Source organism: Archocentrus centrarchus, chromosome 11 (assembly GCF_007364275.1).
Source record: "Archocentrus centrarchus isolate MPI-CPG fArcCen1 chromosome 11, fArcCen1, whole genome shotgun sequence".
In the NCBI taxonomy this organism is placed as follows: domain Eukaryota; kingdom Metazoa; phylum Chordata; class Actinopteri; order Cichliformes; family Cichlidae; genus Archocentrus; species Archocentrus centrarchus.
This window is the reverse complement of record NC_044356.1, coordinates 27252915-27397093: the sequence shown is the minus strand read 5'-3', so window position 1 is coordinate 27397093 and position 144179 is coordinate 27252915. Positions and strand designations below refer to the sequence as shown.

Here is a 144179-nt window from a genome sequence, read left to right as displayed (position 1 = left end):
ATACTTTCCTGGATCTATTGCAATACACCAAACACCTGTCCCAGCTATCATTGGGCGAGAGGCAGGGGTACCCCCTGTACAGGTCGCCAGCCTGTTGCAGGGCTAACACAGAGAGACAACCATTCACACTCACATTCATACCTATGGGCAATTTAGACTTACCAATTAACCTAACCCCACTACCTTAGTGGGGTTTATTTTACCAACTTGCAGTAAACTCTAATACCGCAGAGGAAATAAGCAAAACAACAACCAAAGTAGGTCTTACTAATAGGTGTGTAATGGTGCAAATTTCCTCGGTTCAGTTCATATTGTGGTACAGAGGACACGGTTTGCTGAATTTCAGTTTGGTTCACTTGCGTATATGAAATAGTTATTTCTGGATCGAATGATGATTTAAGTGACTAAAATGAATAAATTACTTAGAACTTATTTATTCCTTGCAAACAGTAACAAAAGATAACGTTAATTGGACATAAAAGCCACATTTGACTAGAAAACAAATGAAAATTGAGTAAAAACTAACTGATGATCAATTGAAATCAAAGTACTACATATCACCTGAGAGGTCTGTTATGTTTCACTACTAAAACACAATGCAACACACAACATTCCTCTATTATCTTTATATTATTACATGCTGTAGTGCCACGTTTTGAGAATGTAAACTTGCTATACATCAATACAACCTTTATAGCCAAACATTTTTTAATATGCATGTAACATATCCATAGTAACTAAAGAAATTTCTAAAAAAAAATAAATGTCATAGCTGTATGCCTCAAAACTGTAAATGAAAAAAAAATTTCCCGGCAAAATGACACCGCTTCCTGTTGTTGCAGGTAGAGGCTCACATGAAAATCATGCCATTGTTCAGGCTGAGATTACAAATGTATTTAAGGACGCTTCACCTTCATTCACCTTAACTGAATGTAGCCTTGGCCAGAAGGAGGTGACGTCATCAGGCAGTAACTGCCATTCATTGGGTGTTTTGACCCTCAACCATAACACCCTCTCATCTCCTCCATCTGGTTTCCAGCTTAACTCTTCTCTCCTGCTCCATAACCAGCAAGAGGCTCTTTCTGCTACCTCCCCATCCTGCGAACTGCTGCCTTTCTCTCCTTCCCTGTCACTGCAGCGGCTGTGAGTATTCTCCACAGTGACAAGGCAGGGAATCCTCTACAGCCAACCTCGACCAGGAACATCCATCCTACAGTCATACAGAAGGTCTTGGTATTTGGTGCTCTTCTTTTCAAAGACCCATTCACATCCCTCTTCCCATGGGATGCTAAGTCCCATGAGGATGATATTTTTTCCTCTTCAGACCACAGTACCACATCCGGCCTTAGGGTTGTCTGGACAACCTGGGAGAACTGCAACCTTCTTTCCAAGTCGACCTTCATTTCGACCTTTTGTAGCAGACTGTTCCTTGTTATTGCTGTGCTTGGTGGCTTTTCCCCCTCCCTTCTAAATTGGATTAATGTCGGGAGTGAGTTGTACACGGCTCCAGTCTCCATAGGTCTGCCCAAGTGATCTTCCTCCTGGGGAGGTCCCATTTAGTCCAGGCTTTCCTTGGGAAGCTAATACCACTAGCCTTGATCTTCTTTCTTCTTCCACCAGGTTCCGTACCACTTCCTGGATCATGGTTCTTCTGTCACTGATTCCTGCCTTCCCCCATTGTTGGAAATGGGAAGTTCCAAGGCCCTGATCTTCCTGCATGATCCACCAATAATGTCACGTAGCTTCAGCATACCTCTGGCTTGTGCAACAGATGAGTCAGCTGCCCACTTGCATCCTGATCTCTTGATGATGCCAGCATGTCTGACTTGTTCATCCTGGAAGTCTCTGTATGTCATTACGACTCTGCACTTTGCAACCTTAAATTCCTCGACCGCAGATGAAGGAAGTTGGAGCTGCCCTGATTTTATGTAGAGGCCTACCGCAGTAAAGCTTGAAGCCATTTCCGGAGGTACTTATTGATCTTCCTCTCTACTCCTTCTACATTTGTCATAGGAACCTCATTCATAGTTAGCAACCACCTGAGTCTTGGCAACAGTCCATGTTGGTAAAGCCATGCTTTAAATTTTTGGAGGTTGTCAAATGTCTGGACCCCAGGCTCATCCACACACTGACTGAAATGAAGGCTTGCTTGATGCTTCTGTTTAACAGTTTTACTCATTGTCTGTGAATATTTATTGATATTGATATGATAGAATACTGTAATTACTCATGGAAACATACCTTTATCCTGCTGATTTTTTTCTTCCTGCTTTTATTTTTTTGTAAAAAGACATTAAAAAAAAGAATTATCCCACCGGGGTGGGGGACAAACGTTTTTGTTGTTGTTGTTTTTTTAAGGCATAGTTGTTGAGATCTGCCTGCAATAATAATGCACATGAACCTGACCCCAGCTCTGACACAAGCAGTGGAACTGATTGATCCAGTAGTGTTGTAAGATTGTAAACATATTTATCAAAAAGTCTTCTATGATTACCATTGAAATATCACACACACAACAAATATGCATCTATCAGCCTGTATGTGACTCTCAAGTGCTCCTGGGGGCCCTGTGCTGACATAGGTGCTCTAAGCAGGTTCTCAGTCTGCTTTGCCTCGGGCGGCTCTGCTGGGAACAGGCAGAATTCCTCTGCATAGATCTGGACATCTGCATATTACTCCTCGCACTGTTGCTTCTCTGATGGCAACTCAACATAGTCTCTTGTTACCGCCTCAAAATCCACCTTCACCTTTTCCTCATGATGTGTCTAAGCCCAACAGCTTCCACCGGCAAACTGCTGGTCAGCAGTGCAGGTGGTGGTCATTGTTAATAAACATTGTTAAAAAAAAAAAAAAAACCTGTACATGTAATCTGATGACTCAAATGGCATCAGTCTGTCTCAGTGTATCTCAGTTTACAGGCTACAGTTCCAGTTTATCATTTCTTAAAAAAACTGACACCTAAAATGTGATATAGTGCCTCATTTCATAACCAGATTATTAAAAATGTAATGATAGATAACTTCCCTGACAATTTATTTTTTCATCTGGTGAGTGAAGCTGACCTTTAAGGAAGTCTTTCATCCTTCTGTTCATTTATTTTGCTGTCAAATGAGGAAACCTAAAGCTTGTGAAATTTCTCTATAAGTTACCGTAACTTCTTAAGTAATGGTATCACTCCTAAAGAAGTGTAATGAATAAAAAAGTGTAAATGTTAGAAAATAATATTAATGCATTCATGTAAATATGCCAATGCCCTGAACGTACTTTTGGGCTTCTGGAAGAATGATCAAACATTCTTATAAACACAAAGCCTTCCCACAAGACTTGAAGCTGTTATAGTTGCAAAGGATGGGCTGACAGTGACAGTGAACACAACAAACAAACCAAAGCTATTCTTCACTCTTGGACGTCATGGACCCGGTACTGGGTGTTGGTTCTGCAAAGTTAAGGGAGGGTTTGTGTTCAGTTTGCGTCTTGTCCAAGTGAGTGCTGTATGTAGAAATGTTCAATAACAGCAGGTCTATCAGGAAGTTTCAAAACGGTAACAAATGGACTTGCAGATGAGCTCTATCACAACTGTGGGGCAATAGAGGTTGTGCAATTTAAAGAAATATTAGTGAGGTTAGCAAAAGATGTCTCAACCTCAGCAAAATGAAAACCATTAAGAGAATAAAAAAAATAAAAAAAATAGGAAGTAAATGCAAATAAGGTCATACACGGCTGTAAGAGCAGACAGCATACTGTAGGTGTTAGTGGCATCAAGTGAGGAAGGGTTTGTCATTATGTTTGAGGGCATTGCACCGGATGTTAAGAGGCAATTTTAGCTTTAGATTCAGCACAGTCAGACCTTTCCAATAAACCATATTTGGGGTTTCTGGGACAGCAGCTGAAAAGTATAGAAATACACTTAGATCCTCATATTTGAAATTCATTCCTATTGTACTTCTGTTTGAAGGGCTGTATTTCCTCAGTGCATCACAACAGGCATATTCTGTTTTTTCAGATGTATAGAGGAATAACTCTGCCCACTGTCACACCCAGCTTGAGATGAATCAGAGCTTACAGGAAATCGCACGTAGCATCTCATTCAGCTTGGCTTAGTTTGGCAGTGTTCCACAATATCTGTGGTTTTAACCAACTTGCAGTAAAATGTCCATTTCACATGAAAGACCTGAAATATTTAATTTTCACTGAGAAATTATTGTAATGCAATCTGTTTAAAGAATTAAAAATGTAAATAGTAAATAATCTTAAATAAGAAGCCAAATAAATAAGATAATCGTGAACGCATACTAAAATGGTAGATATAAATTCAATTAAGCTATAAATACCATATTTAAAAAGCTACAGCATACTAATGCCACAATTCAGAATATGTCAATGAACTGCACTGATAGTTTAGTTTTGTTAATCCTTGTGTTTTTTATAATTATTCAACCACAGGACATTCAAATTCATCCATAACCAAATGCAAAAGTCAAGCAAAGCAGATGTAAACTTTTATTCAGATGTTATATTCCATGTAATACACATTTATTTGGACCACTGCATGAGCAGTAAATGTGAGGCAGTGTACAGAGGGGGAGAAAAAATTAATTAAGAATATACTGTAAAAGCTATGGAAGGTAATTCTTTTGTTCATTATACATTCTGAGATTTGATTAAGCAAAACTAATTTTACTGATACATTACCATCACTAACTTATTTAAAAAAAAATGCCCCCCTAAAATTTGCTGTCTAGAACTTTCAAAAGAGTAAGAGTTGGGATTAAAGATTGAAGAATAATGTGGTCAGGGTGCTGTGTGAGAGAGAGAGAGAGACCAAACAAATCTGTTCTGCCTGCATTTATTATTTTTTCTGTGAGCCATTCGACCTAAAAACCAAGGACTCATGACTCACTCAGAGGTTCAGTTACAAAAAAGAATCAGCAGCAGCAACTCTCTGGGATCCATTATTTTAATGGAAAATAAGACAAGATGCTCTTTGGTATCTCACAGATTGCATATGAATTTCATCATCATACTTTTTAGGCAGGCAGTAGAGGTACCTGAGTCAAACTGATGGGGCCAGTTTACTGTCACAGATCTCAATCTATGCATTCATGTCTAAGGCCCCCAAAAAGATCTGAAACACCTGTGATATAATTTCTATATAGTCCGTAGTGGTGATGGACCATGCAATAGAAAATATACACTTTGCACTCATAGGCCAGTGACAATCAAATGGTAAAGGTATCCTGTATCCTCCTTTTTTACCTCTAACCATAAATTATGGTGGGAGCGTGGGAGCATCACCACCTGGATGGGAAACTGCACCAAGCAGGACTTCATGGCCCTAAAAAGGGTGGTTCGTTCAGCTGAACGGACCATCAGAACCACCCTCCCCAACCTGCAGGACATTTACACCAAGCAGTGCAGGCTGAGGGCCATGAAGATCCTAAAACAGCCCAGCCACCCTGGACACTCTCTCTTCTCCCTGCTCCCATCAGGCCGGCGTTACCGCTGCCTGAGGGCTAAGACTGAAAGGTTGAAGAAGAGTTTTTACCCACAAGCCATCCGTCTGCTCAACTCTGAGCCCTAACTGGACCATTATTGCACAGTGTAAATATTATAATTTAAAAAGTGTGTATAGTGTATAGTATATAGAGTATAGTGTATAGTGTGAATTACTTTTTTTTATTTTTATTCTTCTTATTTATATGTGTGTGTATATAAGGTTGCAGGTACAAAATACATTTCACTGTGCATTGTACTGTGTATAACTGTGCATGTGACAAATAAACACTATCTTATCTTATCTTATCTTATCTTAAATTACTAGTTGAACATCACGTCTCTCATGTGACATCATGCACACAAGAATTGTCCACCATATTGAATGAGATACAACTCAGTGTTTGCTTTGGTTGTCTGTAGTTTTTTAAGGTTTGTCTGCAAATATTCTTTGACAACTAGCCAAGCACCAGTAAAACTGAGGCAAACAGGAAATGGAGAAGATTCACCTTCAAAGTAAAAGTTGCACCTTAGCACTGCAGTCGACATGTTTCAAAAGGTGTGACTTTTACTTTGAAGACAAATAATCTCCATTTACAGTTTGTGTCACACTTTTCATAGTTTCACTGCAGCTCAGAGAGTAGCTGAACGGTGTTTGTAGACGTTCTCGCTGAAACTATAGCTGCAGCAATACGCTCACAACCAAAGTCATCACAAGTTTTTGCCAACTGGTTGGGGAAAACACATTTTTGGGACATTCACTGGACAAACACATTCACTGGGACTTGGAGAAATTCGAACAAAGTCTAGTACAGATGGTCGCATGTACTATCCAAGCCTGGTTGTGCCTCTCAGTATACACTGCCTGATCTTGCATCCTACATCCTGCTACTGCGTGCTGGACTGTCTCAGGCATCTTTGACCAGCATAGAACTGAGGTCCTGTGTGCTGTGGTAGATTCCTTCATCTATGGACATATTCATCTCTATATGAAGTCACTAGATGATGAAGCACAAGGGTTTGTGTTGATGTCTGCCTGCCTGTTTTTGGTGACCATGCTGACTTGTCCATGAAGAATTTACCAACTACACATGCAGACTTAAGACACACTTCAAAGAAGTATAACAGACATCAATTCTCCAGCCTTCCATGTCCACTATGGAGAATAATTTAGGCTTTACGGGTACAAACAGTGAACAAAAGAGTCCAGATATTCTCAGATGATGGATATGAACAAATGTCTCATAATTTCATAAATGTTTATTTTACTGTGCAAAACAAACATTTATGCTGTTATTTTTTTTTCCTTTTAAAATTATATTAGATGAATTGTTTTATTAAAATAAGACTTTATTCATGATAAAAAAAATAGTTGATGCAACCAAATTAATTTCAAATTATAATTATGCAAACATATTTTAAAAAATGGCATTTCACTCAACCTAAAACTAGGCACACTTTTTTTTTTTTTTTAAACACACACATGATTTTGCCTTCACCTCAAATCTTACCGTAGCTCTTCATCCTTTCTGGAACTCATCTTCAGAGATGGCATCGACTTTTCTGGAGTTAAACCATTAGAAACCACAAATTGGAGGCAAGTATCTGATCATAATGATCCACTTACCTCCTTTGCCCTCTGAGGCCTCCATTTGATTTCCTTGCCTGTTTGTCAGAATAATTGGCTCATTGCCACTCGAGCCATCCTTCACCTTTGCTGTTATTCCTTCAACAGTTGCACCAAAAAGCAAATGACCATTTTTTTGTGGAAATATTGCACTTACATTCATTATCATGCCAATATGAACTGAGCCTCAGCTTGACTGTTTCTTACTTGAGGGCCAAAAGTTGAATAAAACAAGATTTTACCGTCAGGGTTTGGACACAGAGTAATCTTTGGAACAACTGTACTGGGAACAGGCCACTAACCTTGTGAAATTAGCATTAACCATATTGTTGGATCATAGAAAAAGTTTCTTTTTTTCAGATTTCTGTTTACCTTTTAATGGTTGGCCGGCAAAGTATGAGGACAGGGCGGATATGTTATAATCTTCTGTGTTCATGATTTTACTTTCAGGATTCTTCAAGTGGTCCGTTTTGCTCTTTTAATGTATACAGCCACAACTCACAGACACACAACTGCAATTTGTTTTCCTACAAAAACAATTCACAATCCAGAGTGGTCCTATACACTCTGGCACAGTAGAATATTTATTACTATAAAGAATAATTATGAACTTGTTGAGAAACATATAACCACGACATTTACAAGAATACTGTAAGTAAGTAAGTAACACTGTAACATTTTATTTAGTGAAATTAGTATGCAAAATATGCTTTATCATTTTCCTCTTCAGACACAGAATTAAATCTCCAGTCCATTTAGAGCCACTGTTTAACTTATATTACTGTAACTTTGGTATTTAACATGAAATAATCTCAAATTTTAACAGCACAAAATCCTGTCAATTTAAAAAATAATAAATACTCAGCTACAGTAGATTCCTACATATTCTACGGTCTGTAGAAGTCCATCAGAATGCAAATATCAGAATCCAAAACACTACAGATAAACAGGGCAAACATGAGGCAGGACCACAGGTAAGGAACACTGACACTCTGACACAGGACACTAACCAAATGAGGCTTTAAATGCAAAAGGTAATAAGAGAGTAACAAGGGAAGGAGAGGCACCTGGGGAACAAGAAATGGGGAAGTAAAACTAACAGCAAGGCCCAAGACACAAATGTCTGTCAAAATGAAACAGAAAGTGACCTAAACCAAGAACACCTAACACAGAGACGAAGACAAGACGCAAAGGAACATGAGGGAAACAATAACTAAGAAACCTAAACTGAGGTATTATCAAGGAAATTCCTACTACATAAAAATAATGAAAAACTCAAAATGCCAAAGGAACTAAAACTTGACTAAGAATAAAACAAAGCCAATAACTAAAGACTCAAAATACTAAAGAGATACAAGATGAAAATGTAAACAATAATCTGAGAGACAAGTAGAGAATACTAAAACAAGAATTCAAAGTTCATAAACTGAAGTCCCTGGGGACTATGACACTGCTTTGATGAAGCACATGCTCCCTCTTTTACCCACATCTGCAAAGCTCTGTATGGGGATGGAAGCAACTCTGTTACGTTTAATGAGCGCAGCAGCAGACTTTTAGAGTTTTACAGCATCCTGTATGACAGGTTCCAACTTGTGATTGATTCACTAAATTCCATTGCCATTCACAATTTTGTCTCTTTCACGGATACAAGGGAACGCCATGCTATTCCAACAGCACAGCTTCGTAGTAAAAGAGCCTGGGTGCAGACTAGCCTGCAGTTCAGACCTTTCAAATCATCTAGTGCATCATGAAACATAAAATATGACCAAGACTCATCACTGCTGAGCAGCTGGAAACCTCTATATGACAAGAATGGGACAACAGTCCTCTCTCAAAAGTCCAGCAACAGGTGTCCTTAGTTGCCAGACATGTACGGACGCTTGTTAAAAGAAGGGGGGATGCTACACAGTGTTTTTGAGACAAATTCAAAATGACTTTCTCTCTGATTTTCTTACTTTAAACATTTGATATGTTTTTTGTGTTCTATTGTGAATAAATGATTGCATCCTGTTTTTATTTCCCTTTTAAACAACCCTAAATCAAAACTTCTAGACCTGATGAGGGGACACCCCCCCACCCCCAGCAAATCGCATCTTCTTACGGTATTTGTCCACTGGAAGCCGCAGTTATGGATCCTAAAATATTGGATTCGCACCTCATTAGCATGCTACAGTGTATTGGCCATTTTTTTTCACCCCGGGACATCAATGCGGCATGAAAACCATGAGGGGGTGACAGAAAACAAATGGATGTTGACAAATTTGATGGCTGACTGAGATCCTGCCAGCAATTCGGATTTTATGGTTTGGGCTTTTCCCCTCATGCTACATTAACTTTGAATTTGAAATAGACACACATAACACATCAAGCTTGTTTTAAGTACTTTCAGCACTGGCACAGGTCAATGAGGTAGATTATCCAAATCCATTACTGTATAGAAGACATTGCTGTCTTTCTGTATTTGCTGATGATCCTGAGAGGTGAATCCTCTGAGGTCTAAATCATCAATGGTGCTAACCCTACCCTACCCTAAACATGCATTAGAAGGTTAGTGGCTAATGACTACCTTCTAACAAGTAAAAATGAGAAACACTCAAAGGTTTTATTATTGATAATTTGGGGTAGTCTGTACAGAAATTAATGTTGGCACTCTCTGCAGCCAAGCAACAGCTGGATCTAATAATCTGATTAGTAATTAAAACCACCAGGAAAACAGCTACATCACAGCAAATTAATGCCCGTCATCTGGCCAATTGTACCTTCTCCATCATCACCGATGGGACTGAAAGCATGTCACTGTAAAGATAACAATGAGCCTGCAGCTATTTGTTATGCTCTCATTCTGAATAATGTATCGTGGCATTTTTCTAAAGAAGTCTCCAGCTGCAGATTTACAGCATTACTCACAAGCTGATTGAGGGTAAAACATGAAAATTCATCTTTTACCTTTAGTGTGTTCTACTGAAAAATGCATAAAAAGGAACAGAACTAGCCGACCCATTTCCCCCAAATTATTCATTGCAAATTTCTTTGTGTTTCTGCTCATATGGTAATGTCATAATGCCTCTTTTCCACAAGTACCTACTCAACCCAACTCGCCTCAGCTCGATTTTTAGGGTTTTTTTAGGCTGCAGTACCTGATACCAAATACTTCTTCAGGACCTACTCAGCTGCAGTTCCAAGGGCACCGAGTTGATCCGAAAATGTGACGTCAACAGAATGCGTGCCACTGATTGGCCAGACAGTGATGCCACTAGATAAGTCATGAGAGCAAAATCAAACCTACAGTTTTTGAAACCCAGCAGTAAGGGAAATGGCTACAGACTAACTAGCACAAACTTTTTATTTTTTTTTTGGCTTGGTGGCTGACAACAGAATCCTCCAGAAGTTAGATGGAGTGACCGTTTGTGTTGCATACAAATGACGTCACTAAACTTTTGGGCCACCTTGTTGAGGGGGTACTCAATTGTAATGGAAAAACGAACAAAACTGAGTAGAGTCAAGATGAGATGCACCGAGTCAAATAGGTACTAGTGGAAAAGAGGCAAATGTTTTTGTCCATGTAGTCAAGTCTTTCTCCCATATCAGAGGTCAGGCTCCCTTACAACTGGAATTTCTGCCTCTGAAAATATGAGAGAGAAGAACGTGTCACATTTATGGGCTACCATAACAAATTCTGATGAGTATGCTACTTATATATTACTTTTTTTTTTTTTTTCTTGAACTTGAGAAACTATGGAACCCCGTAAAGGACACGGGAGAAAAAAAAAAAAAAATCTTTTGAGATATCTCAAAAGATATGCAAGATCCTTAGTTACTTTTGCAAGATATCGCAAAACCTTTGTGAGATCTCGCTGTGCGCTTCCATATTAATCTTGATATGGCAGCATCTGTCAGGACGTTGAAAGGATCTGCAAGCCAGCAAAAGTCGCCTTTAATTTATAATTCAGCGGTTACTGTTGGCTGTAATAACACCAAAATTGTACAGGTATGAAGGAATGAACCTGACTGTCAAGATTAACGTGGAAGCGCATAGCAAGTTTTGCGAGATGTCGCAAAACATTTGCAAATTTTGCCACCTAAAGGCAAATACATGAGTGATCAGATCAAGCAGCAGCCTCAGAGTGAAAAAGCCACAAAAATTGCAAAAGTGCAGTTCCTGAGGCTGGCTCCAAAAGAAAGTCAGTGCGACCGACTCTCATGTTGTCCCATTTGTACAGTTTGAAAAAAAAAAAAAAAAAAAAAAAAAAAAAAAAAATGGTTTTGTTCTCAAAAGCCAATTTAACCCTTTATGACAGCTATACTTTGTTTTTTCACAAATTTCACTCACTGGTTTAAAGTGACAGTGTGTAAATCTCACCACTAGATGTCAGTAAATTGCAGATAGCAGTCAGCTGTGTTCGGTTTTCTTACCCCTACTAAATCAAGTGCATAATCTACAGTGGCCACTGTACACTAAACCCAGATTTTGATTCCACTTAAAAATACTGAGTTCATATTACTTAAAATTGCCTAGAATGTGAACATTACTTGTTAATGGTGAGTAGACTGTACTTTTTGATGGTCTTATTGTAATCATGTGTTTGAGTTCAAACAACTTAATATCATCAAGTTTTGCACCTGCTAAAAATCTAGTTTACACCAGTTTAAACAGACTGAAGTAATGAGCAGCAGCATGGTGACATGATGGATAGCACTGTTGCCTCACAGGTAGAATGCCATCTGGTCTGGGTGCAAGTCCACCTAGGCCCAGGCCTCTCGCTGTGCGGAGTATGAAATAGCAGATATTTGGTCCTCTTGTTTGGTTTTTGTTCACAACTCTCTCGTATAGTTGTTAATTGTTCCATGGACAAATGTTATTTGTAAATGTTAATGTACCAGCATTCAGCAGGGCTGAGTTTTATCATGTTTGCTTATTTACCAAATTTAAACAGACAGTTCAACACTGTAAAATCTATTTTTGTTACCAGGCAGCATGGTGGTTAGCACTGCTGCCTCACAGCTAGAATAGCTATCTAATAGTCTGGGTTCAATTCCACCTTGGGCCAGGCCTCTTGTGTGGAGTTTGTATGTTCTCCCTGTGTCTGTGTGGGTTTCCTCCCACAATCTGAAGACATGCAGTTACTGGGGTTAGGTTAATTGGTCACAGGTGTGAATGTCTGTCTCCTTCTGTGTCAGCCCTACAACAGGCTGGTGACCAGTACGGGGGTGTATCCTGCATCCTACTGCCTTGTCAGCTGGGATAGGCTCTAGCCCCCACCCCCCCACGACCACATTTTCATGTGTTAGAGCCCTGACTTCAGTTCAGGACAGGATGGTGGTGGAGGAGGAGGAGAAAGACATAATGAAAAAGAGATGAAGAAAAATACTATATAATTTGAAAGAACTATAAAAGAACTAAAAACTAAGGAAAAAAAACAAACAAAAACAAAACAAAACAAAAAAAAAAAAACTAACTCATAAGGGATACCTTACGCAGGAAAAACTCCCTTTTAACAGGAAGAAACCTCCAGCAGAACCAGGCTCAGGGAGGGGCAGTCATCTGCTGTGACAGGTTGGGGTGAGGTGAGAGGGAAAAAAAAAAAAAAAGGACATGCTGTGGAAGAGAGCCAGAGATTAAAAATAATTTATGATTAAATGCAGAGTGGAGTACAACAAAGTATATAAGGTTAATGTATCACAGCTAAAGGAGGACCCAAATGCAAACCGGGACAAGACAGCTGAATGTAACTGCAAAGTTTATTTACAATGACACAACACAAGTCAAAATGTTAGGTGGGGAAAATCCCAGGGAAGGTCTAGAAGGGCGTACATTCGTAGGGACCAAGCGTGGAGGGAGCACACCGGTGGAGAGAGGGCGCCTCTCTGGATCGAGAGAAGGAGAAGTAAATGTTTGGCAGCGAGAAGTAGTGTTATACAGATTATTCAAAGTAGATGCAGAGGGTCTTACTTGTGCGCCGGTCTTGTGAAATCCAAGGAAGAGGAATGTAGTTGCTGTGAAAGCCTTGAGGTTGTCCAGAAGGGCAGGCAGGCAAAAGGTAGGTATATCCAAAGTACTGGCAAATGGAAACAGAGTTGAACCTAGCAATATAAGTGCGAGACAAACACAGAGGCATGAGCGAAAGCGCAAAATCCAAAAGAAGGCCTGGATTTCCTACCCCAAAATCGCAGACACTCTGGCAAAGACTGGGGCATCAGGCAGAGCCTCAAGTACAGCATAGATGGCCACCAAACGAGAAACAGGTGTGACTGCCCTGACCACCAGTCCCGCCCTCGAGGGGCGGATGGACTCCATGCTGCCTGCCTCCTGGAGGAAAAGGAAAAGAGGGAGAGGACCACAGCAACAACACCACCACATCCTGACAGAATGAAAAGAAACAGTGCATTATAAGAACCCCCCCAGCAGTCTAGGCGTATAGCAGCATAACTAAGGGGTGGATTAGGGTCACCTGATCCAGCCCTAACTATAAGCTTGATCAAAAAGGAAAGTTTTAAGCCTAATCTTAAAAATAGAGAGAGTGTCTGTCTCCCGAATCCGAGCTGGGAGCTGGTTCCACAGAAGAGGGGCCTGAAAGCTGAAGGCTCTGCCTCCCATTCTACTCGGTATCTAGCCACATACATACATACGCTCAATTTATTTTGAAAAATATTTCTAAAAGATATAAATTATAATATCTACAGAAGTCATTACATCACGACAAGGAATATCCAGCATGTCTGCGAATGGTTTTAAGTTTCAGGGTTAAGGGAAAAAAAGTAAAGCTACGACTTGTACTTTAGGGTTTGTGCTCCTCTTCTTCATCTCCAGCTCCAGATGAGTCATTCCCGCTGCACTCAGCTCATCAATATTACACAACCCTTCATCCACACGCCAGCGGGCCCAGGCCGCATTACTAATTTAACTTTTATTTTTCTGTTTTCTCTGTCTGCCTCACCTCAGCCCATTCTGATGAGCTGAGGAGGTTTGAAGGAGCATGGTGATGAGTTAAGGAGATCTAACATTGCTGCTGAGCTATTGATTCAGTGCTCCGATCATATTGTCTGTAAGCGTAGTTCACACATGCAGCAGTCTTACATCACTAAATGTGATCAGAAAAAAAACATGTACTTTGATTTATTGTGAGCTACAGAATCAAATTAACAAAGATCTGAGTGATTTTGACAGGCGTGTTGTGGGATTCATCACCCTAACAGAACGCCACTTTCAGCTTCGCCTCTGGTTTTGAAAGTTCGAGCGTTACTGGAAATTCATCCTGCACCGTGCGCCTTTGAGGTGAAGCGCTAGTCTGGGCTCGTTTTTCAAGGTTTCTCTTTGATAAGATGAAAACAGTTACAGACCAGCGGTGAGACATTAAAATTGATCACTTAAATTCATTTGTATTGATTACATGCTTTGTTGATGTTAAAAAAAAAATCCAACAGATGCATTACTTTTGACATCGTGAGTTTGCGCACTTGTGGCAGCAGTCTGTGTGTATTACATAAGCTCAGACTAGCCGTGATGTATTCCCCACTAGATGCTATTAACTGCCCCTGGGCATTTAGCCAGGTTTAATCCACTCATACATTTGGTGGTGCTGTCAAATTCTGCTGGTGAGCAACAGCTGTCTCAAGTGCCCCTTATTCCATCACACTTCTTCTAATAAATTATAAATGTATAATTATAGTTCAGAATGTATACCATAGCTCTGACTGATGCCTCTTATGGTTTCATTTAAATGGGACCCATTATACTTAATACCCATTGCAAGTGGAAATCAATGAGAGAACGTTGTCTCTGATGGAGTGTGGCATTAAAAGGAGAGGAGAGGAAAGCTTTCTTTCAAATAATATTTTGAATTATTATTATTATTATTACAGTCAATTATGCAAAGCTATCCTTATAGAGTTTAATAATTAAAATATGGAGATGGAAATAAGCCTAGTAGGCCCCCCCTTATAATTTTATATTAAGGAGCCAACAGCACAGCAAGGTAGAGAAGTCCAGTTCAGTGACCATGGACGTAGACAGCATAAAAAAATGGATGTAGTTACTGTGATGTCACCCGATGGTTTCAAAGCTTCAAGTTGAGCATTTTCATTGTGACGGTGAAACCACTAACTGATTGTCTAATGACTTGTAACTGACAACTCATTAGCCAGTGAGCACGGGGCTTCATACCATAAATAAATCTCCATTTTGTAACATTGTATGATCAAGATTTACAGAAATCTGTTTTCCCACAGACTTTTATACAAATGGAAATCTTTTTTCAACCCTAACTTTCACAGATTTTTACAACCTGGAAGCTATGTCTATGGTCTATACTGTCTATGGGGCTATAGCTCCGTATAAAGGGGTGGGCCCCTAACTCCCCATATCCTGATCATAGACAGTATAAAAGATGAAGCGTCCGGATCTAAAAAGTGAAGCCAAAGTGAAAATGCCTTAAACTGCTAAATGTTTTTAATTGTAAGCAGGTGGCGTCTCCTGTGGTTGCAAAAATGACTTCGGTTGTATAGAAGTCTATGAAAACGAGCCTTTCTCCCATGTTCTGTAATGAAATATGAAATTCATATAATACCTTATTATCAGAGGTACTGCTTGCCACTAGGAAAGGCAGGCAACTGCTTGGGGCCCAAGGCCAGTGAGGGGCCCCCTGTAGGCTGACAAACTTAAAATTATAGCCGTGGCAATGTGCAAAGTTTGTTAACTAGTTAGTTAACTTGGCTAACTGAGCAGCCAGCTCTGCTATCACAAGTTGTTATGAGCACGCAGTGCCATGTGTTTCTCAGTCAAATCCACACCTTCCTTGCCGGTTTCAAAATACCGAGATGTCCAAGGCAATAACAAAAATCTCAGCTTGGAGCTTCACAGCAGAGAACAGGGCTTCACTAACCAATTGGGAAAGTCCATCTTTTCTGACTGCCAATGAGAGGAGAGGCAATTAAAAATAAATAAATAAATAAAAAATCACCCACATTTATGAAGGGGGACACTATTCATAGAGGACAAAGCTCTTTTGTACTAGTATGTAAACATTCAATTTTATTTATATAGTGCGAAATCACAGGTTACCTCAAGATGCTTTAAACATGCTTTTTAATGCTGTAGTGTTTGGCATTTCAAAATGGGACTCCATGGGAATTTGATCACTTTTGGTGGCAGAGGAACTGCACTTCCATACTGGCTTCTTTTTTCAGCTGTTTAACAGATCCAACGGCAATTTTTTTTTTTGCACAGGGATGCTACATTTCTATGCACATATTAGAGAATGAGGCCCATTGTATTCTTTCTGAAATTTACTGCCTAAAATGCCTAAATAACAAGTGCTGAAGTAGATTTATTTGTGTATCTCTTTAATTTTTAATTCCTCCACAAATCAAATTTCAGCACTGGAAAAAAGTGGGAAGTAGAACATTGAGCCAAGTGTTGTGAGAAGAGTGCTTTCAAAGCCAGAATGCCAAAGACATTCACAGTCAAAGGCTTTGTTATAACAGGAAACTTTCCTCACGATGGTGCTAATGGGCGTCCTTGCTCGCAGATAAATGCTCATGCCGTCTTATTTGCAGCTTTGTGCGCAGACGCTCGCCTGCATCAGAAAGACGACAGTCTTCGTTTTGCCGTTGAAGAAGCTACTTTTCTGCTTCATTAGCAGAAAACAACATGCTGAAGCTTTTCACTTTGGTATCAAAGACTTTGGACCATCTGCCACTTTTTGAATAAGATACAGAGGATGTTGTGGGAATGGAGAGCCGTTTTGTATACAATGATTTCCTTTGAGACTATAACTCTTCGAGGGAAAAAGTAAGCAAAATATTCAGAGCTGTACTCTCTGACTTCCACAGTTATTTCACTCATTTGACATCAAATCTCTGAAAATTGCTTCTTAGAACAAACTTCCACAAAGGTTTCTAAGTACAAATTTGATATGTTAGTAGCAGAGAAGCTTATTAAAAACAATCATTCATCATCATCTGTTCTCAACGGTCATTAAGTCCTCCTGTGATGATCTTACGGATGAGAACATCCCCTCCTCACAGCTGAAGAAGATTAAAGAGAAGCATTACAGTGGGCATTCAAAGCATTAGTGAGAGATGCATTAAAACTAGCCATCTCAGTCTGGCTAGACACAAGTGCTGAAGTCTGTGAAACGATGGCCTGAAGAGTTACACACATCTGAAACAGGATCTAGTGAAGCCATGTTAGATTCAGATTCATTCCAGCAGGCATTATGTATTCATTGCTTCTCTCAACTGGCTCTAACATTTTGCCTTATACTTTGTGGCTCACAGAGTCACGACTCACTACAGGAGGTGCTTGCATATTTAAAACAAGATGTGTGAAAGAGCTCTCAGGGATGATTTTCATTGGGATTACAATGAAAATGAAAAATGAAAGTCCCTCTCCTGCTTGCAGAAATAGCGGTATAATCCCTCTATAGATGCACAGGTGGTATCAGCTGTAGGGATGTGCAGCTATGAAAACTGTCATCCTTTGTTCAACCAATTCAGGATGAAAACGCTGCAGTTAACTTTAAAGTTGTTCAGACAGTGTCAGCAAAAAGACATTCAACACAATCTGCAGGTGTTAAGCCCCTTCGTAAACCTGGACACAAGCGCAGAGCACAGTGGTAAGGTTTAGTCCACAGAAGAAAAAAATAAACGGCTGAGCCTAGATTTTCACACACTCCTGTTTTCTCTGCTTTCCCATTCCTCTGTGTGAGTGTCTCCGACTCCAAACTCAGACTGAGTTTGTGAAGGTTTGGTTACAAGGAGCTGAGCTATGAATACCACTAGCAATGAGACAATCTGGCATCGGCTTGAAGAAAGCTTCTGTGTTTTAAAGTCCAATAGCCCACAGGTGAGAAACGAGGATCAGGGACAGCAGTGTGTAAAATGCGTGGGTGGAATCCACTCCACTGCACGCACACAAACACACACACATACATGAAGATGAAGATTACTGCCAGACCTGCTGAATCAAGAAATCATTTAAACAGAACCTGTCTCACAAAGTGAAATAGGTAAAAAGATCTCAAAAAGCAATACATCATGCCACTCCAAAGAAACAGCTGCAACACAAAGTCATTGACATCTATCAGTCTGGAAAGGGTTACAAAGTCGCTTCTAAGCCTTTGAGACTGCAGCAAGCCACGGTGAGAAAGCCATTATCCACAAATGGAAAAAATTGGAACAGTGGTGAATCTTCTCAGGAGTGGTGAGCCTAACAAAATTATTCCAAGAGCTCATCAACGACTCATCCAGGAGGTCATAAAAGAACCCAGAACAACATCCCAGCTCTCTATCAAAAAATCCTGAACGAGAATATCATCAACCCTGAAGGAGAAGGCCATCAGTTCATGCCCTGAAGCTCAAGAGTGCTCATGTAACAGAACAATGATGTAAAACATGCCAGCAAGTCCCCCTCTGAATGGCTCAAAAAAAAAAAAAAAAAAAGAAAACACACAATGAAGGTTTTGGAGTGGCCTAGTCAAAGTCCAGACTTAAATCAGAATGAGATGTTTGGCATGACCTTAATAACGGGCTGTTCATGCTTGAAAACCCTCCAATGTGGCTGAATTCAAAGGGTTTTACAAAGAAGAGTGGGCCAAAAATCCTCCATAGTGATGTGAAAGACTCAGTGATCATACAAATGTACTCAGGTTATCTTTGTCTGATATTAAAATCTGTTTGATGATCTGAAACATTTAAGTGTGACAATTGTGCAAAAAAAAATTAAGAAATTAGGAAGGGGGTAAATAGTTTTCACGGCACTGTAAATGTTAATTCAGTGGTGAAAGGAAATGTTCAGCATTGTTCTGACATCAAATAAAAGTGAAATAGATTCTTTTTTTTCTCTGTCTCTGGGATCCCCTGTGCCTCACCTCAACATATTTCCCCAAAGACCTAAAGGATGTGAGTCTGGGCAGGATGATAGCAGCCAGGCTGAGCCCAGTCACCTAACAATACTCACTCCTCAAATAACATCAGGACAAAGTAGCACATCACTTGCTCCTCCAGCACCATCCAAGGGCTCTGCTGATCAGTTATAAATTAACACTTAACACCTTTCTAAATGAGCAGGCCATATCATTAGTGTGATATATGCCAGTGTCGAGTTTCAAAAGGAATAGCAGCAGGTGGGGAATATTTACTGAGTCTATGAGGGAATGAGAATACGCAGGCAACCGCATTTGGCAAAAGAAGCACCTGAGGCAAACAGGAAAAGCAAGCAACAAAGTAACTCCCTCAATCCATCCATTATCTTCTGCTTTTCCAAAGTTGTGTCGCAGTGGCAACAGGCTAAGCAGGGTATTCCAGACATCCTTCTCCCCAGCCACACATTCTAGTTCATCCTAGGGATCCAGAGGCATTCCCGGGCCAGATAAGATATATAATCTCTCCCGTGGGTTCTGGAACTACCAGCCCTGGGATCTCCTTCTGGTTTGGCATGCCAGAACCACCTCAACTGACTACTTTTGACTCACAAGAGCAGTGGCTCTACCTGGTATCCCTCTGAATGTCCGAGCTCCTCGTACTGTCTGTAAAGCTGAGCCCCGCCACCCTACAAAAGAAACTAATTCCGGCCATTTGCGTTCATGACCTTACTCTTTTGCTCACTGCCCAGTTTTTATGACAATAGGTGAAGGTTGGGACTGGTAAATCGGATGCTTTGCTTTTCAGATCAGCTCTCTCTTCAACATAACAATCTGGTAGAATACCCGAATTACTGCTGACGCCACACCAATCAAACCCTAACACGCGCTCCACCTTTCTATTACTTATGAATAAGGCCCCAAAATATTTGTACTCACTTATTTGAGGTAGCCTCTCTCCCCTAACCCAGAGGGAGGATTCCACTGTTTTCCAGCAGATAACCATGAGATTATGTTCATGAAATTAAGAACCAGGCTCAAAGAAAAGAAACAACCCTGGTGGAGTCCAACATCTGCTGAAAACGTCCTTGACTTTATGCCAAGGATGCGGGCATAGCACTCACTTCGATTACACAAGGACTTGATAGCCTGTAGCAGACGCCCCAGAACCTCCGTGCACACCACAGTTGCCCTTTAGGAACCCAGTCATAAGAACACTGGTTGGAGCCTCAACCAATTATTCCACAAACCTGGAATAAACTTTCTCTGGGAGGCTGAAGAGTGTAACAAGGTAACTGGTTATTGAAAATTTTTAAATAAACCTGAGCGATACTATGACTTTATACTGCAGCTTAGAGGTGGATGACAACCACAAAATTTTGGGAACAATAGTGCGAGAACCAGTCTAGCAAATTACTGTTCTTTGTAAATCTGTTAGGTAATGGATTACTTTTTAATAGCAGTAATTTAACTGGTTATTTTTAAAAGTAACCTTAACCAAAACTGTGGAACAGGCAGCAATATCACAAAGAGAACATGACATTGATGTGGACTGCATACGTGAATGACTCTAGGTGGTGTTTATCACATATTTTCCAGTCAAGCTTTGAGTCGAAGGTCAGACCAGGTGGCAGCTTGATTACACAGTAGCTAAGACACAAATACAGGAACACAGATGAGCAGGCAGACTTTCTTGAAATCATATCTGCTCTTTACTGAATGCTTAATTCTAGGGGGCAGGATTCCCCGCATTGTTCATAGCTGTGCTGGAGCTATGGGACAAGTGCAGGGCAGCGCTGTTGCCATTGTATTTCCTGAAAAGACAACTATCCTGTTACATGTCCACTTTTACTCCTGGATTTTCCATGTGTCATGGATCCTGGATCAAATGAAACTGTGGAAAACACTCTGACAGGTATTATTTATTTATTTTAATCTCTGGCCACCTGTCATGGGAGAAGATTCGGGTGTTTGAGCCCTAATAGCTGGCAGAGACAAGTGTGAACCTAAGCTGTTTCCTAGCAACTCAGTTGCACTGAAACGGTCTATAACCTGGATGCAGATCCTTCAATGCAAAGTGGCTGTTTGTTTGGTGTTTGCCTTATTGCTGACTGCAGCCTCACACCAGGAGGTGAAAAACAGACCCCCAGCACCTGAGCTCGGTAATAAAAGCCTACTCTGACAGTGATGCCTGCAGGGCGGCAACATGTAAACCAGACCATAACTCACAGGAGGAATACCTAGTTTGAACAACTCTTCCATACACAGACCTCAGCAGGAGGTGTTTTTGTCATGTGTGTATATGGTGCTTTACCATTTTAGTCAAATTTGAGGACAAAACAGATCTATGAGACTGGCACTGCAAGAGGTGTATTGCCTTAGAAGGCGGATGACGTGTGTTGGCACAAAACTTAACATTAAATAAAAATATTGCTTCAGTGCCAGTGGTGATTTCTTTTCTGCCTTTTTTTTGTTTTGTTTTACCCTTGTTTTTGCTTGTGGCAGTGAGGTAGCCTTTGACAGTTCTGAGCTCATATCTGTGAGAAGTTGTTCCATTACTGATGTCAGTAATTTATCTCCTCCCTACATGTTTCATCAGAATTACAGCAAGACTGTTAGATAATTTTTATATTATTATACAAACCTGGAATTTGTTTCTCTTTTAAATAATTGTTGTAAATTTCTAATCTGGATGGCAACAAGAAATGTAACTTTTTTTGTGAAGTTTTATTGCTTTTACTATGTTCATAAAACATGCAGTATACATTGTAGTATAATTATACATTATTTAGGGCTGTAGTCATGTAGTCAATCAAACCTACTCTAAACCAGTTAGTCAGTGAGGGGTCTATGCATGTTCTCACAATGCAGCATCCTCCTGGGCTGAAAAATTAATCTAATGCAGCAATAATTTAAAACTGCAAATGGCTGGAAGAAAACTGTTTAACTGTGAAACATGAAAGTTTGGATGGATTCTCAGAAGGGTTAATTATGTGCTCAATCTCAAAAAGACCAAGGAACCTGGGAGCTAGTTTTGTGCAAAATGCATTTGAGCATGATGTCTCTAGACCCCAGGGTGTCTCTAAACTCCAGGGTGGCAGGCAAACCTGGCAGTGTGTATCAAATGCTCACACTTGTGAGCATATAAAGGAAGGCTGGGATGACCTGAACCAGGATCGAGCTCAGATTGCTGACCTTGTTTAACCAGATTCATCACCTCTCAGGAGGGCGTCCGGGGATGATGGGCTGAAATTGGAGGTGAACTGACTGGAAAGAGCAGCCAGTTAAATATTACTGGATCTGGTACGGTAAATAATGGTAAAGTTAAAACAGCCAAAAAACAAGGACCACCTAACCTGATGGGATTTCAAGTGCTTCCCATTCTGGAGGTAGGACAGGTTTTTGTGGTTTGCCCACACCACAGAAGGCTGATCTGCTCGCCTACAACCAGTCCCTCCATGCTTCTAAGAGTCGCTTAACTGATAGGAACTTGCAGTTGCTCACATCATAATTTCTTTCTGCAGGAAAATAGGTAACAAGAAAAGAATGCACATGGGTGCGACTTAGCATCAGGGTCACTGTGTTGGTATTTTTTAAAAGCTGAATTGTTTTGTTCTTTGTTTGAAGTTGGTGGAATCCATTCTCAACACATAATAAACGCATAATAAAGAAATATAATCGAAGCAAGTGCCTTACAGATGAAACCAGAAGGAAAATGGTGAACATACTGGCAGCTGATATGACAGAGAAAGATTGGTAATTTGTAAATAGTTCTTAGTTAGCTCACTGTAGTGTTCAGATTAAATTCAAGTCTTGGTCAAATCCAGTGCATACAATATACATTGACTTTTTTAATCTTACAGGACATCACCACCCAGAGAGGTTAAAGAAATCTATGCCAGAGGAACTGTGAGCTTACTGTATTCCCCTACCTCAGCGATCCATTCTCCAGGACTGGTTATGTAAGTCACACACTTTTAGCTGTGTTACTATTAAATGATACATTGAAACCTTTTCATTTTCTATCGGAGCATATTTTTAACTGATGAAGCTGCTTTGTCCACATGAGTTTCCTTAATTTGCAGTTGTGAAACTATTGCTGAGATGTTTTTTTCACCTTTCAACTGTGTTTTATAAAAACATTTTAAAAATATAACGAACAAGGCCACAAACATTTGAAAGCCATAAATCCAGTTGTGGACATTACTCGTGCAAAGATGTATGCAGCTGAGGTAAATGAAAGTGAACTTAGACATTTTAGTGGAGACATACTGAGATGTTTTGTTTGGCACAGTTGGGCACCATCTAGAAAAGTGGCCATTCCTTGTGTTTTTTCTTGCAAAACTTACTAAACTTTTTTTATATGTCTAAAATGGCTTGTTTTTTTTTATTTACTTTTTTTTTAACTAATTACCTTTTTTTTTCACCTGATTTCAATCAAACAAAAAGAAGCTGCTGTGTTTGACTCCAACTGGAGCACTTTAATTGAAAATTTACATGCGAACAATTAACATTTTCATGAGTCTAATCAAAAAAATCTGTCATCAAATATTTGGAACTTTATAGTGCTCAACTGTGCTCGCCATGCCACAGCTCAAAACAATTTCTTTTTGAGATCAGACAGACATTACGAGCTCTACAATAAATTGGAGTTTTCACCTTCAGGATGTCTGTGTTGTGGCAGTCAAGGCCGTGTGATCTGCTCGGACCGAGATGTGCAGTGATATCATTTTATTGCCATTTGCTTATTTTTTGATTCACCTGCTTCTGGTTTTAACTGTTTGGTTGGCATAGAAATGCTTTTTTATGAGCTTTTAACTATGATTCTGACGTTTCTGTGGCTATTAAATATGTCTGTCTGTTTTTGTCATCCTTTCAGCCCCGAAGGAGCATTATTATGATGGTGCAAGCGGCACTGGGTACTATTCAGGGATCTACTGCTAGAGACAGACAAGCATCATATGGAGGTAAACCATTAACAACACTTGAGGAAGATCTGAAACTATGGGGATGGGTTTGAATTTTTTTTTTTTTGAAGTTGAAGTTTTTTCCTATATTGAAAAGCATCATCTGAGGAAGCATTTTGTGGCTCCATCTTGGGCTTGGTGGACCAGCTGACAGATGGGAGTCCCAGTTTGTTCCACAGACTGTCCTGAGTGAAGACGAGTGTAAGGCAGCCACTGCACTGATTAAACATTCAGCCGATGAGGACACAATCAAAAAGATGAAGCTCACATTTGACATCTGACACAACATAGTCCTCGAGCAACGTACTCTACATCTTTCCACGTTTCAAAGATGTCAAAGGCTTGGCAATGATTTAAATGATTACTTTGACTGTTTTGCAATTTCACAGTTATGTAAAAATTATGTGTATTTTTCTGACAGTCAAAAAATGAATACAATTAATCTTGCTGTGAACTGTAAAAGTTCTTCATTATCCTCACCCTAGGTGGAGCAGGATTTTGTTCTGATGTTTGGAGAAGATGTCTCCGGCGAGTTTCTGGAGAAATGGACGACCACATTCAAGAGAAAGATCATCCAACAATGCAGAAAGCTTCCACCCACTAGAGAGCTAGAAGATCTTCTCCTGGCAGCTGATAACTCCTGAGGATGGCACTGAAGTGGATGATGACATTGGTAAGTATGACTTTTTCCACGTTCCATTGGGTGCAGTTATAATGTGAGCGTCACTTAGTGATACACACATAATAGAAATTGCAGAATCACAAAATTTTGCTGATGTTTAACATGAAATTACTGTTGTCACGGGTTGGGACAGTGACCTCTCATCAATTTTGCTGCTGCTATACCTGATTCCTCCCTCTGCCTTGCTGTACACCCATATGAAAGCTGTTTTTGAGTAATAGTACAGCCATGGAATTGTAATGTATTGGTGTTTTTCTTTTCTCAGACAGGAACCAACATCCAAGAACATCCTGATGCCATCACAACAAGAACACAATACTATCTCCTGGCTGTAGGACGAAGGAAGAAAGTAGTCCACCAGTTTTTCACCATCCTTGACAAAAATGCCATTGCTTGCAGGACAACCTCCTCTCTCTGTGCCTTTGACAAACTGTTTAAGGCATGTATTTGCCACAGTATACAACCCCATGCTGTGCAACATCCAGGCCACTGTGTACAACATAGATGTTAGCAAAGGAAAGTCGTCACGTGGCAGAAATTCGGACTAGGTTGCTTCACTAGTACTTGAACAGATCTGTTTGGCATGAAGTGTTTTGTTTGTTAGAGTTAATTTGCACAAATGCACTTGTTCAGCATGGTTATTTGGATGGAAAAAATCTTCGCCTTAAATGTGCTCAGTCTGGAAGTGGCTGTGTGCTTGGAACTTTTTCAAGCCAGGCTAATGTCAAGAGATTTGTCTCATCGATGGTAGAAGTGATTCTCTGAGACTCACGGTCAGGCTATGGATGTAGCTTTAAAGTGCTTATCTTCAGAGAATACAGAAAATATGGGCAAAATAGAACAATCATTCAAAACACTGGAAAATCTATTTCAAGCTTAAAAGATTTGACAGCAGAAGAAACACTAGTACTGGGACATATGATCAAGTCATTGTAGCCGATAGGTTTGCTTATATTCCCATTTTGGAAAGTGGGTATGGAAGGTATTCAGACCCATTTAAATTTTTCACTCTTTGTTTCATTGCAGCCATTTGCTAAAATCAAAAAAGTTCATTTTATTTCTCATTAATGTGCACTCAGCACCCCACCTTGACAGAAAAAAAACAGAAATGTAGACATTTTTGCAAATTTTTTATAAAAGAAAAACTGAAATATCACATGGTCATAAGTATTCAGACCCTTTGCTCAGTATTGAGCAGAAGCACCTTTTTGAGCTTTTGAGTACCGCCATGAGTCTTTTGGGGAATGATGCAACAAGTTTTTCACTCCTGGATTTGGGGATCCTCTGCCATTCTTCCTTGCAGATCCTCTCCAGTTCCATCAGGTTGGATGGTGAATGTTGGTGGACAGACATCTTCAGGTCTCTCCAGCGATGCTCAATTGGGTTTAGGTCAGGGCTCTGGCTGGGCCAATCAAGAATGGTCACAAAGTTGTTCTGAAGCCACTCTTTGTTATTTTAGCTGTGTGCTTAGGGTCATTGTCTCGTTGGAAGGTGAACCTTCGGCCCAATCGGAGGTCCTGAGCACTCTGGAAGAGGTTTTCTTCCAGGATATCTTTGTACTTGGCCGCATTCATCTTTCCTTCAATTGCAACCAGTCGTCCTGTCCCTGCACCTGAAAAACACTCCCATAGCATGATGCTGCCACCACCATGTTTCACTGTTGGGATTGTATTTGGCAGGTGATGAGCAGTGCCTGGTGTTCTCCACACATACCGCTTAGAATTAACGCCAAAAAGTTCAATCTTTGTCTCATCACACCAGAGAATCTTATTTCTCATAGTCTGAGAGCGCTTCATGCATTTTTGGCAAACTCTGTGCAGGCTTTCACATGTCTTGCACTGAGTAGAGGCTTCTGTCGGGCCGCTCTGCCATAAAGCCCGGACTGGTGGAGGGCTGCAGTGATAGTTGACTTTGTAGAACTTTCTCCCATCTCCCTACTGCATCTCTGGAGCTCAGCCACAGTGGTCTTTGGGTTCTTCTTTACCTCTCTCACCAAGGCTCTTCTCCTACGATTGCTCATTTTGGCTGGATAGCCAGGCCTAGGACAAGTTCTGGTCATCCAAACTTCTTCCATTTAAGGATTATGGAGGCCACTGTGCTCTTAGGAACCTTGAGTGCTGCAGAAATTTTTTGTTACCTTGGCCAGACCTGTGCCTTGCCACAATTTTGTCTCTGAGCTCCTTGGGTAGTTCCTTCGACCTCATGATGCATCAAAGCTTAGCCCTTTTCATTTTAAAATGCTGTCGTGTAAACGGAGCCCTAGACAAGGGGAATGGCACGGTGAGGAGCCTCTTTCTGGATTTCTCAAGTACCTTTCACACCATCCAGCCCCTTATGCTTCAAAATAAACTGAACAGGATGAGAGTGGACCCCTGCCTGGTCTCTTGGATCTCCAGCTACCTCACCAAGAGGCCGCAGTATGTCAGGCTGAAGGGCATCATGTCTGACACTGTGATCAGCAACACCAGAGCACCCCGGGGGGACCATGCTGCCTCCTCTTCTCTTCATCCTGTACACTTTCGTCAATGAATGAAAATGAGACAAAAATGCTTGGCGGGGAGGACATCCAATCAGAACTGATTAAATTTTGTGAAAGGCCGGGACAAGTTAGGAAACATCCAATCAAATGCACAGTTGCACAAATTTGCTCTAAACCCAGGAAGGCCAAACTAGCCTGTGATTTGTCTTTACTTCCAATAGAACTAAGTTATGTAAACAATGTCAGCAGGGAGAAAGAGAAGAGCCGATGTATGGACACATTTGTCCTTTGACATTGTGACAAACAAAACGATGTGTAAACCATGTGGAGCGACTATCTCGGGTAAAAACACGACAGATGTTAAACAACATCTGCAAACCAGTCACCCAGATCTCCATGCAAAGGTGAGCATTTTAATGTCATGCAGGGTAAAGTGTTTTTCCCAGTTTAGCGTTTGTGTTTAGAGAAAAATCTCCACACTGCGGTGGATTAGCCTTTCCTGAGCTTAGTCCTGAACACTGCCCTGTGCCCTGTCAGAGCGTGTCCTGCTGTAAAACGCTCCTATTATCTCAGTAAGGTGGTGGTAATGATCAGGTGTGTGGCAAGAAGGGGAAACGCCAATGTTAATATCATTAATAATATTCCATAACTTTTAATAAATGTTTAATTTTGTGTAAGTGTGCATGATGACTAATTCAAGGGAACTGAAGAAAAAGCATTTACATTTTACATCCTTTATATTTTAGTCGGGTAAATCGACTGTAGATTTAGTCCACTATATTCTTACGATAATTCGTCGACTAAAACTAGACTAAAACTAAAACTATTCAGATGACTAAATTCTGACTAAAACTAAATTACATTTTTGTCAAAAGACTATGACTAAAACTTAATCAAAATTTGCTGTCAAAATTAAGACTGGTGTAACATTTAAAAATTTGCTGATGACACAGCCATTGTGGGGTCCATCAGGGATGGCAGAGAGGAGGAATATAGGAGCCTGTTGAGGGACTGTGCTGTCTGGTGCCACAGGAACCACCTACAGCTCAACACTTCAAAGACCAAGGAGCTGGCCACTGACTTTAGGAGGTCCAGACCAAGGTCATGACCAGCTCAAATTGAAGTTGTTAAGGTAGAGGCTGGACAGCAAGCTGGACTGGACATGCAACATGGCTTACCTATGCAGGAAGGGTCAAGGTAAAGACCTTGCATTGTAACTGTTGTGAATTGTTGAGAGTTGTGGATATCAGCCTTTATAAAATATAAAAACTGCTGTAATAACTTATATCAATAATAAAAAAAAAAAAATCACAATAAAAGCAGTGACTACAGTGTCATCCATTCATTCTATTCTGCTTGATTACAGTGGATTAATAAAATTCCCAAAACTATAGAATAATAGATTGATTTTCTTTTCTCTGATATATTAGTGGTTGCCTGATAGTAGGTTTGACAAACTAAACAATCATCCTGTGACTAAACATTTCAACAATTTAAACAATTCCACTCAAACCATTCAGCTGTCAGCATTCACACTGCAGCTTCTTCAGGAAATGCATTCTCAGTTTTTTATTTTTTTTTTTTATATGATCCTATTTTAACATTTGCAACTTATGGCTGTGAAAAGTATAACAAAGATCAGCTTAGTAATGCCAAGTGTCTCACTAAAGGGATCAGCTGTTTTTCTCAACAGCCTCATCACTGCATAAATTCACTGGAAACAAAGCAACATGTTTCCATGAACAGAATTTCACCAACACTGATGTGGGATTGGATTTTAAACAATCCTGAAATCTGACCCACCACAAAGTTAGTGCAAGTTCAGTCATCACATTAAACCAGTGGTTTTCAACCACTGTGCTGCGGCACACTAGAGTGCCGTGGGAAATTATCCAATTTCACCTAATATGCCCTGAGTGTCTGTGCTGTAGTAGTATCACTACTACATCACTAGACTAGATAGCAGCAGGTAGCGAATTGCATTGTACATAGAGAAAGAGAATCAAGCCGCTTTTCCATACGGAACGACTCGGCCCGGGTCGACTCGACTCGCTTCGATTTGACGGCATTCCCATTAGAATCAGGCACACTTTGCCGGTCCTTTTCCCGTACTCACTCACCCGAGGTTCTAAGCGATCCGAGGCCATACAAAAATGTGACGCGAAGGACAGCATGCCACTGATTGGCCAGGGAGTGTGGTCACTAGCGGAGTCATGAGAGCGACTCCTTCACCAGAATCAAGCCTGCAATTTTGAAAACCCCACAGCAAGAAACTGGAGGCATGCAAAGCACCGGTTGAATGCCCAGACCGACAGTTTGCAGCGGTAGTTTTGCAACATGAGAGCCATCTGAAACGCACACACAGCATACATATTTGTAACCCTATACTGCGGGCGATCGCCGCTGAAGCACCCCTTACCTGCCCCTACTAGCTGAACAGCTGGTTAGCACAGAGTCTGAGGCGGCTGATCAAAGGAAATTTGAATTATCGTAATAACTAAAAGCAGAGAGAGACTGAGAGCTGTTGAGGAAGAGCTGTGTGTGTGTCTGTCTTCAATTCGTGCCAGGATATCAGCTCTGTGGAGGGCTGGACTGGCAATTGGGCGTACCGGGTATTTGCCCGGTAGGCCGACAGTCCTCAAGGGCCGATGCCGTTGGATTTTTTTTTCTCTTCCCTTTTTTTTTTCTAAGAGACCGGCCCACAATTTAGATGGGGCGACCCATTGGCCCATCTTCAATATAGATAGTGGACAGAACCAATCAGGATATAGGATGAAAGCGGCCCCACCCTTTCTCTGCGTGGTGCAGAACACTGAAACTACTCCCGCTAGTAGTTTGAGTGTTGAGCGCGTGTGTTAAAGGAGAGGCAACACGGAGAAACCGAAGCGGCAGAAAGGGGGTGCGGAGAAGTTACGTGCGAAGAAATTGAAGAGTGTCACTGTAGATGCTACAAAATGTGTAAAGATCACAGACATGTTCGCTGCTGTAGCCTCCACGTCCTCTGTAACAGCAATGCTGCAGCAACAGCAGGCTGTAGGCAGAGCCGGCCAGAGGCATAGGCGACATATGCGGCTGCATAGGGCCCCCTGACCACCAGGGGCCCCCCAAGCTCGTCCACATTTGTCACGAAACTTTTTTGGTTTGTTTTAATTTTTTACAAATGCCAATTTCCTAAAAGAAAGAAGAGACTATTCTAACTGTACAGATTTGTACACTTGTAACAACACTAATTTAATGAGTAGACTACACTCTAATATTTCTGTCTCAGACTGATGCTAAAAAGCTAATTCATGCATGTGTTACTTCTAGGATGGACTATTGTAATTCATTATTATCAGGCTGTCTTAAAAGCTCCCTGAAAAGCCTTCAGCTGATCCAAAATGCTTCAGCTAGAGTACTGACAGGGACTAGAAAGAGAGAGCAGATTTCTCCCATATTGGCTTCTTTTCATTGGCTCATAATACCGTATCACCCCAACAGAACACTTTGCTCTCAGACTGCTGGTTTACTTGTGGTTCCTAGGATACTTAAGAGTAGAACGGGAGGCAGAGCCTTCAGCTTTCAGGCCCCTCTTCTGTGGAACCAGCTCCTAGTTTGGATTCAGGAGACAGACACCCTCTCTATTTTTAAAATTAGGATGAACAATGGGTTTTCTCTGTAATTATTGTGGGGTCTTTACCTTACACTATAAAGTGCCTTGAGATGTCTGTTTGTGTGAGTTGGCACTGTATAAATAAAATGTAATTGAATTGAAAAATTGAATTGAAAAGGCTGAAACTGTAATATATCCCAAAAAAAAAAAAAAAAAAATCAACTTTAACCCTCCAGCATTAATAACAATTAAGTTCAGGGGACAATGAAGTGGTATGAAGGGGGCCCCAAATCAAATATTGCTTAGGTCCCCTTCAAGGCTTGGGCAGACTCTGCTGTAGGTGAAGAATAAGATTGAGAGCAATATGGATTTGGCAAACTGGGCCTTCACGACCATTGATCGAATTTTTTCCACTATGAGATCTGGGAAAGGGGAGCCTGCGTGTCCGAGTGGAACAGACCCGGTTGGATACGTCATCGATTCTTGGAGCTCATGGAGACCTGTGTGCTTCTCGGCCCTCGAGGTGGAAGACGTGGAAGACGCTTACATATTTGGCTATCTGGTAGCGGTATCTTTTCTGTTTGGGCTCGGAGGATACCTGATTTACCGAGAAATCAAGAAAACCTGGACGGCAGTTCGACATCTGCAGAGGCTGCCGACCCAGGTGGACGGGCTGACCAGAACCGTACAGACTCAGACTCAAAGCCTGATGAACCTGAGCCGTAGACTTGGGGAGTAGCAGGTGAGAGGGGTTCGATCTGGAGATAAGGTACGGTTCTGCACAGTGAGGACGGTAACTAATGAATTTGGATTATTGGATTTATTGAATGGTTTCCCAGTGAGACTGAAGGCTGTTGGAAAAATTTATGTTAAAGCCTGTTCCAAAACAACATCTGCATTATCAGAATTCGGCTCCCTAGCCGGCCTTGGCTGGCAATCGTATCGCTCCGGAGGTCGCTCAGCCCTCTCTGTGATTTGTGAAGCTGGATCTGGTGTACCACGGCCGCTGATGAACTTCCATCACTATCAGCGAACTGTTTTGGCTAGGAGCTGGCATCTGGGCTCCACAATGCCCCCCCACCCCCACCCCACCCACCCTCTCGTCTCCGTCTGCATCCCCTCCTGACCCTGACCCTAACCACCATACTGCTATCCCGGCTTTATATGTGCAATATGCTTTTGCTGAGGTGTTTTTTGGAACCTCGTAAGGTGTTCTTTATGAACACAGTATGAGATGATTTTTTGAACCTAACTATCCCAGTGGATCTCTTTCTGTCTTTCTGCTAAAGGTAGCGCCGTTGAGAAACGGTTGCATGACCTCAGACATCTGTCCCCCCCTGTCTGTGTTATGTTTATGCTTGTTTTGGATGGATGTTCTGTTAACTACAATTTCCCCATTTGTGGGACTAATAAAGGCATTCTTGAGACAGCAGCAGTGTGATGAGCAATGGTGATTGATTAATATCAATATTTATTTATATTTGCATACTTCCCCAAATCTGGCAGCCATGGCACCTTAATCTCATAAAATAGCAAACAGTCAAGGTCGAGAAGTGTTGGATGAGCAGCAAGTGTCCATTTTAGGCTGCATCATAGCATTTTAGATATTTAGGTTAAAGGTGGGTTGAAAGGCTGCACAGTAGTTTGAATTTGTAGCCTCTGTGCTGGTTAAACATGTTTTAAAAAGCCCTCAAGCAGGTGAAATAACAGATTTAAAAAAACTAAATGATTCGACAAAGCTTTGCAATTTAAGTATTACTAAAGTAAGTTAAAAAAAAAAGTATAAAAGTATTATTAGCAAAAGGTATGCCCACACTGAATAAGAGTAAAACAGTGTCAAATGCTTCTAATACATATGTCTGTGTAGATTCTCAGTCATCCAGGTCATAGTAGTCTCTGGAGCTTGAAAAAGGCGACTGGACTTCTTTTTGTTTCTTGAAGACGTTTCACCTCTCATCCGAAAGGCTTCTTCAGTTCTCAACCAAATGGTGGAGAGACCCAGGTATTTAAACCCCTGTGGGCGTAGTCCCCTGGAGGTGGTTATGACCCTCTATTGATCATGTGATTTGTGCACTTTTAGATCTCTGCCTTACCACAACATATTTTAAATACAATGATGGATTCTACAGACAGAAGCATGGATGGGTTTTGATTTTGACCCAGGTGTCATCTACATATCTGTACCAGTGGCTAGGTGCCTTCCCTTTGAAAGAACCAAGAGCTTTACTTTCCACTTCCTCCATGTAAAGGTTGGCTACAATGGGAGACACTGGGGAGCCCATGGCACATCCATGCTTCTGTCTGTAGAATCCATCATTGTATTTAAAATATGTTGTGGTAAGGCAGAGATCTAAAAGTGCACAAATCACATGATCAATAGAGGGTCATAACCACCTCCAGGGGACTACGCCCACAGGGGTTTAAATACCTGGGTCTCTCCACCATTTGGTTGAGAACTGAAGAAGCCTTTCGGATGAGAGGTGAAACGTCTTCAAGAAACAAAAAGAAGTCCAGTCGCCTTTTTCAAGCTCCAGAGACTTCTAATACATAGTTGCGGGCCGGTCTAAGCCAAAAATGCCAGGGCTGATTTTTTGTCCCAGTCCAGCCCTGACTCTGTGTTCATCCAAACAGGCACAGGTTTCACATTGAGAGAAAAATACACTGAGATTGACATTTTGTACATGCAGCTCTTCATATTTCTCAGTGTGGAACAGTGAAATCTTTCCCAAATATTATTGCTCTATCAGAATAAGCGCTATATTTCTGTATTCCTGATAATAGAATGCTTTTGGACAAAATTAGAGTTTGCAAAACACTGAAGTTTTCTGCTATAAGACAACATTGTTGTGCCATTTGTTATGTTCAAGCTGTGTTTTTGAAGTGGACATGTTAAGTGCACTTTTTATTTGAAAGAAGATATATATTATATGATAGAGTTCTTATTTGTGTTTATTTGATTCCTATTCAAGACACTTTGATAAGAATGACTATATTATTATAGTCTAAGAATGCTATATTGTTAATTAAATTGCACTTTTTATTTGAAAGAAGAAATACAAAAGATGATAAAGTACTTTTTTCTTTGTGTTTATTTGATTCCTATTCAAGACATTTAGATGAGAATGACTATATTGTTAATATAGGCTACAGAGTATCATTTTTAACCATTTTTGGCTGGCCTCGTGATTTTTTCAATGAAAAAAATGTACCTTGGCTCAAAAAAGGTTGAAACACGCTGGTCTAGCCTTCATATCGGCGTCGCCTGCCCCCACCTCGGCCTACCTCATGTTGCCTAGCAACCGTGACAGTGCGAAACACAGCTGTGTAAAAGCAGCTGGTTCAATGAAACACTGAAACAAACCAAACATCAGCCGTCAGAGATCATCTGAGTAAATTATAACTGTGCTTCACTTCCACTCAGCGGCGAAAGCCAGCGGGGGTTTGAAAAGGATGTGCGGGCAGAGAGCCTCGATAGCCCGGTCAGCTGACAGCTAGCGAGGCGAGCTGCTGGTGGAACAGCGGCAACGACAGCTCCGAAAACAGCGGAGCACTTTTTGCAATTAAGCGACATCTTGATAAAACGAGCTGATATTTGAGGTTTACACATTTACATTCTCGCCTGAAAACATTTTAAAAGTTTATTTTGTGTCACAGAAACAGTCATTTTTCAAACTTTTTGGCCGCTATCCTCCGCCATTTTTGTGTTTGCGTTTTGATGCGCAATGAATTATGGGATATGGTAGGCCACGAAGGCTACACCGGACCGGATTCGGTAAAAGACGGACGCATTCGTCGACCGCATTTGGAGGAGTCTTCGAATGTGGACAGCCTTCGTCTCCTCGCTGTGACGTCATCAGCCTACAAACGCATAATTCCTTTGATGTTGACGATGATTTCATCACTGAACAAGCAAACAGAGTAGACGTGCATAGAATTTCTGAGACACTTGATACATCAGAAACATAATTACAAGTTTATACAGAGATATTGCCTTAACATAAATTTTTTAAATGAATAAGTCATTCTTTGGTGCATCTGAAGCGAGATTTGAGAATGCCCACCTTCACCAGAAAATCAGGGACCTCACAAATGAGAATAAGGACCTCAAAAAAAACATTGAGGTTATTCTCGAAGAGCGTGGGTACTCTAAAAACAAGAAAAAAAGAGACCTACAAGTAGAAAATGAGACATTATACTTCAAATCTTTGGAGTTGGACTCACAAAGTAATGTTCTACAAGATGAAAATAGCACCCTTTCCAAAGATATTCAGTGTCAGAAAGAGGTGATCCAGGACATGGAAGGTAGGATGAAAGAGCTGGAAAATGAGAAGGCAGCTTTGATTCTAAGAGTTGAAGACCTACAAAAGGACGACCAGTCTTTCAGGCCTGGTGATGCCAAGTGCACGTGTGAGCCACAAAGGGACTTTCAAGAGAAAAGAGCTGAAATGGAACAGCAAATCCAGGCTCTACAAAATAGCCTCCGCCAGGCAAACACAACCCTCAGAAAATGTGAGAAAAAGTACTGTATGATGACGGAGGAAAAAAAGTCTTTGAAAAATCAAAATCAAGTCCTGAAACAAGAGCTTCAAGCAAAGAAAAGTGCTCTGGAAGAACAAGCTCAAGAGCTCAGAAAGGTTCTGCAAAAACTCACATGCCTTGAACATGACAATAATATAATGAGGCAATGTAAAAACACTCTGGAACAGGAGGTCCAGGAGCTTACAAAAAAGATGAGTGATTGTCTAAAGCAAATGAGTCAAAATAATGAAGCTTTTAAAGAAAAGTTCCAAACATTTCAAAAAGGCTCTGAATGTAATTCTGAAATGCTCGACAAACAAAACGAGTCATTGTGCCAACAACAAGAGGCACTGAAGGCAGACCTCATTTGTTATGACAATCTATGCAGTATAAACAAAACCCATGGCAAAGAAATTGAGTGTTTAGAACAGATAAACAAGGGCTTGCACTGTATGCTCACAGACATGGATACTGAAAAGATCACCTTGTACCAAAAAATTGAAAATCTGGAAAAGGACAACGAAGTGTTCAGACTGGAAAATGATGCTTTGTCCAAGCTGAAAATGGACTTTCAAAGGGAAAAAGATCAAATGCAAGAGCAAATCCAGGCTCTTCAAAATGACGTATATCTGGCAAACACAATCCTGAAAGATTTCAGAATAACTGAGAAACGATATTATGAAGTCAAGGCGGAAATTAAGTTTGTGAGAAGTGAAAATCAAATCCTGACACAAGAGCTTCACGCAGTGACCAATGCTCTGGGAGAACAAACTCGAGAGCTCAAAAATGTTATGCGAAAATTCAAATACTTTGAATATGAGAATAATAGAAAAAGGAAACACAGAAACACTCTAGAGCCAGAGGTCCGGGAGCTTACAAAAAAAATGAAGGCTTGTCAAATGCAAATGAGTCAAAATCATGAAGCTTTTAAAGAAAAAGTGCAGCAGCTCCAAACTATTGAAAAAGAAGTCAAAGATTCCACAGCCCCTAAATGTCTCAACAATGCAACAACACAAGAGCACGAGGACCAGGAGCGAGAAAAGGAGGACATCCTCACAGCAGGCTTATATCTCACAGAAAGTCCACAAGAGCAGGCATTTAAAATCAGAGATGTGGCGGATACATTCGAACAGGAAGGACTGAGAACACGGTTTCGAGGTTCTGTCTACAATTTTGTTTCTCAATGCGTCCGCTGGTTTTCCAATTAATAACCATTGATCATATTTTTAAATATTTAGTTGCAAAACCTGGATGTGTCTGGGAGGGGGGATCTGACTGTGAAACTGCGTGTTCATTGGCAAACGACTTTGTCAGTGTTGGCCAGTGAACATGCAGTTCATATCACGGATACGCCTCCATTATTAAACATAGTATATGTAAGATTCACAAATGATTTATACTGTCTATGACCCCAACCGGTCGCGGTAGATGGCTGCCCCTTCCTGAGCCTGGTTCTGCCGGAGGTTTCTTCCTATGAAAGGGAAGTTTTTCCTCCCCACTGTCAAAAAGTGTTTGCTCAAAGGGGATCGTCTGATTGTTGGGCTGGTTTTTACCTGACAGTATTGAGGCACCTGTGATCTGATGCTAAATAAATGTGAATCTGAATTGAATTTTAATATTTAAATAAAAATCATATCCATAACTGTAAATTGCTTTTTAAGGTGTGGTTATTATATTGTTAAAAGGTTTGGAGAATATGCTACTCTAATCTGGTGGTGTGATCTCATCTCTGTGTTCAGAGGTGTTAACAAGGTGGTTCTCTGACCCATTTTTCTTTTGCATTTCTATGCTTGAAGCATGCAATTTTTATTTAATAGAGAGACCTGTGCACAAAAAACATACAAAAACTGAGACAGAAACAGCTACAATATAAAAAAAAGACATTAGACATGATCACAAATTAGGAAAACTATGTGCAAGTGTAGTTACAGTAGTTGAAAAGGAAATAAATATGGAGGTGTGGGTCATTTCAATTAGTGGTTTCAGATGAAACCAATATAGGACTTCATTAATTGTTTTATGTGACCTATTGAAGTCACTGGACCAAAGGTGTGAATGGGGGTTGAGACGTCTGGGAAGGGAGCTCAGGACAGCACTGTAAGCAGGGGAAAGTTGGTGATGTAATCCACCTCCTCTGTTCAATGCTGGTCAATGATGAAACGTCTTCAAGAAACAAAAAGAAGTCCAGTCGCTTTTTTTTAAGCTCCAGAGACTGCTATGACCTGGATGACTGATCTCTGCAAGAGTCTTACCAATAAACATCATACAGTTATTTTTTTTCAAATATGGAGACATACGCTATATTGCCAAAAGTATTCACTCACCCATCCAAAACATTGAATTCAGGTGTTCCAATCACTTCCATGGCTACAGGTGTATAAACCAAACACCTAGGCATGCAGACTGCTTCTACAAACATTAGTGAAAGAATGGATCGCTCATAGGAGCTCAGTGAATTCCAGCATGGTACCGTGATAGGATGCCACCGTGCAACAAGTCCAGTCAGGAATTTTCCTCAGTACTAAATATTCCACAGTCAACTTAATGGTATTATAACAAATTGGAAGTGATTGGGAACAACAGCAACTCAGCCACAAAGTGTCCACATAAAATCACAGAGCAGGATAAGCGGATGCTGAGATGCATAGGGAACTTTCTGCAGAGTCAATCACTACAGAAAAACTCCAAACTTCATGTGGTCTTTAGATTAGCTCAAGAACAATCCAATCCAATTTTATTTATAAAGCGCTTTAAAATCACCCACAGGCTCCAAAGTGCAGTACAATATAACAATAATATACATAAAACAGCTCAATAAAATGCATTAAAATACTTAAAAATTACATTAAAAAAAAAAAAAAGCTCCACAACAGTGCATAGAGAGCTTCATGCAACGGTTTTCCATGTCTGAGCAGCTGCATCCAAGCCTTACATCACCAAGCTCAATGCAAAGCGTCGGATGCAGTGGTGTAATGCAGTGGTCCCCCAATCTTTTTTGAGCCACAGACCAGTTTAGTGTTAGACAATATTTCCACAGACTGGCCTTTAAGGTGTAGTGGAAAAATATGTCAAAATAAATGATATGACTATAATCAAAAGTGTGATATTTTCTAAGTATAATAATAAACGTGAATCCACTGTGTATTTGTATGCAACTCTATCAGCAGCATCCTCCTAACATCAAGCCACAGCATGAATAACATCCTCTCTGCCCACAATGCTCTCTGGTCGCTATGATAACATTTAAATACGCTGTCAAAATAAGATACAGCGCAAAAACAATTACAGTAGAAATTGCCTCAGTCTGATTCAAATGGCCCATGAAATTTCAGCTGATTTTTAAAAAATCCATCTTAAGTATAAGTCAGATAAAATCCAGTTCTTCCAAATATCCGACAGTTTGGGGTCTAACATCGAATATCGCTGCAATTGCTTCTGCTTCATCTATGGATTTGCTTCCGCAAGTTTTATAATCTTATATTGTTGCACATAAGTGCAAGATTGTAGCTTACGCTTGCCTCCTGCGCTTGCCATGATTGTCTCCGGTGAACTGAACTGATATAGACACTAAAGCGATCTCCAGGCGTTGTTAGTGTGTGTAGTTGTGCATGAACGAGCCAATGCATGGAAGTGGGCAGACGGGAGCTGAGGAGGACTTTAGCGCTAAACTCATCTGACTTATGTGATCACATTTAATTGGAAATGTATTACAATGGGACCAGATTTTTCATCCGAGGTAGGTGAAAATCCGACTGATTTAGGTGATGATTTCTATTGGAATTAGGAACAATTAGGGACCTGCAGAAGCCATCCGACTAGAGCAAAAATACGATTTGTGCGACTTCGAATTAGGTGATTTTTACTGTATAAAGCACGGGAAAAATACAACCTACCATGACACTGTATCAGTGTGAGGCCTGAGCTTGTTTCTCTGCAACTCAGTTTTTGCTAGCTTGTGGGTTGGCTGGGTTCGGTACACCAATACAAGCTTTGAATCAATATGGTAGGCCACGAAGGATACACCGGACCCATCCTTCAACCGCATTTGGAGGAGTCTTCAAATTTGGACAGCCTTCGTCAATGTCAATGTCAATGTCAAATTTATTTATATAGCACATTTAAAAACTAGAATGGACCAAAGTGCTTCACAGGCAATACATAAAATACAAAACATCAACACACAAACAAAAATCCAGACAAAAATATAATAACTAAATAGATACAAAATGTCAAGATTTGCTCGAATTAAAAGCCAAACCATAAAAATGCATCTTTAGCAAAGATTTAAATGTAGCAGCAGTCCGAGCTGATCTAATATGAGATGGCAAGGCATTCCAAAGACTCGGCGCCACAACTGAAAAAGCTCGATCACCTCTGTTTTTAAGTCTAGACCTTGGAATTTTTAGGATCATCTGATTGGCAGACCTTAATGTTCTGACAGGAGTATGAACATGAATAAGAGACAAGTACAGAGGTGCCTGCCCAGATAAAATCTTAAAAACATTCAATAAAATCTTAAAATTAATTCTAAAATTAACAGGAAGCCAATGAAGTGAGGCTAAAACTGGAGTAATATGCTCACGCTTTCTGGTCCCTGTTAAAAGTCGAGCAGCAGCATTCTGGACCATTTGGAGCCGACGAAGAGATGACTGAGATAAACCTACATATAAAGAGTTACAATAGTCCAGTCTAGACATGATAAAAACTTGTATGACTCTTTCAAAGTCCTTACAAGAAAGATAGGGCTTTACTTTGGCCAACAATCTCAGTTGGAAAAAACTAGTCTTCACCACAGAACTAATTTGTTTGTCAAAGTTAAGGGAGCCATCAATGATCACACCAAGATTTTTAACAGATTAATGGATGTATGACCCTAAGTGTCCAAGAGAGGCAACAGAGGTCCTCAACTGGTCAGCACAATCGAACAAAAGACTCTCAGTTTTGCTTTCATTAGGATGCAGAAAATTCATGTTTAGCCAATTTTTCAGGTCAGAAAGACAGTTCAACAAAATCTGCAATGAATTTGGAGCATTAGATTTCATTGGAAAATAGATCTGAATGTCATCAGCAAAACAATGAAAAGACAAGTTATATTTCCTAAAAATTGACCCCAGGGGGTCAAAACAGTAATGGGCCCAAGATAGATCCTTGAGGCACACCACAGGAAAGACAGGCTACAGAAGAAGAATATTCACCCATACTCACAGAAAAACTTCTGTTAGTCAGATAAGATTTAAACCAATCAAGTGCTGAGCCTCTAATACCCACACACTGTTCAAGGCGAGACAGAAGAATCGAATGGTTGACAGTATCAAAAGCTGCTGTTAGATCTAAAAGGATTAATATAGCAGGGCTTCCTGAATCAACAGCTATGAGAAGATCATTAAGAACTCTTAAAAGGGCAGTTTCAGTACTATGGTGGGACTTAAAACCAGACTGAAATTTTTCATAAATGTCAAATTCTGCTAAAAAGGCTTGTAGTTGGTTAAAAACAACTCTCTCCAAGACCTTTGATAAAAAAGGGAGCTTAGAAATGGGCCGAAAATTACCAAGGACAGATGGATCTAAATTCTTCCTTTTTAAGAGGGGCTGTACAACAGCATGCTTAAAAGAAGTTGGAACAACACCTGAGCAGAGAGAGGTGTTGACCAAAGTTAAAATACTGGATCCAATAGTACTAAAAACATCATTAAATAAAGGAGCAGGGATACTGTCAGAGCAATTCCCAAGACGTAGTTGATTGACTATGTCCGACAAATAAGGGAACGTAATTGGCTCAAACTCATCAAAAACAGCAGGACACAAGGGGGATATTAAGGGTTCTACAGCAACGAGTGCGGAATGCACAAGGCCAGAAATTTTGTCAGTAAAAAACTTTAGAAAGCTTTCACATAGCATGTTAGATGATGGCTCATGATCTGAGGCCAAAGGGTCAACAAGAGAATTAAAAACTCTAAAAAGATCTTTAGGCTTATGGCTATTAGCAGCAACGAGATTGGATAAAAAGCCAGACTTTGCCTTCTTTACAGCATTTTGATAGATACGCAACATGTCCGGAAGAATTTCATAAGAGACCTGAAGTTTGTCCCTTTTCCATTTTCTCTCTGCCTGTCTGCAGTTACGTCTGAGAGTGCGAATATCCTCATTTAGCCAAGGCTCAGAACGTGTTTCAGAGCGTTTCCTTCTCAGAGGGGCCACACAATCAAGGATCTCCCGACAAGTGCAGTCAAACATAGTGAAAAATTCCTCAACACTGTATTCACAGTCATCCAGGGCATACAAACAAGTGTCTTTAAAAGCAGCAGAAAACCTGGAGGCAGTTGAAGGGTTAAGTGAGCGTTGCCAGCGTGCAGGAGGGGATAAAATCTCACAGCATTTGACCGTGACCGTAAACAACACAGGGAAGTGGTCTGAAATACAGGAATGACAGATTTCACTGATATCCACACATAGGCCATACGACAGCACAAGGTCCAATGTGTGTCCTTTTTCATGTGTGGGACCAGCAACAGATTGACTCAAGTTAAATGACTCTAAGAGATCCAAAAACTCTCCGACCATAGGTTTAGACTCACAACAAACATGAATATTAAAGTCACCAACAATTAAGAAATGGTCATATTTAAGAGCAATTCCTGCGACAAAATGCATAAAGTCCTGAACAAAGTCTTTGTTAAATCTTGGAGGACGATACACAACAGCACACAGCACAGTCATAGGGAAATTTGCCTCAAAAAGCTGCAGCTCAAAGCTGGCACAGCTATCAAACGGAACCTCACGGCAATGGAAGAAGGATTTAAAAATTGAAGCTAGCCCCCCACCTTTACCGGTGGCCCTCGAAGAGCTGAAAAAAATCACAGCAAGGGGGAAGAAGCTCAGAAAACAACACAGTCTCACCGTCATGAATCCAGGTTTCCGTTAGAAACATAAAATCCAATTGGCGTGACGTGAAAAAATCTTTCAAAATAAAAGTTTTGTTCGCCAGTGATCGGAGGAGCAGAATATGGCACCAGCGGAATGGCACCGGATGAGCCCGAGGAACTCGGCACAACTGGACAGAGCCATCGCCAACACACTGCCGATAAGCAGCGAGAACGAGCCTTCATCCTAGCTCGCACACCTCCTCGTTTCCCCCGTCGTCTGAGACACTTCCTACGGGGAGCTGCAGAGGTTCGACGCCACAAGTACACAGGTATGTCAAGCAAGTCCGGTGGACGACTGGCTGACCAGGTGTCAAAGTTGTACATCGACAGAGACGCTTGGAAATCACGGATGTCAAGAAGTGACTGGCGATCATAAACGAGCAAAGCTGTAACATCTTGGCAGAAAAAACCAATGGATACAAAAACAGCAAACTGAACAGGCTAGGTAGACGACTCGCCGTAAACACTGGCGCCATCTTTGTTTCAGATGGCTCCATCTAAAACGCCTCACTATGACATAATCAACCTACAAATTCTGCCTTTGAAGGATGCAGCACAAAGTACTTGGGGTATTCTGTCACACACTGGCAATCTATATATATCATTAATGTGTAAAAAGTCTCAATCTCAGATTTTATAGGCTGTTTCTCTCTCTCTCTCTCTCTCTCTCTCTCTCTCTATATATATATATATATATATATATATATATATATATATATAAAATGTAATTCCTAGTGAATACTTGTGTTGCAAAGAAACACTGCACTCTTGCCACCCTGTGAATTCCTGTGTTTAAACACCTGTGTGTTCCTGTGTGGTGAGTGACATTGAGAACAGCAGAAAGCTGAAACACTCCCATCAATAAGTAATGAAATAAACTCATTATTGCTCAAGTCATTTAAGAGCTTTAGTCTTTGTCCAGAATGGATCCCAGAGCTTCATCCTACTTCAGTGAAGGTCACACAGGTCTAATGATGCCATCCTATAGGGAGTGAAGCTCCACGCACAGTGAGTGAGGGCTTTCCAGAATACTGAAATGAAGGTCAGTTTTCTGGGCCGCCTTTTCCCACAGTGACCATCCCGCCTGGGGAAGAGGAGATGGAGGATGCAATGCAACACGACCGCTGTGCAGTTACGCAAGACCAGGGAAAGTGCAACAACAGCATTGAACCCTGGCACAGAGGAGGGAAAGTGCCAACGGTACACAAAAAGACAGAGGGAAAAGAGGGGGGAGCAGAGTAGGAGGAGGACGGGGTAATTCAATCACATCAGTGTCCTCATTCACAGGACACAGAGTTAGAAACAACTAATGAAATAACCAAAAGCTGAGTCAGATATTTGCTTCTGTCTCACTCTCTGGGAAATGGAAAAAGAGGGGAGACAGAGAAAAGAGATGAAAGCAAGGGCAGAAAAACCACCAGGAACAAAAGTGGACAGACAAAGGCAGAGCAATCCTACAAAACTCCAATACATCAGGCCAAATCATCCCCAACATCCACCATCGCTTCACACTTTAAGAGCACATGCATGATCTCACACACACACACACACACACACACACACACACACACACACACACACACACACACACACACACACACACACACACACACACACACACACACATGATCAGGCCTTAAGCACAGAAGCCTCCCGTTTTCACCATATCCACACTTCCTTCATTGTTGTCCCTGAGGTCCGTAGTGTGATCTCCAGACAGCTGCCCCCAGGTCACAAAAATGGAGCAGGGATCCAGTTCCAAGACTTAACCACGGCACCAACCCTATGATGAGCCAGCTGGGGGTGTTATGGGATTGGAGGAACATCCATTTTTACTGCACTGAAGGCAAAAAAGCCATTAACTCTGCACTGTACTGTGAAGCTTGCATGTTTTTTTTTTTTTGGTTTTCAAGCATTTGTATAATACCAAACCCCACATCTCCTCACGGTTACAACTTTGAAGTCAGTGTAGGTCCAAAACTGCTAATTATGATTCACATGTCATAAACACTGGATGCACCTCTGGTATATTCTTTATTTCTTTAATACTTGGTTTATTCCCTTTAATCAGACACACAAGTCCTGATTTGCAAACAGCTTCCACCTCTTGTTTACAATCCTCCCTGAATTGTTTCTGTGCACTCGTCGAAGAGGTGGTAAATTGACAGTGATGTTGCAGATGCATTGTGAAGTAATTTGTTTCACTTTACTGTACAAAGGATTCCTCACACACCATAAGTGATTGCGTTGAGCAGAGAGCACCCAGTGGCCACGTCAACAGCATATGTGTTGCCTAAATGACTTAATGAGACGTGATCATGACACGCTACAGCGAATGATTAAGAAGCTGGCCGTCCCTGCAGCCCCTTTGCTTCACGTCCCTCTTCAGAGATCCATTATGGCGCAGGCTATCTCGGGAAAATTGCTTACGTGCTTCTGTTAGGAATGTGCCATTTTTGATTTTTCTGTTGAGGAAACGCCAGTTGCACAGGCCAGATGTCCCTTCATTGAGCAGCCAAACTTAGTCCAGAGAGACCACTGGCTGTGAGTCATCTCCAGCCTTTGGAGTTAATAAAAAAAAAAAAAAAAAAAACCTCCCTAAAGCTCGCTAAAGCTCTGTGAGGTGTGACAAAGTGCGGCTGATGTCTGGCTCAGATGGTAGACCTCAGAATGTGTGTGTGTGTGTGTGTGTGTGTGTGTGTGTGTCTCCATGTCTGTGTGTGTGTGAAGGCAGGTTCCCAGCTTGTCCAATCAGCTGTGATCTCTTCAGACTTTCTGAGATCTGAGTCATACCTGAAGCCTCTTTCTTTCTGATGTGCGTTTGTGTGCACCTCCCATTTAAGTAATAATGATTATTATTTCAGTCCTTACAAAAACAGCAACAGCCCAAAATACTCATAGAAATAAATAAATTACAGCAAAGATTTTAATTACGTGGAACAAACACAAATAACGGACTGAAATGGTGCAGGTTGAAAACATTTTTAGAGAGCATGTTCTCAGTGGCAGCACTTTTATAACTAGATTCCACCAAACAAAGACCAAAGAAAATAATAATATTAACAATAGGGCAACACAGTGGTGTGGAAGTTAGCACCTTCGCCTCATGGCGAGAAGGTCCTGGGTTCAGATCCACTGACCAGCTGGGGTCTTCCTGTTTGGAGTTTGCATGTTCTCCCCATGTCTGTGTGGGTTCTCTGGCTTCCTCCCACTGTCCAATGACATGCAGTTAGGCCGTGAGTGTGAGAGGTCGTCTGTGTGTCTGCGTTAGCCCTGCAATAGACAACCTGTCCAGGGTAAACCACACCGCTCACCCTATGACAGCTGGGGGTAAATAGTTTAGGATGTGGCACTGAATAATTCAATAAACTGGTTTCAGTTCAGATGTACTCATTATTTATTTGTATATATTGATATAGCTCATCAAGATAACTATTTAACCATACGTAGGAGCCTGGAGCCTATCCCAGGCTCTATCTGTCATGGGGTGAGAAGCAGGGTACACCCTGTGCAGGTTGCCAGCCTGTCGCAGGGCCAACACAGAGAACAGACAACCACTCACATTCACACCTATGGGCAATTTAGAATGGCCAATTAATCTAACCCCAGTAACTGCATGTCTTTGGACTGTGGGAGGAAGCTGGAGTACCTGGAGGAAACCCACGCAGACACGAGGAGAACATGCAAACTCCACACAGCAAGGGTCCCGGGCCAAGGTGGAATTGAACCCAGATGTTACTCCAGCTGTGAGGCAGTGGTGCTAACCACCATACCACTGTGCTGCCCCAAAATTATGTCAGAGATACAAATTTTGGTGATCTGAAAATCAAAATAATTGGGGTTTGTAATAAATCTTTAAAAAAAAAAAAAACATATAAAGGTTAATAATTGCTGTGTATGTGAGAGTGTTTGTGCAAAGTTTCACTCAGATTGCCCCATTCGTTAAGGCGGAGCTAGGGTACATACAGACTGATTTCAACCTTTCTGTAAGAACACTATATGCACAGGGCCTCATCTCTTAATCTTTATATTTAGGTGTTTTTAGTCCCATTGTCACAGATGTATAAAATGTGTCTTTAAAGATATTTGTGAAAGAATGGGCTGTTCCAAGGAGTTCACTAAATTTGAGTTTGGTAGCTTTTAGGAACCACAGCAACTCAACCACAATGTCAGTTGCAGAGCGGGGTTGCCAAGTGTTGAGGTGCATAGTATGTAAAATCTGCAGTTATTGAGTAGATTTCAATAACTGCAGGCTTCCAAACCTCCTCTGATATAAACATCAGCACAAAAGTTGTGCACCAGGAGCTTCATGGCATGGGTTTCCATAGCAGAGCAGCTACAAATTACTAGGCCACCTACAAAATTACACCTTACAGTGTAAAGAAGGTATCGCGGCACTATGAGCCACATTATCACATCTGGCATTTGGATTTTCAGGCATGAAGCTAGCAGTGGCAGAGAATTTCTGGCAGCAGCCTCCTGCTGGGACCAGTTGTTTCTTATACACACACAAGTTTCTGTTGTGGTTTTAACATCTATGTCGTAAGTTCTTTACTGATCAGCATGAATGAGAAGAGTGTTATCACTTGGTCAAACTCAGTTTGCCTATATGAACACTAAGGAATATAGGTGCTTTTTTCAGTTTGGGCACATTATTTTAGTCATTCATTTCTATTTATTGAGAAGTACCTTGCAAGCGCCCTCTGCTGCACCACAGGCTGAATTGCAGCCAATTTTTGTAACCTGGGAGTGGATTTCCTAGAGCTAATTCTATCATTTGATAGAGTAAAACATATTTAAGATTGTGAAAGCTATATTGTGCTAGCTTCATGAATTTATGGTTGAATCTTGCGTTTCACTGGTGTTTTGTGGCTGCCATATTGCTATGGGACAGCCACCTCTTCTTATGGCCTGCATGCTTTTTGAGGCAGTCCTCATTGCCATCTATCAGGTCCTGTGTCAGGTCTTTGCTGGATTTTTTCCCCTATTTATTAAGGACATAACTTTCAGATGCTGTTCATGTGATAGTTTTTTTTTTTGGGCCTGCCACTTCTGCTTTTGTCCTCCACTTGTCCAGTTTTCTATTTCTTTTTTAAAGACACACTGCACATCATATCAAAATGTACCAAGTTTCCAGGTAACAGCTCTTTGGGAATCACCTTGTTGGTGCAAAAATACTATTTTACACCTTTCAAATTGTGTTACTTTGGCATTTTCTTAGATTCAGCTAAAGAAATTGTAACAAAGTAGTTGTTTACGCAGGCTGCTGGTAACAAAGTGCTGAAAGCTATCATTTCAGACTGGTTCTTTGCTAATATGTCTGTGTGGATCCAACACTGGTTATTCCTTCAGTTACATGCCTTTTTTAATGCTTGAATGATTCATAAACACAAACAAACAAACAAACAAACAAAACATTCATCTGAAAGTGGTCTGGTACCAGGAATAGACTGAAAATGAGTGAAAAGCAGCCAATGTCCAAAAAAAAAAAAAAAAAAAAAGAGAGCCTGGAGAACTATTGCTCCAGGACACCCCATTGTAAAAATCCAGTTAACGCCCCTGATTGTGAACGTATCAGAAAATTACAGTGATATTTATTGTATACAGTGGGTGCTTGTGGCGCTTGTGTTCATTGCCAATTACTTGGAATAAAAATGTTGCGCATGAAAAATTATTATGCACGCAGCGTGGTGCGGCATCAGCCGGTGATGAGACACACACATCCAGCTATTTTACTGCCAAAGACAAAGAGAGAGAGAGAGAGAGAGAGGAGGGGAGGGCTGTGCGCAACGTTGGTGCCAATGGGCGCAGCGCTATCTAATTAAACCCCTACCACGTAATCCCAGCGACACCATCCCCCCCAGTTTAAATCCACTCCGCCGGCGCATACCACTTAAACACACTCCCCTCCGCTGCCGTCCTGTCCAGTGCTGGCTCCTGGAGGAGAGAAAGCGCCAACCGCTGCCGCAGCACCAGCTCTCCACAGCAGCACCACCACTGCTGCCTGCACGGTATCATGGTTTGAGGGGCTCGGCTGCTGTATCCAGGGGCCAATAAGTCAGTCACTCAGCCAGCGCGCGTGTGGATGTGTGTGAGCGTGCACTGAGAAGCAGCAGTAAGAGCACGCGACCGGTGCAGCGACGCTATCCAACCAGGAGCTCCGGAGGAAGTCGCAGAGAGCGAGCCGAGCATCCCCGCATCTCTCCCCGGCTGTCCTGCAGCAGGGATACCTTCCTCTCCAGCACCGACACTGCCTCGCCTATTCGGGTAAGGAAGCGGTTCGGCGTTATCGAGTCTGTTTAGCCTGCTTCTGTAAATAATGTTTTCTGTTATTCTACGGCTCATATTCAGTTTCTGGAAAGCGGCGCAGACGCTTTTGTTTACTCGCGGAAACTGTTCGTCTTCCGGCTGTGTGGTGCCGATAAGCCGCTGAACAGACCGAGCCGAGCTGAAAATATTCCCGCCCGTAGTGTGTGTTTTCGGGTGCGTGTGCCGTTCTCCGGACGTTTCTCTAAAATAAAAGGAATTAAAACCAAGGCTGTTTGTGTACAGCCAATAGAGTGAGAGCAGTGTAGGCCTGCCATTTTTATGAATGATTTTCACGCGGGGCAAAAGGATGGAGGCGCGTGGCGCTTCTGTGGAACTTCCTCCCCTCCTCTGAGGTCTGAGCTTCAGGCTGCACTGAACTCCTTCGATAAAGAGAGAGCATCTTTATTTGCTGACTTATTTCTAGCCTAGTGATAAATGCATTACTAATTAATGACTGAGTGCAAAGTATTTCTTACACCGAATCGTGCTGTTGACTTGTAAGCTGTAATTTTGCCTCATGGGAAGTTTATAGAAATATCAAACACATTGCTGATCCAGATGGGGCACAGTGTACTGGGGGGATTAAATTGTCATCCATCATGAAGGTGTTCAGGATCAGGGGTGTTTCAAGGTTTTTCTTTTTTGTTTGTTTTGTTTGTTCAATGCAGTGGCACAAGATGGAACCACTAAACAGTGAGTGAAGGGGCAATGGGAAATCCAGAAACTTTATCAAACATAAATATCAAGTCAAACTACTTGAACATTGGCAAGGTTTAATTATGGGTAGACCTCCTGCCTGCATAAATATGCATTATGAAACGTGGCTACCTCATAGCAGTATAACAGGCACACTGAGGCACAACATTCAAACTGGAAGTGATGAAAGGTCATAAACAGCAGTAAATATGCTGTGGGAATTCATAGATGCAAGGCCACCTTTGCAGAGTGAAGGAGTGGACCAAACCAATGAGGCACATGTCAGTTTTTCACTTAAAATTATATTGGTTTGCATCTATAGTTAGCAATAGAGTACCTATTATTATTATCATTATTATTATCACTGGGATCTGTTCTTCCCCCACCCTCTAAGCCACTCTTGAATGATGAATGAGTAGCTTCACATGACGTTACGTTGAACTTTGTTTTCTTTTAAGTTTGGAAGAAGTTCCACAAAAAGGCTTTTTGATGGCTGCAGTCGTCTTTGGTTGGGCTTGTTTTCACTTATTTGTACAGCAGCATCAAATTTGACTGCCTATGAGGCCCCTAATAGCTAGTAGCCTATTTTTTATTTATTTTATTTTATTTTTTGCACATTACATGACCACACTTCTTTTGGCACTAGTACCACATTGCATCCTACCACCCAGTAGTAAAACCAAGGGAAATATATATTTTTAAAACAAAGGACAGTTGACTTAATGACTGTTTGACTATTATAAAATCATTACCACCCCTAAATGTTACATTATTCAACATTACAGAGTATTATTTACAATGATGAAGGGGGAAAACAAACTTCAGGGTGGGGTGGTGACACCCCAGACTCCCACATTTTAGGCACACGCCTGTTTAGGACCTCTGCTCTGCTTTTCCTTAAGATAACACACACCACCTTCTGCTGTGCTGCACTGATAATGTGACACATTGTCCTCTGCCTTTTCTTTCCTAAATGCCACCCAGCCATTGCTCGCCTTCTGTATAATCTTTTCAGATTTACCATCAGGCTTGGCACAGGGCACCAACAAGCAAAATTTGTGCAGGCAGTCAGAAATACTCAAAGGAGCCACATGATTGGCAGCTCCTGGGGGTGAACGCCTTTGTGGTCATTCTCTAGTTGTCATTTAGGGCGACTAATGATGAGATAGGCAATAGCGTGGCCATTTTAAGCCCAACCCCAGGTAATGGGAATGTGGAGGCACGGCCCCAACAAATTGATCTGTGTTTGGGGTCTGTGATGTAAGGGAAGCTGCTGAACTCCGTTTAAAATGGGCAGAATTGTGCTGCTCGTGTTTTTTGGTGGGTACAGGCAGCATTTAGCCTGCATCTGCTAGTCTAGTTGTTACATAAGAAGATAAATGTGCGCTGGAGCAATACTCTCTCAGTCACTTGGACTCATAAGCACACTCGCCTGCACACACACACACGCACACACATACTTCTAACTCATGTGCATATACGCAACAAAAGCGGTTTTAACCCTGAAGCACCTTGCAAATGATAGATGTCATAGTCAAGGTGTATATCAATGAGGCAGGTGAACTACAGAGCAAAAGAAATAGCCTTATTAGTATCTCTTACTCTCTTTGGTGGTTATTTCATGCATCTCTCCTGTGTGAATAATGGATTCCTTTCTATGTTCTGTGCTGCAGGCTCTCACATTAAGAGAAACAGTGCAGCCTTGATCATTTAGGTGACCCTGCTCTAACATGATGCCACCAGAAAGTCTTGACAAGAAGCTCCTGACTGCATGTATGCATGGGAATACATAAGTACGCAGCCTCAAAGTCACTTTCAATTAAGGTTGCAGTCTTGTTATGTGAAGGCAGATCAGATATACAGCCTCAGCATCTTGGAGCTCTTTCTTGAAGAGACACAAGCAAAACCCGTGAATGTGACTGAGGCTGGGAAACTTTCATGGATCCAAAGCGGCTCCAGGGTTAAAGTTGGGTTAAATATCCCGCCCCCGCAAAAGCCTACTGTTTGTACATCTTCCAGTAACATGATGGATATGAAAGGTCAGTGGATTTTTTTTCCCTCTGAAGAGAACTCCAAGGCATTTCCAGGAAAAAAAAAAAATCAAAACACAAACAAGACATATTCATTATGAGAAAAGAGCAAAGAGAGACTTCAAGTCAGTGTAAAATGGATCTGTGGTCTGTAGCATAACGCGCTAATGGAGGGAAATGGAAATCATTCTGTTTATCTTTTACAAGAGTGATATTACAGTTAATTAGCAAAACCTGAGCAGCCACTTTCCCATCAAGCATTATAACTGAATTTTAATGATGCTGTTAGGCACTAATGTACACGAGACTTTATTCACTAGAAAATATGCATTGTTCAAAAGATTCAAACAACTTTACATTTCTCTGATATTCGACATCTTTCAGATGTTTAATAACAGCAGTGCGCATAACGTGACTCGGCTACTGCTGAGTGTCTCACTCTGACAGCTGAGGCGCCGCTGTGCGCTCCCATCTCCTGCCAACAATCAGCATATTTTAAAGCCCCTGAAAACAGTCAAATCTTACATATTTATAATAAAAAAAACAACTCAATCACTTTTATAGTCAAAAAGTGAGGGTGAGTTTTTTTTAATTAAATTTGAACAGGATTTTTTTAGCTAAACAAACTGTTCTTCACCACATGTTGATTCCTTGATGTGTTGACTCAATTCACCCTACTAAAGCACCACACTCTCCTACTTAAACCACATAACTAATAAAACAAAGTATTTTTAATGCCACAAGGCAACAAAGTAGTCTAAAATAGATTTTAATTCATTTGGATTATCTATATAGTGCTGGTAAGTGATTGTTATCTATATATTTTGTAACAATTTTACATTGATTAATATCACTATAAACCTTGATTGCTCTTACAGAGCCATGCTTTGTTTAAGTTAATGCCTCAACATGTTGGAAAATTATTTTTCTGTGATTTAAAAAGTATCATGGGACCACTCTGCTCATAGTTCAGTTAAAAAGACAAAAGCTCAATTATATAGGTGGAATTTCAAAACTGAAGCAACTGACTGAGATGATCTAACAGTAAGTGTCGGAGCTGAAACAGTAAAAGCGCAGTCTCATAGGTACTCTCTGTAAAAAGCATTTTTAAAAAAAAATAGTTTAAAGCCCTCTAAAATTAGTGTAAACTATCAAGAGCTAAGGTGTGTGTGTATGTAATGGGTGTGTATGTAATGTAATGTAACGTAAGGTAATGGGCTTCAGAGATATCAACTGAAGTTGAAATGGGGCCAGGCTGTAGTCTTGTGTAATACCACTTTAAACCACAAGATGGTAGAGCAAATCAGTTTAGGACTCAGTCACACGGGCTTAGAGAACTGTTGGCGACCCCCTGGCAACAGCTGGTCGCAAGGGAAAAATGTGTATTCTCTGACGCATTTGTGAGTGGTTGCGGGAGGTTGATGGCTGTTGCTAGGTGAAATTAGTTGCAAAGAAGAAGCTGCACCAAAAACCTCCTTGTGATTGCTGTGGTCGCCTGACTTGTTGGCAAGTGCAACACATTTACTTTGAATGTAAACTGCAAACGGAGACCATTTACATTCAGAGTAAATGTTGTGCCTTACCACTGCAACCAACACATTTCAGAAGGTGCAGCTTTTACTTTAAAGGCAAACCTTCTCCATTTCTGGTTTCCGTTACACTTTCTCACTTTCACAACCACTTGGTGAGTAGTTTGCAAGCTTTTGCAGTTGGTGTCTTCCATATAAAATACTGGGCACAAAAACTCGTGACCGAAGCGGTCATAAGGAGAATTTTGGTGCAGCACTGTATACCTCTTTGCAACCAATTTCACACTAGTGACTGTCAGCAACCCCTTGCCAATCTTTATCTAAATGTCTACTTTTACCAAGCCCAACACTTCCTCACTGTAACACAAGCATTCTGTAAAAAATATTCAGTCAGTCTTAATATAAAATTATATAAAAGTACCCTGATGACATCAGTATAACGTCTCAGGGTTACATATTAATATGACACTCATCTAAAGCCACTATAATTTCTTTAAGACTGAGTAACATTTTTGATTGCATTTCATGTGTGAAGTCAGCAGAGTTCTCCTTCAAAACAAATAAATAAACTGCACCAAACTTCACAAAGAGCTTGAGGGCTGTGAGTAGTGCCACGCTACATGATCATCATGGAATGAGTGGGAATCAGCAACTGAGAGAGAGACATTTTCATGGTTGGCAAGTTATCTCTGCGTGTGGATGTTCTCATGTGATCTGCTAGGGGAGTGGGATGTGGCCTGCAAGGGTTAACACGATGTCCATGCATCCCATGTGCGCTGCCGGCCACATAATCTGCCCTGATCCTAGTGGGGAGGGGCGTCTCCTGGCTGTCAGACATCCAGTCTGATAATGACTGCGATAAGGCCGAGAGAGCAGCTGCTCTGCTGGAGGCGGATGGCTTAAAGCAAAACACTAAAACCCAAAGATTTCACCCATCAGTCCAAGGTGAACCTCGATTTACCCTGGTGGGTTTGTTAGAGCAGCGGTCCGGGTAAATTAGCACAGTATTGTTGTGTATATTATGAACAATTTTTGAATCAAACAAATGAAACAAATGAGCTTAATCAATACTATTGTTCGGGCTCCTTGTTACTAGCTACTCTGTCTCTGGGTTCTGGATTTGGCAGAAGTATTTTGTGATTCTCCTTTTGTCATTTAATAAAAGCACCAAAACAAATTAAATAGGAAAGAGCAGAGAGTTAAAACAATAAAGTAGCTAATGAAAAAAGAGATTGCATGAAAGCAAGAAGAATCTAAGGTTTGAGTGGGGGTTTTATGAAATGACTCTAATTCAGCTTGTTTGCCTCTTGATCTCTCCTTTCCTCTCCTCTTGCCATTAGGAGGCTGAAAGGGCAGCCAATTACTCCCTGAGCTCAGCGTGCAGTTTGGCTAATGAAGCCAGGAGAGGAAAAAAGTGTGAGAGCGGGTTCTTTAGCATAAAAGGGCCACACGCTCTCAACTGATAAGGCAAACACACAGAGAGACACACACACACACACACACTTCAGATCATATCTCAGTGCAGCCTTATCGTCTGCGCCACTCCCAGACCACAAAAATATTTCACTGTCTTTAAGTGATTTCTCTCTGCATCTCTTCCAATCAATCAGATCGCTTCCTGTCCCTCCACAAAAGGCCCTTCATCTAGTCTCTCTCTGTCCATTTCAAAAGGCTCCCTAAGAAGCAAAAAGCAGTTTAATTAGTCCCTCCACTCTAAGAAGCCGTACAGTAGGCGAGAAAACAAAAATATCTTCTGTTTTCCTGGCGCTCCCCTGACTCTTTGCTCCTCTAGGGTTTCTCTCTTAATTTATATGCCTCCCTTCCACCTGAGCGTAATGTGAGGAATTTTATGGAAGAATAACCACCAGCTGTGTCTCCACCTCAGTCGCATAAATATAAACAGAGTGGTGGTTGTTGTTGCGTCCGTGTTTCTTATTTATGTATTATGATATATGTCGCTCAGGTTGTGTTGTAACTGTGTTGCGCACGAGATAAAATGTTCCGGTGACAAATTCAACCCGTGCCTCGGCAGCGTCAATTAAGCTTCGCTCCCCACCCCATCAGTAGCCTTTTGCAGGGTTCTCATGACAATAACAGAAGGCCAATCAGAAATAACAAAATCGATCTGGCGTCGGCCGGTTTGGATGCATTTACAAGCAGCTGTAATGACTGCAGACTCTTTTCTTCGGCTGCTGGTGCAATCACATAGCAACCTCTGTCTGCCAAGCTGTGAGCAAAAGAGCAGTATTATTCAGTAGAGTCTGTTCAATTACTGTAAATGCACTTCCTGTCTCTCAGGCCACGGCATGATGCTCTTACAGTGTGAACAGCTTTTTCCCCTCTTCCCTCATTTGACCCAGCCGTTTGTTTGTTTCTGGAGATTATTTTCTTTCGTCTCCTTTGCAACTGGGAATATGACTTTTTGCATACTGACTGATCACACTAATGAGCACGTATTGATGCTGCTGCTGCTTCGAAGCTGTTGGTTTGAATTAGTGCTAATCAATGGCATCATATGGGGAGGGAATCAGATGGCTCTGTGGACTCCCTGAGGGTAACTACCCACCGCAGCGCTCCCCTGAGTACTACATACCTTTAGGGGCTTTCTTTTTCTGTTTGCATTCACGCTGCCAATAGGAGGTCTAGTGTGACATATTAGTCGGCATAGCAACAACTAGACCGCAACCTCACCAAGAAGTTGGAGGACTGGTGTTATTGGTAATATTCCCCCAAAAGGAACTGTCAGAAGGTGGCAGTAATGCTCCTGAAAATTGTGTTTACACGCCACAATAACGTCTAGCATCAATATGGTTTAGCACAGGGATCCTCAAATCCAGGCCTCGAGGTCCAGTGTCCTGCAGGTTTTAGATGTGTCTCTGCTTCAGTACACCTGAGTCAAATAAAGAAGTCATTAGCAGGACTCTGGAGAACTTGACTGCATACTGAGGAGACAATTCAGCCATTTGATTCAGGTGTGTTGGATCAGGGACACATCTAAAACCTGCAGGACACCGGACCTCGAGGCCTGGATTTGAGGATCCCTGGTTTAGCATGTGTGTTGTGGTGACATTAGAAGCTGCTTAACAAACAAGAGAAACATGCAATACCAAAGACTACAGCAGTTAGAAAGAACTGACAAGTAAATGAAAATGAGAGTAAACGCTGAGTAATGTTAGTCTGTTAGCAGTTAGGTTGGCGTGAGATCTAGTCAAATAATTGCCTTTTTTTATTCACAATTTTTATTTTCTTTATTTTAGTATGCACATGCCCATCTCTACCACTGAAGCCTTTGCCAGTCTGAAGCAAAGGGTAACATCTATTAAACTATACCAGTTCAGATGCACTCTGGCTGTTTTCAGATTCATCACATTGTTCCACTATGAATATGAATACCCAAGGTAGTTCAGAGGAATTAGTAGCAGAGAGCTAGCTCATGTCCTGCTATGATGGCACTGCTTATGTTTGCATGTTTTTTCTAATATGCCAGCTGCCTGTGCTGCAGTAATCGAGGCATTCTTACATCTAGAACAATCAGTTACATCACTTAAATGTTCCTCTAGAGAACATTTAATCATAAGAATCATTTAATCATCATAAAAATGATGAAAAGATTCCTCTGGTCTGAAAATACCTGTTGATTCAGGCCAGGGCTGAGCTGGTGTCGTGTAAAATGCCTGATATTACAGACATTATTCTTTTCATTCATTCATTTTTTTTCTAATTTGTTGGTGGACTTATGGGATCAAACATCATTCTGTGACTTCATAATGATAATGGATGAAAGTGCGTGAACAAACAGTAGCAACAGGTCATCAAATTTTTCCCTTTTATTAGTTAGCAGTACAATAGGAAAATAGTATTTCTGGTTATAATATTCTGGTTCAGGCCATATCTGAAATTACTCACCCTGACAATCCCTGACAATCTGTGTCATAATCACATTTATAAAGTAAAGAAAATGTGGTCATATTACACTGATAAGTAGTCAGCTTTTGATACTTGTGAACATTATGAGTTTTGCTTTTAAACCATCAGAATATCCTATTGTGCAATCAATATTTACTTCATAAACATACAAAGTATGCCTGTTGACACTTTATTTACTAATAACCCAACTTTGAAACCTATTGTAGTTCCATTACATGCATTAAATACATTATAATCAAGATGTACACTAGTCAGCTAAAGGAGGCTAGAGTTCTGCTGATATCTTTATTGAAGTGTATAGGATGGCCTATTTTTTTGAGTAGACAGAATAAAATATATTCTGTGTCTTTTCATCATCCAGACAGTTGAGAACAGGAGTGCCTTTCATCAGGACAAACCTGGACATAAAAGCAACGCAGGAGTTTAACCCAACACGTTTGACAAGCCACAGAATCACAAAAAAAAGTGAAAATAATGCCACAAGCTGCCACAGGACTAAGTCATTTATACAATGCAGTGATTGTGATTTCTTTGCAGTGGTGAATACAGTATTGTGTTTGGCCAGTAACCTTTCAATAACTTAGCATGTGATGGCTATGATGGGTGACAATGGGTTGAAATTAAAAAGTTAGCCAAAGCCCCTTACTTGACTCCCCCTACTACTCCAGTGAGCATCTTCAGCCTGCTCCTTTCTGCTGCTGCTGCCACCAAATAAATCTGATCATTTCTGCATTAAGAGGCATCACTCCTCAGTTCTTCTATGCAGCATGTTATGTTTGTTAGTTTTTTAAGTATTTTTGAAAGCATTACAGGGAAAACAGGCAGGATGTGCATGTTGAGATAAGGGGGAGGGTGCAACATCTGACATAATGACAGGCATTATTTAAACTATGCTAGAAAAGCAAACTGTACAAGCATCTCCTTTTCTTTCTAAAAAAACTACATGTAATAGCTTCTCCTGTTTCTTCTGCCATGACAAACATGATAGGCTAATTCTTTTTCAAAGTACCCTTGACTCGGGGATTGGCTTAGAGCTGGAGTTGGTCCCTGGGTGCTGCACACAGCTGCCCACTGCTCTTAATACTTTGGTTGGGTTAAATGCATACATAGAAACATTTTGCTTACAGGGATTAATAGGATAACCTTACTTAATTTAATATGAATGCAATCTAAACACTCTAATCCTAAACTAAGTTGCAGATTTAATGCCATTCCTTTCATTTGTGGTGCTTGTGCTGCCTTGCTGAATGTTACATCAGAGCTTTCTGTCTGTGCCTCTGGATAATTTTCTCTTTCATATTCAAAGTTGCAAACTTCACAATTCTTTAAAAACCGATCCAATAACGTCCCATCCATGGGATCTAATGTTAATGTTAAGAGTGCTTCTTATTCCAGATTTCACTTGTCTAACATTACTGGTGTTTGGGCTCTGGGACTACATTTAGTATGATTAATGCTACATATCACCATTGGGGTTGTGTCAGGAAGGACATCCGGCGCAAAACTCTGCTAAGTCAACCATGGGGAGCTGCCCACTGTGGTGACCCCCTGTGGCAAGGGAGAAGCCTAAAGTAGCTTTAATGTTGCCATGTTGCCTATGATGACAACATAAGTTAGCCCTGTTTACACGAGAACATTTTCTCTTTTTTGTGGCCACAGCAGCTTTAATGGCAATGCAGGAGAAGACACACGGGCAAACTAGCTACAGGCCGAGACTCGAACCTGCACCGCAACGAGGCATATGCATGTGGAGTCCCTGAAAACAGTACAATTTGAAAACGGGTTCAAGAGTGTAGCGTTTTCAAACGCTTCGTTCTCCATCCATCCATTCTCTTCTGCTCTCTGTGTAAACGACTAAAACACTACTTTTTGAAAACGGAAGGTACTGCTGCATCCAACTGCACCACCAGCTTGTGGCCTGGCATCGGAACTACAGTTTTTGAAACGTTTCCATCTGAATGTGTTATTTTTTGAAAACGATACCGTTTCCACTGGATCATTCATGTATAAACGGAGCCTTAATCTATTCACCAAAAGTGCCCCAATACCTCAACTTTGGAACATGAGACAAATTCACAATGCAATAGTTTATAACTTTAGCTAAATGACTTATGATGCAGTTAAGAGGAAAACTTTGCATCGCTGCAAACTACTTCATGTATGGATTAGTGATGCATTTATTTTTAAGCATGTCTTTGCAGGTGCATCATGCAAAAAGAACAAAAATAACCTAGTTTACCTAAAGGACAATAGGATAGTCCCACTTAAGTGAGACTATAGACTGCATATGCTGCAGTATGGTCACAGCTTCAGGATCTGAAAGTGAATCCAGTATAGAAGTTCCTTAAAGCTGTATTCTTTCTAACAGCCAATGGATGGGGACTTGTCCAGTTTCAAAAAGAAGTCTGGCTGTATAGAAATCTACGTGAAATAACCCTAATGCTGTCTTACTCTGAGACTGCAGTTAAAATATTTCCTGACAAGTTTGTGGTCTCAGTCTTCAGTTCTGTGTTTTATATAGAACAACATGATGATTACAACATGATGTTTGTTTTGTGAATTTTGGTCATATTAGAGTAAAAAAGGAGAACAAAGCAGGGTACACTGTAGGGTGGGCCTACCTTGTGACTGACAGGATGCAACAAATATGAGCATACAGTGTCCCTCTGTTTTCATCACATCTGACATAAGCTTACACCAACACTCCAAGTTGAGGTTTTGCATTATGGACTGAATTTGTTTTTCAAAAGCAAGTTTGATCTTTGCTTTTGTTCTTGTAAATCAGATATTACATCAAAGTATGCTGATTTCTTGGGGCTTTATGCAATTTTTTTCATAGGCACTTTTTTTCCCAAAAGATCCCTCCTTGAATTTGAATGTTGAATACATTAAATATGCACTGCTTACAAGTAAACAACAAACTTTTACCCTGGTGTAGTAAAGAATCTCTTTCCCAGTGGTTGCATTATAAAAATGAGAAACCAGAGGAGCCGCTAAGCAGCACAAATACTTTCCTCAGTATCAGCAGACTGATGTGTGAGCTTCACAGCCTGCAGGAGACAAAGAGGGAGTAGGTAGAGTGTCAGAACAAGAGAGTCTATAAGAAAGAAACATGGAGTTGTCTGAACGTGTGAGCGTGCCCTGCACTTCAATACTCTGCAAATCACAGCACTGCATTGTGGGATATCTTCATCACGCAGCTATCGGTGTGACACGATTGCTTCTGAAGGGGAAATTCTTGCTGAGCTGGCTGTCTGCCTTCATGGCACAAGTTGAGGGTGGGCTGGAATTTTTTTTAATACTTCTTTTGTTTTCATGGCCAGTTCAGTAAATCTGAAAGTGAGACATCTATAGTGTGGGGACGTGTGGTGAGATAGTTTTCTAGCTATCCCTGTATCTCCTGTCCCAAGCTTATGCCATCTCTGCATATAATACATTGCACCATTCTGCCTTATTTGGGGATTCAAGAAGTATTAATATGTCCCTTTAATGTAAACTTACTGCTTGCCTTTGCCCTCCAGCAGACCAGGGCAAGCAAACCTACTGCATGTTCAGGGACGCATCATCAGTTACATTCAATCAAATATCGCTGTGACGAGAGTGAAGTCACACCGGAATAGGCAAGGCTGAGCAGGAGTTAGATTATGGTTGTGAGAACACAAAGTGAGGGTTAAATCCGCTTTATGTAAGTATATTCGTGGGCAGAGTCCTTTGCCTCATATTAATATGGTGACTTTAGGGCAGGAACTCTCCCTCTTTTGCAACAGGGATATTCATCAGAGCTGGAATCGATGTAATCGCCAAGTATAACACACTAAAGGGATTTGTGGATCTTCTTAGGACAACTTTGCATTATGTAGACCTAATAGGATTATTCTAAATAGCAGCCAAAGACACGCTATGAAGAGTAAATATTACATTTTCAATTCAGCAAGGCTTTATTGGCATGAAAGTTTTAAGAAGTAATATTGCTAAAGCACTGGAAAAACATTTGTCTAAATGTTTGGATGGTTTACAGCGGAAGTGATATGAATAAAATTAATGTTTTTTCTCGACATACTGTCAGATAATGTGTGAAATTAAGCAATATGGCACCTACAGTTCTCCTACACATGATCTGTAAACAGAGACGCTGCCAGGTTATATATATATTTTTAAGTTCCATTCAGTGCATTCTGTTGTATGAGTCACATACTGTATTTCCAAAGGATGTGTGAGCGCCATATGATGGATGATGTGAGGTGGAATTCATCCAAGAAGTATGGTGGGATGTTGCTGGTGATTTTCATTGGACGATTACCAATCTTGCAGAGAACATACAATATCGGCCCGAGAGATGAGGTGGAGGAAGAATGAAGGGAGCCACAGCCAAAGCTGCACAGAGGGAAAGAGAAAGAACAAAAAAGTGAAACGGGTCGTAACCTTGTCGTCAGTGTTTGTGCCAGCTAGCAGCTGGAAAAGACTGATGCTCCTGCCTCTCCCATCTGCCTTTCACAGCCCCCCCCCCCCCCCCCCCCCCCCCCCCCCCCAGCCCCCCATCAGCTCCACATGACCAAAGCTGCTTCTTGCTTTTCTTTTTTCTGTCATTTATATGGTGCTGTTCATCCTTTTTGCACAGATATTCCTCACTTCTAAGACTCATTAAGATCTCTTTATGCCATAACACACATTATGCAGAAATTTCCACAGTTCTTTACAACTAATTTGATACCCAAAAAAGATATCAATAAAACGAATGCTTTTCTCCTTCAACTACATTGTTTAACCGCTTAACACTGTGTTATGATCGGTGATGACCCTAAACTTAACCCTGATTGTGTGCTGTTTTTTTTTTTCCTTTGGTGATCAGAGGGCAAAAAAGTAACACACATTAAAAATTATTTGCATTAAAAAAAAAAAAAGAAAATTTCCAAGAAAGTGCATTTGGGTTTTCTCTAAACTGCAGGGTTAAAGTTCAGAGTTAGGGCTGGGGTCACTGATGATGAGTTAAACTGTATCCATACAGGAAGCAGTTTGCAACAATATAGCATCCAGAGACCAAGGTGGATGCTATATGGGGGAAAAAATTTTGGTGATGAAAAGTGGGCGGGTCTCGAGATCCATTTTTCTCAATTTCACTACAAATCATAGCTCTAGCTCTACTCCTAAATGGGTCACCAGAAACCTGAATCTACCAGAAACCAAATTCTATAAAAAGGTTGGAACCCAGATCCTAACCTTAATTCTGACTTTAAACCTAGATGTTAATATTACTGCAGTGTGTATGAAAATTTTTAAAAAACAACTGTAATAATTTTATCATTCAAATTCATCTTTGTTATTCTGTGTGCCTTTTGGTAAATTAAATAAACTTAAAACAGAAGTGCATGTTGGCACAATATCAATGTTTTTGTTGTAAATCTCACTGTTAGTGTTATATTTCACTGTTATCGTATCATCCATACTCATGATAAGGACATAAATGATCATGTTATCACAAAAAACATGAAAAAATAAAGTGTATTAATATGAAATCACCAAGTAAGGGCACTGCCAAATCAGCTCTGACTGACGTGTACTGTGACTGAGTAAAGCATTTTAAGGAAAAACTTTATCCAGATTAAAATGGGAAGTGCCGCAGTGATGCCTGATGTCCATGAGGCTGTCTTTTCTTCCGTACTCATTTCTCATCTCAGAGCAATCCTTGACCTGAATAAGCGAATAATTGCCTTCAGCGACAAAGGAAGGAAGCCGATGCTTGGAGAATAATTACCAGCTTCATTTTGGGAAGTGTGTGTGTGACACTGCAGTGTGTCTTTCTCTCGTAGAACTCTTTCACGTGGCTCTGAGTGTGTCCTTGGGGCTAGTGCAGGTTGCTGCTCTGGGACATGAGCTAAAATACACTGTAGTGCTTCGAAAGCTCCTCACCCTGGAGGTGTCTTTCTGTAAGGGATGTCCCGGTTTTTCGAACCCTTGGAGAGCTCCAAAAACGGTGCGGCCCAACGTTTCTTTCCCTATTCGGTACGTACAAGGCATTTCACTTCCCAGGCAATGTGATACTGCCTGCAGGTTGAAAGGAGAGAGGTTTGATTCAGTATCCTGTTTAACTTGCCGTTACAATATCATTTACACTGTAGCTAAAGCTAACCACAAGCCTTTTCTCCTGATGCAGGCAGGTTTGTACCTACATTAGATTAAAAAAAATTGCATTATCATTAATGGGTATGCATGCTGTTTTTGAGAAGGCAAAAGCAAAAGAGAAATGTGAATAGTTTTTTTTTTGATATTTGTCAGTTAGAATGATTATATTTTTTTCCCCTGATTGCCAAGACTTGCATGAGCAATTCAATAAAAACAAAAATTACATATTCTGATTGCCTGATGTTACAGTTAGGTTTAGGATCATGGTTGGGGCCATTGCCAATAACTTTGACAGCAGAGGGTTAAATTTGAGGTGTCTCATTAGTCCATATGTAGCTTTTAAATAGTCAGGTAGCTAAAACCAGGACACTGCATGGCACATCTGAACCCACTTTTAGGTAGCTTGATAATGAGGAGAAAGGCCACAGGGCTAGGTTCTAGGTTCTGTTGCCAGTTTGCATTGGCAGGAGCAGGACAGAAAGATCTAGAGCAGTGATACCAGGGGAGCACAAACAGCAGCACACTAGGCCCAAGGCATTTACTGAAGATCAAGGGCTGTTAAAAATGACAAACTGACACTGGAACTGGTTTAGAGTGGACAGAAGATGCTGGATGGCGGGGGGAGGGTAAGAAAAGGGAGAGGGTAAATGAAGGGAAGACGGGTGTGGTATGTCAGCAGATCGATTCCAGCTAAGGATAGAACTATATCAGGATCCTCCTTCACCTTAGCGACAAGAATAGCTGCACTCGCGACTCCTCGGGGGAAATCTGTGGATGCTATAGATTTGTTTAGCGAACAGTTTCACAGACACAATGTCAGTTATATCCTTGATGGTGATCTTGGAATACTAGAAGCTAGAGTTGGAAAATTTGCTCCATAGTCCAGTCATCCTTCATCATTGTGGTATTGCCAGTGACTAATAGCATCGCTGCCAGGGCAGCAGAGAAGGTTAATGTGCAGCCATTAGGGTTGTGATATCTACCCTCTATAGTGCACAATGTGGGGCCCAAATGAAAAACAAACTAAAGAAAGACGCGTTTACACGTTGACAAAGCTGACTGATTTACTGCAGTAAACGTAAGTGGACGGATATGAACCAAACACCTAAAAGAGTATTAAGAATAACAATTGCTGGCTCTTTACTTTTTAACCCTACTTACTTACTACTTTTTAAACTTTTTATAGGTTCACTTTATGGTCCACTTTGTTTTTTTTCTTTGTAAAATATCTCACCTGCTGCCGTTCACACACACACACAGCAAACAAAATCATGGTGGGGAAAAAAGCTGAGATAAAGGAGTGTCTGCAAATGCAGTCACATTAAGCTCCGACTTAAAATCAATCAAACAGACAAAAATATCCTTCTGTTTCCTGTCATTTGATGATGTTAATGGATTGTGTAGCCACTCCACACACATATTTATTTCAAAGCATCCACGCATGACCTTGTGTACTTGGCTGTGCGTGCCCAGACATGTCTGTGTTCCAAGTGACGGTTACATATGGAGATGCGACATGAAATTATAGTGAGGCAGATTCAGTTTACTGATGACATTATTTTAATGTGTAAATGACATAAAAATCACCTTGACTGGCATGCTGTCACCTCTCACTTCGACCATCCTAAGTCCCCAACATCATTGTGAATTGGTGCAACCCTACTGGAAACCGTTGCAGAGCTGGTATGGAGGATCTTCTGAACGCCCCTGTAAAATTGCACCGACCAAAGAACATCCTCTGGTTTTATTTATTAAAAATGACCTTTGGCAAACTCCTGCATCAGAACTGGATATGTGTGATTTGATCAGATTTCAAATTCAGACTCGGATGGTTGATGGTTTCTTTCAATAAGGACAGCTAGTTCGTACCAGTGAGGAAAGAAAAGAAAAATAAACTTTCTTACTTGAAATTAAAACTGGTAGAACTTTGGTACAGAACTTCCTGTTTATGTAGGACTATACATGCAAACAAAGACATGTTTTCAGGGCTTTGAATTTCTTCATTTCTACAACTGAAGAGATTTTAGTGTTTAGCATGTCTTAGTACTTGAAAATCAACATCCTCAGCACAGCTGTGATATAGAACCTAATGAAAAGCTCAATACTAACTCATAGCAGTAGTCCTATTACTGAAAGCTAACTTTTTCAGACAGGTGGTTTCTAATATAAGCTTTAAGTTCATTTCACACTGGATGCTTTGCATAAAAATGACACGAAATTCCGAATCTTTCGGATGCGAACTTTTTGTGTAACCTACATACATACCGGATGCGTTGCGTTTTTGCGAATAAATCGCCCTCATAAAACAAATTCGTCCTGTGAAATGATGTGGTTGGTGTGAAGGGCTGCATTAAGAAGAGGCGAGTCCGAAAAATATTTTTAAAGCATGAAATATTCGCACTGAATTTACACGTCCAGTGTGTAAAGGCCTTTAGAGTTTTCTCACTGAACCCTAAGGATGTAGTCAGGAATAGAACATGTAAACAGGGATCCAGAGTCTGGATGAAGAGTGAACTATATTATTAGTGGTGAATAATCTTAAATGACTGATCAAAGTGATTCATAATTTCCACCTCTACTCCGTGTACAGTTCTCCTACATGTGGTATCAGTGGTCAGAATTGCTCCAATAATCTGCCTATAATCCTTAGTCCATCCACAGGAGGATTACCCTGCCCTGATAGCTGTGTGGCTGCTGTACTAGCATGTTAGCATGGCACTAAATGGCTCAGATTATGATGGGTTAAAGGACATTGGGTTAAATGAGAATGGTGCTGCTCAGTCTGATGGGTAATTAATTGGAATTATTACCAGTGTCTCCCATAGAGTTAGATTCTATCTCTGGTGGTGGACGGTTATATGCAGGTGCACACAAAAGGAGGCACATAAGGTGCCCCTCTGCACATACCTTAATAAGCAAGTACTTTGTGAAAAACAAGTAACAGATTAATATTATCGTCTGTCTGTCAAGTGATTTTCTTATCCCGAAGATGGGGTACCAGCTCCACAGGCTGGGACTCTAGCCGGGGATAGCAGTCTTTGTGTTTTTTGCTCTTTGAGCTCAGAAGGACATAAACCAGTTCTCCTGCTTGATTTATAACATGGTGTTAAATTTATGCTGTAGCAATGAAGTAATCCAGTTCCCTACAATGTAGCCTGATGTACACCTTCAAAGAAATGTAACTACACGACACAGCAACGCAGACCTTAGCACCTGTGATAGGTCTGTTTGGTAGTAACAAGCAGTGTAAACATAGTATTGATTAGCATAAAGGTAATATCTTTGTGAAACAAAATATAATTGGCTGTAATTGTATCTAGCTTGCTCATTATGCTAATGCAAACCTAGTATTCTGCAATTGTAGCATTTGTCTCTTTTTTGTAACTCTGATAATCTGTGTGTGTGGGCCCAACCTGCCAGCAGGAATAAACAAGACAGGAAGGGCCAGGGTTAGCTGGTTAGCAGCAGCAGAACTTCCAAAGAGCCGGGGGATTGTCCTCTAGTAAAACTGACTGCGGTTGGTTAATATACCTGGGTAAATAAAGTCTGTGTGTGGGAAACATGACATTTACCTTAAAACAGTTATTGCTTTGGTTTTGAACCACTGGTCAATCACTTCACTACAATGTAGCCATTAGTTTAAAAAAAAAAAAAAAGCAATGAAAGAGTTCAGAACTTTTTGTCCTGGTTGCCTATGATTTTTCTTGAAATGCGTGGATTTTCATATCGGTTTTATTTTGGTGCATGCTGTGAAGCATGTCTGAGAATGGCAAACCTTGCTGACAATGAGTTGGATTATCACGTAATATTGTCTTACCAACTTGCCAGGCTCAGCTGCTGAGGTCAAGTTGTCTCCAGGAGGAAGATGAGCAAACTTGCGGCTGTATCACCAACCCTCACCCCTCCTCCCCCGTGGGAGCCTGGTTCCTGGTGATATAATAGGCTGTCTGAGTGGAGGGCCACGATTCAGCCTGTCAGCAGCTTGTCTCCTGTCTTGGGTTCGCACAATGAGCAGCAGACCCTATGGATTTTCATATATTGTTATGCTCAGGCCCGTGCTAGAATTACACACTTGCTAAAGGTCATAGCGCTGCACAGAGCAGATACTGAGATGAAAACAGACGGTGAGAGAAGAGAGGGAGGGAGGAAGAGGAAAAAGTCACATTAATTATCCATCAATGTTCCACTCGTTTTGTTTAATCTTATTTTTATAGCTCTTCTTTGCTTCCCCTTTCTTTCCTTCTCTTAATCCACGACCTTTACAGAGTGAAACCTAACCTCGCAAACATTTTTCACTCATAATGTCTCTTGGTCTCACATATGGTGTAATCATCGAAAGGAAAAAGCTCGACTCCCTTTGATGCACCAACTGTGCAGACACCCTGCTCGCAGTCTCCTCAAACCTGGCCCTTCCCACACAAACACATGGTGCGCTTCAGTTGGGAAGCTAGCTAGAACACCCTCCCCTGCTGTGAATGCGCGGACAGATGCAGAGCTGACCTGAGCCGTATGCTGGCGAGCACACAAGTCTTCCTCAAAGCAACAGCTCAGAGTGTTCACACACTCAGCCAAATGCTTCGTTTTCTGCCTGCGTCGAAACATGTTTACAGTGCACTGCTGTGTTTTAGCCATTAACTGAAATAAACACAAAAAAACAAGGCTGTAATAGATGCCCACACTTTCCTGTTTGTGAACACTCACCTTGCTCTGTTGTCATGCAAGAAATTGCTGGTGTAAACAGCAGGAAGTGTATTTAAAAGGTACTGTTCAGGGACTGTTTCAAGCCTAAAGAATTCACACAAAAAGTGTATAGGTACAGCTTAGAATTGTTTTTGCCCTGGACGCAGTAGGAGTGTGCGTTTGCTATCACTCAATGTAAAATTACAGTCTAATTTAGCATCTCTATGCAATAATGTCCCATACATGTGGCGAGGGTAGCAGCTACTAGTTAATAAATGCATGCTGGCTACATGGTGAATTTTGTGTTGCGGACTGTGAAGATGAGCTTCCCTGTGTCAATATTTTATAAGGAACCGCAGCGAGTAGGCTTTTCACCAGGACTGCTTCTTGAAAAATATTACATAAATATTATATAAATGAATATCTTCTCTTGCCACGCGGTACGAGCTGGCTCATATATCCATCCTGTGAGCAAAGAGTAAAGAGTATGTGTACATTCAGTCCTCTGTGCTGACATACGTGGGCCTGTGCATCTTCTTCTTTTCTTTTTCCTTATCAAATATGAACCTTCTGAGGTTTAAATCATCAATGGCGATTACCTTAACTATGTGCTACACACAGTACACAATATGTTTTTGTTGTTTTTAAATATTGTTCTCCCCCAGTCTTGGCAATCAGGGAACACAAAATAACCATTCCAAAATCTGTTCAGATTTATTTAAAAAAAAAAAAAGAACATTTATTTGCCCCTAAAGCATAGGGTTAGAGTCGGGGTGTGGGGGGCTATGGTTGGAGTCATTACTGATGACAGTATTTAAGTCGTGCAGGTAAACCTTTTCCCTCAGATCAGTCGAAAACTAGAGTGGTTAGTGACTGCTTCCCAATGTTGTGGAGAGAAGGAGTTTAAAAAAATGGAAACAGATTTCGATGTATGTCTCTTGGAATGATTATTTTGTGTCCCTTGATTGCCAAGACTTGGGAAAACAATTTTTTAAAAGAACAAAAATTACATATTCTGATAGCATAGGGTTAAGGCTAGGGTCATCACCAACAGAAGGGCTAAATAGATTCCCTAATAGAGAACTGATCTGTATTTGCCTGCTGGCAACCCGAGGAAATGGATAATTGGGGGGGACTGCTGTAAGCTTTCAGTGATGAAATTAAGATTTTTTACTCCTGGATGCAGGACATTATTTCATGTCTTTGTGACCTAGATGGAAATAGCATTGCCCTCTGATGGATGTGTTATAAATGAGGTCAGCCTCCTTGCAGATGGAGGTCTGAATTTTTGAAGAAGGCTACCATTGGGCCGGTGCAGAAGGAATGCTGGCAGTACCGCAGCATTAATAACACCTGCCTTAATAATGTGTAGACCACGCTCAGGATGTCGAAACTGCTCTGAGCTGTTTGAGCATGGCACCGGGATGCTGGCAGCAGATCCTTTCTGTGCAGTGGGTTGCAATAGAGTTGGGTGATTAATCACATTTCAATTTAAATTATGATTTTGACTTATAACAGTTACGAGCCATAAAATAATCAGGATAAAATGGTTATTTTTTCCTCCATATATTCTCACTACAAAGCTCTCATGTTGTCTTTTTTTTCCCATTATAGCAGTGCTCGTTCACCTTTTTCAGTCGCTGTTTTGTTCAGGTGGGGCCTAGACAACAGAAACGGGATCTTACTTCCAGACTAAATCTGGAAAAAGTGAAAACTGTGACAAGATTTCTGTAGGTGAACCTTTGAAAAGATCATTAACTGTTCCCTGCAGCACACTTTGTCCTCAGATCCAGCATCTTGTGGTGGAGGCTGCGGTTTGGGAGGGAGCTGTGGATGCCCTTGTAAGATGGGCATCGTTCCTTTGTTTTTTTGTCTTAATTGCATTTAGAGTTTACAGAAGTTCTCAGTAATAGTTGAGTAGGCCCTTTTTGCATGGTTAGGACTCGATGCACTGGGACTGGTGCAGTGGATCCCGAAGATCAACATCATGGTCTCTTTGTCATGTTCCTTGTTCCTGTGTGGTTCTTGTTTGGTGGGTGAATGTTGCTGCTTTCAGAGATTGGTAGAGTGGGGTGGTACAAATAAAGGCTCATACATGTATTTCTGCCTTGCAGTTCTTTCATAAGCTTCTCCCATTGGGTGACTCAGATAGGCAAATATTCCATAAAAAGAGAGCGCTACCACCAACCTGAGTTTGGACCCTGTGACCTTGGTGCAAACAGAATAAATAGGTATCCACTGATCTACCTTGTTCATAAACAGAATACATATTGAACAAATAGGAAAGGGGAAAAAAACAGTTTACAGTTCTCCAAATTAATTGTAATAACCTCTGGAGTATACATTTGTTTTCATTAGTACCTATTTCAATCATAAGAAAAGTTCCATCAAAAAATGCATCCCTGATTTACCCATAAACTCTCCTCTTCATCTGTCTGTTTTTCTCTCTGACTCTCATCCTCTGCCCCTGTGGTGAATACCACATAAGCCTTTTAAGCCTTAGCCTGCTGCACTTATATGACCTTAAATGTTACTTCATCATGCCTCGCTCTCTTCTTATCGTTTCATACATTACTCATTTTGAATAAAGGAGGAGCGGTTTTCGATCGTATGGTATTACAGGGTGTGTGTGTGTATTCGGATAGCTTTGAATAATCAGCTATGTGTGTGCTCCCTCTTTGACAGCAGGTTATAATCAGCATTTAGACCTGCTCTGAAAATTCTCTCTGCAGCTCCACACTGAGGACCAGTCCTCATTCTTATTTTTAACCACTCCATTAATGTCTTTTCTTTCAATAACTCTCAGTTTCCTCAGCAATCCCTCTTCCTGTCTCCATCCTCTGCTTCTGCTTCTTTATGTCTGTTTTTTCCTCACTGTCTCTTAAGATGGAACCATGAGAATTTGGAGACTTAAAGAGCTGATTTGTATTGATCAGCCGACTCTGCCAGGCAGGCAGTGACAAGGCACAATATGGAGCCGGTCAGGTAAGGAAGGATGGGGTTGATAGGAGAATTCTATTTAAAGGGTCGTGATCATATCTATTATTATTTATCTATTATTTATTTAATACGTAAAAAGCTCTTTTGTAGGATCATTTTTGTGGCACAATAATGAGTTATCACTGAATCTACAGTTCCCCTCAGCTTTACAGAGCGTTTTAGCATCTTCCAGCTCAATGGTACAACCCACAATGATACTGTTGTGATTTAGGCTCATAATTTTATATTGGTTTTTTTTTGTTTTTTTTGACAAAGCAGCTAAAAAAATTTAATCCCAACAACCCAAATCAAAAAGCACACAAAGTAAGCAACTAGCTAGTAAACATAGTATAGAATTTAGTAGCTAAAGAGCTGAATATTTCTCTCAGTAGTTGGCGAAACAGGATTGCTCATGCTAGCAATACAGTGCTAATATTACTTTTTGCTTCAAAGCCATTAATTGTGATTGTTTTAAAAATATTTATTGCAATAACAATTTGCAAAATTGAATTTTTACTGTTTTATCCCTTTTGCTACATACATAGCCACCATTAGCTTTGATCTCACTGGTTTAGAAGAACTGCTGGCAGCTCATTCATACTCAGCATGATCACTTATTCTGTTAATCTCAAAGAGCTTCATCTGTCAGAACGTCATAGCAGGTGCTTCTGTTCATTATGTTGATTGCATTGGTTAATTTTGAAAGGTTGCTAAAAATCTGATCCCATTGGATCAGTATTATGTTTGTCCAAAAAGTCCTTTAAAGGTTTTAGTTCACTATAAGTGCTCTGTAGAATATATTTAAAGTTTCTAAAATGAGGTCTAAAATTGTCTTTCCCCATTAGTGCCTTCAGGGGTGCTGCAAAAAAGATTTGCATTCATGAATTATTTTGCCCTTTGGAGGATAAACCATGAATTCTATTGGAAACTGGGGGTCATGATAGCATGAATTCAGAAGCTGCTTCAGTAACAGTAAAGGAAGAGTGACAGAAACAAGTTTTAGGAATATGATTTGCTATGTGCCCAAATGAGTTTGCTGTCAACGACTCAGTTACCAGATGGTAAGGGAGACGTTGTAGACTATTAGATAATTGACAATAATCACCAGCAATTTTGATAATGCATGAACTGTGAACTTTTTAAACACAATACATCACAAAAACTTCAAAATTTTCTAGTTACAATATGTTCATAAATGAATATTTTTTCATTTGATATGAATAGATTCCTCCAAAACTTATAGTTATTTGGAAATCAGTCAAAAATCTGTGCAAGCTGGCTTCAGTCTTTGTAGGTTTGTGCCAGTCTGACAGTGTGTTTTAGTTTGGCTCACATCCATAGTTGTATAGAATTCTATGAGAAAGCAGTCCTTGGCTTACTTGATTTGTGACCTCAGTAAATACTGTAATGCTAAATTTATGGGCTATAAAGTATAAAGTAAGCTCTTAATCTTGCCGAATACAGCATACTGTAAAATTTTGTATGGATCCATTACAGAGGGATTTATACGTATGTGCTATTCCTAAAAAGTAGATACGTAGTTACCACAAATATTTTGGAAACCCTCTGCCGTAATCTATGATGTAAACTGACGTGCACCTCCCTGAAATGCAGCTACACATTGCAGTAGATGAACGGGTATACATGTTGGCAAACCAGTTGCATAGGCTACATTATAGCATTTACACAGATTCACAGCTAACGTATAAAGTAAGCTTTAAAGACCTAAAGGGGCATGTAAAGGGTGAACGGGAGAGGACCAAACAATGATCCCTAAAAAGACTGCAGTTAAGTTGCAAATATCCTTCAGTCTTTCACCATATTGTAACTTGTCACCTACGCAATACACAAATACATTTATCATTAAAGTGAAAAGAAGGTGTCAAAAATAAGACTAAAATTCTGTGCGTGACCAAGCCAGACTATCACTTATCCCCGGTGTGACAGAGAGAAGCACCAGGAGGGCTGCTCCACTAGAAGAAAGGCAAATTGTTGGGCAGAAATTACATAAAATTGCGAGGAGATAAAAACATGAAGAGCAGGATGGGGAGAAAAAGAAAGGTATAAGCTGCCTAGCATCTCAGGTGGTCTCTCAGAGTGCTGCTCTTTGGCTCTTTGAGAGGAAGCAACGGGAGACGGCAGGCTGAAAACACTTGAGTGAAGAATAAAAAAACAAAACAGTGCCTGTCAGTTTTTTTTTGATCTGTCGCTCTTTTCACATGGCACCAGCTCAGTGTGCTTTATTTGAACGCCACATACCACTTCAACACCCCCTCCTTCTGTTGTATATCTTCTCTCCAGTCCTCTTGCTTTTTTTCCCCCTCCCTCTCTCCATCCCTCTTCCTCCCTAATGACTGAGCTGCTGGCAGGCGATATGAAGGCGGCATTTTCTCATCTTTAAAGCATATCAAACAGTTGAGAAAGAGACCAGCTCTCTGAAATGTTAAATTGAACTTTGGACTTATCTCTAACTCTCTAGCTTTCTTTTTTTTTTACATTCTTCCTGCCTCTTTTCCTGTTTCCCCCTCTCCATCTCAAGCTCTTCTGCTCCACTACTTTCTCTCCTTCAATTTATTGCTGCTAGAGTTGGGCACATGTTCTGTAAAAGGCCTTTTATTAAAAAACTGATATTAGCCAGCCTGTGTCATCCTCTTCTTTTATAATGGCAGTACCTCCCTGACCACAGTTAGTCAATATACTTTTAATACTTTTTATTTCACACGGGCACCTAGAGAAATCATTTCAGCCTGGAGTGGGAGGATTTTACTGAGCGGTCTGTAAAACCTGCACCGAAAACCTGCTTCAATCCTCCTTAAGGAGCAGCTTACACAACTACAAGAACAAAATTACTTTTAGAGTCCACTGATGTGCTGTAAGGTACATCTGATGGGTTTCAGGGCAATAAAATTGTCTTATTAAAAAAAAATTAATTAATACATTAGTGCAAAAGACTGAAAGCTGTATTAAAAATAATCTGAATGTGGCTTTCAGTGTTTTATCTTAAAAGATTTCACTTAATTTAGGAAGCGTTCAGAAATCAGCATTTGTTGGAGTAATTGTTGCTGTTCAGTGACTTTATGACACTTCTGGCGCTTGGGGCCTTCCATCTTCCTCTCGATCACATTCCAGAGGTTTTCAATGGGGTTCGGGTCTGCTGAAGCATCCCCAGATCATCACTAAACCTCCACCAAATTTTACAGTGGGTGTGAGATACTGTGGCTTGTAGGCCTCTCCAGGTCTCCATCTAACTATTAGACAGCCAGGTGGTGTACAAAGCTGAATACTGGACTCATCAGAGAAGATGACCTTACTCCAGTCCTCTATGGTCCGATCCTTATGGTCTTTTGCATTCCTCAGTATGGCTCTACATTGCTTTTCGTTGATGGAGGGCCTTCAGCCCTGTCCCTAGGAGCCTGTTTTGAACCATTCTCGCTGTGCACTTCACCCCATCTGCTTTTGCCCTTCTTTTGGTAGGTCACTTGATGCCATCCTATGTTTTCTGAATTACATTCAAATGAGCTGAAGGTCATCCCGTTCAGTGGAGAATCGTTTCCGCCCTCTTCACGTCTGTAGCTTTGCTGTCCCTAGTGTCTGCTGCGTGACCTTGTTCTTATGAACTGCCGTTGAAATTTTAAGGATGGAAGCAATCTGACACTCACTGTATCCCTGTGCCGGTAAAGCCAGAACTGAACCCTTCTTTTCCTCACTCAAAGCTTTTCTTTGAAGCTCTTTTGGCATGGTCAGTACTCATTTTTTTTTTTTATTTCAGTTACTTTTGAGGTACTACTAGTGCTGTTTTAGCCATCCAGCGGGTCCTATTGTAAGAGCATAGTGATGACCACAGCAGTGAAGTTTCCCTTGTTAAATAAGATTTGGTTTAGGTGATCATCTAATCAGTACCACATTAAGTAGAATGACATATACTTGTGTTGGAATTCAGCAGATACTGGAACAGCTGTCATACATGTAAAGATGCTGATTTCAGAAAAATTTGCAGTGGTTCCTTAACTTTATTTCCTATTTTATTTCTCTTAATTTTTTATTAACACACTTGTCCAAACTTTTGACTGGTACTGTGTGTGTGTGTGTGTGTGCATGTTTATCCCATTTATGATTTAAATAAATAAATGTTGAGTGAAATGTTGAGTGCTGTAACTATTAACTAACTTCTAGTACTAATTTGTAGTAACATGTTAAGACAAATTTGCCCCCGGGAGTCGCATTTATCTGTTTCTGACTGTGGTTAGTTGGTATCCCCACCCTCCAGCTCTTGAACCAAGCCAGTGTAGCTTTGAACTGTGTGTTTGTGGAACACAACACCGTGGTCAAAGTCCCTCTAAAACAGCAAACTAACTCCCAAGTTGTCAGAGAAGTGGGGCATGAGGTGAATAACGGAATTTCTCATTTTCGTGGTGTGCTGATGCAAAATCACAGAGGTGATATGAATACATACAAATATGGGCCCTTGCAAGCTGAAAATATAAGATTTACCTGACAATGTATCATGAAAACCTATGAGGTGAGATTCTCCCACAGACTGTTGATTTGTCACAACAATCAAAACCAGAGGGATAGCTTATTGTCACTGTTTGTGGGCGGGTGGAGCTGTATGTCAAACTTGCATTTATATTCCAATAGGAAAGCTGAAAAGGAGAGAGAGCTCGAAGAAAAGTTCAGTAAAAATTCAGGACTCTGATAAGTTCTGAAAATATTAAAGCTATTGGAAGGAAGGAGTTTTTTTATTAGCTGTTAGGGCAAATATATGGAGCCTCCTAAATGGTCCAGAAAGACCCCACTGTCCAAATAAGAAGAGACTAGCAGCTATGTAGCATCCAGAGACTGTGGAATGTCAACGCAATTTAGCTAAACTGCTCTCAGCTTTGAGGTGAACAACTGACTGCAACAGGAACATTAATGATTAACATATGAGGGTAGACATTAGAAGACATTAGAAACAACATGGACTTCACTGTCTACTATCAACCCAGCATCAGCTACAAAGGGAAGTGCTATGAGTGAATCACGTTATCTATAGATGGCCTTTGCATAAGTGGAATTACTGCTTTGTGTTTACTCTAAACACACCATTACACCTCTTTTTAATTACCCAGTGTGTCAGACTGCAGTGTTCTGAAACGACCTTTGGGGTTTTCTGGTTTTTCAGGATGGTACTTGTTTTTAACAGATCTAATAGGCTTTGTTTTCTCTGAATGACCATTTTCTCTGGTAGCACCTCTAAATCCTCAGAGCTGACTTTCTGTCACTTTATCTTCCTGTCTTTCCATGATCCTACCTTTGTTCTTATGCCATTTGTCTGCATAGCTTTGTCTGTCTTATTCATCTGGTTTTTTTTCTCCCTTTTCTCCATGCAGAGAACATCAGGGTCGAGGTCATTGCCCCGCTTAGCAGCTATGAAACAGATGTTCATGGGGTTTATGTATGTGTGTGTATCGACTTATGAAGGAGCTTGACAACAGCAACTAACAACAGTGGGCACTTAAACTGGGGAGTTGGATTAATGTTTGTTTTTTTTTTATGTTTCTGGATGGAAGGATAAGCAATAACGGGACAGTAGGGATTGGAACTAAGGTTTGGATTTTGGGGTTACATTAGGATTAAAATAACTGTGGCTGTTTCTTTGACTGACCGACAGGCACACACAGAGTTTTCATGGGTCACAGCCTGGTGAGCTTGCTCTCGGGGTGCAGTTGTGGTTCCCATTTTGAGCCTTTCCACCAACAATAAATGCACTGGACCGCATTGAGAAGTGGAAAATCCTATGATCTGTAGCTGGATGTGGTTCCACTGCTATAATAAAGAACCAGTTCTAAAACCATGTGGAAAAGCCTTATCTGAGCATTTTAGTAGGGCTTCACAAACTCTTTTTGATTGTTTTGTCGGGTTATCAGCCCAAATAATCTGCTGCCTTCCACACAAGCAGCGTGTTAAAGTGACCCTCGTGGCCTCAGTAGAGCCGTGCATATAAGTGTGCTTTGTTCTACAAGCTAATTAAAGCAAAAGTTGACTGTTTATGTTTGTCATTGGAAAACCTTAGTTGCTGTTATTTAATAACCTTTGTCTCAACAATTAAATTTCACATTTGAGCAGCGTGGGAAGGAATGATTAATAATTTCTACAGGTACAAGGTGCATCAGTGAGTGTGCGACTGTTGTGTGTTTTCCAAATGCTCATCTAAGGTGCACTCAGTGTGTTCGGAGCTCAGCTAAAACGTAAATTGCTGGTTTACAGCGACTACCTACTGATTTTGCATATATCCTTCAGCACTGCAGGGACCACCCCCACCCAATTACGCCTTCAGGAGAAATGAATTTGTGTCTTTGTTTTTAGATTGCTCATAACGTTTAAGACTGAGTGAACTCAGTTGTTCCAGAGTAATAAAACAGAAGAATGTGTGCTGAAAATCAAACACCATACAGTTCCTACACAGGGGGACATTAACTGCAGATGTTAAATCTTTTATTTGCAGCAGATGTAAATATTTTTTTCTCCCAAGGATGAATTTGGGCATTTTGGGCAGACTCTGTGGGGACAAACTCAATTTTGGAAGCTGCCTCAAGTGGCCATTTGAAGAACTGCATGTTTTGTTATGCCTGTGTTGGCTTCATTTTTATTGATCCATCATTTAAACACTCAGCATCTTCAGCAGTTCATCTTTATAAAAAGTAAAACGCTGGTTTTCTTGATCACATCCATCCACTCATCCAGGATGAAAATTATAGAGGACAATGTTGTAATTTCCACTTTGGCCTAATGTTGGCATTGATGTCTCACTGGTGTATTGCCCAAATCAGACACAGTGATATAGTACTGTGCTCATTTGACATGACGGTTGCAGAGGGTTCTGGTGGGAAATGGATTAGTGAATCAGATCATTTAAAAGCAGAACAGGGGCATAGGAAGTGACATAGTCATGCAAAATACATCACCTTAGTGCAAGTGAGGTTAGGAATCCTGTTCCTAGAAACACACAAGTAATTTTCCAGCCCAAATTTTGAATTTGTGAAGACAGAATGTCCAACTTATAACCGAGCATTTCATCTGGTGCCTGTTTGATGGTGCATGATGGATAATGTCATCCAATGTGCATACATAAATGTGCATACTGTCATCCAATGATAGCAAGTGGCATTTTCCTATATTTTGTAGGGAAATAATACTGAGCATAATGTGTAAAAACAAACTTCAATTTTCTAACAGGTAAAAGGCCATTATGTAGCGCTCAAGAATTGCAGTGAATTCTGGGTAGTCGCCGCCATGTTGTTGTTCACACAAAACCATGCCAACAGGTAATAAGGAGACAAACACAATAATGACTGCTAAAAATGAGCCAGCTTACCCGTGAGAAGATCAGCAGCGCGATGCGATAGAGAGAGAAGCTAAACGAGGCAGAGGAGTGTTATTAGGAGGGGTTCATCCACACAAACACAAAGAATAGTCACTTTATTTTTAGGAGCTGCCGGTGCTCAAGTACCCCAACATTTTCTCAAAATTGTGTTGAGCACCTACACATCAAACAAAATAAATGACTTCAAGCTTGCGTTCAGGGCTGTGGGACTCAGTCAGGCACTCTCAGCCACTGAGCCATGGCTCTGTGATACATCAGGCAAACATTTTCTGCATCTCTTGCCCTGCAAAGACACTTAAGTATATTTAGTTTAATATTTAATACTGTACTGCAATATACTTTGTGATGTTTCTCCTTCCAACTGCTACCTAAGTCGTGAACTCAGCTCCTTGTTGCTGATTCCAGTCTGGAAAGCACAAAAATCTTACTCCGTTCTGTCAGATGCTTCCATTCTGGTCATATGTATGGGTGTGTAATTTTACAACACAGCAGATCACCATTCTAATGAGTTTCTAATGTCCACAATTTAACTGTCGAATCCAAACGCAGCATCTGTCTCCATATATTCCATCATCAACTTGGATTTGCGTGAACAATGGTCCCATGATACGCTGCATTGGTGATTGGTGTCACAATCCCGAGCTCTATTACTTCCTAATCCTCCCTGTTCAAGTTTCACCAGTCCAAGCAATCGCAAACAACGGCTGCAGTTCTAGCTTCAGCAGACTGGGAGCTGGCTCCAAGAATTACTGTCAGTGCTCAAGCGTTTACAGTAATGCCCTCAGAATGAGGGACTTAATATGAGTCTAATTTTATTAGCCAAGTAAAGAGACAGTTGAGTGCGTGGGTTTTGTTTCTGTGATGGTGAAGCTCTCGCCAGTCAGCGATAAACACCTGCAACGCCCACGCCGTCCACCTCATACATGCCGTCAACACTTTTTGACTTTCTGGAGGTCACGTAAACACAAACAGGCCCGTGCTTGTTCTCGCTCCTTTTGGCACGTACTCGCAAAGCTGGCTGTGTAATTACCGAGCTCGACCGAGGAGAAAGTGGAGGTCAGGGATCGTCTCGTCGGAGGTGTTCAAGCCCGACTGATACTGTAATTTCAATTTCCATTCACGTGCGCGTGCGCGCACACACACGCACACACACGCAGAAGGAAACACTTTGATGGCTGAGCACAAGCTAATTAGCTGTTCAGAACAAGGCAACAAAGTTAACAAGTACAAGTTTGTTGCCTTTTTTTCCCTGATAGCTGTTGCAGTATACACAGAACTATATGAAGTCCCTTAAAATTAAATGTGCTGCAATCTATTAATGATCCAATAAAGGTCTAATCCTAAATACCAAAAGGACATAATTTTAAATGAGGCATTCACTGAATTTTCACTTTAATTGGAAAAAAAGGGCTTTTTAAGGTATATTTAAAAACCCTTTATAACCTGTTACGCTGTGTTTGTAATCCTTTAACCACTATTGCAGTCTATGAATTATCGCCTGCCATTTCAAAGTACCTTCATTAGATTATTAGTAGGTAAATTAATCAGATTTAAAATAAGCAAAAGTCAAGTATTAATTTTCATAGTAATGGTTTTATTAAATAGTTGAATCACTGAAATCCCATTTTGTCCAGCAGGTTGATCTGACATGAAGATTAGGAGATCTGAATGCACACAGTACACAGCTGATTGACACACAGACACACAGCTGGCCAGATAAATCAGTGGGCTAGCGTTTGACGTCACGGGGGCGCGCTCAGGATTATTTAACGTTTTTGTGACTGTGATGAGGCAGTTTAAACACTTGCATAACATCCCGTGTCAAAGGGACTGGGACACAATACCGTCACAAGGCTTACTTTGATTCCATTAAAAGTCTTTGCGTGAGTGGCAGAGCTGTGCTGTCAGTTTGGCAGTGTCTTAAAAGGAATATTTGCATGTTACTTCAACATTGTTTGCTTGATGTTTTATTTGCACAACCTCAATTCAAGTGGAATGCAGGTGCTGCTTTTAACTCTAGCCAACAGTCACCTCTGTCTAGTGATGCTTGAGGAACCGTCCCATCAAATCCCTCATATATATATATATATATATATATATATATATATATATATATTTTATCTGTTGCCGAGCAGCTTCGTGACATTGCGCTGTTTGCTGACCAACTGCATTTCACTTCTCAACTGTCACCAGAGTTCAGCCTCCTTTCCTCTTAATTGTTGCTGACACCTTGTTTCCTTATCTCTGATTGACAGGTGTGAAAAGCAGCCTGGCTAGTGCTATAGTCGCTGTTGTTGTCAAGGAAACCCAGAGTCCCATCCCGTTGCCATGGGGAAACAGAACAGCAAACTGCGGCCAGAGGTGCTGCAGGATCTCCGTGAGAATACCGAGTTCTCCGATCACGAATTGCAGGAGTGGTACAAGGTGCACAATCTACACACTGAACACATACTATACATTACTGTGCAAAAGTCTTGAGTCCTTCTTATTTCTTTATATTCCGCTTTTAAGGACTTGCTTGCAATTTTTTAAAGTAGTCTTGAGCAATAGTTCTCCCAATTTACTGAATGTTCCCAAATGACCTATGAATCAATCAAACACAAAAAGGGCACCTAACTCCACTTAAAGGCACCTAACCAGCGTGAACCAGTTTTAAATTGTATCTTTAGGCACTTTGTTGCTAACTGCCTATTAGAACGCATGATTTTGTTTTCCCATTTCTTTTGCTGAATCTATGAAAAGTGCCAAAGATAACACAGTTCAACAGGCATAAAATAGTATTTTTGCACCAACAAGGTACAAAAGGCAGAAACATCCAAAGAAGAGCTTTGAATGTCCTTCAAGAAGAGTCCAGGTTGTTTTAAAGAATAAAGGTGGTCACACCAAATATTGACCTTCAAGCTTGTTAAAATTGTACAAACTCTGTTCTTGCCTTATAAACTGTATTTCTAGTTGTGTTTGCATGTTTCAATAAACTGCTGTACCTGATATAAAGAAATGGGGGGGGGAGGGGGGGGTGCAAAATTTTTGCACAATACTGTATTTGTACTATAATGCTACTTTTACACTCCTCCATTTCTAAGAGAAATACTGCATTTTTTTTCTTTTGTGGACTTAATTTTGTATATTGAGCTTGAATCATATATGTTTACAGACTTACTATTTAGTAATATTATATATCTGTAAGAGGCATAGATGTTTATAAAGCTGTACAACGAAGGCAACAAGAACACAAACACAACACTTGACTCAAAAAGCGAGTCACTCTCAGTATATCTGCATTTTTCTGACCATGGCAACTGTGCAGTAGGTAATTTTTTTTTAAAATCTCTACTTAAAAATTTTATAAGGCTAAAAGTTATTATTATATGTGGAGCAACTTTGAGTTACAGGTGGGTGCCAACTAGTTGTCTATTATTCACCTCAAGTGATTCAAGTCACTGAACTGGACCTCTTTGACTGTATTTGTGGTGTTGGTGCCTTTTGGATCATATTTAATGGAATTATCCAGCAAATAATATGGATTGGTGGTTATTATACGGACAGCTTGTCCAAGAACTCCCAGATAACAGGTCTCTGTGTTTGTACGATCTACTCATACAGTCTGGGGATGCAGCTTGCTGACCAAGCTTGCTAGTGTTCGCTGATAACTTGGCACACACAAAAAGAAAAAAAAAAAAACAGATGGTGAGAATTTTCATGCTAAACTAGGAGACCAAACCAATGTGTATGATCATTTTTTTATGCATTTTTTTGTATTTCTGCAGGTTTACTTGCATCTGCATTCATAGATTGTTTGGCCATTTGGGAGGAGCACAACTAGCTGGTGAACCCTGTAGCAAACTACTGACTATCTGCACATCCACCAGACACAGCATCGATTTAGAGTCATCTTTCTGTCCCCATAAAGAATGGGAGTTCAGTTTCCTTTTAGCTCCACCGACACCTGGGGAAAGTATGCGGCTCTTTAAATGCTGAAAGCTCCACCGTGCTCATCAGTTCATCACGTGCTTTTGAGACCTCCCTGATTGTGTTACCAACAGGAATCAAAGGTTGATGACAAAAAAAAAACAATGACCGTGGCCATAAAAACAAACAATAAGCTACAACAGGCTTAAAAGCTTTGAGGGGCTGCGGGGTCACGATTTGATTTAGTCGGTTTGTCACAAGCAGTGATTCCGCTCATATTACACAACACAATCTGATCCATTGTTGATATAAAAATATTGAATGTTGCACCTTTAAGTCAAACTTCTGAATACCGTGGCTTTAATCATCACCTTCTGATTATCAAAGTTGCATGTTTTAAAATAAAACTCTTTAGCCAGTCCTCCAAAATCAGAATTCCTGATCTTCAGACACTTCAATGCTTTGGGTTCTTTCATTGTTGGTAAAAATAGGTTCTAAACCAGGCAGATATGCTGAGTTGTGAAGTGACGCAGCACAGTTATGATTTAAATTATGATTGTCAGGATAGAAATGCTCCTTCTGTACAGACATGCTTTTATCTGTGATCTGTAGCACCGACAGCAGTCTTCAGTTTTTATCTCCATCCAAGACAGAGCACTGTCTAAACCCAGTCCCTTATTCAGTGGGGAGCTTAGCATTATGAAATGCCACAGTGACCTGACCTCATGAGTTATCTCATCTTATGCACGTGGATATATGTGTAGTGGCTACAGAGCTTTACACATGGATTAAACTTATGGAACAGCTGCATGAGCTGTCCTGAATAAGAGCTGTGCAGGTTAAAGCCCCTCCCTCAGTGACCTGAGTGATTAACAGCTCCTGGATGCGAGAGATGCTGGATGTTTTACTAAACGCCGTGAAATGTCAAACACTGTTGAGTAAAAAAACATTTATTAAGAGCACTACCCTGTTGATTTTTACACTCCACTGGTGAGAATATTTTATATGATGTTAAAAAGGTAACCCCAGCCTTCAAAATGGGACAATGACTTTGTTACCTCATGGCCTCTATCTTAAAGGTCTTTGTAAAAGAGAGCTTTATTTCTGCTGAATAAAGACCGAGGGACTGAAGTGACTTTCACCTCCCCTTTCCTTCTCAAGCACAATGCCGCTTTATCAAATGCGAGGACTTGAATAGAAGCTAGCTTTTTCTTTTGCCATCCAAGAATAAGCTCCTTTTTAAAAACGTCTTCATTCTGCTCAGAATAAGAAGTTACAGTGAAAATGTTACAAGTCACAGTTTAAACATTTAATGTTTTCTGTTCTACTGTGAATAAAATATGGGTTTATGAGACTTCTAAATCATTACATTCTGTTTTTATTTACATTTTACTCAGCGCCCCAGGTGTTAAAAGAAAGTGTTAAAAGACTTATTTTCAACCTTGTTTCACCTGATATCTTTTCTTTTCTGCACCTCAGGGTTTCTTGAAGGACTGCCCCAGTGGTACCTTGAATGTGGAGGAATTCAAAAAGATCTACGCCAATTTCTTTCCCTACGGCGATGCCTCCAAGTTTGCTGAGCACGTCTTCCGAACTTTTGACACCAATAGTGACGGGACAATAGACTTCCGGGAGTTCATCATCGCCTTGAGCGTGACGTCACGGGGAAAGCTGGAGCAGAAGCTGAAATGGGCCTTCAGTATGTACGACCTGGATGGAAATGGATACATCAGCCGTGAGGAAATGCTGGAGATTGTGGAGGTAAGCTGGGTGGTCTTCCTGTATAGCGATCCTTTGATTAGGGTCACAAGGTTCCTGCCATTCAAATCTGTCAATCTGTTACCTTACAGTGCTATCTAATGACACATTGCATTAACCTACTGTATATTTACCCCTGAGTGTGTAAGCTTACCTAATTGCATAACAAGTATTAGATATTGGTGGCATCTTGCCAGCAACAAGCTAATTAATTTCCCTGGAAGAAACACTCAGGCTGGCTAGACAGTTAACCATGGGAGTTTTGGAGTTGTACCTCATGCATCATTATTAGCATCCTAGTCTGCAGGTGCTTCTTCAGAACATGAATTAGATAGCCTTAGCAGCTCACAGACTCAAAATAATATAAACACTTGCACAACATACAGTGCCTTGTAGGGTTTAATATTTTTCCCGAAAATGACATGAATCAAATCCCGGGAAATGACGAGCCATTTCCCGGGAATCCCGGGAAAAAGTTTATTTATTTTTTTATTTTAATTAGGCCTTCTGTAGCCTGTGTCGGCCTTAACCTATTGTGATATTGTAGAGGTAGCTTTCCAGCTATGTCCTGTTATGCCCAGTAGGGGCAACGTCGGCTTGATTAACGCAATAAAACCTACATCTCAGCATTCGAGTGCTCGAGCTATGCGGTGTTGTATCGTTCCTCAACACTCCCTTAACAAATATAATTCGAATATTCCTCCATTGTACATGGAATTATACCAAGATATTTTACAACTGCTGGTGCAAAACAATACGGTTCATCTCCACAGCATTGATAAAGGCTCAGCCACGCTGTCGTGGCGACATCTGTTGCGCTATATCTCCACCAGTGGAACGCTGTTTAACAGTCATTGAAAAGTGAACTACTGTACTACACTATAATATGACATAACACAGGGCCTTGAGTAATGCACTACGACTTGGTCATTGCCATTCTGGCAACAGCAAATTTATAACACCGTGTCTGAGGGTTAAAGTAGGTTCGCTGTGAATCGTCTATTGAAAAACTGGCCAATCCTTATAGCCTAAAAAATATACATTTTACTCAACTCCATTTTAAAAGCGAAATATGTTAAAGTAATCTATTTCATGATCATTTCTTCACACATTAGGCCCGTATCCTAATTCATGATTGTTAGTAAGCGGCTGCAAACAAGGAAAAGAAACACTCGAAGTTAAACAGATATTTCTTTATTGTTCAGGGCAGGCATATTTTATAGGCTATATAATGCAATATAACAATATATAATAATATAGAATTATATAATACAAAATACCTTAGGGTAAACACATTGCCTACGATTTCAACAAATTAAAGAGGAAAAAAGTACAACTGTTTAATACCTCTATTAAAACGCTTGAGATGAAGGCTGAAGCCTTAAACGGAGGCTGAACGTGCCTGAAATGAAGAGTAATGCTTTTCGCATTAAACGAATCCTTCTCTCAATATTTCCTTAAATTTAACTTTCTGAAGCTTTCTTTTCTTTCTGAAAGTCAAATCGACGCGCGCGACTTTTTTCCCGGTTTCCCGTCTAACGTTTCCCGGGAAACGGGAAATGGTTCTGATCGCATTTCCCGGGAATCCCGGATCCCGGGATTAAACCCTAGTGCCTTGCGAAAGTATTCGGCCCCCTTGAACTTTTCAACCTTTTGCCACATTTCAGGCTTCAAACATAAAGATACAAAATTTTAATTTTTTGTGAAGAATCAACAACAAGTGGGACACAATTGTGAAGTCGAATGAAATTTATTGGATGTGTCAAACGTTTTTAACAAATAAAAAACTGAAAAGTGGGGCGTGCAATATTATTCGGCCCCTTTACTTTCAGTGCAGCAAACTCACTCCAGAAGTTCAGTGAGGATCTCTGAATGATCCAATGTTGTCCCAAATGACTGATGATGATAAATGGAATCCACCTGTGTGTAATCAAGTCTCCGTATAAATGCACCTGCTCTGTGATAGTTTCAGGGTTCTGTTCAAAGCGCAGAGAGCATCATGAAGACCAAGGAACACACCAGGCAGGTCCGAGATACTGTTGTGGAGAAGTTTAAAGCTGGATTTGGATACAAAAAGATTTCCCAAGCTTTAAACATCTCAAGGAGCACTGTGCAAGCAATCATATTGAAATGGAAGGAGTATCAGACCACTGCAAATCTACCAAGACCCGGCCGTCCCTCTAAACTTTCATCTCAAACAAGGAGAAGACTGATCAGAGATGCAGCCAAGAGGCCCATGATCACTCTGGATGAACTGCAGAGATCTACAGCTGAGGTGGGAGAGTCTGTCCATAGAACAACAATCAGTCGTACACTGCACAAATCTGGCCTTTATGGAAGAGTGGCAAGAAGAAAGCCATTTCTCAAAGATATCCATAAAAAGTCTTGTTTAAAGTTTGCCACAAGCCACCTGGGAGACACACCAAACATGTGGAAGAAGGTGCTCTGGTCAGATGAAACCAAAATCGAACTGTTTGGCCACAATGCAAGACGATATGTTTGGCGTAAAAGCAACACAGCTCATCACCCTGAACACACCATCCCCACTGTCAAACATGGTGGTGGCAGCATCATGGTTTGGGCCTGCTTTTCGTCAGCAGGGACAGGGAAGATGGTCAAAATTGATGGAAAGATGGATGGGACCAAATACAGGACCATTCTGGAAGAAAACCTGTTGGAGTCTGCAAGAGACCTGAGACTGGGACGGAGATTTATCTTCCAACAAGACAATGATCCAAATCTACAATGGAATGGTTCACAAATAAACGTATCCAGGTGTTGGAATGGCCAAGTCAAAGTCCAGACCTGAATCCAACCGAGAATCTGTGGAAAGAGCTGAAGACTGCTGTTCACAAACGCTCTCCATCCAACCTCACTGAGCTCGAGCTGTTTTGCAAGGAAGACTGGACAAGAATTTCAGTCTCTTGATGTGCAAAACTGATAGAGACATACCCCAAGCGACTTGCAGCTGTAATTGCAGCAAAAGGTGGCGCTACAAAGTATTAACGCAAGGGGGGCCGAATAATATTGCACGCCCCACTTTTCAGTTTTTTATTTGTTAAAAAAGTTTGACACATCCAATAAATTTCATTCCACTTCACGATTGTGTCTCACTTGTTGTTGATTCTTCACAAAAAATTAAAATTTTATATCTTTATGTTTGAAGCCTGAAATGTGGCAAAAGGTTGAAAAGTTCAAGGGGGCCGAATACTTTCGCAAGGCACTGTAAGAGACATCCTCTCGGTCATCTTGCTAGCAGACCTTAGTATGTGGAATGACGCAACTTTAGGATCTGACCTAGGGACAGAAGCACTGTGAAATCATCAGATTTTCTTCACAACGGAGGGATCAGGGAAATGTCATATAAGAGATTGCGTCTTTGAAAAATTTTATGACTCATTACACCTACACTGCAGACACCTGCAGTGTTTCAGATACATGAAATCACAAATGAAGAGTCCAGTCCGTCCAGTGTGTTGATTGCAGCCAGCAGTGTTTTTGTATTATATTGTCTAAAGTCCATGACAGTAGTGTGTGACAGTCTTGGAGCCCAAGCTAAGCAAACCCTGTTTGATCACCAGGCTTACATGTTTTTTTTTTTTTCAGGGAAAATTCTCCAAAGCCACAGATGACATGTTTTACACACTCTGAATCCTTCTGACCACTTCTGTGAGCAGCAGTTTAAAGACATAGTGTGATTGCCACACATATGTGTAGAAGCTCCCTTATTGAACCTTCTGAGAAATTAAAAAAAAGATATTAAATATCAATATGCTTATATAAGTTTTAATTTGTATCATATTTGCTATATCTGGTATTTTTGTGCAATTTATTTAGGTTTTTTGTGTGTGTGTGTGTGTGTGTGTGTGTGTGTGGGGGTCGCACCTATGATGTTTCAAAAACTCAAAGCTCATGTATCAAATATGATACACGTAGCATTACAGGGTTAATATCTGGGGCAGCTGTAGCTCAGGAGGTAGCACGGATCATCAGCCACCTGTTCTGTTATCTCTCCTGTTTTCTGAGTTCTTGGATATATTTATTGATGTGAACTATGCACGTGTGTGCACGGTTCTTATTTTACTGTGTCATTTTACCTTTGTTTCATGTTCAGCATTTGGTCAACTTTGTTGTTTTAAATGTGCTTATAAATACATTTGGATTTGGATACTCAGCCCCAAACTGCTTGTGATGCATCTATGAGAGAGTGTGCATGATAGGAAGGCATAGAATAAAGTGCTGTGTGAATGTGGCCTGTAGTAAAAAGCATTCAGTTAGAGTAGAAAAGCACTATATGAGTGTCAGTCTATTTAAACCTCTAAATCAACAAACCTGACCTTTATTTTTAATAAACACACATCATACAACTGATACGGCAATGCTCTTGAAAAACAAATTCGGTGTTTGATTCAATATGTTTTTCTACTATTTTCTGGCTTGTTCTTTCCACTGGCCCTTCAAATTTTCATCTGATACACGATGCAAACCACCTGACACTTTATTTGGACCAGCCGCTCACAATACCAAGAAAAGACAGAGAGCCTTTGATAAATACTCACATTAGTTATGTAAGTTAATGCATTCATTTAAGTATGTGGGTGAAGGCTTAAGTGTAGATACATATGCAAACACTCTAATAGACATTCCGAGTGCAGCATTGGCGCAGGCAACAGTTTGCAGGACTGTTAAGTACAGTGCTGCATCTAATCCTTCACTGTTGAAGTGAACAAGGAGAAGGACTCATATGTCAAGATATTGGACTGAGGATCTTGCTGTATATTCTGTGTGTGTGTGTGTGTGTGTGTGTGTGTGTGTGTGCACTTCTGGGTTTTCATGGATTAGCAAGTTAAATTTAACTTGTCCCTGAGTGTGCAGAATACTAGGATTATCTACAGGCTCACTGAGGTTACACACCGTTAGAGAAGGGAGGGGACCATTGTGTGCTGAGAGAGAGAGAGGGATTGTCATCATTGAGGAGGCCAGATTTGTTTTACACCACATTATCCGATTAATAAAAGACCCACACATTTTTTTTTTCATACACTGATCAATGGACATGTCCACCATATGGCAAAGAGAGGGGTGGCAAAGGAAACATTTATAGTGAGTTGTATGTGAGGCTGAACTCTAAGGAAGGAAAAAAGGACTTGTTTATATTGGCTAGAGAGTGAAAGAGTGTGCTGAGAAGATGGAAGGAGTACGTTGAGGAGCTGATGAATGCAGAGAATGAGAGAGAGGAAGACAGATGGAGGAAACATAGCGAATCGGGTGCAGAGGATTAGTAAGGAGGAAGTGGTAAGCGTGGAAAGGCGGTTGTCCAGATGACATACCTGTGGAGGTATGGAGCTGTCTGGGGGAGGGCAGTGGACTTTTTTTAACCAGATTGTACTTGCTGAAGCGAGGTTAAGAAGAGAGGTGATGATCAGTGAGCAGCAGTGTGGCTTCATGTCGAGAAAGAGTGCTACGGATGTTTGCTTTGAGAGTGTTGATGGACTGATGTTTGCAGATTACATTGTGATCTTTAGTGAGTGCAACAGACAGGTGGAAGAGAGTCTGGAGAGGTGGAGGTATGCTCTGGGGAGAAGAGGAATGAAAGTCATTAGAAGCAAGACAATACACATATGTGAATGAGAGGGAGACAGGTGGAAAGGTAAAGAAGCAAGGAGCAGAGATAGTACAGGTAGATACCTGGGGTCAACCATCCAAAGCAACAAACAGTGCACAAGGGCAGTGAAGAAAAGAGTGCAGGCAGGGTGGAGTGGGTGGAGATGAGTGTGACAAAAGGACAGCAGCAAGAGTGAAAAGGTTTACAAGATGGTAGTGAGACTTGATGTATGGTTTGGAGACAGAGGCACTAACAAAAAGACAGGAGGCTAAGCTGGAGGTGGCTGAGCGGAAGGTAATGGTAAGATTTTCACTGGGAGTGACCAGAATAAACAAGATTAGAAATTAATACATCAGTGGGACAGCTCAGATTGAGCCATTTGAAGATAAAGTCAGAGAGGCAAGGTTCAGAGGGTTTGGACATGTGGAGAGGAGGGATAGTGGATATACTGGACAAAGGATGTTGAAGATGGAGCTGCCAGGCAGGAAGAAAAGAAGACCTCAGAGAAGATTCATGGATGCAGTGAAGGAGGATATGCAGAGGGCTGATGTGACAGAGGAGGATGCGAGGGATAGGGTGAGATGGAGGCAGATGATCTGCTGTGGTGACCCCTAAAGGAGCAGCCGAAAGAAGATGATGAGCGCCTGTTCTTAGACTTGAAGGAACATGGCACAAGCTGAACCAGATACCCATCCAGAAACATCCAGAAGAAATCACTAGAAGAATCTCCATGTTGATTGCTTGGTTCCCTGGTTAGGTACTAAAATGTATTCAGTTCTGCTCTTCATTCACACCCAACACTAGTTATTAACAAGCAGTGGCCTTCAGTGAAGTCTTTATAAATCATGGCCTCAGCACAGTGGAGTCACTTTTTTGACATGGACACACTTGAAATTGTGCTTACTTATCAACAGGCTTCATAACTGCTCTTCCAGCATATCTATTTCTCTGTGTTTCATATTTTAGAATCCATGGCATTGTTCGCAACCTTACTTTGAGTAAACCCCTGAAGTTCATGTCTAAAGGCACTTTTTGTAAATTTTAAAAAATCTTTAAGACCTTCCAAAATTAACCAGAACTATCAAAAGAATAACGAGAAACAACAATTAATGTTCACAACATCTATGAATTGTGTTGAAGTGATATCAACTGAAGTCAAATTTACTGCTTTTCATGTAATACCGTTTTGTACCACAAGATGGTGCAAACAGTCAGTATTAATGTGGATTTAACCAAGCAACTCATTTAAAAACAGCCTGCAAATGACAAAACCTCTCAGGGACAGGGTGGGGTAGGACTAAGAAGAAATATCAAAAATTACATTACATCACACACTTATCCTTTTCAGGGTCGCAGGGGGGCTGGAGCCTATCCCAGCTGTCATAGGGCGAGAGGCAGGGTACACCCTGGACAGGTCACCAGCCTGTCACAGGGGCTAACACAGAGACAGACAGCCATTCACTCTCACACCTATGGGCAATTTAGAATCATCAATTGGTCTTTGGCCTGTGGGAGAAACCAGAGAAACCCCATGCAAACTCCACGCAGAAAGACCCGGCCAAGGTGGATTTGATCCAGGACTCTAGGCAACAGTGCTAACCACCACACCACTGTGCTGCCCAGCTCAGCACACCCACTTTTAAAATGCTGCCCCCTGGTTTCATTTAACAAATACAAATATAACACCCACATCCAAAACCATGAACTTGTGTATTACAAAACCATGTTTTTCTAATCAAGTATTTTTGAAATAATTCTATATTGCTATTTTGACAGACAGCTTGTAACTAATTTTCCCATATTGATTTTTTTTTTTTTAGTAAGTTAGTAAGTCAACATAGTATGATGTTAATCAAGTTAACATTGGCTTGAATGTTGCTTGTGTGTCTCATGATAGTATGATGTTAATCAAGTTAACACTGGCTTCATGATGAATTCAGAGTGGATTCAATGTGCCATCAAAGGGATATTATATATTATGCAAGAGTACAGCTGGACCCCATTTCAACTTCAGCTGATATCTCCATAACAAAAATGCACAAACATCTTGGTCGCTGTTGTCTTCATATTCCGTTGATAGCTATAGTTCATTTTAGAAGCTGTTTGTTTTGAGTCTGTATTTTATTTCAGATCTGTTTTTGAGTAAATTTTGCCAGCACTGTGTAGATACTGGATCAATGCTGAGCACTGGAATAGCACATCTCTAATTCAGTGTGTGTATCATACTTGCCAGATTAACATTTGTTTTTTACCCAATAAGCTCTTCAGTGTTTTATTCTGTGTACTAGAATAAAAGATGTGCTTGGTGCAACCTTTTTTTTTTTTTTAGGATGCTGCTTGTTTACATTCTTGTTTCTCAATAGTTGGTCTTGATGGGAAACTAGAATTGGTCAGTCAGGTGTTTGAACCAAGTCAAGACACGAAGTGCCCATTTTAACAGACGCAAATATTCATTAGCGAGGTTTCCTGGGAGGCACATCTGAGGATGCCTCTCATTACAGGGAGCCACCTGGCACACCTGTTGGCATTAAGTTGACATTCATTGTTGGTGAAAAGATAAAAGGACCCAACCATGAAACTGAAGGGTTGTTGCACACTAATGAAGGCACAGCTGAATCATCTGTGCTCATACTGGGCAGTTCAGACTAAAAGCAAGAGAAATGATTATTTTTGTGTGTGTAACCTCCTTTATCACGTTTTTCTTTTCCTCCTTGGACGAGTGTAGACTTTTTTATTTCTACGTTTTTTTGGAAAGAAGACATGAACTTGCTCTTTATAGTGCAAGAGATAACATTTTACAGCCAGTGTATCTTTCTGAAAAGCACAGAGGGCTCATTTTTGCAAGTGCTCTGCCTCTCTGACGGTGCTGCTGTGACACCGATCTACACTCACTTTTACACCCTATACTCCCAGAGGAGGAGATTTAATAGGCACGTAAGCTGATTTTAGATCTGTGCCTGAGGCCAGCTGATACTCGGAGCTTCTCTTGCAGAGGTTAATTTAATGCTATCAGGGGACACAACGTGCTCATATCGGTCAACAGATAAAGATGTATGAGATCAATAGTGTAAGCTCTGCTCGTAAGCCCTCCCTCCCTTTACCCAGCTGCCACATGTGATCCGTGTCACTGTGGTATGATGGAGAGTTTCTATAGGCACACAAACATTGCGTGGGTATTTGTGGAAAAGCTTCCCAGGGAGCAGCTCTTAGCATCAGGAGCAACAAATGTCAGTGAATCATGTGGACTTTCAGAAAGGGTGTTTATCAGCATCTTGAAAGCTGCAGTGACTTTATTTTTTTTTAGTTCAGTTATGTTTTACTTCTTTCCTGCTGAGTCTCCTTAATGGGTCCCTGCTGGCTTGAATTCACTTATCTTTCTCTTCTCCTGCCACCGCCCACCCAACCACCCACCCCGTCTCTCTCTCTCCTTCTCTCTCATCTCTCAGGCCATCTACAAGATGGTGTCATCTGTGATGAAGATGCCAGAGGATGAATCCACGCCGGAGAAGAGGACGGATAAGATCTTCAGACAAATGGACCTCAATAATGATGGTGAGGGGAGGAAATAGTGAAAAGGAGGGTGCTGGGGGAGAAAGAGAGAGAGAAATGAGGGTAGTGCTGAGTGAATGTGACAAGATAATCTTTGAAATGTGCTAATTTTGTTGAGAACTAGAGATTTTGTAAAGAATTCAAACAGCATAAGTGTATCAAACTCAGCTAGATCCATTCACACATGAAAACCAAACCAATTTTTTATGCTTTTTTTTTTTAATGACAGTAATTTATAGTCAGTCTTTATATGTCCAAGGAAGACACAGACAATAAATACACACCAGGTAATGAGGGAACAGGAAACAGGTGGAAGCACAGCTCACACAAATCACAGGAATGAGACAAGAAAAGTAGAACTGAATGCAAAACACGAGAGACAAGAGACTGACCAGGAAATAACTGGATGTGGGAACAGGAACGTGGACCTGACACTGAACACAGGAAGGTAGGAACACAGAGGGGACAGAATAAACACAGCAATTCAAACTAAATGCTCACACCGAAACACTAAGGGAATACAAAAAGCTGAAACTCTAAAACTATAATCAGATTAAGAAACAAACTGGATATTTAACGGTATCGGAACTTGAAAGATCAAAAGACACAAAACACTTGGCAACTGACTGAGGACAGGACACGGCCGAATATACTGGCAAATGTATTGGCCATCATTGGTTGCCATAATATTTGTTGTGTTATTTTGCTAATAAAACAGTCACATGGGAGAGAGGATGCCTCTCATTACAGTGTTTAATATCAGCACACTGACATGTGGGTAAATCCGCAAAGTCAACAGAAATTCAGACATTCAGAAAGTGTGCATAAATGTTTGCCAGAGAGTCCTCAAGTACTTTAAAACTTGAGGAACGGGCCTTAGCCCTCACTGACTTAGCAAGAACACAACTCAAAGTCTGTGAGTCTGTGAGTGTGGACATTGGGATTGGGCCTCTGACATCTTGTGGAGCCCATGATGCAAAGAACTGAGGCTTTAAAGGCTTTAAAGAAGTGAATGCACAGGAAGAAAACAGCAGCAATGAGATGAACCCAGACCGAGGAATACCAACGAAATTCAGAGTTGTAGCAAAAACAGTCAAAATAAACATTAAATTGATTCAGATTTGACTAAAATTCAGAGACAAGACAAGAGACACACTAAGCTAGTTGCATGATTTTGAACAAAAACCTTATTTGGTAAGAATTAAACAGGAAAACTTCAAGTGTTGTTTTTTATTGGCCTAAAAAGAGAAAAAAAAATACTTAAATTCTCAACAAAAGGAGGAAAGAAAAGAAAGAGGAAGAAATGTGGAAGATGAATGGGATGTGAGGATCTGTACTTATGCATTACATGCCTCCATTAAATTTGTTAATCAAATTCATAAAAAGAGCTAACTACATATTTGGGGAAATACACTTACTTATTTGGAGGCAATTTAGACAAGAAGACAGACTACTACTGCATACTTAGGCTCAACATGGTGCTAAAGTCAGAGGACGATAAGCTTAGCCTCGCATAACAGCAAAAGCCAGAGCTGATCAGGCTGTTTCTGCTTGTGAACACACAAACACCACACACACACACACACACACACACACACACACACACACACACACACACACACACACACACACAAATCATTATTAATAGTTATTAGTGAGCTTTGGTCAAAGTCAGACAAACTGTTTTCGGTTTTAAATTTAATTCCAAAATGAGTCCATACAGAAACAGAAGGGTCAGAACTCCAGTACAGAAATGCTGCAGCATGTATGCAGTGTTGACATCAGAAAATTAGAAAATAATTAATGAATTATTATGAATAATTAATACATTTCATATGCTTGTAGCAACAGTAGTAAAAAATATAGCTGCAAGCAGCAATGAGGGGGCCAAGAAGCAAGAGGCGACAGTTGCTAAGGAAACAAGTTGTGAGAATAGAAAGGAAGGATGAATCTTAAAATATGCTAGCAAGTTGTATGGTAAAACACACATTACAGTGCCCCCCAAAAGTGTAATGACACTCCCTGTGAGTCCTCAGGGAGGGGTCCAAAAGACTGCTGTGAAGTTTGGTCTTGATAGGCCAAAGCATTGCCGAGATATAAGCTCACTTACTTTTTGGCGGCTTTGCCATCAGATTGAATTAATTGTTGTAGGAAAATGCTTCTGCAAACCAAAATGAAATGTGATAACTTTTGTGAGACCTGCTCTAAAGTTCATAGCCTATATACCAAGTTACGTGGAAATTGGATAAAATTTGTGACCTGTGAAAATTTTCACTTTTGTGTAAGATCCGGTATGGATCTTATCCAATATGGCGGCTCAGTCAGTTCAGTCAACATCGAAACTTGGTGCCTATCAGGCTCGGGACCGTTGACTGTATTCGCTGACACACAAATGTCATTGTAACTCCGAACACATTGGTCAAAACGCATTTTTACAAATTACAACACCCCCATCATTAACCAAAATCATTCCTTCTGAAATAGTCCCAAGTCTACATACCAAGTTTATTTTTGATAGGTTGAAGTGTTGCTGAGACATGAGCTCAGTTTCTGTTTGGTGACTTTGCAACCAATTTTGATTGGCTCTGACGGACGAGCTCTTTGGAAAATCAAAAATCCATCCATTAACTTCTGTGAACTTTGGCCTGAAGAAGATCTGAGTCAGTTTTGGTGAATATTGGACAAACTTTGTGACCTGTGAAAGCTTTTGAAGGATTTCCATAAAATCGAATATGGTGGAAAATTGCATCATAAACTGGGCTAGATCCAAGGATTCCAATGGTACCTCGATTTTCAAAATCAGAGTCACAAATCACAAGTTATGGTTGAAATGTAAATCCACCTTTGCCCCAGTGGTGGCGCTGCAGAGCTCAAGGTAGTGGCATGTAACTTGGTCTGTCCCGAGGAAGAATTTCACAACTTTTGACCAGATGGTTCTAAGGTGGCGGAAGGCTTCTTCCTTGGTGGCCTCAGAGTCTCATCTCTGCTTTTTGCAGATGATGCGGTTCTGTTGGCTTCATCAGGGGGGGGCCTCCAGCTCGCAGTGGAACGGTTCGCAGCCGAGTGTGAAGCGGCTGGCATGAGAATCAGCACCTCTAAGTCTGAGGCCATGGTCCTCAGCCGGAAAAGGGTGGAGTGCCATCTCCGGCTCAGGAACGAGTTCTTGCCTCAAGTGGAGGAGTTCAAGTATCTCGGGGTCTTGTTCACGAGTGATGGGAGAAGGGAACGGGAGATCGACAGGCGGATCGGGGCTGCTTCTGCAGTGATGCGGACGCTGCACCGGTCCGTCGTGGTGAAGAGGGAGCTTAGCGTAAAAGCGAAGCTCTCGATTTACCGGTCGATCTACGTTCCTACCCTCACCTATGGTCACGAGCTTTGGGTAGTGACCGAAAGAATAAGATCGCGAATACAAGCGGCAGAAATGAGTTTCCTTCGAAGGGTGGCTGGCCTCTCCCTTAGAGATAAGGTGAGGAGTGCGGCCATCCGGGAGGGGCTCAGAGTAGAGCCGCTGCTCCTCCACATCGAAAGGAGCCAGTTGAGGTGGCTCGGGCATCTGATTAGGATGCCTCCTGGCCGCCTCCTGGGTGAGGTGTTCCGGGCATGTCCCACCGGGAAGAGGCCCCGTGGTAGACCCAGGACACGCTGGAGAGATTATGTATCTCGGCTGGCCTGGGAACGCCTTGGGGTCCCTCCGGATGAGCTGGAGGAGGTGGCTGGGGAGAGGGAAGCCTGGGCTTCTCTGCTTAGGCTTCTGCCCCCGCGACCCGGCCCCGGATAAGCGGAAGAAAATGGATGGATGGATGGATGGTTCTAAGGGTTGACATAGATTCCCATTGGAGAGGAAAAACAATGATGATATAATAACAGGAAAACCTAGAATCACTATGGGTGCCCAGTAAAATAATATAAAACATGGCTGTAGTCCCTGTGATACCACCCACTAGAGAGCTAATGACACAGCACTTTGAAACTACAATATTATTGTTTTACTGCTATCACTAATTTTTTTTTTTTTTTGGACCCAGAAGCAGCCTGAAATGGATGAAGGGCCAGAGTACTAATTTATCAGCTAATGCTAGGAGGCCGCATTGATAAACTCTATGGTTGCAATGCAGAGACACATGTACTGGCTACTCATGTTTCTGCTCATGGCAGTGGTGCTCGCTTGCAGCCGGAAGGTTGCAGGTTCGAGTCCCTGTCCCTGTGCTGCATTGTGTCCTTGGGCAAGACACTTAAATCACATTGCCTAACGGTAGCACTGGTCTCTGGCTGCATGACCACAGATGCTCGTCTCTGGATGAGTGATCTGGAACGATCATTTCGCTGTGTGCCACAATGACAGTGAGTTGAATCTAATCTAATTAGCGCTAAGTAATACACTAATAAAGCACTCACTCACCAAAACTGAAGCAAACATTTCTTGAACTGTCTGTACCGCACAGCAAACCATTATTTTAGCCAGAAAATTCAATAAAATGCTCCAAAAGCTGCATTTTAAACAGCACAAACACACACAGTGAAGACGTCCAATTTAATGACTCCAAGTAATGGATGAAGCCTTGCACACACCAGCGAACTCTGTCAGTCAGTGCAACCACACACCCAACTCCAGTATCCATGTGGATTTGTTTTAAAAATGTTAGGAAGGGGGGAACTATCCATATCCATCCAGCCTTTTTTTGTGCTGTTTTGTAAATATACAGTTTCATGCTGTAAAGTTGGCCATTTTAACATGGGAATACCCTTTTTGCCACTTCAACAACTGTTTCATTTTTCACCTCCAGAGGTTGCTCCTTGCAAAATAAATATCTGTACTGTGCTGCTAAGTCGGCAAGTCCCAAGCTAAACATCATAATTTTATTATAAGCTTAAATTGGCCAATAGGAGCTTTTCAATAACAGCTTTTCTGGGGTTTTTTTCTCCTTGTCTTTCTTGCAGGCAAACTGTCCCTGGAGGAGTTTATTAAAGGTGCCAAAAGTGACCCCTCCATCGTTCGGCTACTCCAGTGCGACCCCAGCTCAGCCTCCCAGTTCTAAAACTGCCCCTGCTGCAACCTCTTCTTTTTTGCTCTGTTGCTATTGAAACAGTCACTCAAATCAATGCATGATGGTTCTCGTCTCTCATGTTATCTTTTCGTTGTTGTTGTTATTGTGTGCAAGGATGGTAGAGGAGAATGAGGAAAGTCATCACTGTCGTTTTATGTCTGGGAGAACGAAGGGACGACGTGCGTATATATAGCTAATGATCGGTTGACCGAGGCGCCCGCTAGTGTTCCAGAATATCTGTCTCTCTCGCTCTGGAACGTTGGATTTCCAGGGAGCTTATGATGAAGTGTGGATGGTTTTTTTTTTTGTTTCTTTTTTTTGCAGGGAGAGGAATCAGTTTCTACTCCTACACATATGCACATGTAGATGTATATCATGTATATACTGTATGCTGTATATCATAAGATGAAGTGCATCTGTCTTCATATATGGCACACACTCTTTGGCATTGAAAGGCAGTATTATGTAGCGTAGCTTCCTGGTCAGATCCAAATGTGTGGTTTGGTGGGGGGGGGGTTACTTCTGTATGATCTTTCACTTGACAAAATGTTTTTATTGATACCTACTCGCATTTTGTTGATTTTTGAAATTTGAAATGCTTTTCACTTTCCATTTGTACATACTGTTTTTCCTCCTCCGTGTTTTATTTATTCATTTTTATTCTTATTGTGCTTTTACTTTGATATGTTAAGATGACCATATTGCAGTTTACAGTGACAGAGAGAGAGAGAGAGAGAACGGGAGTGAAGCTTGAGCTCTTTGTGGACTTGGATGAATTCCTGTAAAATGAGTGGATCCCATTTTGCATTTGATCAAAGACACCAGTAGCACATATCACTTGAGCCGCCATGTGTTTATATAAAAGTATGGCTGTGCTTTTGGTCTGAATGCGCGCGCGTGCATGGGAACACACACTGTATGCTTGAGGCTAACTTTTACAGTATTATCATGTTGTGTTGTTTCTTAATTTGTAAGTATTTTAAAGTTCTTTAAAGATGAGCAGTAAACTACTTAAGATAGCTGTAACCGTTCAATATACTGCATGATCCTTCAAACCGGACGACGACAGAATCCACACACGCACACAGTTTACGCACAGCGATATCTTTTTGTAGCTCTTCGGCCTCCTCAGCATGGACCCCAGGCAGAAATGATTGGATATTTGTCTTGCTATGGGATAACACAGTCCTCCTACCCGGCGCTCTCTTTTCCTCTGACAGACAGAGAACTCACTAAGGGCTTATTTATCACTCTCTAGTTGAATGCTTTTTGTTTTTACCTCCTGGATTAGTCTGCTTGCAGAGCAGTTAGATGAAGGGATATGTTTCATGAGACTGCAGCGAGTTCAGATCCGTGTTCCAATTTGGATCTGTTTTGATCTTATTTATAATTAGAGCAGCAAGAATGTTGAATATTAAAAAAAAAAAGTTATTTTATCTCCTATATCAGTGACAAATAAGTCTTGTGTGTTGTTAAGGTTTTAAAAGACTGAATGCAAACATGAAGAAAACCCAAACCCGAAATAAACACAGCCACCGGTCGCAGCACAGCCAGCACCATTCTCGTATTATGGCGCCTTAAATGCCCCCATTGTCAGATCACTATTGCCCTCTTGTGTTTTCAAGGCAAAACACAAATATCTTCAAATTAAAGTATTGGACAAAGCTAATAGAAACTGTATGTGAATGAGGTGGACAGGAAAGCTTGAATTGTCACTTCAGATTTTCTCATCAGGATTATCGTGATAAAAAAAAAAACACGATAAGGATGCTGCGATATTTATAGGAAGTAACGCAAATGTGTGTCGTCTTCTTTTGCGTGGAGGAGGCGAGAATCTTATCTGCATAAAAATATACAGTTACACAGTTGTGATGCATGTGCATTATTCACATAACATTTATATTTTATTTTTAAATATCAGGATTAAAGTTAGCGTGACACCTCTAATTTGTAATATTTCAGTGTTTTATTTCAGTGGTGTGCTGTTTGAAAAGAAAACTCCATCATACCAACTGTGAAGCATCTTTTTTTTTTTTTTTTTTTCAGTTTTATCTTGATATTAGCCACAATTTAACTTCCTTACAAATTGGACTACTGTACGCAGTGGGGGCTGAGAGTCGTCCTGGTGCTGCTGCATCTATGTGATATTTAACTAGTACCAAACACTTGCACAGGAGCTTCCTAACCAGCCTCACCTCTGCTTTGGGGATCCTTTAGTGTCACTGCCTCCTGCTGGTAGGATAAAGAACAACAGTTGCTACTCTCTGATCTATGACAGTGTAATTCTTTTTCTATTCTCACTGCCTCCGATAATGAACAGGTACCTTGTGATTGATAAATACAATCCCCCCGCCCCCTTCTTTCTTCCTTCCTAACTTTCCTACTTTTCTGTTGCATGAAAACCTCAATGTGAGGATGTCATGTTTATTCTGTTGAACCTGAAATCGAAATATATGTTTCTAAGCTGCACGTGTGGACTGCGTCCTCATTTGTGGTTATTTTTGGATATGTGTGGAACACATTAAGAGATCGTGTCTGGATTGACAGCTCAACTTTCACAGATTTACAGCCTGCCAGGGCCCTTATTGACACACACCTGCCAGCGACCTGCTAAAAGTGCGTAACCAGTCGTACCTGTCAGGTCGCTCACTGGCTGCTGTCACTAACACATACTGACTTCAAATGTTCAAAAACAAAACATGCAAGGAAATGACATGATTTTTGAATAAAAAATTTATTTATTTAAGAATAAACACAAAGATGGTTTTTTTCACCTAAAAACGGGGGGGGGGGGGGGATTGTGCATCATTCTCAGCAGGGGATAAAACAGCTAATCTAGACATTTTTGCTTTGTACAGACCAACCAAAAATCCAAAAAAGGGTTACTGAGTAAGCCGTGATTCAAGTCAGACAAGCAGTTTTTAGCGAAGCTGAGCTCACAGAAACGAAGTCGAAATGAAAAGACTCAATGTCACCGCACAGGTGCAGTGTTTGCATTCAAAAAAATCCATTCGGGTCACCTGATAAAGTAACATACAGCGACAAATTAGTAACACAACAAAAGCAGCTCATTAAGTCTGTGATAACAAAGTTATTGCCAAAGCTGACACTTGGCATTGTGCAAAAGAACCCACCAAAAAACTAAATTAAAAACAACAAAATATTGTGCTTACACTTTGGCACATGTGAAATACTGAGCTTTAGAGTCGTGGTGGAGGTTTTGTTGAGCTAACTAGCAGATTAGCCCTGCTTCAGTTTTAAGTGGGTCCGACCTGAACGCTGACATCAGATCGTTCATCCAAACTCTTGGCAAAAAAACACTCACAAGCTATTTCTCATATTTCCACTCAGATCTGTCACAGTGTCCTCTCTTTACAGCACTTAGCTGCGTTTTTCACTCCTGGTGTGAATATTTTGTTGATCACAATGAGAACGAGAACTGACAGATTCCCGTATCTGGGATGCTGCACACCTTGCAAACAGTCTGGGCGTCAGAAAATTCATAGATCAGTTCTACTTAATAAACATCTCCTTTATCTGAGGCCACAGCCTTAAAGTACTGATGGGAAACAAGGGTCTTGAGTATTACTGGCTCTTCCAGAAGATCTCCTGTGTGAAATAAGGCTATATCCAAAAGCTGGACCTGTCCAGTGTACCCCTCTGCAAGAGCCGGTGCTGCTCCCTTGCCCTTTGCTGGCTGCCAGCCCTTGTTACCTGCCCTTCTCTGTCTGACCTCACTCTATGTGGCTGGCGAAGAGGTTGGCTCTCCAAGGGTGGAAGACTGTGGTGCTGTCGGGGAAGATACTGCCGAAGAGTAGGAGTTGGGTGCTGCTGTTGCAGAGGTGCAGCGCTCCTTCTCGGTTTGTCGTAGGTTCTTGGAGCCTCTGTATACCTGGGTGCAGGTTCATTATAGCTACTTGGAGGTTTAGAATAGCGAGGAGAAGCACCTCTCTGGATCGGCATCACTGCGTTTATCTACACAAACACAGGAAAATCACGTTAGGTTATGTTGCGCTCTCTGCCAGCAGAGTTCAATAAATGCTTGAGTCCAAATCTCACCGATCTGCCTCTGTCTCTGGGTCCCTTCCCGGTAAGGCAGCAAGGCAGACCCAGCAAGGAAATGCAGACGACAAAGCAGCGGGCGCAAAACACCAGCTGGATGACACAAGTCACGATTAAAGGCACCCAAAGGATCAGAGTGGTACTCTGGGGAGGGAGGAGGTGAAGATGAGCTAGTGAGAAAACACCAGCTGGACTATTCAGAGAACAATATATGGAAAAATGCTCAGCAGTCTCACATAAAATGGGGGAAACTGCATAGATAATAATGTGGTACAGAATTGAATACATGTTCTCAAACAGCACAGCAGTGCTGCAAGAAAAAAAAGCAGCAAGTCTCTAAATTTCAGTTTGCACAGGAGAGGCTGAACAAAATATGCAGAGCAGAGCACATCAGCATGAGACTGCACAGAGGGATATCAAAGAAAAAGATGCCTTTTGTTGTTAGGCACGCTGACTTGCAGACTACAAAGAGAATGAAAAGTGTACAGTTCAAAATTTGGAGCTTTCTTTGTAAATCATGATGAAATATGCAGGAAGCACAAAAAAAAAAAAAAAAAAATCAGGCTTGCATAACCATCATTACTGCGTCTGAGCACATGTGTGTGCCAAAATCGAAAGTCCAAAACACACTTTCAGGTGATGTAATGCACCCTCCAGCAGCCATATTGGGGGCCCCTAGCTAATACGCGGCTCAGAGTAAACAGCACCATCTGCAGTCTCGGTAGACTACGACAAAGCTCGTTACCCTGGAGTCCAGTTTAAATTTGGTCTATCGCAAACTTTTTAAGATGATATCAATCCCTCATTTCTGGAAAACTAGAAAACAGTTAAAACATGTTTGCTGGACATGCCGGTGGTACTGGTCCCGGTCAACGTTGGACATGGACACATACAACAGAGGTCCAGTCTGTCTCTTATAAAGCCAATTAAAAATACCAAAACAGTATAACTGGTTGCATGTTCGATTCTGTCTCTTCTGTTACATGGTTACAGGTGTTACAGCGGTTGATCGGGTAGCTCAGTGGGATGAAAAATGCCCTTCAAAGAGAGAAGTCACTCTGCCATGTCGCCCCGATTTATCTTTATCTGAGTTTCTTCTTCTTCTCACAAGTGAGAATGTTTTGTATGTTTTGTTCTCACTGATGAAAAGATAAAACAATAATGTACACAGACTTCTCTTTGCTAGAAGAATATCCAGGGGATGCTCAGGAAGGACTCCTGCAGACATGCTTTCTCTCTGAGCTCACAGTGAGCCAGAGGGACCCTCTGCTGAGATGCTGTGAGCCACTTTGCCATCTCTGACTACACACTTGCGTGACCACCCAGATCCCCGGGTTCCCAAAGTGAATCCTGCGCCCCATCGGCCACATTTCACTCTAATAAAGAGCGGCGCAGCATTGACATTGGTGCATATTAGACTTTTTAACATAAAAGCCAGAATCTGTTCAACCAATCCTTAACCCATCAGCAACACCAGTATATGCTCCTTTGTGCAAGGAGGAACGGGATGAGCACTGCCAGAGCCACAAAATGACCTCCAGCAGCCCACTGGTGTGAATGTCTCTGACCAACCAATCAGAAACAGACTTCATGAGGGTGGCCTGAAACTGGAATTACAGTTACTTCCTCTCACTAATAATTCCTCTAAAACGACAAAAACTGATGAAAATAGAAACATATCTGTTCAGTCAGTGAACACGCTACACAAACAAGGCATAACACACTACCCTGTGATTACCACTCTCCATCACAATGAATGACAGCTTGAGCTGCAAACACGACTGCACGATGACTGTCTCCTTTTCAATATTGAGACGAGTGGAGCCCTCCCACTCAGTGTCACAAAATTGAAAGAATATAAACACAACTGCAGTGGGGACTGTCTGCCTTGGGCTGTGTCTGCGCTACTTACAAATTATAACCTACACTGCGCACATCAGCAGCTCTGCCATTAACCCCTTGTGCCGAGAATAAATCCGCTCTAAGATGAAGGTGACTGATGCCACATTGTCAACTACAGTGGGTGTTAAAATGCCAAAGTGCTGCTGATGTGTGGATATTTCTGTGAGGCTGAGCGGGCCTGACAGTATAACAGTGTCTGCACACAGCCTGGAGCTGGCTGACAGGGTCAGGTCAGCGTTTCTGCCACCAGTCCATCAGCCTCACAGCGTGACAGCCCGAGTGACAGACACCCAGCCTCCCACTCCTACTCCCACACCCTTATGTTCACACACACACACACACACACACACACACCCCACAAAAGGAATTCTGCCACCGTGATGCACAGCCTCTGTTGTGATTATGTCACAACAGAGGCTGTTCAAAGAGCCATCTGCTGCAGAAAAGGTCATAGGTCATCCTTTGATCTCAGCATCTGTCGCACGCACACTGATGTACTCACGTAGATGCGTGTGGGGTCAAAGGGACACTCGTTGGTGATGCTGGAGTAGTCAGCGGCGTCGGGGAAGTGGCAGTGAGCCAGGAGGCTCCGCCCACCATGAATGATGGCCCTCACCATGGATGTGAAGAGACCGATGGCTGAAACTGCTGCCGTGAGAGCTGCAACCAGACTCACTATGAAGAGAGACCACATCTGGGGGAAAGGAAGAGAGAAGCACAACTTAAATAATCAGGAAAGAAAAACTGCTCCCAGCTGGGAAACTGGGGCATCTGTGGCAGGAAATAGATAAAAAAAAAAAAAGGCAGCAAAAGAGAAACAAACATCAATAGAGCTTATTCACAGCAGCCGCTCTGACATGTCAGAACAAGAGCACAGGTGTATTAATGATACTAAGTTTCTACTTCCACTCCTGCTCCCGTGGATGCTGACTCACTGTCACAGCTTACTGGGATACCTCATCTGCCATGAAAAAGGTCTACACAAACAGAGGAGCATACACTACCACAGGATTAATTAGGATTGTGTTCCAGCATTTGCAGGACGATAAGCTTGACGTGTCCTCATAAAGAAATATGTAAAGAAAATCAAGAGTGATTGGACAAGAAAAACCAAAAAAAAGTATGATATTTAATGCCTTCGTTTCAACTGGCGGGGGGGCGGGGGCGTGGTGCAGTTAGCACCATCACATAGCAGCAAAAATGTCCTGGGTTTGAATCCACTGGCTTGGCTAGATGGGGCCTTTCTGTGTGGAGTATGCACACTCTGGCTTCCTCCCACAGTCCAAAGACATGCATGCGGTTAGGTTAACTGGTGACTCAAAGCTGGCCGTAGGTGTGAATGCTAGTTTGAATGGTTGTCGGTCTCTGTGTGTCAGCCCTGCGACAGATTGGCAACCTGTACAGGGTGCACCCCGCCTCTCGCCCTATAACAGCTGGAACAAAATCCAGTGATTAAAGTTTCCCTCCTGCATCTTACTGCACTCTGCTCGGACGTCTCTTGCCTTGCTTGTCCTAACTGCATAGCCATAGCATAATAGGTTCCCTTGTATGCAGCCTTTGATTCATTCAAAACACATTGTGATTTGAATATGACCATATAATCCTTACACTGTAAATAGTTCTTCACAACTTCCAGCTAGCATAAGCTGTACAGTAAAAGCTACAGGTAGCAGGTTCAGGCCCCATTGCAAGTACCTGCTGGAGGTTGCACAGCCTGCAATTCCAGAATCTGGACCAGATCGGTTTCACTTTGAAACCAAATTTAAGCATGTAAAGATGCTTTCAGTGACTGAACAAAAAAATACTGTCAGCTGCCAGAGCTCCCCCTCAGCCTCGTGGCAGGAGAATCTTTAGGTGGCACAAATCCCCTGGAAGCACGAGCTCTAGAATACATAATTACAGGTCTCAGTAGATCTAAATTGGGTGCACATGAGCCTCAGTGACTTGTGAGTGGCTGAGTAAGAAATGCTAAAATTATAAATATAAACCCCTGAGAATACTGTCACTTTCTGTGATTGGCATTCTTATGGTAAGAACTAATTCATCCAAAATGTTCAGTAGATGCATCTATGGTATGAATTTGACATCCTAGGTCACATCGTTCTCAAGTTATGGTGTTCACAAGATTTTCAGAAAAACTTGACCTCTGACCTTGACCCATTTATGGCAAAAAATTAATCAGGTGATATAGGGGTCACTGTCCATCTTTTGTGCAAATTTGGTATGAATCGGATTGGTAATTTTGCTGTAATATTCTTAACAGACAAACATACCAAAAACAATACCCCCCACCCACACGCCCAGGGAGGGTGGGGTAAAAATAGATGGATTAATAAAGCTACAATTTGAAATGACTGATCCGTGATAATAAATTTCACACTGGGTGGAGAAACCTATCCAGAATTTACAGAAGGTGAGTCGTAGTCATGGAGTGTTGCCAGATATGAAGATGACTGGGCCTTTAAATCAAAACCAGATAAGGCTAATGTAAAAATAATACCATCTGCTTTCAGGGACTGGAAGCTTTAGCAGCCAGCACATGTAATTACGCCCTGTGTTCATTCGTGTCTTGAGATGAGCGGATGACTGAATTGCATAACAGGATGCAATGGAGTCAAACTGCAGCCTCGTAGCTCTGCCCCGCCTGCTTCCCAGTGGCACTCGCTAACAAAGGAAACCGGGAGTGGTTTATCAAGCTACAGCTCACTCATGAGCAAGCTGCCTCGTCAGTCCCGTCTGAGCAGCCCGACAGCTAACTGAGTAAACAGAGAGGAGATGCAGAGAGGAAAAACACACACACACACACACACACACACACACACACACACACACACACACACACACACACACACACACACACACACACACACACACACACACCATTCCAGCTCTGCAGGGCTGAATCCAGACACCTGAGGCAACGTGCAGGCTTTTTTTATGTCACGATGGGGAGGAGAGAGTGAGAAAGCTGTAAAATATCAAAGCAAAAGCATGCGAGCAGATTGTTGGAGTGCTGTGAAGGTACTGCTTTGGCACAGTACGGGTGCATCAATAAGGAAAGCAGAAGAGAACCGGTGTAAAACAGGCGAGAAGAACACCCTACATATCTACATCGTCAAATGAAAAAGCAAACTGGAGAGATACTAACCAGGGATTTACTCTTCTTGTTTTTAGACAGGACAATAGCCAGAACACCAACAACCACTCCCTGCAGAGAGAAGACAGATGACATTTAAAAAACAGAAGAAGTCAACATACTGATTCTCAAAATGCGCTGCAAGCATTTCAGGCACGTCTTTAAGTGCCTCTGTGTTTTTGGGAGGCCGAAAGGGCAGAATTGTCACAGAGTGGCTTAAATGAAGTGCAAACCACTGAAATTCTTAAAGAAACCTACGTTCCACATATTCCACATCAAAGAAAATATATTTACATTCTAGTAAAAAATAAATAAATTGTTTTCCTGGTGTCCCTGAACTCTCAAAGAATGGATTTTAAAGGGGCAACTCTGAGCTATTTTCACACACCTAAGTGCTGAATGCCATCCTCAGAAAATGCTTCCTCGTAGCAGTAAGGAGAATCGTTCATGGCACACGCCCAAAGAAAAGCAAGGAGTGAAACCCGTCTTAAAGCATGGGAACATCTTCCAGCACAGTCATTTTAACCAGCAGGAGTCTTTGTGTTGTTCTTGTCTGTATTGAGCACATCAATCCCCTACAGGGGAATGACATCAACAACTGTTAACTGGGGTCGGGCAGTTCGTTTAATAGAAGGCCGGAGCTGCAGCTTAGAAGTGCCCGTGATATTTGCCCAGAGATGTCGAAAGTACACGCATTCATCACTGAAGTGGAAGTACAGATACTTGTGTTAACAAATACTTTGGTAAATGTTGAACCACTGATTCAACTTCTTTACTCACCTAACTAACCCAGTGTGGGCCCAATAGAATAATCACGATCATGCATTAAATTCTATTGAAAATAGAGCGTGTGAACACTACTAGAGACCAAGATGGAAAAAAATATGGAGCCAAAAATGAGCGAAACAAGTCTCCTTTACTCACTTAGTGGATTTTAAAGATCGGCATTCAGCGTGGTGCTGCGGTATGTTTTATTAGACAGGCTGCTATGTGTTGGGATCTCAGATTTCCTCACCAGCTTGCATTATGGATCCTGAACCTCTTCACTGACAGAGCGAAGGGTTTCTGTAAACGTCCGCCTCTCAGAGTCTGCAGCCACATCCGCGGCCTCGCCACTTATTATGAACACTGGCGGATAAGAGGGCAGCTACTTTGCCAGGTTTTCACTGCTGACCTGATGTTCAGAATCAGTTCATGGAGGGCTCTAATTGATTTTATTTCTTGGCAACTTCTTAAATGTATCCAAAAACCAGTCAGCTGCTTATTGGGATTTTGGCTGTAACAGAGATATAGCCAAAGACTGAATTATACATAATTAGAAATTACACAAGCGGTTACAATGGCCACCTTAAAGTGGGTACCACAGAAATTTAAAAAAAAAAAAAAAAAAAAAAAATCACCTTCTTCTCCGTTAGGCCCATCAACCTCTGCTGTTTTCATCAATCATTCATTGAGACTCTCCCGAAAGCGCTTTTCATCTGCTGGCTTACGGGAAAAGAGAGACAGCCTGAATGGAATAGTGAAAATCTGGCCTAAAATCCTGGGAATGAAACAAAGATGAAATTCCAATTCTCCAGAAAGAAGGATGTGTGGGTATTTTGAATGCGGTCTTGCGGGTCAGTTCTCTCTGTTGCCTTCAGGGCATCATTATACCTCACCTGCTAGTTTAAGTATTGTTTTTTTTTTTTAGGGTTTCTTTATTATGTTTTTATTTTGTTTACAATATCTAATAAGATTTTGCATGTTACAGTGTTTTGTGTATAACAAGCTAGAGTTATTAATAAAGATTTGATTTCTTAAATCCCTCCCACAGAGATGTCCTCGAGCTCTGCCCTGGTTAGAATCACTGTGTGCTCACCAGTATCCCGGATGCGATAGCCACCACGTTGGAGATGCCGTACTCCACAGTGTGGGCCTGCTTGTGGATGTTGATGTGTCTGAGCACCACGCCGTGCACCAGCGCTCCCAACAGGAAGTTAATGTGACCGACTATAACCGCGCTCAGACCCATCTTCATCAGGACCTTGGGCTCCTCCAGGCTGCCACAGCACAGTCCTGCCGAAAGGGGGGGGGGGGGGGGGGGGGCAGAAGGAAAGAGAGAAGAGAAGCGAACTGAGTCTCCACAGCAGAGCAGAGAGAGCTGCGGTGACTTTAAATGATCTTACATCATCCACGTCGTATTGATCAGAAACACAGGAGCCGGGTCAAAACCACAGCAGAGATGTCAGCTGCGTTAATAATTAGCAGCTGAGCGCAGGCTGTCCCGAACAAGTGTGTGAGAGTTGACTAAAGACATACATACATACATACATAAACTATTCCAGCAGTGAATGCTCATATTAAACACGCACCAAGTTTCAAATAATGTAATGTACAAGTCATCTCTCTAAGGCTAAAGGCTGAGGCTACAGACACTCACTGCCTGACAGATTGTTCTGCTCATGGCTCTGTATGATGTCAACAAGAGGCTAAGACACACAGCTCTGGTTGTGAGCACGCTAGCTCGCACGCGCACACACACAAACACTTTTTCACACAGCAGTTCACATCATCTTAAAACACATGCTGTGAATACAAAAGGTCCAGCCACCTGCTGTTTAAACCTTCTGTTTAAACCTTCTGTTTACTACCAGCAGCCAATCATTAGAAGCTTTAAGGGAAGGGGGGAAAAAACTAAGATGGCTTATTTTGAACTGTGAATAATGCAAAGCTATGCAAGTAGAGTCCAAATCCAATAAAAGTGTGAAGTTGGAAATGAGCATAATAGGTCCGCTTTCATTAATATTGTAGCGCGTTTTATGTAATGAATGTTGATGGAAGTTAATGATTAATCCTCATTCTGAGCCAAGTTAAATCCATATTTGTCCATGTGCCTTTATTTCAGCCATAGGAGCTTCACAACTAAATATTTGCGGAATGTTTACTCGCCTCTTGCTACACGAAACATCCACTCGCAGGTGTGACAGGTAACGTTTAGCACGGTGTTGACTTTGTTTTAATCTATCAAATTGTGTTAACTTGTCTAAACAGTTAAGTTGCTGATGCGGTACCAAAAGTGTCCTCATAAACTGCGTCCTGTCACATCACCACCACCACAACCAAACAAACACTGCGCGGCACTTTACAGGCAATCAAACACAAACCCCACACTCGCGTTTACTACCTGTGTCTGCCATCTTTCTCAGGTCACCATTGGGTTGTGTTTTTTCGGCGTGCTCTTCTCAAAGTGAGCTCCACAATCCGGTCAGACAGAAAGTCACGCTGTGACACCTCTGCACCACGTTTTTCAAAATAAAACAATATCAATGACGGGTCTCTGCAGGTGGACTTTACCTGATCATCGTACTGGCCAAATTAACAGGTAGGCTCTGAGCCCTGACACAATTTTTTTTTTCCCCAAGAAATTTCTTATAATGGAAAGAAATGAGTCATTTTATAGAAATAATCTAATAATTTAAAGGGATTCTTTCTCATGTGGAAAAATGAATCGGGATTATGTTTGAGAAATAATCTGTTCTATATCCATTCTTCTTTTACGTGTTCTAAAATACACGCCCCCCCCCCCCCCCCCCCCCCCACACACACACACACATACACATACATTTATTTCTTCTCTAAATTTATTTTCAAAATCAACGCTTTTATTTTGAAAGTGAAGTCGCTAATTGGAGGTTGTCTATATTTAAATAGTAGGCATATTTATAGAGTTATTTATTTTTAAATCGGTTAATTGTGGTGCACTAAAGACAGCTTCATATGAGCTTCCGGTATTGACAAAAAAGTTTGACAGCTGCCATAAAAATAAATAAATAAAATAAGGTAAAAATCCTAACTTCAATACACGTGGCTGGTTTAAATTGCTAAATAAACAAATAGATGAATAAATTTAAAAAATCCTCAAGAGGGAAAGAATGTGTCGCAATTATAGTGAAGCTGGCTTTCAGGCAGCCCAAGTTAACAGTCACAAAGTAGCAGAGCTCTGGGAACATGAGCGTTTTTCATATAAATATGACTTTACTGCCACCAAGTGGAACCATGACGCTATTGAAAAAAAAGGTCGAATCGCTAATGTGTATTTTCTCCAGATATACAAGTGGAAAACTTTATTTTTGTACTTTTAAGGGACTACAGCAAACACATGAATAGTCATTTTTGCTCAGTGTTATGCTATCAGTGAAATCTATTTAAGTTCCATTGAACTTTCTAATATCATTACTAGGCATACAAAGATTATATTATATGTGCACAGGACTATGTCATAGATTTGAAAGAAAAAAGTGAACCTGTTTTTCATTTAATGTATAAAATATGTGATTCATAAGAAGCATGAGAAGATTTCTCGATTCTCCCCACAGAGGGTCTTCAGCTATTCGTTGTGAGAAGACTTGCAATCATCAGAGCCCACGTCTGGGTGGAACTTTCTAGATGCAGTTTGGGCGCTGCCTCGATGCTTTAGAGCCACCACTCTAGCAGCAATCAGATAAAATATCTCACAAATGTTGAGGACCACACACAGGACGGAGGCCCCCACCATAAAGTAGGAAAAAACAGTTTTCTCAGTGGGTCGAGATACGTAGCAGTCAACCATATTTGGACAGGGGCTGACGTCACATTGGACCTTCCTGGGCAGCTTAAAGCTATCGTAGACGTAGTGGAGCAAGTAGAGAAATGTGATCTCAAAGCCAGTTTTGATGAAGAGGCTCATCAGGTAGGTCCACCAAAGGCCGCCATGCTTTTGGCCCGGGTTGTCGTAAAGTCGAGTGTTCTCGCCGTGCTTGGCTCGGTACTTGCGTTCCCGCTCTTCCCGGTAGGCCACGTGCAGCACCACCATGAAGGAAGGGCAAGTGATGAAAATGAGTTGGAGGGCCCAAAGGCGAATGTGGGAGATGGGGAAGAAGTGATTATAGCAGATGTTGACGCAACCGGGCTGGCGAGTGTTGCAGTCAAAGTGTCCCTGCTCATCGCTCCAGACACGCTCAGCGGCCACGACGAAGACCAGCACCCGAAAAACAAAGACCACCGATAACCAGATCCGTCCGAAGGCGGTGGAGTACTTGTTTACTCCGCTGAGAAAACCCTGAAGACCCTTCCAATCCATGACTTTAGGCTTTGATATGCTCCTTTTAAGCTTTCGATGTTTGGAAACTGGGGAGTTGGAACAGAATGAAACATTAAGGCAGAGTTACGCAATCATCCAGAGAAATAGAATCTGTTCCAAATATCTCAGTGGGTCTTTCAGATAGGTGTTCTCATTTCTGATCAAACCTTTGCTCGACAGCTCTGAAACCTAAACCTCTCTCCCACTTCTCACAGTTTACTTTCACTTAGGTTCAAAATTTGGCACTTTGAAGAAATATACTATTAATAATTGATGAAATACTTGCTTGTTTAAAACAGAAAATCTCTACAGCACAAAAAAACCCTTGATTTTCTACCTCATCTACCTTTGGAAGAGTTTGAGGTGAAGTTTGCCTCCAAATACAGTATTCCACCCTCACTCAGGGACTTAAAAAAAAAAAGTCTTAAAAGCACCTTGAGGTGACTGTTCTGTGATTTGGCACCATATAAATCAAACTGAATTGAATGGAAAACTCAGACTAACTGACCAACATCACTTACCTTAAGACTTCTGGTCTACCACTCAGTCTTTCATGGGTCCCGTCTGGGAAAATAACTTACTGAAGGAATAAGTTAAACAGGTAGCTTTGGTCAACCTCTGACCGGATTGGTCGTAATCTAGAGGTGTGCCCACTTCTGGCATCTACCCAGAATTTGATTTCAAACCTTCAACTATTTATCACAAAATCCATTTTTCAGTTTAAAAGGTGAGGGCGGAACAGTAGAACATACTTCCTGAAAGTTCTGAATACAGCCAAAAAAAGAAAAAAAACGTCCAAGAAGACAAAATACATATAAGGGGAACAATAAATTTGTTTGCCAGGTGTGGCTTTGTGATATGCTACTGTGTCGCCTTAACCAACCCATTTAAAATGTGTTTGTCTTCACTGATCAGAGTTTCTTATCAGCCTCGTAGGCAAAACTGCGATGTGAAGATTTGTCCTCTGCAGCCCTGAGCATGTGCGGAGTAACTACAAGCTAACATTTGTTTGAGCAACAACTCGGGCTCTGAAATGCACCTGAGATACAGAGTCGATATCGCAAAATAAAATCTACATTTGATTGTTCATTTTCTCAGGTTAGAAAGTGCAGCAGTCACCACCTGATAAGTACACTCAGTACTTTACAAATCTGCTGTATAAGGAACACAAAATGTAGTTATCACTGAGGTGGTGTGAAGCTAGTGTGGGAGTGGTGTTTGTCTTTAAAAATTAGTAATGCTGCTCCACATGTCACACTGCGGTTTTGCTGACTACTTTTGAAGGTTTTATAGTAGCCACAGTCTGGCTCTGTTAGTTCATTTGTCCTTTGTCTCAAGCATCTAACATCCACCAGATCACCAATGATCCATCTAAACTTTGGATGGCTTTAGCCACATGCTAAATAGGCAAATTTATAGGACCTTTCATACATTTTGGCATCATAGTTTTTCTGTTGGGCGGTCCAAACAGGCAAAGTGATTTAACCCAAAAGCTAACCTTACATATCCATACATAAAAGAATGTTTAAAAACAAATGAACAAAAACTCGGACAACTGTGACGTTCATTTGAGAAGTTATAATATCAGTCTTCATGGGCTCAGTTTATGACAGTTCAGCACAGGTTCAGCAGTTTTGTTTCATGCACATTAGAGAGCCATATCATATGGTCATAAAAATACTCACAAAATCATTTTGATCACATACATGCTCAACACAATATCCGGAAACAAATACATAAAACAGTTAAATGTAAAATTGCTTTGAAAATATCATGACTTGTAAATAGCATCACCTGTTGCTAAGCATTTGGAGACTATTCTGGTTAAGATTTTGGCTTTGTTTTCTAAAGTGAAGCTCATTATGTCTCTCAGGAGACTGATACGCTGTAAGGTGGGGCTGAACCCTTCTGGCCCGGTTCTCCGTTGGCGACAGTCTTCTCTGGAACAGGCTCGCTGTGCGCGGAGTTTTCCTTTTCACTCACGGGAACTCTGGACATCAGGAGGGAGTTTTCACTCACAGGGCGAGGTCCTTTTTCACAGCGTTCCCGTAACCTCTTCCCGCACAGATATAACACCTCACAGAGAGTGAGGAACATGCACACAAAGCTGGTTACCACCATGAAGACAGTGAATATTTTCTTTTCTGTGGGCCTGGGAAACACAGTGTAAGTGAGAACACATAACATAAGACTGTGATTTCCAAATCTATGACCATTTAGAACCTTAACAGTATCCCTTACCTCGCAATGTAGCAGTCCACCACATTGGGACATGGCTCTTCCCTACATTTCACCAGCGGAGGAAAGAAGGCGGCTTCATAGAGGTAGAACAGCAGGAAGACAAACATGCCATCCACAGTTATCTTGAAGAGCAAGCTGAAAAAGTAGGTCCACCAGAGACCCCCACGTTTCTTCCCTGTGTTATCGTACAGAGGGGGGCAGTCTTCTCCGTGCTTTTGCCGGTGCTTACGCTCCCGGTCTTTCCTGTAGGAAACATGGAGAGTCACGAGAAGGGATGGACAAGTCACAAAGATCAACTGGAGAGCCCAGAGCCGGGTGTAGGAGATGGGGAAGTAGTAGTCGTAGCAGACATTTTGACAACCGGGTTGGCGGGTGTTGCAGTCAAAGTCTTTTTGTTCGTCACCCCAGACCTTTTCACAGGCCACCAAGAAGACCAAGAGCCTGAAGACAAAAACTATGGCGAGCCAGACTCGACCAAAAGCTGTGGAGTACTTGTTCGCCCCACTGAGGAGGCCCTCCAGGAAGAGCCAGTTCATGGAGTTGTTTCAAATGTTGGGTTGGACCTCCTTGAAGCAACAGAGCACTAAAAAACTGCTGAAATACAGCTCGCTTGGACACACTCTAAACTGGGCACGTCAAGCACAAAGGCTCTTTAATAATGTACTTAATACTGCTGCCTTCTTGGGACACGTTGAAGGGGAGGGATATAGAACAAAGCAAACAGAAACTCATTCTTCAGCTACAGTCACTTCTGGAAGTGGTGATAACACAGACCTTGACTAACAGAGAGAGACTGATAGATAATAATTCACACAAACCCAACAGCATCCTGGAGTTTTACATTTAAAGAAATGTCACAGAATCAAATAAAGAAAAACAACCTCTCTGAAGACAAAGATACAGCACCTTTGTGAAAGACAAAATTTTTAACCTCTCTCCATTTTATACTCTGTAAAGCCAGCCCTGTACGATAACTTTCTTGTATATCGACCCTCACTAGGAAGGCAGTCTGCTGGCTGGCTCCTCAGCGCTACAGTGGACAATAACTTTAGAGTAGATATATAGAACCACATCAGCCAGAATCAAGTATTCCTTTGGGGTTAGAGCATAGACTGTATAATATGGTTATGACGCTGTACTTGTCTGCATGAAGCTGGACAATGAAATCCAGGTGTATTAGATTAGCTCAACAGCTGATATTCACAGTACTGAGATACAAAGATGCAACAACACTTATAGTGAGGTGCCTGTAGTCTGCAGCCTACACAGAAGGAGAGGTCCAAGAGAACACCTGACACAATATAATTCAGGACAGAGGTGCAAACCATCTGCATATTTTTTATTTATAATAAAATGATCAGTCTGGCTTTTCTTCCAAGTGTTAGACAAAGTTTAAAATCCAGGATTCCACAAAAATACGGCAGGAATAAGAAACCGAAAACGGACACAATTCCAGTCAAGAGAATGAGATGACCTCATCTGGAACATGAGGCTACCCACTTTGCAGAAATACGTGCCATGGAAAAGTCCTGATCCCACACTGAATCTCTGGCTTCAATCTCACAACCACCAGTCGGAAAAATGTGTATTTCTCAATCAGTTGGCGAGTGCCTGCCAAAGGTTGCTGGCAACTGCTGCGAAATTGATTGCCGAAACCCCATTCACCGGTCACTGAACTCCTGGCAACCTCTGGTCGCTATGAAAAAGTGCACTATTAAAAAAAATCTCATCAAATCACAAAAATATTCCAGTAGCCGGGGCACCAGAAAAATTCCATAAAAAAAAAAAACAAAATTTTCTGTTCTGTATAATTTTAAAAAAAAAAAGAAAAACTTAATTAATTCGGCTGATTGTTGCAGGTAGGTCATTATTATTATGAATTATAATGACATGCATAATACTTTGAGTATTTTATGCATATTTTAACAATAATACTATTGTTCTTACTGCAAGTAGAATTTTAATTGCAGGACTTATACTTGGAAACAAGTACTTTAACATTGATATTCTTACTTGAGTAAAGGATTTAAAGACTACTTCCAACATTATGCAAAACAGTTAAGCCTCTACAGCACAGCAGGGCAGCGTTGTGCGATAAGGGGTACTTCTTGAGGGAAACTTGCAGAGTCAGGGTTCGAGTACCTTTGGCAAGGTAACCCTAACCCTCAAAAAAAAAAAAAAAAAAAGCAGTACTACTACCTTGTTTTTCATTTGATAGTCATGGCAGTGATGACATGTTGGCATGATGTCTGCTTGGACAATACATCACACTGGCCAACTATATGTGACAACAAGGGAAGATGCACAAGAACACCAAAAGTGATATGTATAAAGTGTTATGTGCATCTGTTTTACAGCACAGAACAGTAGTGTCTCACAACTTGAGAGTCTATATGACATGACACTGAGCAACAGAACCAAAGCCTGAATCAAGTCATATATGTAAATGGGTTTTTCAGTTCTTTGTTTCATAATTTGTTGATATTTTTGGAAGATTTTCAGTTTTTATTGCTCTCTAACAGTTGTCTTATGATCTATAAGTTAATAACCAGTATTTTTTTTTTTTAACCATTGTTAATATGTTGGACTGGGGGTGTCTGAAGCATAGAAAAATTTGTTTGGGCAATTAAAAAAAAAAAAAGGCCTTAAATGAATCAGTAAATGATGCTGAATAATTTTCAGTATGTACCATCAAAACGTGTGCAGTACTGCGTCTTGGCACTAAACCACAAATCTGCAAATACTACCTTGCAAACACAAAGTGACTCGGCTCGTTAACACAGGTTTAGTGCTCATCCTTTTGTGGGCTTCAGGTTCAGGACTATTCTGGGTATTTCAAGCCAAGAACACCCGCATTCTCATTTTATCCAGTCATCACAGTTGTTGTTTATCTCCTGTTCATGTGAGCTTATTACAGTCTGCAGACAGACCCACTTATGTATTGGGCGGCGCTGCGTCAAGGAAAACAGATTTAGTGACATAATTCCCAACTACCTGACCAAAATAAAACAATAAACATTTTAATTATAGACATTAAATGCCGTTAAAGCTGCGCAAACGAAATGCGTGCACGAGCATTGTCGCATTTTCAGACCCTTTGATTAAAATGTTACTCTCAGCTTCATGTTAGCAGCCATTCGTGTTTAAATTCAGCAAAGGGATTTTCTAGCATGCACTGTACAACCGGAAATCATAATGATAATTCTTGCTGCCTTCACGGTACTGTCGGGTGAGGGGTCACAACTGAGACGGGCTCCTCTCGTTTGCATATACTATTTCCCCGCTGCATAGCTGAAAGACAACATGACCCCGCATCGTTCACCCTCTACTCGTTAAGTTAACCGTCCGCCTTGAACCCAGGACTTGGTTTCTATAGCGGAAAACAGAGGACCGCTACTTTCTATACCACTTTTAATTATCTGCCCTGTCCGTCCAGCCGGCTGCAGCCGTCTCTCCACAGCAACGGGAGGTAAGAGAGGTGCTCCGCGACGGGACGATCCGCTACTAGCCACCAGCTAACTTAGCTAGCAAGTGAGCTAACTCGTTAGCAGCTTGCTGTGTCCCAGCCCTAAGACCCAACACTTCAGATGTTTGGTTGTGGCAGGCTAGAACCATACATGTTTCATAAACAGTTGCCTGCTTGAAATAGTGTTTATATTGCCTCCAGAGTGCAAGTTTTAGGGAAGTTGTTAGCCGAGACAACAGACCGATGTGTGAAGGTAACCACATTCAACAGCGTCTTTTCCCAAGTTTTTCAAAATAGAAGTATAATTTACGGTCATACTTTTAAGCAAAAGAGCGAAAAAATAGTCTTCAGTAGTTAGATCACAAATCGCTTCTGAATGTAGTTTAATTCTGTCTCTGTATACAATATGATGTAAAGAGTGGTTATTGTTATGTCGCTACTAGTGTGTCTTATTTTGAAGGTTGCAAGCATTGCTTCCGCTTTCTAGTGTCGTTCAGGGTGACGGGACAGCGGAGCAGCAGCTGATGGGAGGTTGGCGCTCAGGAGAACCAACTAGAGTTGACGGCGTTAGCTTAGCCAGCATAGGGGAGTGATCTGCTGTTGCAGGTTTGGCAGGATGCTAATAGAGGCAACACACTGCAGCAAGTCTCTTGTGTGACTCCGTAGAGGTCCAGCCGAGCTGAACTTCGCTGAGCCATGCGACAGTGGTGTGTCCCCACTGCGACCCCACGCACTGAACCACTCCCGGGGCGCCTGTCCGTGTCACCCCCTCCATCAGGTAAGATCCACAATGTAGAGACAGCGTACTTAAAAAAAAAAAAAGAAGAAGAAGAAAAATTCAAAGTCAGCCAGCTGCTTAGTTCTGCATGGCCGGTTAAATCACTGCGCTCCACCTTGTAAGCGCATCACTTTTGAATCAGAAGGATTTACAAAAATCCAGCAAGTTCACTTTTTCCAGAGCACCGATTTAACAAGATGAACTTTTAAAGTCTGTTTTGTTGTAGCAGCATCACTGGATTGTTTGTAGTTATGCGAAAGTGGGCAAAATCATTAAATTACATTATTTTCATCTAAGAACAAGGCAGGATATTTAAAATTTATCATTCTGTTTAACTAAAAGTACGAAAGTTTCAGCATTATAATATATTTAATATGTCTGAAATTGTTACATGCATGATATTGAATAACAATGATCTGCAGCTGGAGATGATTTTAATCTCTTACTTACTGACAGTACATTACATGAGAGAGCAATATTTTAAGGTCTATGTAAAATTAAAATAATAAGCAACTAAATCTTTATTTTCATCCAAAATATACTGTAGTAGAAGTAGAAAATAGCACGGCATAGACAAACTTAAATAAAGTACAATTAAAGTGTTCCTCAGTAAAGTAAAGGCACTTTTGGCTGCTACCTTATTTCCAAAGAAAATATCCAGTGGCACTGATGGTGGGGGCAATCATATTTCAGGGGGCTGGTGGCACAAGGTGCCCCCACTGTGGATGGGCATGCCCCTGCTTTACAAGTAGGCAAGGTCATGTCAAATTCCTACATTTATATAAAAAAGACTTTAATGTGGTTTTTAGCTTTTTAGTGTCTAATTATTGGTGAGTACTAGGATTAGGCTCCCTGCAGCCTTGCGGGACTTTAAAAAAGTGAAAGGATGGATATGACTCAGCCGAGGGGGACCTGATGTTAGGTTATGTATGCCAGGGTGATCTTACTTTAATTCCACCTCGGACAAATGGAGCAAGGTTAGCCTAAGTGTGTGTGCCAAGCATTTGAAAGGTGGCCAAAATTTTTTGAATGACCCAAAGGGTTCCTCACGGGAGAACTGAGCAGTGTGCTCTGGTTTCCTAAGTGCAGTTTTATAACCCTGTCATGTTTTCACTCAGAGTCATTTGGTTTCTCAAGTATTAACGTTACCAAAATACTTGAATCAGATTTGCATTTAAAGTGTCAGTATAAATAAACTTCTTCAAAGTGTTTGAATTCTGCTTTGTGTGCCTTTCTCATCTATTAATATTCCTTTGATCATTTCTCTGCAGGTTCTGAAAAAGTCTGCAACATATTATCTCTATTTAAGGTCTATGAATGGTGTTGAGTGGGGATAAATATAGCCGTGTATGTCTTGGTAAGACTCTGTGAAGTCTCGTGGTGCTGTTTATCTGGTGAGAAATCAGCCCAGCCGTGCAGCTCTTGGGTGCATTAATAGGGTGATGGTTGGTTCAGATTCACTTACACGTTTGGTGTGGTGTTTCATTTGTTTGCCTTGATAAACCAACTCATTTTTGTGTGCAGATGCCAGAATGGAGTGCTGTGAGGTGGAGCCCCGCTACACCATCGAGCAGATCGACCTCCTGCAGCGCCTGCGCCTGTCCGGCATGACCAAACCTCAGATCATCCACGCTTTAGAGTCCCTGGAGAGGCTGGACCCGGACCACCGCCCATCCCACTGTGACTCTCACCCTGCCCCTTCCAACAATGCCCCCACCACTGCTGCCCCAGCCCCGTCCTCATCATCATCCTCCTCCACCTCCTCTCTCTCCCTGGCCTCCGCAACCACGCAGACCTCCGGCCTGGACGGCGCCGCGCTGTCCCCAAGCAACAGCTACGAGGCCTCTCCCCCGCCCCTCTATCCTCCCACCGTGGCAGTTCAGCGGTCGTTCAGCTACGATATGATGGGGGAGGAGGAGTGGGACCTGGAGGAAAAGGTGGAGGAGTACATGAGGTAAGAAAAGGAGAGGGGGAGGATGGTGGTGCTAGAGAGACCAAAGGAATAGTAGAGAGACTATAATAACATCAGATAATGACAGCTACTATTCCCAGAGGTGAAGGCTTATTCTCCAGAATTTACATGGAGTTAATTCAGGTCAGGTGCTTAGGGACAGCTGAAAAAAGAGAAGCAGCAGTGAATAAGGTTAGTCAGAGCAAAGGCTGGTGTTTTAACCACCGTGTAATGGTTCTTATGGCATGATGGGGCTTTTTGTTGCTTTTGCAGGAGAGACAGCAACCTGGTGAAAGAAGAGATCAAAACTTTTCTCAACAACCGCAGGATCTCTCAGGCAATCGTGGGCCAAGTTACAGGTACTCTGCTTTTCTGTGACATTCTAGATTATTAAACTGTTGATAGCACAGTGAGAGCCGTGGCAGATCTCAGCATCGAAATAGATTTTAAGTCTTGTTGTCTTGATTGAATTAAGAAACAAAACAAACATAAAGATTCTTGATAGAACAAATCAAAAGCTGCATTCAAGCTTTTTTTTTGCTCTGGTTCTCTCTGCCAGCTCATTCACTCGTGTTTCTCAACTGCAAAATGAAGTGTAACTAGCTTAGGGATGCACCGGTTCAATTTTTGCCAGTTCCAATTCAATACTGATACCTTGGCTTCAGGTATCTGCTGATGTGCAGTATTGATACTGTTGAAACTACTGTAAACATACAAAGAAAAGCTGTTGTGAAATGTCTCCAGACTGCTGCTGTTTTGTTGTTAACTTCTTTTATGCTGTGTTCTGCAGTTTAATCTGTTTTAGTCATTTGCGTCTCTTGAAACAACAAATTGAAATAGTACTTTAGTGACCCTCGACACTGCCTGAGAGCCTGGGTTCTTAATGTAGACAAAGAAGTTGGTCAGCATGTTCTGGTGCAATGGTAAAACAGCTGCACCTGTAAGTCCCAAGGCTATCCACGGCTCTGCATGAGCATTTGTTTTTGACTTAAAATGGTTACGGTGAGAGTTTGTCTGACCGGTCAGCTGCTGTTGAACTTTTGTTAAAATGCTCCAGTGTGTGCAGCAGTTAGTTTGTTTTGTTTGCTCATGTTAAAAACAGCCTGTTGTCAGTGTCACTGCAAAGTCTTAAAAAATCTTACATGAAAATGAGAGAAAATGAGGTATTCACATGTCATCTTATGTTTTCTACAAATTTATTAAATTTATTGATGTTTAAGACTATTAGAAAAAAAAAATCATGGTAAAGTTGTTGCAGTTTCATTTCACTTGTGGTCACTTTAACATGCACTTTTATTACATTCAAGATTTACTCGTGTGGGGCTAACATGCTAGGAGGCACTAATCAAAAAGCATCAGTACTGACATCTTCTGTTGGGTTGATGGGAGTTGCTGGCCAATATGTTTTATGCTGCACGTATGTCACACTAGAGAAAACAGTGGTTGGAGGCCGCAGCACAACCAAAACGATTGTGTTCATGTGCGGTGAACTTGCAATCTTGTTGGCTTTGAAGATGGGGACCAGGTCTGCAACCACTGGCAGTCAGCTGGCGTCTCCAAAGTGACTTTGGTGCATCAAGATGGTAATAAAACTCCAATATGATGGAGTCGGTCTGCTATCAGTTTGCGACTGAATGGAGTCAAGTTGGCAATTACATGCAATCTGTTTATGATAGTAAAGTGATTAACTGAGGAAGTCTGTCTGGGTCAGACAAGAAGTTCTCTGAGGCAGGTCGCCTCCCACCGGGTGACCTGTGCAATCACCTCACAATCAAAAGCAGTTTCTGCACCTATTTGCGATTGGTCACAAATGCAAAAAAAAAAATGTAATTCAATCACCAGGTAACTATTAATCTGTAATGAGCCATTACAGATACTTAGATATGAGCAGCACATGTTCCATAGAAACCAAACCATGCCATTAGCCCTTAGCTTTAACACCATGTGTTGAACATGCCAGGGGGGTTCTGTTAGTGATGGGGCAGTTACTCATGTGTAGGATACGTAAGCTAAGTTAATGTTGGAGGTTATACCTTAAAAAAAAAAAAGTAGTTCCTAAAAATACAAAATTCCCTAGTGTGGGTGGTCTTTTTAGTCCAGTGGGTTGTCAGGCTTCCTCACTTTGTCTGACTAACATACTTCAAAGAGATTCACTAAACTGTCGACTGTCATTTTATAAACAATAAAATAAAATGAAAAATAACCGCACTAAGCCAGAAAGGTTTTAAAGAGCCTTTCAATGGGCTCACACTAATGTCAGCTGTAACAGTGCAGTAGGTAATATGTGTGTTTGCAGTAGCAGCAGGTTCATGTCAGTAAACTTTGTCTACTCCTTTCCTGAAAATAGATTGCACTACATCGCGACCTTAATTAAAGTATTGATGTCGAGGTGGCTTCATTAGCTTAACAGTGGTATTCCAGAGCTGGAACGCAGCCGATCTCTCCAGCGCCGATGATGCTGCTGCTGGTGCGGCCGTGACATAAATCATTGTCTTCAACCTGTTAAAATAACGCGTGTCACCTCCTGCACGCAGGCATCAGCCAGAGCTACATCTCCCAGTGGCTGCTGCAGCAGGGCCTGGAGATGAGCGACTCCAAACGCAGAGCTTTCTATCGCTGGTACCTGCTGGAGAGGAACAACCCAGGTGAGATGCTGGGCTGGGAGGTACAAGTGTAACATTTGACTTTTACAGCAGAGGTGAGTGGGACATAGATCCTCACAGGAATAATAGATTTTCGAATAATTATGAGAGGGTGCAGATCAGTGGCTCAAGGTTGAATGTCAGGTTAATGATGAAAGATTACACTGTAGATTAGATAACAGAAGGCTCATATTAAAAGGGATAATATGTCTTGTGTGTCTTGAATGTGAACCACTGCTTGCTAACCCGTCCCCATCCATCTCTCCTCCTCCTCTTTACCCGCCCACTATCCTCCTGCATGGTAAACCCACACACCTTTAATTCCTTCTGCTAACTTCAACCTGGTCCACAAGGGCTGCGAGGTCAAGCAAGGATATGAGACGAATCTATATTTTCAGAGCAAAGACAAACGATAAAGGTAGTCCCGTCACAGGAGATTCTAATCGATAGCGTTAAGGCTTCTGGTTGGGAAATGAAACTTTAGCGGGTGAATGCAGCTCGTCTGCACAGGCTAGAGTAACAGCTTGGGTCGGTGCTGACCTCTCCACGTCCTAGGATGCAAATTCGGCACGCATTAAAACAGCGACGACACGGCAAACGAGTGTCAGCTCAAGATGCTCCCAGCTTTTATTGATTAGTGTCAAACAGCATGCACCTGCACTAAATCATGTCAAAAAGTCTCTTCTTTACATTGTTAGTGTGTGAAATAAACAAAGCCGCTGATGGACCATCTGCTGTCCCTGCTGTCTCCTTTCATCTTAATCCTTTATTTTTTTTTCCCCCTTCCACACCGACCCGCCCAGGCTTTGCTTTAGCTCCTCTGTAGTTCCCAGCCCTGACGCTGGAGGTACTCTGGTGCTGGTTTTCATTCCCACATGGCTAACAAGCAAGCTATTAACAGTGATACTAACAATAATTACTTTGTCTGCAATGTTTCCAACCCAAAAGTGGCCATAGCGCTTTGCTTCTTACATAAGCTCCTATTGACCTGCCCACGATTAATCTGTAAAGAAGCAGTGTTGTCGGTTAAATTTCTGATCAGCGAATCCGCTGAAACTACAAAGAAGATATTTGTTGATAAATTTACAATTTCAAGGCAGGAGTGTGTCAGGTAATCCAGAGACATAGATGCAAACTATCAGCCTCCAGTTACAGCCACAGCTGGTGTCTATATCCCATGGCGGTGGCTTGCCTGACTATTGGTTTTGTCCTGACTGAAGGGCTGAGGTGGAGTGAAAGCCAGCACAGCGTGAGTCCCAGGGCCAGGGGAGGGGACAGAGACGGGACGGTAGCAGGGGCAAGTGGCAGCCTCCCCAACATCCTCCCCAATCCCAACACCAACCTCAACCCCAACCCATCGTGGAGCAGGCAGAGAGAGCTGCTGATGCACTTGCTGCCGTGGTACACTGCTGCAGCCGCAGCTGCCCAGGCCCAGCCAGGTAACTGCGCCCCCTGGCATCAGCAGCCTGCCACAGGAGACCTGCATGCTAATCAGCCTGTACCCGCTCTGTCAGCTCAGGTGCTTTACAGCAGCCTCAAATGGCTGTTAAACTTATATTTCTAATGCTAAAATGAAATGGCTCCATAGGTTTCATATCCAGCTCACTATTGTAGCAAATGGATATGATTTGAACGTAGTTATACATTTATCTAGAAGTGGGTCTCTTACTCTCTGTTTAATGTCTTTCTGGTCCATTCTACCCAACCTCTTTATGACAGTGTTTTCATAAAGCTCCACTTAGTCCAAGCACAGATAGTAAAACTAACTAGTTACAATGCAGCTGATAGAGTTTGACTTCACCTTCTGACTTCAAATCTAACTTGGTTTCAGCTGCTCCAAGGAGCAGCACTACAATTGTTACCCTCAGTTCTTGACATGTAAATTGTTTCAAAATCAGATATTTAAACATAGTTCAATATAACCTCAATACATATAAGAGAAGATGCTTTAAAATACTTGAAAAGATTCAAGATCTGTATCATCCAACTTTGTTAACATGTCCTTTGAAAATCTGAGGCATAAATGTAATCTGAAAAGAAGCACAGCTGGGATGTTTTGTAAAAAGCACTTTACTTAACAGCCACAGACGCCTGCTGTTGAAGGACTGACACAGAGAGCTTTCATTGTAAGCTGTTCAATACACGGAGCAAAGATTTGGGAACTGAAATCTCAGCAGAGGGTTGGAAATAAGTTTATGCTGTAAGTCAGACTGCGAATGCGTGCCTCAGACATGTTGTCTTTTTTTTTTTCTGGACTTAATGTGTTGAATATGAGGAGCACTTTATTGTTGAGATTCTTTTTTGTTTTGTCACTATTGTTTAAAATAAGTTAAAATAGTTAAAATAGTGAAGTTGCATGTTCTGCCTTCTTCAGGTGCCACCTTATCGATGCGGTCTTTGGTGAAGGAGGAACCTGATTGGAGGACAGGGATCATGGCAGGCGACAGAGCGGGGATAGTGGGCGGTCCACTGAGGCTGCGCAGAGGAAGCCGGTTCACCTGGAGGAAGGAGTGCCAGTCAATTATGGAGAGGTGAGGAGGGTTTGCCATCCATCTATCCATTTTCTGCCACTTATCTGGGTTCGGGTCTTCAGGTTGACAATTTAAGCAGAGATGCCCAGACCTCTCTCCCCCTAGCCGCCTCCTCCTACGCTTCTGTAGGCAGGGGGTTGGACAGAGGGGTGCCCAAGCCAACAAAGAGACAATCTCTCCAGTGTGTCCTACCCCAGGGTCTCCTCCCAGTTGGACATGCCCAAAACACCACATCAAGGAGGTATTCAGGAAGCATCCTAATCAGTTGTCCAAACCTCCTCTACTGGCTCCTTTCAGTGTGGAGGAGCAGAGTCCCTGCAGAATGAGCGAGCCTCCTCACCATCTGCGGGACTGTGTCAGTTAAGCCAGAGGACACCAGACGGAGTAAGAGCTTTGTTTAAAGAAAAAAAAAATCACTCTTTTATCCCGTTGTGTTCTTTTCATAATTGTTGGAATCCAAAACTTAACTGAAATCAAAATTCAGTTACTCACTCATTCCTGTGACCAAAGTTATTATAGTGAACTAAAACTAAACTACAATCTGAAACTAGGTGTGACAAAAATTAATATGAAGTGGAAAAAAAAAAAGCTTTTTGAATTTTTTTTAAAAGCAACTGAACTGATTTTGTGAACTTGAATAAAAAAAACTAGAATAAAAAATCTAAAAGTCATCAGGAAAGTTTTAGTGTTTGCCAGCACAGCCTAAAGAGGCTTTGGTGTATTTTTTTTTCTTTGAGATGTCTGTGAGTCACCTGCCTTCAAAACGTGCCATGCCTGTGCTGTAATATCTATTCTGTTTATTCTGTTTAGATCTGCCTCCACCTCCCCTTACATAATAAGTGCAAAGACTAAAACAAACACTGAAACTAATAAAAGCAAAGCTAAAACTACACAAAATACACTCAAAACTAAACTGGAATGAGCAAACCCACTTTGGAAACTAAACAGAACTAAACTGAATTTAAAAAAAATAAATTAGATTTTATTTATGTGTGTATATATATATATATATATATATATAAAAAATCATTCAGTTTGAGTGTAACTTTACTGGACTTTCAGACTTTTCTGTTCCTGTGGTCGGTCGCTGTACTCACATTAAATTTATGTGCTGCTCTGAACCATAAAAAGCTCATCGAAAGCAGCCGAGAGAACTTTAAATGAGTTTGACCATGTCTGTACTTGAATCGTTGGAACAGAAATGCAGCGTTGCTTAAAGTAACTGTCAATATTAAAAACCTTTCCAGCATATATGTCCGTTACAGCCTTTTTGCCGTGGCTTCCTGCTCTCAGCGCCAAGCAGAACTGGTTCAGTTTATGATGTCATTTTTCATTAGGGCTACTGTGACCCTGCTTCTCTGGAACATATTTGTCCCAGACAGTCTTCTCAGTAACCTAGACGGATGCTGAGAAAGAGGAGCACAGTGCCCGCTGTGTGCAATTGATTTCTCTATTAAATGGTTGCTGTAAGTATAGGGTGCAGTCTGGGCACTCAAAGTAATAAGAGCACACAGACAACACTCACCAGCAGTACCCCGGGATTACGCAATTCTACTGCAGTGCTGATCCTTATGAGCTAGTTCAGACCCAAGGACGATACAGTAGAGGTGAAGATGATGTGTGAGTGAGGAGGAGGAGGAGGGAGGATAGGGCATCTCAGAGGGTGAGAGGACAAGAGGGCTGGGAGAAATTGATCCTTGTGTTTTGTAATGTGAGATAATGATTCTTTCTCACCCTTGGAGAGAAAAAAAAGCAAGATATGGGTAATGCAAATTTGGAGAGCAAAGAGAAAAATAATGGTTACTCTGATCCTCATTTTGATAAAAAATAATAAGCTTTTACTAAAAAATAGACATATTTAGAGTTTTGAGTATGCAAAGCTTGAATTGCAGAAATGCATTCACTAATCTATTCCTGTGCGGTGTGAACCCTTCCCGCTGCTCTCTGTAAACATTGTCCTTAACTCTCCTGCCTTTCAATACGAAGCCTAACAGTCGATGAGGTGTAAAATTAGGGTGTAGCTGGCTCGGCTCCGACCGGTGCCGCACATCGTCTAATAAATGCCTGTGATGCAGTACGATTTAACTCTTTGCCAATAGAGCGGCTGTTCATCTCTTCCAGCTTCTTCATGGAGAACCAGTACCCAGATGAGGCGAAGCGGGAGGAGATCGCCAACGCCTGCAACTCTGTCATCCAGAAACCAGGTAGTAAGAGGCACCGGAAAAGTCTAAAGGCAGCTGTGCAGAATAAAACATATGGTTCTCAGTTAGTTCTTGCTAAATTGATATCCACTGATAGGTATTTAATTGCTGACTGTAAGTGATTAATCGTTTTTAGCTCGGCTGTTTCGAAGAAGAAGTCGAGCTATTTTCACAGCTCTTTGAAGCTGATGGTTGGTCGCTTGTGGACAGTCCAGGCTCTCGTTGCCTAAGTAACCCTGCACTGTATTTACTACCAGGCCAGTCAACAATTTAGTTCACTCTCATCTGTAGTTGCACTCGCCTGGAAGATGAGAAAAGTTTATTTCTCAGTAACCGCGTTGGACTTGGCATCACCAGCGGTTATTTTGCCCGTAGTCGCTCGGATTCACAGAATGTCATTTCTGTGGTGTCTGGTCATCACGTTGATGCCGATCGCTTCCTGTGCAGATGCAGCTTAAGGACGTCTCTCTTTGATCAGTCTGCAGCATCTGACGGGGCCACTCCACAAGCACTGGGGCCTCATTATTGCTATTGTAACTCCACTTACAATACTGGACTGTCACAACAACGACCTGGCCAGCCTGCAGGCAGAGGAACACAGCATCCATAAGCAGTGCCTGGAATTTCAATATTAAATACTTAGAAATGGCAAATTTAACTGTTGTATATTTTGTTTCAATCCGCAGGCTGCAAACTGTCTGAGTTTGAACGTGTGACCGCGCTGAAGGTTTACAACTGGTTCGCCAATCGTCGGAAGGAGATGAAGAGGAGAGCAAATATAGGTGAGGAAGATTGAATTTTAGGAATGCCAAGCAGAGGCTTTTGGAAATGTTAGCTTCTGCACATTTTCTATACACTGTATTTATCTGATTTGTGCTTCTTTGTCTGACACAACCAGAAGCTGCCATTTTGGAAAGCCACGGAATCGAGGTGCCGAGTCCGAGCTGCCATTCAAACGGTGAGGAAGGAGAGATGCAAGAGTTCACAGATCAGGTGAATCATCGATTCTCAGAACAAGTAAGTAAACACAGGCTTAACCACGTGACCGTCTTCTGGGCCGTATACTGTGAGGCAGGATTTTGGCTTATTCAGGTAACTTCAGGGTTAAACCCGGGTTTTCTGTACTGCGAAGGTGGTTCACTTCTTTGCCGGAGTATCACAGTAACTTATACTGCAAACCTAACCTGCTCACTGACCAATCAGTAATAAATATAAATTTGTAGACACAACTTTATTCCTCACATTTTTTTTTTTTTCTCTTGGCAGCAAACAGTTTCACAACAGGTTTATTTTTCTGTAAGCGTTAAAATATGATCCTAAAACAGGACACTTACACTGTGCCACCTAAAGATCCTACTGCCAGGAGGCTGAGGGGGAGCACTTGCAGCTGACAGTATTTTTATATTTAATCTTAACTCTCAAACCCTTGAATAGCCCTGAGTCTGCAGCTGAGAGAATAAAAACTAAAACTGTCTGGAGCAGGTTATGTTCAGAATGTCAGTTTCAATTCAGCTGGAAGCGACGCGTTTTCACTGATTTATTTACAGCCTGTCTAAAACACAATAGAGTCTCTGCTGGGGGAATATGTTTTATATGTGCAGCTTGTTAAGCTGTACCTCACTAAAAGCACTGAATGAAATGTAAACTGTGTTGCATTGTTAACGTGAATGTGCGTGTATTAATTTGGTGATTTAGAAAAATGTATAAATGTTTTTATACTTGATTCTAATCTGCTGCAAAGTCTGTCTCACACTGTTGGAACTGCAGAACACACACCACACATACCTGTTCAATCAGTCAAATTCATTTCACTTTGATCTGCCAAGGCTGTAATATTTAATGTTTAAATGGATCCAGTTGAAAGTTTCAGAGCTCTAATGTGCAGCTGCCTGCTTAGACACAGCAGCACAGAGCGCGCTCACAGCCACAAACTAATGAACTGCAATTAAAATGTTTCTTTTACTGCTCTGTGAACTAAATCACCAGATTAATGATTTGCTGCTGCATTCATCTTTTGTCCTTTTTACAGCAGTGTTGCATTTAATTTGTATATTTGTTATTTGATAACCATTTGATAACATCTCAGGAGTAAGTGGCACTCATAGGGATCATTTTCTGTGGAAGAAATGTCATATGACCCGTGAATCACCCCTTTTAGATTGATTAGATGGTGCCAACACCACCCTGTTCATGTGAACAGGCAGTGGAAACCCTGGATTTACTTAGTGAGTTGATAAACAGCTTCATGACCACTTATCCTGATTGACAGTGTGAGGGTAAGTGAATCCAGATAATGGAAAGATACCCTGGGTATGTTAAACTCACTTCATAGTACAGGGCCCTGCTGAAGAAGAAGAAGAAGAAGAAGCAAAAACAAATAACCAGCAGTAACACCTGCAGGCCTGGGTAAATAGGCTCTAATTAACAGCGACTGCTTTAATCCATGTCCACATATATATAGATTCTTTATTAATATTGACTACAAGATGTGCCCATCACACTTTGCACATCTTGCGCCGCACAGTGACGCCACTGTTCAGCAGCTCAGTTCACTCAGGTAGACCTAACCTCTCCTAATGGGACATCTGTATCAGGTAATGTAACATTTCTGAATATCCACAACAAAGTGAATGTTTCACGCCAGATTCAATGGTTACTGGGAAGGTTGGGTACTGATATTGATGAGTGCACTGACAAACTGCTGCTATGTAAAATACTAACAACCACAAATCATAGTGGCATCTTCAAATTCCTTGATTTGTCTGATGGATGGTCCAAAATTCATAAAGGTTCAATTTGTCTTCATATGTGACAAACAAAAGCAGCGTTGGGGGCATTAATGTGTTGTACACTAAAACCGTATACTTTAACCCGATCAGTCAGACCGAGTCAGTCGCATATGTACAGTTACACTGTTGAGGAGGCAGTTCTTAACACTGTGAGGTCTAAATCATCATCGATGATAACCCAGACCCTGTGCTGGCAGGAGGCAGTGTACGGTTTGTTCAGTGTAAAGATTGTTCTCTAAAGTCTTGGCAATCAGGGGACAAAGAAAGTAATCATTCTGACACAGACTATTTACACTGAAAAGACTGTGTTCGTGAACTTGCACAATATACATGAAACTGAATTGTATAAGCAGAGTGATACCACCAGTGATACCATCCGTAGCCTTTACATTGTGTATTAACATGTAATACCTGCACTTTTTATGTGAATGACTCTGGTTGTAACAAAAAAATTTTTGAAACAAAACCATGTATTTCTCTCATTTTGAGTCAAGTTCTCTGCATTTCATAAAGACAATAATTGGGTGTTGGGCTTTCAGTGCTTCTAAAACTCAAGCGACCGGCAGTTCATTGCTGTGCTTGAACGCCTCCAGTCTAAACACAGACGGCGGCTGCTGCTGCTCTGCTAACGTGCTACGCCTTCTGTGCAGACACGGTGTAACAGCCAGAGTTTACTACACTGTACAAATCACAGGAAGTCATTGGGGCAGGAGCAGAAGCTGGGGCCAGCTGTTAGCTGGTCACAGCAGGCGAGACATAAACACAGTCTGCAAAGCATCCACAGCCGCTTCACTGCCCTTAACAAGCTGCCCAAGCCCAAAACTGCTGCCTTGAGACTGATGGGAGGCCTGAGCTGCTATATGGGCAAGAAGAGGCCCACTTTACAGAGGCTATATCTAATAAAAGGGATACTAAAATCCCAACTGTTTTGCTCATATATCCACTGTATGCTTTTACACAGGAAGACACATCTTCCCAGAGGATTGTCGACCAACAAGATCCCGCCTCGCTGGCTTCTACGGAGGTGGCAGCCCTGCCGAGCCCCGGCACTCAGGTTCTGGAACAGAAAGAAGAGGATTCAAAAAGGGAGACTGTGGATGAAGAGTGACTAAAGCCGGAGACAGTCTGGGTTGTTGTATTTGAATTTTAATCAGATGAAATAGGAAAACATTAAGGGTCTCCTGCTCCACCCATGTAGGGCCTTTTTCGGGCCTAAGTCACCCAAATATGAAAGGGAGGAGGGTGCTGAAGCTCGATGAGGTGCCTCAGATGGTAAGGTGGCCACTGTATTTATCAACAATAATCCTGCTTATATTAACAGCAATATACAGTATCAATATATAGTGCATTCCAAGATGGTATTAAAAAGCCTAAATTCCTTAGAGGGAGAATCATGTAAAGGATACCTCGCCCATTTTAAGCTAAGCTTTCTCTGTTTTCTTTGCTCCATGCCTTCTTTGAGCTTTTATTTTTTTTTTTAAGGGTGGCTATTTGATGGACTGTGGTGACGTGAATGTGCTGAGCCTGCAGGTCAGGTGTGTTGGTTGGGGCGTGGGGGATAAAGTGTGACATCAAGGATCTAGTGTGCGGTGAAATGAACGCCCTCTGCTTTCTTGAGCATCTTGACCCCCATCTGGTCTGTAAGACTGTGACCTCAATCAATCGATTGAATCAATCAATCTATCAATCAACGAGTGCTGTTGCCATCAAAAGCCCTGAGGGACAACCGGAATCTCAGGTAATCCCAAATATCGTGGATAAAGACGGTGAAGAGTTGCACCAGGTTTCTGTCGTGTCTTAACGTGTGCTTTATTTTCTTCATCTTAACTGTTTAACCAAAACAGAAAGTGTTATTTATACCTTTTTGATATTAGCCAGACAAGCCTAGGACTGTCACACTCTCTTTGTCTTCTTTGTTATACTTAATGCTGCTGTCTTCAACCTCAGCCAATGAAGCTAGACTAGGTCAAGTCTACTCTTGTTTTTTTTTTGTTGTTTTTTTTAATCGTTTGAAAGAACGCTAAAACAAATGTGATCAAAAATCATTGTGTGACAGCTGAAATGCTACATGTACCTTCTCTTTCTGTGGAGATAAGCTAAAGCTCAAGCTTGTAAATTTCTCAGACTGCAAAGCTGCACTTCCAAGTGACTCTTACTGGAATTGTATAAGGGGAGCTCTCCACACCTGCGTTTGGGCCTCGACATGTACATAACCCAGCAAAAATACACACGCCTACGGGTGCTTTCCTTTCAATCCATTAGCAGTATATCGAAACTTATTTGTCAAACTTTAAATATGAATAGCTGAACTTTAATTATATAGTCCCTTATATTCACTGGCCTAAGGCCTTGGGAGTTACCTCCTCAGTGTTCATGTAATGAACAAAAACACTTGCTCTCAAATGCACCCCCTGAGCAGGGTGCTACCATGTTACCTCCTAATGCCAAAGCTATGCCACGGTAGAGAAACCAGGAAGTGATGGTCACAACATAGCTATACAGTAGATCCGTTTATTTGCTCAGTACAACACTAGCCAACTCAAGCTTACCTCAGAATTACTGTGTGGCATGAATGCGTGACGGGTTAAGTGTCATGAAGCTTTGACAGCAGCCCTTATTGTAACTGTTTATGAAACAGACAGTGTCATGTAGCGTTTATGGCGGTTGGGTTTGCCCTGTGTTGATGATGTATACTCACCTCAGACAGTTCTCTCGTCCGGCATTGGACAGGAAAGCTGCATGCCATTTATGATTATAATGCTCCTCTCTCTCTCTCTGCTTTTATCTGACAAGGGAAACCAATAATAATAATAAAATTGTACACAACCAGTGGGACATGTCTCCATTTATTTGGAGGGATTTAAAGGGGAATTGTTATGCTTTTCCTTATTTCCTTTTTATATATACTGTTCCAAAGGTGGATTCTCATATTAAACTTTGCCAAAAGATTCAAACGATGAGATCAGTGTATTTATGAGTTATCCCTGCGAGGCAAAAGCTCCGGCTTCAGACTCCTCTAAATGTGGGTTTAAGTTATTTCTACCCTTGGCTTGGTATGATGTCATTGAGAGCAGATATCCATAATAGGGTCATCTTATGTGCACAGCTCTGCTCGTGAGCCCAGAAGCATCACCTGCCTGCTGTAAAACATGCTCCAGAGGGGGAGCCAATCAAAAGAAAGTTGGCCTAAAAGGAAAAGCGGCTCAAATGGCTTGTTTCAGACAGCCTGAGCTAAGGGGTTCCACCAAAGCCCAGTATAAGATCAGTAAGGATTATTATGAATAATACAAAGCTATCTGAGAGTCCAAAAATATGAAGCTGTAAATTAGCACATTAGGTCCCATGTAAAAAAAAAAAAAACTGGTGACATACTAAGAAACAGTCTGAGGATGTAACTCTGAAAAAAGAAAAAACCCAAATGATCGTTTTGATATTTCTGTTCAACTGCAGATGGAACAAAAATAACTTTTTTTTTCTTCCCTTCACTCTGTGGGATGCCATTGAGAACAAATATCCCTAATGTAGTCATCTGATGCGCACAGTTCTAGCTGTGAGGACAGAAGCCCCACCCACCTGTTTTTCAAACTTTGTGTTCAAGAGGGGCAGCCAGTCAGAAGAGCGTTGACTTAATGGGAGAACACCGGTTCTGTAGTGTAGAGGTTTACGCGTTTGCCGCTGTGGCGACTCCTTGGGAATATGGGAGCAGTCAAAAGCAGATTTATATACCCAGTACAAAATAAATCATTGGGATCATTGGGAATCATGCAAAGCTATTCTAATGGAGTCCAAGAATAAAAATATAAAGTTGTAAATGAGTGTAATATGTCCTTTTGGTTTTGGTTTTGGAATGGGAACATCGAGTGAGGGATAAGATGGTGAAAACATTGTTCAAGCGATTGCTGAAAAAAATTAGTCTCATCACCCTTTCAGGAAACACCAAGCAGATTGGAATTATTTAAGTAATACATTACCAATAATTCTAATTTCCATTACTTAATTCAGTGTTACGTTAAGTGAATGCTGTCTAATGAGTGCAGCACAGATCTCAGGAGAAGTGCTGACAATGTGTGATTTTATCTGCTAGAGCAGAAACTCGGGGTCACAGAAGATGATGTTGGCACATAACCGAGAACAAGTGGAACAACAAGGTGAGCAAATCTTCAAGTATTAGCAACTAATATGCCATCAAATCTGCCTACCCAACATATATGGACTGAAAGCACCAGCAGCTTACAGGGATCATTACAGGTCTCTGAGGTCATGTGATAAAGTCCTACTGGCCGTACATCACTCAAGGCTGAAAACTAAGGGAGATAGAGCTTTTGCAACAGTAGCTCCTCGACTCTGGAACTCTATCCCCTTGTGTGTAAGAACTGCGGATGCAGTGGTGTCTTTTAAAAAACAGCTAAAAACTCATCTTTTTAGGCTTGTATTTGGTTAGTTTATTTTTTATTTTATATATATATATATATATATATATATATATATATATTTTTTTTTTTTTTTTTTTTTTTTTTTTGGTCCTCCTTACTCCAATTGTACTTTGTTTTAGTGTTGTGATCCATGTCTTGAGAGGTGCTATATGAATAAAATTTTACTTACTTACCTGGAAGCAGGTCATGTTTTAATGTGTACCTTTTTGAAAAAAATAATAATTTCACTGCAAGATCAAAGTTGAGCTCCTTTACACTTTGAGCTCATGTCCAAATTGCAGCTACAGCGGTGGTTCACTTCTCACTCCAGGATGGCAACATTGTGTATCTATACATCAAAAAAAATGGTGCTTGAGTGTCAAAAGGGATCCAGCCTGAAAAATGTGTAAAGGCAAGCCTATCAGGTGAGATGGATTATTAAATATTACTATAAACTGAGGCCTATATTGCTGTGATACAGTCTGCAGATGTGAGCTGAATGAAGGGACCTTTACAGTGGTGGATACTAAACATGGCTGAGGTTACATATCATTGTTTCTACTAGTAATCTCTTTGAACCAATAGCTCAGGTTGCAGACTGCTCTAAATGCTTGGTTTCAGTTTTTTGTTTTTTTTCTACTCTTTGGTCTTTATGATACCAAACATGAGAAAAAAGGTGAAGCGACTCAGCCCTGAAGTGGTAGGCCACGTAAAATCACAGAGCGGGGTCAGCAGATGCTGAGGCACGCAGTGCGCAGAGGTCACCAACTTTCTGCAGTCAGTCGCTACAGACCTCCAAATTTCATGTGGCCTTCAGATTAGCTCAAGAACAGCGTGTAGAGAGTTTCATGGAATGGGTTTCCATGGCTGAGCAGCTGCATCCAAACCTCACATCACCAAGCTCAATGCAAAGCGTCAGATGCAGTGGTGTAAAGCACGCCGCCACTGGACTCTAGAGCAGTGGAGACGTGTTCTCTGGAGTGACAAATCACATTTCTCCTTCTGCAATCTGATGGATCAGTCTGGGTTTGGCAGTTGCCAGGAGAACAGTATTTGTCTGACTGCATTGTACCAAGTGTAAAGTTTGGTGGAGGGGGGGTTATAATGTGGGGTTGTTTTAAAGGAGTTGGGCTCTGCCCCTTATTTCCAGTGAAAGGAAGTCTTAATGCTTCAGCATACCATGACATTTTGGACAATTTCATGCTCCCAACTTTGTGGGAACAGTTTGGGGATGGGCCCTTCCTGTTCTAACTTAACTGTGCACCAGTGCACAAAACAAGGCCCATAAAGACGTGAGATTTGTGTGTGAACTTGAGTGACCTGACCTCAACCCAACAGAACACCTTTGGGATGAATTAGAGCAGAGACTGTGAGCCAGGCCTTCTCATCCAACATCAATGTCTGACCTCACAAATATGCTTCTGGAAGAATGGTCATCATATATCATATTAAACCCTATGGATTAAGAATAGGTGTCACTCAAGTTCATGTGTGTGTGTGTGTGTGTGTGTGTGTGTGTGAAGGCAGATGAGCAAATACTTTTGACAACACAGTGTATGTACAAGTAGGACCCAGCGGATAATTATTTGGTAGCAGATTAAGCAAATGCTGTCAGCTGATATCTTTGGAGTTACCTATGTGACATCTAGGATTCTTATATTAAATCATTCTGAACCACAAAAGAAACCTGGCTCAAAAAGAGATGAACATAACATAACATAACATAACAAGTTATTCCAACAGAAATAAGGAATGCACATATAAAACAACTACTGCATCAGAAAAAGAAAAGTAGCTTCTTTTTATACAAGTTCAGAGAACTGCATTAAAGTAAAATACAGTATACCTGTCCTTCTCATTGCTGATCCCAAACCTTTAAACCTTTGTATAGTCTGTTTATTTTTTCCCCATCATATTCAAATTTCAGACTTCCTCTCTGCATTAGTAGCTTGTTTCACACAGTTGCATGGATCTTGTCACCCTGCTTGTAGCTCATCAAGGCGTTGGCATGTTTTCAGAATTCACGAGACTAACGTCTGCTTATTAATGTGTGAAAGTTTAATACATTTTAGTAATGCAGTGTAAGTCTGTGCTGTGTGTTGCACAAGTTCCAACTCGGTAAAGGCTCTTCAGCTGACAGTGAGTGTGACGCACAAGGTTAAAGGGAACATTTAGCCTGTTACAGGAAACTGGTATAAAGACATTACTGCTCTATTACCCAGGAACATGTTTTTCTCACCATTCTTATTTTTGTTTTTACAAAGAAAATGTAGTTTTACTGTATTGTGGGTGCTTCTATGCTCACAGGGCTAAACACCCTTGAAAGGTATTCGTCTCTATGGAAGGCAACATTCATGAACAGGTCCTTTATGTGCTATTCCTTCCTTAAACCACATGAGGGAGGCATTGTCTGCTGCTAGACACCATAGCCAGCCAACTGTTCCTACTGTATATAGCGGCAATAGTGTCAATATTGAACTGCTGCACTTTATTTTGAAAAAGAAAAAAAAAATTAACCTGCAAGACTTGCGATGTTAAAAATGACTTGAAGTAGAGCGAAGTGGTTTTCACTGAGACTTCCTCGCATGTGTTTTCGCCTACTCACACTGGTATAAGACAATATGATGAGCGTCAGCAAGTGTCAGAAATCACACTGACGTATTTGCAAGTCAAATCAGCACGGCTCCCTTTGTTTTTCCTGTTGTCTGGCATTTTGTGAATAATCGTGTTGCGGTAAAAGCTCAACCATCTGGTACATTTAACAGCCTGCCTGAAGCAAACTCCATACCCTACAGACCAAGTGCTTTTCACTGTGCATGTGCTCAGCTAATGCATGCTGTGAAAATTTGTCAGTTTAAAGTAATTTTAGGATGCATAGCTTCAACTGCTTTTATTTTATTTATTTAAATGACAATAAAGGCATTCTATTCTATTCTATTCTATTCTAAATATTGTGTCTGGATGATGGGATGCTGACATTAAAGTGGACGTGTTTTCCCATATTTTCTGCTCAATGCTCCTATTAAACATTGACCAGAGTTTCAAAAATGAGGTCGGCATATGTGCACATAATCCCTGTAAATACTAAATGCTATTTTTTCCCCCTCAACTCTTGGCTGTGTATAATTTCAATAATGATGTGTTGTTTATTTCCAGCGGGCGCTTTTGCCCTTTGGATTCAGTTTTGTCCTTTCCTTGTGTCTATCTCAGGAACCAAGCAGCAGAGCAAGCTGGTAGATTTTAGGTTCGATAGTTAGCTTTTTAGGCTATTAGCATTAGCAATTTGCTATTCAAGTTTTGCAGTCATGTGACCACTAAATAAGTATTTTAACTTGTCTGACATTTTGGACATGCAGGGTCAAGTTAATAAGGACTCATTCACACAGGCCTAGAGACCGTTGGCAACTATCTGGCAATCACTGGTCATGGCGGGAAAAATGTTTGTTCTCCAACTGGTTGGCAAGTGGTTGGTGGAGGTTGCTGTTGCTGTGAAATCAATTGTTAAAGCTCCATTCACACAGGCCTACAGACCAATTCAAGTCAATTGTATTTATATAGTGCCAAATCACAACAAACAGTCGTCTCAAGGCGCTTTACATTGTAAGGTAAAGATCCTACAAAAAAAACCCAATAGTCAAAACGACCCCCCCCCCCCCCCCCCCCCCGACCCCCTAGCAAGCACTTGGCAACAGTAGGAAGGAAAAACTCCCTTTTAACAGGAAGAAACCTCCAGTCAGTAGCCCCCTGGAAAGGAGAACATTTGCCTTCTAAGTAAAAGTTGCACTTTTTGAAATGTATTGGTTACAGCGCTGAGACACAACTTTTACTTTGAACTGTGAACGTTCTCTGTTTGCATTTCACGTTTTCAAGTTTTACTGTTACTCATCTTGTAGTAGTGAGCTTTTGCAGACAAATTGGTAATATTCCAAACAGCAATCTGCTAGCAACCAAAGCAAGCATACCCAGCACTGCCAGCAACCTCGAGCAACCAACCCACAGGCCATTTGGGAGTACACTTTTTCCCTCACAACCAGGGACTGCCAGATTCTTGCTGACCAGTTTTTAAGTACAGTAATTAATTATATACAGAATCTATGAATGGATTAACATTCTGCAAGATGCTTACCTCCAATAAATGTTCACTATAACTTTGGGCTCCCATTGTTTGCAGTTCATTGCTGAATCCAGCAGCTTATTCTGTCCAAATCAGCAGGAAAGTGATAAAAAGAAAAAAATTGCTTTCTGACCTTGATGATTGCTAAAGCCAACAGTGCAGCAAAAACCAGTTATAATTCATATGTAAATAACATGTAAGTAGTGTCAAAGGTCATGTCAGTGGGTTGTATTTCATCCAATATGGCGGGCAACTCTCGAGCAACATGCTCGATATACACTTGATATATATTTAACTTTTGTCTATTTCTATTTTATTTTATTTGTGTTTGTTGATATAGACCACTAGAACCACCAGCAAAGAGTAACACTCAGAAGAAGCCAAGAAGAACGGCAGCCATGTAGAGATGTCAAATGAAGTGAATGCTCAAAAACAGCACTCTTCCCCATCTTCCTCGCCCACATGATCTGAATGTAGGATGACTACACACATATGCGAGATCAGTCATCGCCTATTGATTCTGTTCTATATGTTGGGGCCTTATTCTTATTTAATGACTTAAGGTCCTCCTCTTTCCAGTTCCCAGGGAAACCAGGCAGTCATAGAGGAAGCGCAGGAGAAAGACTTAATTGCTGTGAGACAGTAATAGGTGGCACCTTGGTGTTCACATCCACACAAACTACAAAATGCCATTGAAAGCACTACAGTACATACAAGTCCAAATCTAGACCCTTTCAGGTATAAATACCCACCTACAGACACTTTGCAAAGCAGTGTGTGTCCGATTTAGTCACACAAACGCGCACGCAGCAGTGTGTTTTGGCAGCGTCAGGTTTTGAGACCGGCGTGCCTGTTCTATCATTCATTCCCTCAGAAGTGTTTTTCATCCTCTTTTACCCCTGTGGAAAACAGAATTCATGACCTGCCACCTTTTTTGCTGACTGCACAGGCCATCCGCTGCCTCGGTAAACGATTTTCCCAGCTTTTTTAGCTGCCTCACAAAACACTTGATGACACAAGTGGCATAAAAAGTATGCAATTCAATTTGTCAGTGGTTATTATTTTGTAGCACGGACAGTTACAGTCATGTGTTGATTACAGGCTTTTTTTTCCTGCCGACTGACTGTCACTTAAGGGAGTCGGTAAAAGCGAAAAGTGTTTATTTCTTCCCTTTGGCAACCTATTAAATGCCCCCTCTTGTCTGATTGAATTTCATCTAATCACGAGGCACACCTTTTTTTGTGAAGTGTCCCTTTGTGCAGCTGGAGAAAGGAAGTGAGAAATGGGGAGTGTGTGTGTGTTTGGGGGGGGGGGGGGGGGGGCTACGCAGATGGAAGATAAAGGGGTGAAGGGGAAGGTTACCTTCAGACTGGCAGCAGACTGGAGAATTTGTGTGAACGTGAGAGAAGCTCTCTACTCCTGTGCTTTGATTTCTACTGTAGTGTCTGTGCGCACACTGTTGGTGTCCATGTGTTTAAATAAGGCACTGGCTATAGCCAAATAGGGTATTTGCCCTTGAAAGAATGACACTAGAATGTATGAGTACAAACCTTTTTTTTTAACCATGCCCTATTTCACGGGACAAAAAAATGGAAAACACACACACACACACACACACACACACACACACACATAGAAAATCACAATGACACACTGTGCCCTGAATCTGCCGGGACCTCAGTCCCCCCTCCCTCCTCCAGTTAGGTAAGAATTTCCACAAAGGACTTGTCGCAATCTCACCATGCTTTTTTCCTCCTTGCTTCCCATAATTCAGAGCATCTCTCGGCAGCACCTAGCAACTTCTCAAATGAACACGAGCAGGTTCAAATAAAATGAGCAAAACCCGCCTCTCCTCGGAGGCTTCTCCTCTGAGCTCGATATGAGTTTCCTTTTTTTTATTCTCTCTCTCGCTCCCATCTTCCTCTCCGGCCCTGTAACTTTTTCTCTTTACTTTGCTCTTTCCATCATCATCCCTCTCAGTGGGGTTGCAGGCTGCAAAGAAAAAAAAAGAGAAAAGGAAAACAGGCTTTTATGTTGAAAGAAATCCAACCTTTAGTTACTGAAACACCAAACCTACTGCTGTCAGATGTTCAAATAAGACACAAATGACAGCTACACACACATTTTTAACCTTCACTTTATCCAAGGAAGCACACGTGTGCTTTGTCTCACACGCTGTTGCACACATTCGCAGTGGGATCAACCCCCTACAGCCTCAGGTGTCTGCTGCTGGTCAGTAAATGGATTGCCTGTGAGGTGTGCCTTGCTCAAAAGCATTAAAAATTTTCTACCCTTGAAGATCTTCAGTCCAGAGACTTGGTCCACAAGAGAAATTATCCAAAGCAGATAAATATCTTTTTAGTTGTCAACCGATGCCATGAGTAATGGGTCTGATTTCTTAGCTTGCATTTGCAAAGTCCTGTTTTCTGGGTTCTGGTGAGTTCAACACCCAACTATTCTTAAATGTAGGCTTTTAAGAAACAGATGGAGGACTGACTGCATTTTCACTCATGCTAGGCCACTCATGTTTTCACCAAAGTGGAAACCTCCAAAGCAGAAGTGCCAAAAACTGCAGTTCCAGTAGTGGCCACTGGAGGCTGGCTCAAAAAGCGAGTCGATCCCTATAGATTCCCATGTTAAAGCGGCCAACTTAACAGTAATAAAAAAGCATGTGTACAACCTGGTAAGAAAATGGCTTTTGCTCTCTATGGATAGTTGTCCCCATAAAACTGCATGGAGGATGACTTTTTAATATCACTCCTTTGGATTTTGTTGAGGCTTAAAGGTAGGGCTACAGCCAGGTTTATTCACAGATGTGCCAACACAGACTGCTAGGCCTCACGTTATTTTGTTATTTAGGTGAGAGCGGGGCAAGTTAGCACGGTGGGTACGTTGGACCACCCATGATATCTTTGTTACAGCTGCTGCAATATTTTCCAAATCCATACTGAAGAGTTCCCCCATTTGGTTTACTAGCAATCACTGACTGCAAATAATGCAAAAAAATAAAATAAAAAATAACTCAGATGCACATCACAGTGTGTTATTACCTTCATATTAAAATGGTAAGGAGCTATAAATGCAAAACTGACCGTGCATCATATGATGGTGCTTTGGTAGCTACAGTGGACACTGGACAAACTGGACAAAGGAATGACATTGACAAGGATGATGCTGTCTTTTGCCTGCCTCCACCTACCACATCTGGAGGCACAAAGCGTGTCCAGTCAGTTCTGCATACTTACTGCCAGTAAAGTTATGGACCAAAGCACCAATGTCACATATCTATGATAACCAACACAAACCTCTGTGAGAGTTCTGCACTATTGTTACTGGTATATTGTGTACGGTAGCCCAACATCCCTAGTCAAGAGAACTGACTAGTCAACTGAAAACCTGTTAGTTAATTTTTGTAATCACTGTGCAATAACACTAAATTGGGTATTTTAATTGTTCTGGGTTTTGCAAAGATGTGCAATAAGTTCACCAGTGTGAGTTTTTGTTGAAATCAAATTTAACATTGTTGCTCTTAATTTTTTTGTCTTTGGTCCAATGTGTCCCATGTAGTGGTCCAACGTTCCTGCACTATGGGGTATGCTGGACTATCGGACAACTGTTTTTCAGTCTTAATTTTCTCCAGTGTTATGCAGTCTGGTTAAGCCGTATCTGGCTAACAGAAACCAAGATATTACACAGTCAGCATGTTAATGAATTTTCCCCTAACATAAAGAAATGGCTTTTTAAGGGCAAACAATTCAAAAAGTGGATCATCCTGCCCCGCTCTCCCCTACCCTTAATTGGCAGGTACATGTGTGTCTGTGCTGGACCCACACAGTTTGCTAACCAAGCTTTGAAATGTAGAGATCAGAAGCCAACAGGTGATGCCACTGTGGTTATGTCCATCTTTTAGTGAATGGTTTGTCAAACTGTGTTGTGGAGTTGAATTTGAGAAGCAAAGGTGGACATAATGTGACTTTCTAAAAACTTCTTAATGTGTCTTCAGATGAAAAACAAAGTAAAATTTTAAGGTGGCACAGTTGCAAGCATAGCACCGATTCAAGCAGGTGCGTGCAAATTCAGTCTGCACTGCACGACTCAAAATCACTTCCAGATTCCAAGCAGAAGTCCACCTTAACCAAGTAGGTTTGCTTGCTTAAACAGGAAGCTAGAGTGTATTACAGTTGGGATTTCTATTGGTTATGATTACATCATACCCTCCAAAGTAGCTGCAGAGATTAAAATGTATCTTAAAAGAGGTCCAACATGTGATGAACCAATAGGCAACTCCTTTGTATGAACGTACAGTACCAGTCAGTACCAGTTTGGACCAGTTTGGACACACTCACTCATTCATATGAATGGGTAAGTGTGTCCAAACCTTTTGACTGTATCTCTGTGAAATAAATGTTGATTGCACAGTGCACAAAGTGCAAAGTGATTTTTATTTCCAGCCATTTCCATGTTCAGCAGTCCATGTAACCATATAGTAGTGTAAATTTAACTAAACCCTAACCATCAAGGGTCATTTTTATATTATAATATGACATATCATAAGAATCATGTTGGTGGCTTTGACAACAACACTCAAACCGAGTGACTGGAGAACTGGACAAAGCCAATCTTCATAATCTCTAGATATATATTAGTATTTTCACACTCTGTACTATGGTAGCTTACCAGGCGGTACACCCTCACATGATCTCGTGTTCCAGCCCCCCCGCTGTTTCATGAGGCTTTAGGCTTACTGGCAGAGGGACGCATGAGATGAAGCACCTGAGTGTGCTGAGCTCCAGAGAGTGCTACTCTGCCCCGCGATAGATAAGCCTCCGTCTCCACCAGCCTCCTTCGCCACGCGCTCATCCCTCAGTGAAGAAGATTGAAAAGGAAGATTTCCTGGAAAATTTCAAAGCAGCAAACAGGATCAACAGCTTAGATGGCTTTTCACTTCTCAGCAACTTCCTCGCGCCTGATGTTTATGTTTTTTTAGGGAGGATGCAACCGCGCGCGCGCGCGCGTGTGTGTGTGTGTGTGTGTGTGTGTGTGTGTGTGTGTGTTTGTGCAAATGTGTGGAAGAAAGGGTGGTCTAGTGAGGGAATTTATTCCTCTGTGTATTGGTGTGTAAAAGATGCCAGAATGCTGTCTTTCACTTCACTGATGATGTGCAGCAGCCACATGAAGCGGGAAAATAAACCTCCCCCTCTCTCCAACACACACA

The 144179-nt window shown here is 41.4% G+C and overlaps 5 protein-coding genes across 9 annotated transcripts; 2 read left to right on the top strand and 3 right to left on the bottom strand.

Moving 5' to 3' along the window:
- Positions 1 to 48046: 48046 nt before the first annotated feature.
- Positions 48047 to 100110, top strand: LOC115787895 (hippocalcin-like protein 1). Its single transcript, XM_030740681.1, has 5 exons — positions 48047 to 48406; positions 80031 to 80199; positions 83164 to 83445; positions 92494 to 92599; positions 97535 to 100110. Exons 2-5 carry the CDS (start codon positions 80104 to 80106, stop codon positions 97630 to 97632), a joined length of 582 nt encoding a protein of 193 aa, XP_030596541.1. The 5' UTR covers positions 48047 to 48406; positions 80031 to 80103; the 3' UTR covers positions 97633 to 100110.
- A 334-nt stretch (positions 100111 to 100444) lies between these two features.
- LOC115788003 (keratinocyte-associated protein 3-like) lies at positions 100445 to 110154 on the bottom strand. 2 transcript variants are annotated; one of them, XM_030740847.1, is made up of 6 exons: positions 109905 to 110154; positions 108600 to 108796; positions 106754 to 106813; positions 104108 to 104299; positions 101701 to 101847; positions 100445 to 101616 (listed from the first exon to the last, which is right to left on the bottom strand). In XM_030740847.1, the coding sequence occupies exons 1-6, from the start codon at positions 109915 to 109917 to the stop codon at positions 101266 to 101268; spliced, it is 960 nt and encodes a 319-aa protein (XP_030596707.1). In that variant the 5' UTR covers positions 109918 to 110154; the 3' UTR covers positions 100445 to 101265. The 2 variants fall into 2 exon arrangements, with proteins under 2 accessions (XP_030596707.1, XP_030596708.1); XM_030740848.1 differs by lacking the exons at positions 108600 to 108796; positions 109905 to 110154 and adding an exon at positions 108142 to 108232.
- A 953-nt stretch (positions 110155 to 111107) lies between these two features.
- LOC115788004 (gap junction beta-3 protein-like) lies at positions 111108 to 111839 on the bottom strand. The gene has a single exon (XM_030740850.1). It carries the CDS (start codon positions 111837 to 111839, stop codon positions 111108 to 111110), a length of 732 nt encoding a protein of 243 aa, XP_030596710.1.
- A 1869-nt stretch (positions 111840 to 113708) lies between these two features.
- LOC115788308 (gap junction beta-3 protein-like) lies at positions 113709 to 114758 on the bottom strand. Its single transcript, XM_030741284.1, has 2 exons — positions 114081 to 114758; positions 113709 to 113991 (listed from the first exon to the last, which is right to left on the bottom strand). The coding sequence occupies exons 1-2, from the start codon at positions 114614 to 114616 to the stop codon at positions 113709 to 113711; spliced, it is 819 nt and encodes a 272-aa protein (XP_030597144.1). The 5' UTR covers positions 114617 to 114758.
- Positions 114759 to 117303: 2545 nt separating this feature from the next.
- LOC115788542 (homeobox-containing protein 1) lies at positions 117304 to 133264 on the top strand. Of its 4 annotated transcripts, none has more exons than XM_030741604.1 (11): positions 117304 to 117549; positions 118213 to 118324; positions 119849 to 120278; positions 120549 to 120634; positions 122810 to 122920; positions 124138 to 124356; positions 125292 to 125448; positions 127570 to 127652; positions 128336 to 128431; positions 128548 to 128666; positions 131400 to 131546. In XM_030741604.1, exons 2-11 carry the CDS (start codon positions 118243 to 118245, stop codon positions 131544 to 131546), a joined length of 1530 nt encoding a protein of 509 aa, XP_030597464.1. In that variant the 5' UTR covers positions 117304 to 117549; positions 118213 to 118242. The 4 variants fall into 4 exon arrangements, with proteins under 4 accessions (XP_030597464.1, XP_030597465.1, XP_030597466.1 ...); XM_030741605.1 differs by having other exon boundaries at positions 118034 to 118324; XM_030741606.1 differs by lacking the exon at positions 117304 to 117549 and having other exon boundaries at positions 118243 to 118324; positions 131400 to 133264.
- Positions 133265 to 144179: the final 10915 nt, after the last annotated feature.

Bases quoted from the DNA above. Each gene is read 5' to 3' on its own strand.
- LOC115787895 (XM_030740681.1), top strand. From the start codon at position 80,104: ATGGGGAAACAGAACAGCAAACTGCGGCCAGAGGTGCTGCAGGATCTC. The intron at 80,200-83,163 runs GTGCACAATCTA...TCTGCACCTCAG, and splicing joins AATTGCAGGAGTGGTACAAG to GGTTTCTTGAAGGACTGCCC. The intron at 92,600-97,534 runs GTGAGGGGAGGA...TCTTTCTTGCAG, and splicing joins AATGGACCTCAATAATGATG to GCAAACTGTCCCTGGAGGAG.
- LOC115788003 (XM_030740847.1), bottom strand. The intron at 104,300-106,753 runs GTTAGTATCTCT...CCTTTCCCCCAG, and splicing joins ACAAGAAGAGTAAATCCCTG to ATGTGGTCTCTCTTCATAGT. The intron at 101,617-101,700 runs GTGAGATTTGGA...GTGTTTGTGTAG, and splicing joins CCAGAGACAGAGGCAGATCG to ATAAACGCAGTGATGCCGAT.
- LOC115788004 (XM_030740850.1), bottom strand. From the start codon at position 111,839: ATGGATTGGAAGGGTCTTCAGGGTTTTCTCAGCGGAGTAAACAAGTAC.
- LOC115788308 (XM_030741284.1), bottom strand. From the start codon at position 114,616: ATGAACTGGCTCTTCCTGGAGGGCCTCCTCAGTGGGGCGAACAAGTAC. The intron at 113,992-114,080 runs GTAAGGGATACT...TGTGTTTCCCAG, and splicing joins GTGGACTGCTACATTGCGAG to GCCCACAGAAAAGAAAATAT.
- LOC115788542 (XM_030741606.1), top strand. From the start codon at position 118,243: ATGCGACAGTGGTGTGTCCCCACTGCGACCCCACGCACTGAACCACTC. The intron at 122,921-124,137 runs GTGAGATGCTGG...TCCTGACTGAAG, and splicing joins GCTGGAGAGGAACAACCCAG to GGCTGAGGTGGAGTGAAAGC. The intron at 125,449-127,569 runs GTGAGGAGGGTT...CATCTCTTCCAG, and splicing joins TGCCAGTCAATTATGGAGAG to CTTCTTCATGGAGAACCAGT.